Source organism: Eurosta solidaginis, chromosome 1 (genome assembly GCF_040869045.1).
Source record: "Eurosta solidaginis isolate ZX-2024a chromosome 1, ASM4086904v1, whole genome shotgun sequence".
Classification (NCBI taxonomy): domain Eukaryota; kingdom Metazoa; phylum Arthropoda; class Insecta; order Diptera; family Tephritidae; genus Eurosta; species Eurosta solidaginis.
Genome location: NC_090319.1, coordinates 372,846,785 through 372,990,963, shown reverse-complemented (window position 1 = coordinate 372,990,963; position 144,179 = coordinate 372,846,785). Strand labels below are relative to the sequence as shown.

General features: G+C 35.5%; 2 protein-coding genes across 3 annotated transcripts; both read left to right on the top strand.

The window, feature by feature from the left end:
- Nucleotides 1-52,004: 52,004 nt before the first annotated feature.
- Osi14 (DUF1676 domain-containing protein Osi14) lies at nt 52,005-70,061 on the top strand. 2 transcript variants are annotated; one of them, XM_067763052.1, is made up of 4 exons: nt 52,718-52,991; nt 62,373-62,802; nt 69,267-69,472; nt 69,538-70,061. In XM_067763052.1, the coding sequence occupies exons 2-4, from the start codon at nt 62,552-62,554 to the stop codon at nt 69,903-69,905; spliced, it is 825 nt and encodes a 274-aa protein (XP_067619153.1). In that variant the 5' UTR covers nt 52,718-52,991; nt 62,373-62,551; the 3' UTR covers nt 69,906-70,061. The 2 variants fall into 2 exon arrangements, with proteins under 2 accessions (XP_067619154.1, XP_067619153.1); XM_067763053.1 differs by lacking the exons at nt 52,718-52,991; nt 62,373-62,802 and adding an exon at nt 52,005-52,188.
- A 9,449-nt stretch (nt 70,062-79,510) lies between these two features.
- Osi15 (DUF1676 domain-containing protein Osi15) lies at nt 79,511-124,952 on the top strand. Its single transcript, XM_067768699.1, has 6 exons — nt 79,511-80,135; nt 99,347-99,499; nt 99,591-99,758; nt 118,771-119,148; nt 124,353-124,571; nt 124,648-124,952. The coding sequence occupies exons 1-6, from the start codon at nt 79,811-79,813 to the stop codon at nt 124,935-124,937; spliced, it is 1,533 nt and encodes a 510-aa protein (XP_067624800.1). The 5' UTR covers nt 79,511-79,810; the 3' UTR covers nt 124,938-124,952.
- Nucleotides 124,953-144,179: the final 19,227 nt, after the last annotated feature.

The window sequence follows — 144,179 nt, the reverse complement described above, 5'->3', positions numbered from 1 at the left end:
AATTTTTTATAAGTTCGGCTGAAGGCCGTCAACGCAACCCGGGCCATTTTTCGGTTTTTCGACAATATCTTCTGAACGAGCTAACATTTTTATTTCCGCCTTCGAATTATTGTTACCGAGGTAAATACGCGTCTTTTGACACTTCTCTGAATATTTTGGGCGCGTATTAAAAGTTGACCTTCTGTTCTATTAATTCCGTATGTTCGGAACATGCGTCTTCATTTAAGAATTTGGAGAACCGGTTTATATTTGAAATATTATGTATATACTTATTTGATATATTTGGACCTCGTGAGGTAGTATCAAATGAACGTATTCCGAATATTCTAAATTAGCGGTTTATCCGGAACGCTTCAGTGAATACTTAATGGAAAAGAGCTTTCCGAAATTTCAGAATAGAAAGGTGAATACTCCCTGTGTAGCAGGACCGCACAAAAGCTTAACTCTTCTTTTAAAATCAAGGTAGGAATATAAAGTTCTAAGACAATAAGCCATTTTCTTTTATTTTTATTTATGTTAGTTCATTGCGGCTGCTGAGTAGCGTATCACCCCATGTCGGCTGCCTGTTCAAAATCGTGCTATCTCAAAATATTTTTCAAAAATTTCCCGATTTGTCACAAAACCGCCCTATATTAGAGTTAGATTGAAGAACGCTTCATCTCAGAATGCTTTTCATTAATTCCCTCTTATGACAAAATGCATTGAACTTATGCTTATATAGGTAGCTTCTGGAACAAATTTTGAGATAGTGCATTTTTGAATAAAATTCTAACGTACGGCATTATTCAAACAATATCTGAAAGAATGACCAAACCTACATAACTTTATCAATTCACGAAATATTTAGTAGAAAATTAATTATTTCCCCCAAAACCTGTTGGCTTTTACAAATTTATTATCACTACTAATATACTATCAAAGATATTTTTCTACTACAATTTTCACTGAAGGGTTTTGAATTATTCCCCGTTTTCCTTACTCCGTAAAAGCAACCTGTCCAGATTTTTCAACTTGGGAGTGTCAAAGATCTGTCATCATTGGAGAACAAACCTGTAGTAATTGAATCATGGTACAAGGCGTTGTATGGAAAATAATCAAGAAGAAGCAATCAGCTGTTGGGATAACAACACCAGGTACTGAATTCGCCTTGCCGAAAACATTCGACTTTTGCGTCGTTTTGGCGCTGGTGTCACTTTCAAATAACGCACGATGGAAGTTTGCCTGTCACAATGAATGCAAGAAAACACGAGTGATTTTGTTTGATTGAATAAATTTTTAAAAAAAATTTAGCATGAATTTGGAAATATTTTTCAAAATAAATAAAATTAATATATATGTATGTACATGAATCAATGGATTTCGTATACAATTTTGGAGATTGACAACGCATGGAAAAACGAAAGTTTTTGAACTCTTTTGCTGTTGCTTTGACGTTCCTGTTGCGTTGCCTGAGGTTTGGGTACATAGCAATAAAGACGTGTATGTTCAATTTCAGCTGTTGAGGCAGCGTAAACGCCAAAACGACGCAAAAGTAGAATGTGCCTTCGAATGGCTTTAAGGTTAACGATCTTGAAAAAAATGCATAGAAAATACATGGCAGTATGAGCGCTGGTTATACGCATAAACAAATCAGCAAAAATCCCGCATTCCGGAATTGTTGTATTTGTAATCGAATTTGAAAAAAAAAGTTTGATGACGTAGCGCTTTTGAAGTTTTTCGATTCATTACATTTCTCTCATATTTCGCTACCAGTGCTCGGAGTATTTAAAACTGTTACCTGAGTAAACGACTACGGCGGAATAAAAATTAAATTTTCGGAGTATATTTTTTTTCCTTTTTGAAAGCGGGCGCACAACTAACATCAAATTGATTTGGTGGCTTGGCAATCCCTTCGATTGTGTTTTTGGCATGAAAAGTGTCTCAGCAAAAAAGTTATCTGCCTTATCAGATGCACATGAAGTCCGCCTAAAACGTGTAGGATTACCAAATAATGCTCCCGTTAGCGCACAACATTCTGGAAGAAAAGTGGGCTCTATCTCCCCGGATATATATCGCGAAAAATATTATTATTTTTTTTGGTTCATCATACATTTTTCGTACTCTTTTAACGACAGAAGGTTTCAAGATCGGGGCAGATTTCTGTAGGAATGATAATGGCGACCTGGTAACTGACGTACAGAGTGTGGGGGAAGACGAACCCGATACCCCGATTGCCGATGATGAAAAACACGCTCCGGCATCCAACTTTGGCGAAGTGAGAATGGCAATATTACGGCTAAAAAATCACAAGGTGCCAAGTAATGACGGGATACCCGTCGGGCTGTTCAAACATGGAGGCGAAGAGCTGGTATAAGATAAAGAAGCTAAAAAAGTGGGTCTTGCAGTAAATGTGGACAAGAGGAAGTACTTGCTGTCATCGTGGCTTTGTAACCACGTCACTGTTGACGGATTCAAAATTGGAGACTGTGAAGCATTTCGTATAGTTGGGAAGCAGCATTAAAAGCAAAAACAATGTCGGCCTAGAAATCAAACGGAGAATAACTCTTGCCAACAAGTGCTTCTTTAAGCAATAGAAAAGTAAAGTCCTGTCTCGACGAACAAAATTCTGACTCTATAAGTCACTCATCATAAATGTCCTGATGTATGGCTCGGAATGATGGAAGGTGTCGAGAGAAGATGAGATGGCTCTTGGAGTATTTGAGAGAAAAGTTCTCCAGAGGATTTATAGTCCTATCCGTGATGTCGGTGGCGAGTATCGAAGGAGGTCTAATATGAGCTATATGAGCTTTTCGCAGATATGACAATAGTGCAGCGAATAAAAACAGAAAGCTTCGCTAGCTAGGTCATGTTATGAGGAAAGAGAAGACCTTCACTGAGTTTGGAGAGACAGTTGGAGGAAGCTTTGACCTCGCTAGGTGCGCCCAATTGGCGACTGTTATCGCAAAACAGGGTTAGCTGACCTCACTGACTCAACGTACTTCATTTTTATATAAAACTTCCAGAAGAGCAGCATGTTGAATTTAGGCAGGATTTACAAATCGCGTCCGGACACATTTTTTGCTTGCATTTTACTTCTATTCTGATTCCATACGAAAAATGTGAACAAACATGTCTTAAGACACGAACAATCATTTCGTCCAATCGGCACTTGTGAACAATCAGCTTTTCATACGTAGATATGCATTGAAAACTTCAACCAAAAGATATTAGGTAGTAATACTATTTAGTTTTCAACTCGACCCAAATAAATCTTTAAGATAAAAAATGTAGTAGGAGGTAAGAGCGGAGCAAAATACTGCGATTGGAATAAAGTCTGAACACTGCGTCAGCAATAAAACATGTTGTCAAAAGCGTAAAATTTATTTCCCACCAACCTTGTTTTTTTTGCTCTCTCTCATTTTTAATGCGGGATCTGTTTATTGGTTCATGGGTCACACGGCCCTATTACTATAGCGTCATCAAATAATGGAGGGGCAGACCACTTGATCTCGTACGTGCGCTTCAGTTGTCGTCCAGCAAACTTCTGGTAACACTATGAACAGATTCAGCGTATGTGAAATCCTCACGGGGCGGCTAGTTCAATCTTACTTAGCCTACCACTTGGTCGTTTTTTTTTGTTTTGGTGAAATTTTGGCAACATTGTCAATGAAGCTTCTACATTCTCGCTGTCCACACATCATCGTCCACGCTTCCACATATCGGTTTGTTATCATCGAGTTATGGGCGCCTCTTATCGACGATTTATCAGTATATTTCACATGGATGTGTTATCGGCGAGGTAAAGACGAGTTATCTCTTTTGAATCGAATGAATATAAATTTTCTAATGACGAGTTATCGGTTTGCTATCCGAAAGTTATAGATTATTTATAGAGAAGTTATGAAAATGTATTCGGTTTATTGTCAGAAAGCTGTAGATTTGTTGTCGAAGTTTTTTATCGGCGTGTTATTGATTTGTATTAGAAAACTTATCGATTAATCAAATAGTTAGCCATATGGTAACGAAAAGCTATCGACTTCTTATCGAAGTGTTATCGACGTGCTATCGATTTGTTATCAGCGACTCATAGATTTGTTATACCGAGGAAATCTATATCTATACTAATATATATTTTGAAAGCCGTTTTTTTCTGGACCGCAAAGCTCCAAAACGAGTGGACCGAATTAAATGACATTTTGCCTGTAGTTTTTACTTGAGCCCGACATGGTTATAGGCCAAAAAAAGTTTAAGAATCCAGGAAGGTTTTGGAGATATCCCACAAAATGTGGACCAGGGTAACCTTATAACTTGTTCATACAATATGGGTATCAAATGAAAGGTGTTGACGAGTGCTTTAACATGCTGTAGTTCTTAGTCCCGTGTGAAACCCTGTTTTCGGGATATTCACCAAAATGTGGGTCATGTTACTTGACTTTTCTATTTAGTATGTAATCAAATTTAACGGTGCGGCATCTATCGAGCCGTTAAGATAACAGTAAATTATTTGCATACATGTAATCATTAATAGATTGCTTACAGCGTCGATTACTGTTGCAATTTTTTTGAATCTCAGGCTTTAATTTTATGAAGATGGCCATGCCACGCTATTAGTTGTTTTTAAATTAGAGTATTATTTGCTTTTTGTTTGAAAGTTAATAGCGTATTTGTTTCTTACGAAGTTAACCCCGATATCAAAAAGGATTCGGCACTTGGTAGAGTTTATATTGTCCACCCCAATCAAACTGAATGCTTTTATATACGTTTACTGCTACACAATATTCGGGGCCCACTTCTTTCGAAAGCTTGGGGACTGTAAATGGTATAGTTTCTTATACTTTTCAAGCCGCTTGCCGGGAACTGAACCTTTTAGAAAATGACCATTGGAAACATGCATTAGCTGAGGCATCTCTTTTACATTCACCGTCAAAGGTGAGATAGTTATTCTACATTATAATAGTTTTTGGTCGGCCTTCAAACGCTGAATTTCAATAGAACACGTTCAAGAATGACTTCTGTGAAGACTTCTTTTTTTCAAAGAACGTAGAAGACGTAACGATCCCGATCTACCAATTTCTGCAGATTTGATAAACCAAGGTTTGATAAAATTTAACGACAATTTGATAACGTTTAAGCAAGTTATTTTACGTTTTTTTAAGGTTTAATTGACATCGAAGAAAAAGTAATGGGACTATGCGAAAAAGAGTTATCGAGTTTTGGGCTGCCTTCTCCAAATCGGAACATTCAGCGAACTGAATGCCCTTTTGAGACCACATTGTAGCGTCCATGTGACGTTAACCTTTTAATTGACTACCTTGCAACTAATGTACCAAAAATGGTCTCGGATCAGCAACTAACATATGGCAAAGTTGTCAACAGCATAGATAACAAAGCTGGTCAACCACAGGTGGTTGTGGAAAACCTTTTTACTTAATCTTTTTTTTGGCTTATGCCAGATCTAAAGGCCACGTGGCGCTGGCAGTAGCGTCATCGGGAATCGCAGCGACTCTATTATCCGCTGGTCGAACAGCCCATTCCACTTTTAAGTTGCCCCTAAGCGTGTCCGTCCAGGAACAACAGATTTCCTCAATTGGAAAGAACCGGTCACTGGCCAAAATCTTACAAGAAGCTGTACTGATAATTTGGAATGAGTCTGCAATGATCAATCGAGCGCATATTGAGGCAGTAGATCGCACAATAAAAGACATAAGACCTAACGAGAAACCCTTTGGTGGAATAACAATCCTTTTTGCAGGAGATTTTCGTCAGACTTTGCCTGTAGTGGCGAAGGGAACTCGAGCTGATATTGTCAAATCATACTTCAAGGCATCTTTATTATGGAATCACGTAGAGAAATTGTGTCTGCGAACAAACATGAGAGCACATCTGAACGGAAATGTTAGTACATTTCCCCAGGATTTACTCGACATAGGAGATGGTAAAATTTCCAATGAGAACGGTTACTTTATAGTTGATTCAAGGCTTGGTAATGTAGTGCATAACGTCAACGAATTAATATTGCAAATTTACCCGAATATTGAACATCTTTGCAGTAAGCCATATACCTGTCTATGGGAGAGGGTTATCGTTTCACTAAGAAATAAAACGGTAGACGAGACTAACATCATAATTATAGATAGAATTCCCAGCGAAACTGGAGAGTATTTATCAACTGACTGTCCTTAATAGAGAAGATGCCTTACACTACCCTACTGAGTTTAAATTATCTTAATCCCTCTGGCTTACCCCCTAATAATTAAAGTTATAATGTAACATTCCAGTTATTTTACTGCATAACAATATCCTAGAGGAAACAATCTTACGGGTCCAGCTGCAGGAGAAACATCGTACATACCTCGCATACCTATGATTCCGACCGATATGCCTTTCCAATATAAACGATTGCAATTTCCAGTGAAATTTTCCTTCGCAGTGACAACAAACAAATCGCAAGGACAAACGTTTAACTATGTTGGTATTGACTTACGGGCAGAGTGTTTTACACATGGGCAATTGTATGTTGCAATGTCCAGAACTGGGAACCCTCAGAATCAAGCTATACTACTGTCTTCAGATAGTAAAACTAAAAATTTAGTATATTCTGAAGTACTTTGAAATTTAGTGTTATGTGCCTTTCTAATAATCGAATGTAAATGTAAAAGAAATTATTATTCATATTTAAATGGATATCGAAACCAATATGTTCTGCTTATTTCAAAACATTGTGTATTTAATAGTAAAGCATTTTTAAAAAATGTAAAAACTGAACCTGTGAACAACATCCACACGAGCTGCTAGTTTCTTTATAAAATTGATGGCATAACTGGAACCCGTATAAAATTCAATAACTTGTCCGCATCTGTTGTTGCCGACAAGAATCCGCCAAAAGTCTTCTCAAAAAGCTTGAAATTGTTTGTTTTTGGTAAGCCTACATCTGTTATGATTCAGTCTCAAACTTTTCTCAAGTTCTAGTTAACTAAACACATAAGTTTTTAGACGTAGCCATTCATATTTACATATCGAAATGCACGAGTACTTTGTACGTACTACATTTTTCTTCCTTTAGAATCAGCTTACCTAAATATCATATTGTTGGGATAAAACATAATATAGTGGATGAAAGTAGTGACTGTTACTACGCAGAGATTCGGTGACACTCAGCCAAAGATACTTTCGTATTTTCTTCAAATATCTTAGCAAGTAATAATAAAATAATTATATGATTCCACCTCTTCATCCACCATACAGGTGGTATCTACATAATAGTTGAAGTACATAAAACGGATATTCCTTGGGAACTATCAGTCTTAAAAATTATTGGGCTCCAAAGAACTCGGCTTGCCGCTTTGCGGGACATGTGTCTACCCAGAAAAGACCGCAAATGCTCAGCGGAGCTTTGAAGTACATACTGCCCGCCAAATTCGGTTTACCAATGGTACTACGAACCAAACACAGAAACTATCGATTTCTCTGGGTCCCTGGATTTAAAAGAATTTTGTATATTTTTAAGACAACTGAGAGTGAAGTCTGGTATTTGGAGATAATCATCAATGGTATTATAGTTTATAATTGATAGTTAATGTACTAAGCTGCGTTCGTTGTGACTTTATCTCTTCACATACTTCCCAAATGTTCAAACTTTGCCAATGAGGCCAAGGACTCGACCCACAAAAAGAAAACAATACAAGCTTTATAGATTTCCAAAAACAAGGAATTATTCGAAAGCGGGAGAAGAAGGACTAAGAAGAATAAGAAATTAATAGGAATAAAAGAAAAAAGGGAATAAGAAGGAGAAATGCATAGTTAATTTTAATTTTTGAAGTAATCAAAAATTTTCATTTTTAAAAAGGAAACTATTAAAAAATTATTTAAAAATTAAAGTATAAATTACAAAGTATATTTTGTTATAATAATTAACACTAGAGCAAGGATAGAACAGAAAGTGTTAAGGGAATGGGGGCCACTTTTTAAATGTAGGAAACGCAATTTTTAAGAGGACAACGTCTGGTGGGAACGGTAGTATTTTTGATATATTTAGGGCTAATGTAGATTGGACGTTCACAAAATCGTAAAACAGGAACTCCATTGTAAAAATTAATAGGGGAACGGCAAACTGAAAATTTGCAAACTTTTAATATACTGCGTTTAGCACATTTACTTTTATATGTAAGTTGCTAGATATACCGCCAGTAAATTTTATACCCTTTTTTATAGTTGAGTAGTAAATTTTATTTTGCAACTAACTTCGCTAATAACAGCACAGATATACTTATATTTTTATGAAACCCTTCATTATAACATCAAAATTTATTGGCAATTAAATGAGAAAGATAAAGAGATCAACAAAAAGCAGAAAGCATAAAAGTTAACAAAATTACGAAAAGGGTGCAGGTAAGTACTTATGCAAAAGTAATCAAAAGAGTACAGAAAATCTTACTTAAATATAAAACAGGCTACTGATGAATGAACACTAAGTTGGTAGACAGCAGCAGAAGCAACTACGCTATGATGGCCCAGATCAAGATAAATATTAGGGGGACTCATGTAACCGTATAAATGCCTTATAAAGTGTGTAAACGTATAAATTTATTTAGTGCGTAAACGAACTGTCAAATTTTGTATGAAAAATCATTTACACAATTTGTATAAATTTACGCGCACATTTCATTGTGTAAACGCGGTAAACTCAAAGGAATGCAACCTTGCAGACATTACAGCAGGCATTTTCATAAGAAATCTCCAATATCAGCAAGTAAAGGCGTTTTAGTTTTGATTTTTCACTTGATCTTGGCATTTTTTAATTTGTACAACAATCAAAAAAATTTTGTTTGGCAATAATACAGATGATAAACATTCAAGTTTATCAAGAGTATTACTAGGTGCGTTCATATAACAGCGTGTGTAAATGGATATAATTTTACACCTTATAAGTTTATATGCTTTCATGAGTCCCCTATTATGTTCAACAATTTATGAAAAGGGAGAAATAGCAAGAAACAGCAAAAACAGTGAAATACCTTATGAATATGCTGGCGATTAACACAATACCGCTGTCGCAAAACGTTATCCGAATTTTATAGGTTTTCGTTGTCAGTGAAAGTTTGGAATCAAGCAACAACTGCCATCAGTAACATGCATGCTATTAATACGCACATAGAAGCATATAGTCGTCATTGGTGCGTAAATGCATCGTGATTTCACAGCAGATACAAGTGCATATTACATATTTGTGGTGACAAGTTGCACAGTGGGTAAAATGTAAAGAATATATCATGGCAAAACAATACAAGGTGGCAGCACGTGCCATACATACAAACAATAAAAATCCATGTACTTTGTATTTAAAAATCAACTGACTAATGTCTAAATCGTACTGCGCTGGAAGTTGATATATCAAATCATATTAAAAAGTAACAATCAGCTGATTGCCGGCTGTCACCAGTTCCTGGTTCTGCCATTGAAAATGTCTTTAACTATTAGCAGAAAATGCATGAATGGAGTACAACGAAAGGTAATGAGGCACCAATATATAGCTCCATTAACACAGTTACACGAGTGTATTATTTTTCAAAAACAAGGACTCCCGGCATAGACACCGAAGCTATATGAAGCTTTTTGGAAAACAATCTTAAAGTAATCGAAAAAGACCCCGAAATAACGCAATACTGACGTCATTCCGAAATCAACCACGTACTGTAGCGAAGTGAACTCGGATAGTCACGAAAAAGTCGAAACTACTTCGAAACTAATCTGGAAATTATCCCAAAGTAACTGTTTTCGAAATTATCACGAAATAGCCACGAAACCGATCCGAAATAGTATCTTTAATAGCCAAGGTCATGTGGAAAAACTTGAAAAATTCCATAAACATGGCGAAAGAAAACAATGGTATTAAAAAAATTAAAATAAACGACCAACTCTACACAGAGGAAAATGAAATAGCGCAGTCTTTTGAATAACTATTTCATTGATAGTATATTGGAGATTAGCATGAATATTCCTACTTCTTTTAGTAACGAAGGTACTATATATGAGCAAAATAGCCCTAATATTTTTAAGTTTCAGAAAGTATCCACTTCAGAAATAGTTGATATAGTAAGTAAGTTTAAAAATAAAATTCGAGGGAAGAAACTTGTGTCGGAAGGAGTCGTTAAAGACTCCATAACGTATACAGGTATTTTCTGTTCTCAACTTGTTAATGAGAGCTTAGATAAAGGTCTCGTTCCTAGTTTATGGAAATCTCCTATAGTTGTGCCATTAGAAAAAGTTAAAAATACCATCAAAGCTGAGGAGATAAGACCTATTAACACGTTACAATGTGATGAAAAATTTTTGGAAACAGTGGTAAAAAATCAGCTTGTAAAATATTTAGAAGATAATGTAATTATTATACCTCAACAATCTGGTTTTCGAAAGAAACATTCCTGTGAAAGTGTTTGAATTTGGTTGTAGCTAACTGCAAAGAAGACTTAAGCAGGAAAAAACACATATTAGACCGAAAACTAATGCTGAAAAAGCTTACTTACATTGGCGTTTCTGGTATAGAACTAAAATGGTTTCAAGACTTTCTAATTAACAGATACCAAAGAGCAGTGATTGGAACGTCCGTATCGGATAAAAGGGAGGTACCTGTTGGTCTACATCAAGGGTCTGTGCTGGCACCCATACTGTTCAATATATATATTAATGATATAACTAGCTCCATAAAGCATTGTGAAATAAAATTGTTTGCTGATGATAAGTGGGAACAATATTACTGAATATATGCTAAGCTGCAAGAAGATCTTAACAGCGTACATAGGTGGTTATGCGTAATCAGACTGAAACTGAATGCCAATAAAACGAAATGTATGGTTATATTTAGACGCAATTTTCAAAACAGTGAGCTACAAAACTTAAATATAAATAACGAACTAATTGAAAAAGTCAGCACCATATAATACTTGGGATTAAAAATAGATGATAAGCTGAATTTCAACGAGCACGTGGATTATACGGTAGGAAAAATAGCGAAAAAGTTATATTTTACACAACGAACCTACAAATATTTCAATAGAAGTTATAAAATCATCGTCTACAGATCTATAATCGAACCTCATTTTATTTATTGCCCAACTATATTTTTCATCTTGCGAAATAGTCAGATCTACAAGCTACAAAAGCAACACAACAAAGCTATGAGCTTCATTCCAGACCAGAGACATGATATGCTCTCTTAATTGGCTTAGCATTAGACAGCAACTTTTTTATTATACTATGAAATTTATTAAAAATATAACAGAAGGAACTTTTCCTGCGTGTTTGAGGACTAATATAAAAATGTAAAAGATATGCACTCTGTAAATACTCGTAATAAAAATGATTTTAATCTGCCGGCTTATAAAACTGAAGCAGACAAATGTAATCTGTATTATAAAGGTCTTAAATCCTATAATGAACTACCGAATGATATTAAATCATGTCATTCCAATAAATTTAAACAAAAATTGTACAATTATTGCAGAACACTACTAATTTAGTGCTGCACAGGCGGGCTTCCATAGCATCGATAGAAGTACAGCGAAACTATTCTGCTATGTAGCGCCAAGACTATCAAGCTCTTGTACGCATACAAGAAAGGTTGCCGAAGCACATACTGAAACGCATCACTCGATTAACTCAGTGCATCGCCGTGCAGATGTTGCCTTCGCGCATTACTATCATGCGTAAAATGCCTACATACTACACTAGCACAACACTTTGTTCGCATGATCTGGAAGTGCCCCATCGTAGGACATAGATGTAACTATTCTATATTGCATAGTCCAGAAGATAATTATAAACATGTAAAATAGATTTAAGCTAGGCTTAGGAAAGCCGTAATAAATAAAGAAATAAATAAATAAATAAAATAAATAAAAAAATAAATACATAATCGTGAAAACAATCCCACCACATTTCGGAAATAGTCCCAAAATTATTTCGAGAATGTCGAAAAGTTCTACAAAATGATTCCAAAAAAAAGTTCGAAGCTATACAGAAATAATGTGGAAATAATACCGCAAAGATCACGAGGAGATCCCTCAATGATCAGCAAATATTCTTTAAGGAATCCTAAAAACAACCGTGGCATAAGCCGTAGATATCCCGAAAATGAAATAATTCTAGAGGTATTATTAATATTGTTATTATTATTATTACTATGCCTCGATTCACAACGATTTTTGTTAAGATCTATTATGCTTCACCTTTCAGCTTAGTATGATATGTGGAGGCGTTTACTGTATTATATAAGTAGTATTTTATATTCCCAGTATCCGGGAACCCACGCTAACAAAACCTTGCGTTAATCTCCCGGATCATTTAGGACTCCTGTGCATTCATTCGATAGCTTAGAAGCAATTGTGTAAGACAGCAAGGCAAGCAAGGTTGTCTTGCTGTATGACATAATGAGAATACTCCTCGAGGACAAGCCCCTTCGTAAAAGTTCTCTACCGCAAACTTGTTAAAATAAGTCCGTACGAACTTAGATCGGCTTAACAATTTTGTGCTGCTGCCTTCAACCAGCCAGTTTTATCCCACTGTGTATACCCGCATGCCTTCCTCTGATTACTATTCGAAAACACTATTCACATACTCATATATACATATATGTATATGTTGTATGAATCGTTAAATGTACAAAAAATATTCAACTAATTCCGCCACCACCTGAATTGTTGACTTTGAAATGCGTAAGCAAAATTTGTGTATTTTCATTATTTGTTGATTTATGTGAAGGTTTTTCTCGTTGCTAGCAAAATGGTCATGCATTTACAATTAACATGTAGTATTAGCCAAGAGCGGTCACAACAATTCGCTCAATCTGAACCACTTAAAAAATGGGAACATATAATAAACAACAACAAAAACTTGCGTGTTTACTCAACGCACCCAAATATTTTACACTTTTACGCCCTTCTTCTTTTTATGGCCTACCTGTGACATTACATAATTTTATGCAAACACAATCATTGACAATGCAATTATTTTGTTTTTCTTTTTTGTTCTTTTTTTTTTTTTTTGTTCGGTTGCTTGTTGTGCCGACAACATCAGCGTCTTTAATAGTATATTTACTCCTTTTGTTGCGTCGCATTAACGTGTGAATTTATATTACTTATTACCTCACTAGCATACATTTTTTCATCATCTCCTTCCTTTGTTGACTTTTACTTAACTTTTTGTGTCATCAATTTCACTTTCATCCGAAAATGCCTTCACATATATGACTTCTTTAAATATACGTAAGTATGCATTGCGCAGGCGTTTCGCACTGGTTTAAGTTGCCCAACTAATTGATTCGCCCCAAAAAGATGCTGCTGACAAACTGACATTATTTTAGTTCATTTCAAATTTTTACACATACCTATGCACTTTCATAAGGAGCAGAGCTGCCGCTTTGGGCCAGTTTAATCAAAAATTGTCTGAAGAGTATAGTAAAAAAAAAAAAAAATTATAAGAAAGCTCCCAATCGAAAACAACGAAATTGAAAGTTCGAAACGTCAACCCCGCTCCAGAATGCTTTCTTTAAATCGCTTTATGCAGTAATGTTTGCTATCTGGATCATATACAGCAGTGAACAGAAAAATTGTAGTGCCAATTTTTTGAAATTTCGAAAGTTAAATACTTTTTTTTCGATATTATTTGAAAATTTTTGGAGAAAGCAGTTAGGGCATAGATTCTATGAGGAGAACTGTTTTCGAAAATGGGAAATCGGTTGAAGCCACGCCTAGTTTTTATACACCGTCGACCGTCTGTCTTTTCGCTCGGCTGTTAACACGATAACTTCAGCAAAAATCGATATATATTTACTAAATTTAGTTCACGTACTTATCTGAACTCACTTTATATTGGTATTAAACATGGGCGAAATCCGACTATAACCACGCCCAATTTTCGTTATCGTAAATTTCGAAAAATTAAAAAAATGCCATAATTATATACCAAATACGAAAAAAGGGATGAAACATGGTGCTTGGATTGGTTTTTTGACGCAAAATATAACTTTAGAAAAAACTTTGTAAAATGGGTGTGACACCTACTATACAAAGTAGAAGAAAATAAAAAAGTTCTACAGGGCGAAATCAAAAGCCCTTGGAATCATGGCAGGAATACTGAATACTGTAAATACATGGTATTACATATATAAATAAATTAGCGATACCCGAAAGATGATGTTCTGGGTCACCCTGGTCCACATTTTGGTCGATATCTCGAAAACGCTTTCACATATACAACTGAGCGTCACTCCCTATTAAAACCCTTATTAATACCTTTAATTTGATACCCATATCGTACAAACACATTCTAGAGTCACCCCGGTCCACCTTTATTGCGATATCTCGAAAAGGCGTCCACCTATAGAACTATGGCTCACTCTCTTTTAAAATATTCTTTAATACAATTCCAATTGATACCCATATCATACAAACAAACTCCAGGGTTACCCTAGGTTCATTTTCCTAAATGGTGATTTTCCCTTATTTTGTCTGCAAAGCTCTCAGCTGAGTATATAATGTTCGGTTACACCCGAACCTAGCCTTCCTTACATGTTTTAATTGGCGAAATTTAGCCCAATTTTCTACCACTACTATTTCACTGCATTTCTACTACTATACTACTGCTCATTGATTTCGCGCTTACTCTATGGCGGGTCTATCTATTTTCCTTTAAAGACTTACAATTTTGGGATTCGTGACGAAATTAATATACCATTTCATTTTCATTAAAGGTATAAAAACTATAAGAAAATTCCCAATCGAAAACAACGAAATTGAAAGTTTGAAACGTCAACCCCGCTCCAGAATGCTTTCTTTAAATCGTTACAACTCCAAGCCTATTCGCTTTATGCAGTAATGTTTGCTATCTGGACCATATACAGTATTGAACAGAAAAATTTGTAGTGGCAATTTTTTATAATTTCGAAAGTTAAATACTTTTTTTCGATATTATTTGAAATTTTCTAATGAATTTTGTAACTGCAATTATGCGAACCAATCCCAAAAACAACTAGAAAAAATTGGAAAATTTGAAAACATTTTACGAATACTCACTTTTCTTACTTTTCGTTTGGAGCTATCTAAATTTTTTGGAGAAAGCAGTTTTGTTGCCATTTCAGTTTAATAAAGTCTTCTACTATTTTTCTGTTCGCTGCTGTACATCGAGGTCTAATCAATTTTCGAAAAGTGCTCATTGATTTCGCGCTTACTTCGGAAATTTTTTGTATTATTTTCAGATGATTTTTGGGATAATATCCGGATTATTTCGGAAATACATTCGGGACAAAATCAGCATCATTTCGGCAATTTTCGATAACATTCGGGTTTGTTTTGGTACCATTTTGGGATTGTTTTAGGAGATTTTTTGGCACTGTTTTTGGCCTTATTTAGTGATGATTTCAATCAGTTATTAAGTTGTTTTAGATAAAATGGCGATTGGTTATGGACGAGTTGTGGATTTGTTAGCGGAGTGTTATCAAAGATCTATTAGCGTGTTATCGGAAATGTATCGGTGTTATGGTTTGAGTTCATTTTTAGTTGACCATGTTCGATTTCAGCAGAAATCATTAAATAATGCAGAAAACCTGTACTATTCCCAACATTTCATTGTTACGCACATTTCAATATATGATTCATATTTTGTACGGTTTGGTACAACAACAAAAACAAAAATTAAATTAAGTCGGTTTCTAATCGATGAGTCTCCGTTTGTTATCGAAAAGTTTTGGACTCATCATCGAAAATTATCGATCTGTTATCGATTTGTTATTTTTACCAATTTTTATTACCAATTCCCTATCAGAATGTTATCGAAGAGTAATCGATATGTTATCAAAACGTTATCGATTACTTACCGAAAAGTGGTCGATACATTGTGAAAAGGATATCTGTTTGTTATAGATTTGTTATCGACCTGCTATGTAAAATGTATCGACTTCGTTATCAAAACTGTACCGATTTGCTGTCGAAAAGGTAACGACTTCTTAAGGGAGTGTTATCAGCTTTTTATCGGCATTGATTTGTTTACGACAATTCATCGGCTTGTTATTATGCCTTCACCAATGAAACTGTAAAATAAAATAGGTTACAACTGTGTTACCCTTCTATGGCAAGCCGATAAAAAAAGTCAGAAGCCGATGACTCGGCAATAACAAGCAGATTACAAACCGATAAGTCAACGATAATTATAAAACCATATTTAATTATTACCAACAAAAAGCCGACGAAGCTCTTCTCAAAAAGACCAGAACTATTCATTTCTGGTAAAGGTACTTCTATTGTGGGTATACTTTGACCCCCCAGGCGAGATCTATTTAACTTAAAAAAAAAATAGTTTTCAGACGTGCACCTTTATGTATAAACATCGAGATTCAACTAAGGTTTTTTTGAATCACATTCCGAAATAAGCCGAAAACGTTATTTGAGATCGCGCATTTTCGAAACAGTATCCAAGGTAGAGTGATATTCCACTCAGTAGTCAAAGATAGAGATACATATCCCACCTGCTAAAATTCTGCATCACCAATAACCATTCGAGTACATATCCCCCAACTTAAAAACTGTGAATGGTGGATATTTCGCTTGAATGTGTAAAACCAAAAAATATATAAAAACATTAAAAAAACAAGTAAGAAAGTCTAAGTTCGGGTTAAACCGAATATTACATACCAAGCTGTTCACCTAAAATAATGTGGTTGTTTGCTTTGTGTGGTTAATTGTGTTATAAGCCTGCCTGAACTCATTTTCGTTGAAAAGAAGTGAATAGGATACAGAGGCTACCTCTTATGAAATCGAGCGGATATAAATGCAGTAAACAGTTGTAGTTATCAAAAAAATGTTTATGCCAAACATTGTTTGGATTGGACCTATGACATTATAAGTATTTTGGAAAGGGTACCAAACAATTGATAAAGAATAGTAACACAAGAAAAAGAATAAACATAAAAACATTAAATTTGTTATTTTGGTAGATTAAAACCTGTTTGTTTAGCTGATTTAGAATATGTTTTACGCTTGAAGCAGTAACCATAAAAAATTCAAAAGAAAAGAAGTTAAATAATGCTGGGCACGATTTATCTCCGAGAAGATTTAGGCCGAACTTATCTTCAAATTTGCGTCTTGCTTCCTTTTTAACACGCTTTTATTAGCTTGGCCTGTATGTAACGGAATTTTTGAGCTTAATTTTCACCCGTTTCTATAAGTCTGATTAATTTAAAACTGTGCACACGTATCAAGGACCGCTGATAATGCGTTAATGTGATGGTGTCGTGTCATAAGGTCAACGGCCATAATGTCAATTGGCCTTATTACCACTTTGAATGGCCATAAGTTTGATTGAAATTTTGCACACGTATCAAGGCTCGATGACAATGCAATAATGTGATGGTGGGGTCACATAAGATTATCGGACATAAGGTCAGTTGAACTTGTGACCACCCCAAATGGCCATAAATTTGAAACCTTGCACACAATGCGCAAAACGCATTCCTTTATTAATGATAGAAGTGGATGCATGCCACATCTATGAAAGAGCATACTGGAGCCCTTTTTAACACGCTTTTATTAGATTGGCCTGTATTTATCTATGTATCTATGTATCCATGTATGTATGTAACGGAATCTGGAGTGGAGCCGAGAGCTCCGAACTCCGTTGCACCTTTTGAAGCATTTTAAAATAGGTACTTTTAGCTAGTGCAGGCCACCAGACCAAGGCACCATAAAGAAGAATCGGGCGCACAATTGCTGTGTAAATACAGAAGGTCACCTTAGGGGAGAATCCCCAGGAGGTGCCAATTGCCCTCTTGCAGGTGAACAGCTCTGCTGCTGCCTTCTTGGATTTCTCCACTATGTGGCCATTCCATAATAGCTTCCTATCCAGAATGACTCCCAAATATTTGACTTGATCGCTAAACGCTAGAACGTACCCCCAATTCTTGGCGATGTAAGATTTGGTACTTTGTACCTCCTCGTGAAGAGAACAAGCTCGGTTTTATCCGCGTTGACTTCCAAACCTGTGGCGGGCTGTACTCCTGGAGCAGCTCCAGGATGTCAGCTGGGTCCGTTGGCGTCACTGGAACCCAGGCTCTAGCCCTTGGTCGTGAGGGGATTTACCTCCACTACTTGAGGCGCGCGCCCGGATATACCACCCCTATCAGCGTGACGGTAGCCCTATAGAGGTTGACCGACCTGGCGTCGTCACAGGCAATTAGCTTGACATTGCCCTGGAACCACCCTGCATCGGTGTAAGATGGCGGTGGACCAGGGTTGTCTTCTTAGCCTTAACGGCCACCGTAGCGAGCGCGGCCTCGATCCACTTCCACTGTTGTTTCGGTATCCTCCCATATTCGCTGCTCTCTTCTATAATGCCAATGATCTGCCGACCCTTGGCAATTTCGGCGAAAGACCGCTTCCAGCCTCCCTACGTATTGGCCCTTTTCGGTGCCGTGGGGTTGGATTCATCCATGGACCGCTGGCGTTTCGAGGTTTCATACCTCTGGACTAAAACTTTTAAACTTACTTGAACTAAAAAATTAAAAATAAATAATAGTTTAAAAAAACTAAAAAAAACACGCTTTTATAGCAAACCGAACAAAAAACTAGAAAATAATTTTCAATTAAAAAGAGTTTATATAAAAGTAGTAGAAAGTCAAACAATCGTTTATAGTTAATCACTTCAAAATAAAATTATAATAAAATTTAAGGTATTAACAGAATAATTTAATTCACAGTAAAAAGCGTGGGCTGCTTGATATTGAATGTTACAATCATTCTATTGGCAATTATCTGAGAGGAAAGATATGAAATGTAGTCAAATGCACCCCACTCTTTTTACTCTGAATTAAATTATTCTGTTAATAACTTAAATTTTATTATAATTCTATTTTGAGGTTATTAACTATAAACGATTGTTTGTTTTTTTAGTTCCGTTTGCTATAAAAGCGTGTTTTTTAGTTTTTTTAAACTATTATTTATTAATTTTCCCTACAAATTGTCAGACGGGACGTACATATTTTATGACGATATGCGTAAAAGGGTTAAAAATACGGTCATATTGTACACAGTGGCGTAGCTACCTTGGGTGGCACCCGGTGCGGAAGTTGGTGGTGTCACCCCATCGAAAGTAAAAAGCAATAAATTGTATATGATGAAGGTCATGGATCATTTGTTATTTGTAATATTGATGAAATAACAAAACACAATAATAACTAAGACAGAAAAGGAATTGTTATACAATTAATGTTCCTTCTTTCTAGCTTTGACAGCTGCAAACTCAGCAACTACTTCATCGAAATTTATATTTTGTATTGCTAAGCCGCGATTGGGTTATCGTTTCCCCAAATAGTTTTTATTAATTTTAATTTACTGAAATTTCTCTCACATGAAGCTACGGACCCGCAAACCGTCATGAACAATTTGAGTGCAATCATAAGATCAGGAAGATATTCTGTAAAATCCCATTCTACAATAAACTTTAAAACATCTAGAGACACCTAGTCAGTAACCGTAACATTAACGGCTTTTAAGTGTCTTCGCAGTCTTGGTATCTCCAAACATATTTAAAAATCGATCCAGACATACACTGAGCTACATCCAATCTAGCCTGTTTGGCTTTCATTTGCTGAAATCCACTTTTTGTTTTGGATGTATGCACTCCCCGGTGCATTTTCCACATGATGTTTGTTTCTTAAACTAAAACAAAAAGCCAGTTGTTATGGTCTATAATGTGAGAGTATTTTCCCATAAACTAGTTAAGCAATGTGAAACGAATTTACTAAAAACTTTATTAAAAAAACTATAAATTAATTAATTAGACTAATTAGTAAAATTTTTCGAATAACAAGATTAGTAAATTACTTTATATTGCCAGTCCAAGTACTCATTCAAAAATTACTGATATGACATTAGCTACTTTTACATAACCCTATAGGTTTCGTCCATAGAAGTACTAGGAAATTATTTCAATTATAAAATTATCTTACCTGTAAAATATTCGATATGAATAAAAAAAAAGATTGTTTTTAATCGTCACAAAACAGCATTTAGGTTTCTAAAATATATTTCTTTCTTTTTATTATCTATCACTACAAAATAATACATGTTTAACAATTCACGCCCACCAAACACAACACACTTCACGAAGCAAATGAGAAATGTTGCAACTGAGGCGTCAAGGATCGCGAGTATGGGACGGGGAATCCCCCAGACAGCCTTTTTGCGGGAATCCCCGAATTATGCATAGAGTTGAGCTAGTACTAGCGGGGGAATCATAGAAAAAGAAATTTTTGTTTGTTCTTGTAGTTGAGGGACCGGGTGGGTGTCACCCCAAAAAAGGTGACACCCGGTACGGCCCGGCCCGCCGCCCCTCACCAATTTGCTACGCCACTGATTGTACACGTATCACTTAATCTAAATGAACTTAATACTACAATTCAACTGCAATTAGGTATAATTAAATTTTCCATTGATAAAGAATAGCAACACAAGAAAGAGAATAAACATAAAAGCCTTGAATTTGTTATTTTGCTAGATTAAAAGCTGTTTGTTTAGCTGATTTAGAATTTGTTTTACGCTTGACGCATTAACCATAAAAAATTCAAAAGAAAAGAAGTTAATTAATGCTAGGCACGATTTATCTCCGAGAAGATTTAGGCCGAACTTATCTTCAAATTTGCGTATTGCTCCCTTTTTAACTTTCCCTACAAATTGTTAGGCGGGACGTACATGTTTTATGCCGATTCCAAACGGAAGCTGATGCAAGGAAGATGCATTTCCACTGAAAAGCTTTTCATAGTAGAAATACGCTTGGGGTATATTCCAAATCAATGCTCGGTTCGGATGTATACATTCAGATAAGATTAAGTAACTTTTAACGAAAAACCTAGTAAAATATTGTTGCTATACAAGGAAATATTTTTGCGACACCCCAACATACACTTAGGTTAGAAAACGATTAGAAGACGAATCGAACTCTAATGTATTTCTTTAAGGTAGAAGGTTAGAGAACGATTTGCGAAACAGTCGCCAATTATAGCATTCTCGACAAAAAAGGGACTTCGTTCTCGATATCGAAAAAATGGTTAGAGTTCTGATCGAATTCTAACGTCAATTGCTAATGGGTTTCTAATGAAAATCTTGAAGTGATGCGCAATTAAATTCAGTTATTTAAAATCAGCGAAATTTTCATCGTTTCATTATATCAAATACTTTTATTTGGTTATAAGCTTATAAATTAAAATAAAATAAAAACAAGTAAGGAAGGTTAAGTTCGGGTGTAATCGAACATTACATACTCAGTTGAGAGCTATGGTGACAACATAAGGGATAATAACCATGTAGGAAAATGAGGAAAACCCTGGAATGTGTTTGCATGACATGTGTATCAAATGAAAGGCATTAAAGAGTATTTTATGAGGGAGTGGGCCATAGTTCTATAGGTGGACGCCATTTAGGGATATCGCCATAAAGGTGGATCAGGGTTGACTCTAGAATTTGTTTGTACGTATGGGTATCAAATTAAAGGTATTAGTGAGGGTTTTAAAAGGGAGTGGTGGTAGTTGTATATGTGAAGGCGTTTTCCAGATATCGGCCAAAATGTGGACCAGGGTGACCCAGAACATCATCTGTTGGATACCGCTAATTTATTTATATATGTAATACCTGCCAAGATTTCAAGGGTTTTTTATTTCGCCCTGCAGAACTTTTTCATTTTCTTCTACTTAATATGGTAGGCATCGCAACCATTTTACAAAGTTTTTTTTTATATAGTTATATTTCGCGTCAATAAACCAATCCAATTACCATGTTTCATCCCTTTTTTCGTATTTGGTATAGAATTATGGCATTTTTTTCAATTTACGTAATTTTCGATATCGAAAAAGTGGGCGTGGTCGGATTTCGTTCATTTTATATACCAAGATAAAGTGCGTTCAGATAAGTACGTGAACTAAGTTAAGTAAAGATATATCGATTTTTGCTCAAGTTATCGTGTTAACGGCCATGCGGAAGGACAGACGGACGACTGTGTATAAAAACTGGGCGTGGCTTCAACGGATTTCGCCCATTTTCACAGAAACCAGTTACCGTCCTAGAATCTAAGCTTCTACCAAATTTCACAAGGATTGGTAAATTTTTGTCCGACTTATTGCATTAAAAGTATCATAGACAAATTAAATGAAAAAGGGCTGAGCCACGCCCATTTTGAAATTTTCTTTTATTTTTGTATTTTGTTGCACCATATCATTACTAGAGTTGAATGTTGACATAATTTACTTATATACTGTAAAGATATTAAATTTTTTGTTAAAATTTGACTTTAAAACAATTTTTTTTTAAAAGTGAGCGTGGTCGTTCTCCGATTTTGCTAATTTTTTTAAAGCATACATATAGTAATAGGAGTAACGTTCCTGCCAAATTTCATCATGATATCTTCAACGACTGCCAAATTACAGCTTGCAAAATTTTAAATTACCTTCTTTTAAAAGTGGGCGGTGACATGCCCATTGTCCAAAATTTTACTAATTTTATATTCTGCGTCATAATTTCAACTCACCTACCAAATTTCATCGCTTTATCTGTCCTTGGTAATGAATTATTGCACTTTTTCGGTTTTTCGAAATTTTCGATATCGAAAAAGTGGGCGTGGTTATAGTCCGATATCGTTCATTTTAAATAGCGATCTGAGATGAGTGCTCAGGAACCTACATACCAAATTTCATCAAGATACCTCAAAATTTACTCAAGTTATCATGTTAAGGGACGGACGGATGGACATGGCTCAATCAATTTTTTTGTCGATCCTGATGATTTTGATATATGGAAGTCTATATCTATCTCGATTCTTTTATACCTGTACAACCAACCGTTATCCAATCAAACTTAATATACTCTGTGAGCTCTGCTCAACTGAGTATAATAACTCAAAACCCTATCGTATGTTTCACAGTTTTCTGTACTAGTTATTGTGTTGAAATTTTCGCTTCAACTTATTTCCTCAGGATTGAGCTCGGCTTTGGTTTGAGGGACGGATGGGGAACTTTTTTAGAGGAAACGTTTTTTCAAATAGCACTTCAATAATCTGCTCGCTTTCCCTTTTTAACTTTTTTTGATTCATTTTCACTTACTAGTATTTATTATTATAAAAAAAAATTTATTTCCAGCTTATAATATTTCCACACAACTTTTCACTATTTTTATTTTTTTTGTATAACACTCAGGATGACTGATCATGTCATGCAAATAATCGATAACTGTGACAATAATCATAACATCGCATTTCAAGTGTTATTCGAATCGTTTCACAGTCGAATTCTATCCTAGTTCTCTAACCTAGTTTTCGATTCGAAATGCATTTGAGAACTACATTAGAATTCTAATGTAAAACTACAATATTTCTCTAATTAGAACTGTATTTGCTGGGCAATTGATTTGAAATTTTGCAGTGTGGTTGCAGATACCTAGATCTGGTTTGAGAACAAAAATGGGCGTGATCCACCCACTTTTTCTACTTGCCTTCATATAAGGTGAAATTTCACATAATCATATTTTCTACTTTAAAAGCATTTTCCAGTGCCAATATAAATAAAAATTGTTTAGATTTCTTAACGTCAGCTTAGAGCCTTTTGACTAATATTTAAAAAATTTTATTTTCAAAGTTAAACACAACATAACTACATATATTTGTAAAAACTGAATCGAAATACATACTTATAAATAAAAAGTGATGTTTTAACTGGTATAAAGTTAGTCGCAGTCAATATCGTCGACATGCTCTGGTTCAGATAATAAGCCAATAACTTCACTCGTTAATGCTCGCTGCTTTGGCCTATGGGTTTTCCGCAAACTGTTTATGAACGGGTCTGACGATGTCAGCAATCTGTGCAGCAAATCCAAGTTACTACAAATTCTTGACTTTTTTGTGGTGAAAAGTTCACGATAGTTTCGAGCATCTTTGTTTCTGGACTCTTGAGCTTCTTCCGAAAGTTGACCAATAGGAAGAATAGCAAACACTCTTTCCATGAAGCAGAATTTTATGTACGCTCACTGGCATATTGTACCAAGCATATTCCGATAAATATAGTACTGTAACGAATTTACTTGCAAATCCTCTTATTTGCAATCCTCTGCTTAGTTCGAATCACTAAACTGTTGAATAAATAACTCCAATTTGTAATAATGCAAAATGGCCTTTATTAAAGTACTTCACAATACACTCAACTGTGCAACGAATAGCTTGCTTAATAACCACACTGATTGATTGCTCAATGAAACTCTACTATTCAAAATAATACTGCTATTGCTCGCTAGATATCGTCTTAATCGCAACTGCTTGACAACTCAAATCAAACTGAATTACTTCTTACTCGCTGGCGCCGCTTTTATAGTTTACGCTGCATACTTCTAGGCTCTTCGATTTCCAGAACTTACTAGTTGTTTCGGCTACAAAATCGCCAGCCACAACTACGTGCACAAATTATTGCTCTCTCTTGTGACAACTCAGATAAGATATATGCATGTGTTTGTAGTTTAGTCTCCCGCACACACATAAGCGTATAAGTAAATTCATCGGTGTGTGACATCTCATCTCTCGCTGCCTTGTATGTAAATGTTGCTCGTCGGAATGTGTACATATGTGTAGACGCAATTATCGATTCGCTTATGCAGACACATAATGATTGAATTATTGATGTGCATTCACGTCACTGCTTAGATCGGCTTAGAGCTGGCAGCACTCCCTAGTCCCGCTAATATTCGTAACACTGCCCTCCACCTAAGTCTGATCGTCCCGATCAGACAAATCTCTCGATCTAAACGCTGCTAGCATCGCCAAATGTACCACTCTTCTACTCCGTGGTTTCTCAATGCTTTGTATGCGGTAGATGGTATCACTGAGCTTCTTCACAATCTTGTATGGGCCTTCCCAACTGCACCGAAATTTGGATGGAACACCTTTCCGCCGGTGAGGGTTGTATAACAGTACCAAATCTCCAGCCAAGAAACTTTTCGAATTATTGTTCTCATGGTACCTGTGTTTCATCGTACCACTCAATACCCTGGTTCGTTCCTTTACACTCTGTTGTTTGGCCGATGAACTACTTCGTAGAGCTTGCGCTGGACGGATTTGCTTTGCATAATCAGTATCGTTCCCACGTTTCCCCACAGTAGTGCGCTCTGGATTGAAACTACCCTCGCATTCCTTCTCGAAAATTCGTTGCTTCATTTTCCTGCGTCTTTTAGGTTTTGTCAATGCCAATGTTTCTCTCGCAGATACTTTTGATTTTGATTTATTTGGCCCATTCGATCTATCAACCTTTGCCTTCGACTTTCGTGGTCTTTGTCGAGTCTTTTCCACCAGTACCCGATTACTGCTGAACCCTTTTTCCAAACTACAGTTAAGTGGTATGTCCTGGTTCTTATAGCGCATAATTTTTCTCCGCATATCGATCCTGATGTCATGGTCAACCAAGAAGTCCACTCCCAATATGACTTCATCAACGATCTCCGCCACAACGAATTTGTGTAGAACCATGACTTTTCCAATTAATACCTCACATACCACTTCGCCTTGGACTTGTTTATACTCGCCTGTGACCGTAAGCAACCTTGCTCCAGGTAATGACTTTACTCTCCTGTAGACCAAATCAGATCGAATCAAGGAATGAGATGCCCCAGTATCTACAGTCAGTACACGCTCTTTACCATCCACATTCCCTCTGATGGTAAGACTGCTTGATTTCTTTCCAATCTGCGACACAGATATCACAGGACATTCAATAGCCGGGGCAAGTTTTCGTTCTTTACATTCGACACGCTCTTGCTCATTTCCGCCAACTTTGCGTTTACGGCCACCCACATTGTTGGAACTATTAGGACCAAGATCGCAATGACGTGCAATGTGACCTGGGTTGCCGCACTTGAAACATTTAATAACTCCGGCATTCTTCTGTTGAGATCCCTTCAGTGCCTCCAATATTGCGTCTACCCACTCTGGCCTTTCTACTTCCACACGGCGTGCTTTGAAAACTGGCTTACTCAATAATGACGCCGTTTCCTGGGTCAATGCATGGGATACCGTTTCAGAAAATGTTTGCTTTGGGTTCGCGTATGTGGCTCGCTTCGTTTCGACGTCCCGTATGCCATTTATAAAGCTCTGAATCTTCACTCTTTCCGTGTATTCCACGGGTGCATCCGCATTTGCAAGATGAGCCAATCTTTCAATGTCCGAAGCAAACTCCTGCAAAGTCTCGTTAGCTTTTTGGTAGCGGTTTTGCAATTCTATTTGAAATATCTGTTTCCTGTGCTCGCTTCCGTATCGCCGTTCTACAACAGCCATCAATGCGTCATAACTGTTCCGTTCGTACTCTGGAATAGTCTGTAAGATTTCCGCGGCAGGCCCTTTCAATGCCACGAACAGTGCAGCAACTTTATCTTCCGCATTCCATTGGTTCACTGCTGCGGTCTTCTCAAACTGTAGCTTAAAGACCTGAAAAGGAACAGAACCGTCAAAGGATGGTGTCTTTACCTTTGGATTACTCGCTGAAACAGCTGGGCGGTTTAGTTGTAACTGCTCCATACGACCTTTTAACGCTTCTATTTCGGCATCAATTTTGTCCTCGAGTTGTAAAATTTTTGCATCCTGTTCTTCCAGTTTCACAAAGAGCTGCGATGATACCTGTTCCGAAATTTGTGCCGACATTGCAGATATACGTGCCTCTTGCGCTTCCAGTTGAGACGCCAAATGTGTCTTCTGTTCTTCCAATTGTGATGTTATACGGGTTTCCTGCGATTCCAGTTGGGATACCATATACGTCTTCTGTTCGTCAAGTTGTGAAGAAATTTGTGTTTCCTGTGCTTCAATCTTCGATGTTATTCGTGTCTCTTGGGATTCCATCTGTGATGACATATACGTTTTCTGTTCTTCTAGTTGAGATGACATATACGTTTTCTGTTCTTCTAGTTGAGATGACATATACGTTTTCTGTTCTTCCATCTTGGATGTTAAACGTGTCTCCTGCGATTCCAGCTGAGATGCCACTGTCGATGTTTGAGCAGTTATTGCAGCCAATATCATGTTCAAGTCTGTGCTCGTAACTGTCTGCGATGTTTCGTTTTTCTCTTCAATTTTTGTTGTTGTTTCGTCCCCATCAGGATAAAAGACAAACTCGTCCACATCAATTCCTTGCGATTCCATTACCTCTCGTAGCCGTGCTTGAAGTTCGATCTTATTCCCAGTTGTATTTAATCCCCGGTTTTCCAACTCCTTTTTCAGTTGCTGGATCTTCAATTCACTGAACTTTGCCATGTCCAAGTTGTATTCCCAATCTTCGGAATTTATTCAACAATTCCTCTTCTGACACCAATTGTAACGAATTTACTTGCAAATCCTCTTATTTGCAATCCTCTGCTAAGTTCGAATCACTAAACTGTTGAATAAATAACTCCAATTTGTAATAATGCAAAATGGCCTTTATTAAAGTACTTCACAATACACTCAACTGTGCAACGAATAGCTTGCTTAATAACCACACTGATTGATAGCTCAATGAAACTCTACTATTCAAAATAATACTGCTATTGCTCGCTAGATATCGTCTTAATCGCAACTGCTTGACAACTCAAATCAAACTGAATTACTTCTTACTCGCTGGCGCCGCTTTTATAGTTTACGCTGCATACTTCTAGGCTCTTCGATTTCCAGAACTTACTAGTTGTTTCGGCTACAAAATCGCCAGCCACAACTACGTGCACAAATTATTGCTCTCTCTTGTGACAACTCAGATAAGATATATGCATGTGTTTGTAGTTTAGTCTCCCGTACACACATAAGCGTATAAGTAAATTCATCGGTGTGTGACATCTCATCTCTCGCTGCCTTGTATGTAAATGTTGCTCGTCGGAATGTGTACATATGTGTAGACGCAATTATCGATTCGCTTATGCAGACACATAATGATTGAATTATTGATGTGCATTCACGTCACTGCTTAGATCGGCTTAGAGCTGGCAGCACTCCCTAGTCCCGCTAATATTCGTAACAGTACCCTTGTATCTGTCACATAGTGGTCAAAAGCTTCAGAATTTATTTGAAACCCACATCCTATGCATGAAAGTATTGTATGAAACCTTTTCAAAGGTTGATGTTTATGCCTGTTATATCTGTGTTGCCATCATTCGTGTTGCCGGTTTTTTTCTTTGGCATATCAATCAAAAGACCAACTTCTTTCCTGAATCTACTTTGGATATATTCTTTCTTTTTTTCATCTTTTCTTTATTTTCTTCGCCCCGCACACACCAGGTCCTTATTTCCATTCGATAAGCGATGTGTAGCATACATCGTATCCAAGAATTTAAAGGGTAAATTCCGAAAGCAAGCATGCTTTTGTCAACATTTCGCTCTGACAGGGCTCGCATATTGTTCATATCTTTTTGAGAAGCCCCACATATGTAGCACTTTTGCGAAGGTGTATATGCCGACAGAGCGTTGCAAAATTTTTCATCAATCATGCACAACACAAACGTTGATTTCACCAGTAAATTTAGGTTATCTGTTTGAATTGTTGTAGGACGAAGTCTGGAAATTTGGTCTTTGACACATTGCACCTTCTTTGAAATGATATCTCGTGTTTCTTTTGTAAGAACAAATTTTATCGGGCGGCATTATCTCGTGGAAAATGGAGCAGGATTACTCCAAACTATAACCTTTCGTTTGTCAACCATTGTACACAATTGAAGGAGTACTAGTGAAATGAAAAACATACTAGTGTCCGATTAGTTTTCATCCGAAAATTGTTGTTTGTAACAGCTATGCTCAGCTCCATCATATCCCCATTTTATAATTGCATTTAATTCTTTAACCTCAGGAATAGAAAGCAATACCTCTTCTTGTGCAAGACACAATCTTCGTAAGCTGTGATCAATGAGAAATTGCAATTCAATTTCAGCATAACTTTCCGTTACGGTTATTTTTTCAGGATAGCATAAATTCTTTGATTCTTTTAAAAAGTTATATGAAGGATATATTTTTCAGTTAACTTCTGAAGTTTGCTGCCGGATCAGGGAGTATTCATATGTTGAAAGATTTGAGTCAACTATCATCGCAATTGCTTGATCTGGTGAAAAACCTTTCTTATTTTCTTCCGATAGTTCAGACTTTTTGATTGCAGTGCATCTTGATGGTTATGCCGTGGACAACTCCTCAATTATTTTTGCAGAATTTATTGTCCTGATGATCATAATTTCAATTCCGCTGCCATTAGCAGTTGATCATTGTCGACATTGTTCATTAGTTCCTTAGCTTTTCGTTTTTTTTTGTGCGCATAGATGACTCAGAGAAGTTTTTTTTTGCCTCCCCGGCTTAGGAATATCACGAGAAGTGCATGGCTCAACATCAAGCATATAATCTGTAAAATCCAGATTTTCTGATAACCATTCAGAGTGTTTCGCAATAAATATACTTGCAGATCGAAAACAACATGCCCATCTCTTACGAATATTATAAGTTAGCTTGATGATGTATTTTTTAAATTTTGAATGATCCACATCTCTTCCAGTTATACTCAAAATATGGTTTAGTATGGCTATGTCCGTTTCTCCATCTTTGCTTTTTAGCCAAACTTCAAAGGGTGCATTTCGTGAAATAGCCATAACTAGTTGATGATATAGGAAAATTTGCTACAGTGCAGTTGGTTTTACTTCAATGCAATTCGTATTTGGTATGATTCATATTTAGCTTTGTTCTCTATTTATATAGTCTTAGCCCAAGCGTTTTATTATATCACTTGTTATAGAATAAGAAACTGGGTTTTTACAGGAAAATAATACCTGCTAATGCTTAACAAAAATATACTTACCCATTTCTTTGTTTTAAAGATCTACCTAAGAACGCAAACTCCGAGCGAGCTTTAGGTAGGCGTTCATGTAATGTATACATATATATGTATATTCCCGAAGCACTCAGTTGTTTAGAAGTATCACCCATAATAGACGACCCTCAGGTTGGCGTGCATACATAAATAAGATAAGTTGATGGGATAAGTGCACAACTCGTTAACTATGGGAAAACTCATATGACAAACAATGAAGGCTATTCCCTGCCCAAGTTTCCTTTTTCTGGGTTCTTACCATTTCAGGTATAACTGTCTTTTTTTAGGATCTAGTATTGTAGACTTGAATTGATTGAGGACATTCAATTTTTAGGCCCCTGCACTTCATACGTGAGCGAGGGAATAGAGACCTTAAGTTGGCGATTACAAAGAAAGACGCAAAATTTCGCAATGGCTTTTCTTTATCTGAAACTATATGAAATCCCCTTTAATGTTTATGTATTCGTTCAATGGAATTGGGCGGAATCGGGCAAGTTTTATTCTATTGAAAACGAAAAATTTTCTAAGCTTACCACACTTATAGTGGCTGTCTAAAACAAAACAAACAAAATTTAAAAAAAAATGCCTACGTGGCTGAAAATTACCAATGCTACCCAAGCATGTTAAATAAAATAATATGAAGTAAAAACAGTTATCGAAAAATCCACCACGTGACCACAAATTTGGTAAAAAATTTTGGACTGTGAAATGATTTTTACACTTGTTTCAATTATCCAAATTTCATAATGCTTATCATGGTGATCGTTGGTTTTTTACTTTGCTGTGTATACATTTCCTTAACAGGTGGTTATTAATCTGTTGCATGCCAAAACATTTTTGAGATTGGAGAACATTGTTTTTTGGACTTTTGGCATCCTAAAGTGAAAAAAGTTACACTGTGCACCGTTGTCGCATATGCGTGAAAGCGTTACAAATACGGTCATATTGTACACGTATCACTTAAGCTATATGAACTTAATACCACATTTCAAGTGAACAAATATAGAAACAAGCAATTAAATACACCTAAATTTTCCATTGATAAAGAATAGCAACACAAGAAAAAGAATAAACATAAAAGCCTTGAATTTGTTATTTTGCTAGATTAAAAGCTGTTTGTTTAGCTGATTTAGAATTTGTTTTACGCTTGACGCATTAACCATAAAGAGTTCAAAAGAAAATAAGTTAATTAATGCTGGGCACGATTTATCTCCGATAAGATTTAGGCCGAACTTCTCTTCAAATTTGCGTATTGCTCCCTTTTTAATTTCAAATTGTCAGACGGGACCTACATATTTTACGCCGATTCCAAACGGAAGCTGATGCAAGGAAGATGCATTTTCACTAAAAAGCTTTTCATAGTAGAAATACGCTTGGGGTGTGTACCAAATCACTGCCGAGGGGCGACCATGCTTGGACAAATTTTTTTTTTTTTTTTTTCAATTGAAAAACTTGTCCTGAATTTTTGATGTTGCTTTGGCTGGCACTTGAACTACGGGCCCTTCGGTATGGTGTGCGAAGCCTGCTCCCACCACACCACGGTGGCCACATTTTATCAATAAGTGGTTTGAGATTTTGGCAGGTACACGGTAAAAAGTTTGAGCCTAAATCTGAAACATCTTGGACATATGAATAAACCAAATTTTATTTAAATATAGGTTATAATGGTCTTCCTGAAAGTGAGTGCTTAGAACTGGGTTTCAATTTGAAACTGGAGATGTCTACACTTAAAGTTATGAAAAAAAAAAAAAACAATGAAAATAGTGGGCGTTTCCCAGAAATCCTTTCAGTCAGTAACTAGTGATACACATTTCTGGTTCGGAACTAGACCTGAATTGCGATATATGTACAAGTTCGGTACTAACAAGATTTTACCCAGTTATAAAATGGACAGCTTGGGTTCTTATTTTTATACTCAGTTGAGCAGAGCTTACAGAGTATATTAAGTTTGATTGGATAACGGTTGGTTGTACATATATAAAGGAATCGAGATAAATATAGACTTCCATATATCAAAATAATCAGGATCGAAAAAAAATTTGATTGAGCCATGTCCGTCCGTCCGTCCGTCCGTCCGTCCGTCCGTCCGTCCGTCCGTTAACACGATAACTTGAGTAAATTTTGAGGTATCTTGATAAAATTTGGTATGTAGGTTCCTGAGCACTCATCCCAGGTCGCTATTTAAAATGAACGATATCGGACTATAACCACGCCCACTTTTTCGATATCGAAAATTTCGAAAAACCGAAAAAGTGCGATAATTCATTACAAAAGACCGATAAAGCGACGAAACTTGGTAGATGAGTTGAACTTATGACGCAAAATAGAATATTAGCAAAATTTTGGACAATGGGCGTGGCACCGCCCACTTTTAAAAGAAGGTAATTTAAAATTTTTGCAAGCTGTAATTTGGCAGTCGTTGAAGACATCATGATGAAATTTGGCAGGAACGTTACTCCTATTACTGTATGTACGCTTAATAAAAATTAGCAAAATCGGAGAAGGACCACGCCCACTTTTAAAAAAAAATTTTTTTTAAAGTAAAATTTTTACAAAAAATTTAATATCTTTACAGTATATAAGTAAATTATGTCAACATTCAACTCCAGTAATGATATGGTGCAACAAAATATAAAAATAAAAGAAAATTTCAAAATGGGCGTGGCTCCACCCTTTTTCATTTAATTTGTCTAGGATACTTTTAACGCCATAAGTCGAACAAAAATTAACCAATCCTTTTGAAATTTGGTAGGGGCATAGATTTTATGACGATAACTTGTCTCTGTGAAAATGGGCGAAATCGGTTGATGCCACGCCCAGTTTTTATACACAGTCGCCCGTCTGTCCTTCCGCATGGCCGTTAACACGACAACTTGAGCAAAAATCGACATATCTTTAATGAACTTAGTTCACGTGCATAGTTGAACTCACTTTATCTTGGTATGGAAAATGAACGAAATCCGACTATGACCACGCCCAATTTTTCGATATCGAAAATTACGAAAAATGAAAAAAATGCCATAATTCTATACCAAATACGAAAAAAGGGATGAATTTGGTAATTGGATTGTTTTATTGACGCTAAATATAACTTTAGAAAAAACTTTATAAAATGGTTGTGACACCTACCATATTAAGTAGAAGAAAATGAAAAGTTCTGCAGGGCGAAATAAAAAACCCTTAAAATATTGGCAGGTATTACATATATAAATAAATTAGCGGTATCCAACAGATGATGTTCAGGGTTACCCTGGTCCACATTTTGGTCGATATCTGGAACACGCCTTCACATGTACAACTACAACCACTCCCTTTTAAAACTCTCATTAATACCTTTAATTTGATACCCATATCGTACAAACTCATTCTAGAGTCACCCCTGGTCCACCTTTATGGCGATATCTCGAAAATGCGTCCACCTATAGAACTAAGCCCCACGCCCTTTTAAAATACTCATTAACACCTTTCATTTGATACCCATATCGTACAAACATATTCTAGGGTCACCCCTGTTCCACCTTTATGGCGATATCTCGAAAAGGCGAACACCTATAGAACGATGGCCCACCCCTTTTCACAGTACTCATTAACACCTTTCATTTGATACCCATATAGTACAAACAAAGTCTAGAGTCACCCCTGGTCCACCTTTATTGCGATACCTCGAAAAGGCGTCCACCTATAGAACTAAGGCCCACTCCCTTTTAAAATACTCATTAATTCCTTTCGTTTGATACCCATATTGTACAAACAAATTCTAGGGTCACCCCTTCTCCACCTTTATGGCGATATCTCGAAACGGCGTCCACCTATGGAACTAAGGATTACTCCCTTTTAAAATACTCATTAACACCTTTCTTTTGATACCCATATTGTACAAACAAATTCTAGGGTCACCCCTGGTCCACCTTTATGGCGATATCTCGAAACGGCGTCCACCTATGGAACTAAGGATTACTCCCTTTTAAAATACTCATTAACACCTTTCTTTTGATACCCATATTGTACAAACAAATTCTAGGGTCACCCCTGGCCCACCTTTATGGCGATATCTCGAAACCGCGTCCACCTATGGAACTAAGGATTACTCCCTTTTAAAATACTCATTAACACCTTTCTTTTGATACCCATATTGTACAAACAAATTCTAGGGTCACCCCTTCTCCACCTTTATGGCGATATCTCGAAACGGCGTCCACCTATGGAACTAAGGATTACTCCCTTTTAAAATACTCATTAACACCTTTCTTTTGATACCCATATTGTACAAACAAATTCTAGGGTCACCCCTGGCCCACCTTTATGGCGATATCTCGAAACCGCGTCCACCTATGGAACTAAGGATTACTCCCTTTTAAAATACTCATTAACACCTTTCTTTTGATACCCATATTGTACAAACAAATTCTAGGGTCACCCCTTCTCCACCTTTATGGCGATATCTCGAAACGGCGTCCACCTATGGAACTAAGGATTACTCCCTTTTAAAATACTCATTAACACCTTTCTTTTGATACCCATATTGTACAAACAAATTCTAGGGTCACCCCTGGTCCACCTTTATGGCGATATCTCGAAACGGCGTCCACCTATGGAACTAAGGATTAATCCCCTTTAAAATACTCATTAACACCTTTCATTTGATACCCATATCGTACAAACGCATTCTAGAGTCACCCCTGGTCCACCTTTATGGCGATATCTCGAAAAGGCGACCACCTATACAACAACCACCACTCCCTTTTAAAACCCTCATTAATACCTTTAATTTGATACCCATATCCTACAACACATTCTAGAGTCACCCCTGGTCCACCTTTATGGCGATATTTCGAAACGGCTTCCACCTATAGAACTAAGGCTCACTCCCTTTTAAAATACTCATTAAAAATACACATTCTAGAGTCACCCCTGGTCCACCTTTATGGCGATATTTCGAAACGGCTTCCACCTATAGAACTAAGGCTCACTCCCTTTTAAAATACTCATTAACACCATTCGTTTGATGCCCATATTGTACAAACAAATTCTAGGGTCGCCCCTGGTCCACCTTTGTGGCGATATCTCGAAACGGCGTCCACCTATGGAACTAAGGATTACTCCCTTTTAAAATACTCATTAACACCTTTCATTTGATACCCATATCGTACAAACGCATTCTAGAGTCAACCCTGATCCACCTTTATGGCTATATCCCTAAATGGCGTCCACCTATAGAACTATGACCCACTCCCTCATAAAATACTCTTTAATACCTTTCATTTGATACACATGTCAAACAAACACATTCCAGGGTTTCCCTCGGTTCATTTTCCCACATGGTTATTTTCCCGTATGTTGTCACCATAGCTCTCAACTGAGTATGTAATGTTCGGTTACACCCGAACTTAACCTTCCTTACTTGTTCATATTTAATTTGAGAAATATGTTACCTACAAAAAAACTGCTCACAGCTTTAAGCAACTTCGACTATGAGCATGATTTCTTTACCCAAACATTCCCACTGGCTCGGAAATATCGATAAATGCTCTAATATTGTACTAGAAGCAGCATGTATAATTTTCTCTTGTGTTCGGAACCAACGAAGTAGTACCAAGAAAACAAGTAAGCTGTTATTTTAACACTAGTTTTGAAATACCGAAATAGCTCCAATAAACCAACTAGTTCCAAAGTGGAAATATGTATCTAGTTCGGTACGAAAGTTAATATAACTGAAACAAACTAGAACATCGATATGTTAAATTCGCCATTTTGAAGCATGTAAAAGATATAGAGGTCAAAATAGTAGAGGTTCCGCATATACTAGAAACGCACCAGTTTTGAACTATAGAATTTTTCTACAAAATTGGTCTACCTTCTGTGTAAGAAATTATTTCACAACACCTTATATGTATAACACAATTTTTTAAAAAAATTCGATAGCTTGCAGAACTTTTCACCAACAAAATTTGTTATTTTTGAATTTTCAGCACCTAATTTAAACTTTTAGGATAAGTTTTAAAAGTAGAAGTTTCTATTCCATTTCTTCTTTTTAGATCTTTAAAACCTTTTGCTTTCGTTTTAAACCCAGAAGTGACCACAAGTTTGTATTTTTGATTTTTTAATCTTTTTTTTTTAAACAATTTAAAGTTTTAAACTTATTGTTTCAACAAGTTTTAAATTAAAATTGAATAAAATTAGAAAAGATAATATTAAATTGAGAGGTTCCCAATGTGTAGCAAAATGTTTCAAAAAGTGTTTAAACCGATTAATGTTTCAAAATTTTGGTTTAGATTTCTAACTGTGCACTTGCACCGCACCCGAAAATTTCATCAAGCTTCACCACTGTATATAAATAGCGCTCACAAAACTTTTCTTGCTTTAGTTACTTTAACGAGCAGCGTAAAAAGTCAAGAACTAAAATGTATTTTCATAATCATATCGCGATCTTGGTTGCCCTTCTTAGCTGTATTTTGACATGTATACATTCCGAAACTGACGATCTGCGTTATATGGTAGCATTACTTGAGGAAGAACAATATCGCTGTGCTGGCTCATTAGTATCTATGCAAATCGTTATCACAGCTCTGACATGCCTGAACGTTGTCAAATTAAATTTAATGAACGTTGTAGCTAATTCAGAAAATTTTAGAGGACCACGTCGCCAAGTTGAGGAGGTATTTCATCAAGAAATTAATTCAACATGCATAAGAGGCAACAAGGATATAGTTGGAATAAAACTGAATAAACCCTTTGAAGATAAGGATGGAGTGAGGGTAATACCACCTTGCGAACATGCATTTGTATTGTGGGATAGGATTCAAATTAGTACATGGACTGCAGACTTAATAAACCCACATCGTTTGACACCCGTAACATATGTCGTGAAATTAATGGAACCGCGTAAATGTAAGAATTACCCCATTGGAAGACGAATGTTTTGTGCTCAAAGTGACAAAAAAATTTGTATTGAAGATGCTGGTGCACCGGGCGTCATGAAAGGAACTCTTTGTTCGGTGGGAATATTTGAATCTGAAGGGGTAGACGAATATATGCTATTTTCTGCAGATGCTAATGATAAATCTGTAGGGAAAGACGAAAATATGCTACTTTCTGCAGAGGCTAATTATAACGAAGTACTGCATTTCATAAGAAAACTGATTGGTTATAAAGAATCTGGAGAGAGTTCTTGTATATAAGTGCTGGGTGAATTATTACTCTATCTCGGCTGAACGCTTCTTGTCAGATTTATTTCATAAACGTCTCAGCTCACGTCAAAATATATTGAATTTAAACTTGTATGGGGCGATCTGGAATAAAATACTGAAGGGAGGTTCCATGAGAAAGTGAATTTTGGTGCAATAAAAATGTATCTTATAAAACTGAATAAAATTAACCTTTAAACAATTTTCAATTTCTTTTATTCTTTTTAAACTAAAGTGCTCATTTAACATTTTCAATACGGTTGAAATAGTATGTTCTGTCATACGATTTGTGATTTAATAAGAAAAATAACTAAATTACCTTATTTGTATTTAATGAAGCTAATTTAAATACACGGTTAAAAGTTTGAGCCCAAATCTTTAACGTTTTTGGTAAATTTGGTTTAAAATTTAGATTGCACCTATTTTCGTGCAAAAAGGAAAGAAAAAGAAAGGCCGGGAATGTCTTCGGTTGTTCCGAAAAATTCATACCTTTCATGAATGTAGCCGAGCAATAATATTATTCTATTCGTAATATCCAATAAATCGGCTACATAAAAAATATTATATATGTAGAACATATATACAAGCTTAAGCGACATTTTCGATAAATATAAATAAAAATAGATCGAGAACAAAGTTTCACGTTTTTTGTGGTATGCATGAGAAAACTCTGAGCATGAGCACTTATCTGAAAAATTTAATAAATTTTCAACAGGCTCCATTTTCTGTCACAGTTACAATACTCTCGGCATTACGGCTTAAGCTTTATGTTTCGTCATCATATCAATGTTCATCTCACAAATGAACCTAAAAAAAAGTTTAAATTCAAAGAATGCCGAGACTTCTCCTTTAAATCATCTTAAAAGTGCCTGGCTCCATTTCATAGGATATCCCTGTATTCGTACCTGCAACATCAATAAAAACAAGTAAGGACAGGACTGTCTTTGGCTGTGGCGACGACTTCTTACCTTTCATTAATGGGGCTGATCAATAATCTTATCTCATTCGTAATATCCAAATATTCGGCTGTATAAGATATGAAATATATAGTGAAAATATGTACATACCTAAACAATTTTTAAGATAAGTATAAAATAAATAAGTAAGTCTAAGTTCGTGTGTAACCGAACATTACATACCCAGCTGTACACTTGAAATGCTGTTGTTGTTTGTTTTGTGTGCTTAATAGTGTTACAAGGCTGCGCAATAATACATACTAGAGTTCGCCCAGTGGTTGAAATTCAACCACAGGAAAGGAAAGGACAGGAAAGGAAAGGAAAGGAAGGAAAATCAATGGAAGGGAAATGAAAATAAAAGAAATATAATTTGTCATTTTAATATAAAAATAGGAACATTCGAAGGGTAATATAATGAATAAGTAAGGATGCACGTTAACGTTAAGCTTATCGTTTATCAAAAAATTTCCACCGTTTCCGTTGAAACACTTCGAAATATTATCGGAGTCGTTGATTGACCGTGCGAGCGAACATACGTGTTTATCAAATTTCAGCTATTGACAACGAAAGTGAGAGTAAATCTTTGTGTTTTTGTTAGTCCTGTTTATCACAAACAAAGCACTCAATATGAATGCTACAGAAGAGAACGATGATGAAAATGACAATACTGTTTTGATGTGGCAAAATGTGCCAACTAAAATTGGAAAAAGTGTCAATGAGGAGTCTCCCAAGCTATATCGAAATAAAAAGCAGATTCTTATACATCCAAATCGATTCGATTTACTCAGCGATGATGACGATCAAATGGAAGCTGGAGAGGATGATAATCTAGCAGCGAGCAAGGAAGCAGAGTCGACTATTCCAAAGCCACCACCATTAAACATACCAGGCGTAGTAAATATAAGTGAAATGATAAACTATATTTCTAGTGTGATTGATAAAAAAGACTTTAGTTATAAATCTCTAGCAGATGGAAAAATTAGACTTATGGTAAAAAACATTGATGCTTACAGAAAAACTGTCACAAATTTAGATATAAGCAAAACAGTTATCACACCTATCAACCAAAGCAAGAACGATCATATAGAGTAGTGTTAAAAGGAATTCACTATTCCACTCCTATCGAAGAAATTACCAGTCAAATTACAGAGCTAGGACATAAAGTTAGAAATATTTATAATGTTAAAAGCAGAATACATAAACAACCTTTGTCAATGTTCTTTGTTGATTTGGAACCGAATGAAAATAACAAAGAAATATATGAGCTAAGACATCTAAATAATGCAATAGTTAAAGTAGAACTTCCTCGTCAAACAAGTGACATTGTCTAATGTCATAGGTGTCAAGAGTTTGGACATACTAAAACGTATTGCAAAAAATCCTATACATGTGTGAAATGTAATTTAATGCACCCAACAATTGAGTGCACAAAACCTAAAGACTCTCTCCCAACATGTTTTCACTGTCTCCAGCATCACACATCAAATTATAAAGGTTGTGCTGTATATCAACAACTTGTTCGCAAAAATCCGCTACATTACAATCGTGCTAAAGAGAGTACAAGTATCAACCCAGAAAATCGCGCTCATTTAGGCAATGAAGCAAGTTATACCGAAAATAATTCTAATGAACTCAACAACAATAAACAGTCATACTCAAACGTTTTAAAAGGTAACTATGAAAAGAATGGCGAAAATGCAATGGAAAAAATAGAGCAGCTACTAACTAAGCAAATAGAGTTAACAAACGCGCTGCTTAATATGATGTCTCTACTCATAAATAAATTATGCAAGTAAATCTAAGGTTAGCAATATGGAATGCCAATGGCTTAACCCGTCACACAAATGAAACAGAATTATTTTTAGACGAAAACTTTATTGACATAATGTTAGTCTCAGAAACTCATTTTACTACCAAAACCTATTTCAAAATTAAAAACTACGATTTAGTCACATGTAATCACCCAAGCAATAGGGGGCATGCGGGTTGTGCTGTGCTAGTAAGATCTAGTATAAAGTATGATGTGCTAGAACCAAAACAAACCACATCAATACAAGCCGCTGGAATCAAAATAAAAGCAAACAATGCTGACCTACAAATGTATGCATTGTATACACCTCCACGCCATACAATCAAAACTGCTGAATATGAAAACTTGTTTAACTCTTTAGGACCTAGATTTTTAGTAGGAGGCGATTATAACGCGAATCACCCCTGGTGGGGCTCACGTACTTCTAACCCAAAGCGAAGAGAGCTTTAAAAATGTGTTGCTAAAAATAATTTTAGAACTTTGTCGACTGGTGAGCCTACGTATTGGCCCAGTGACTCATCGAAAATTCCATATTTATTAGATTTCGCTGTGTACAATGGTATCCCAGCCCAATTACTAGAAGTAATCAGTTCTGAAGAACTAAGCTCCGCTCATTCTCCTATCATTATTAGTTACGACACTCTAACTAGCCTGAGACAACAGAAGTACAAAGCATTAAGCAGTAAGAGTCAAATTAATATTTTTCAAGACTGGTTAACTAGAAATTTAAAACTCAATATATCAATTAAAACTTAAGTTGAACTAGATAATGCAGTGGAATATTTTACAAATCAAATTCACGAAGCGGCCTTTGTTTCTACTCCCCAAACGAGTAATGAGTTTAAATCTCGTAGCTGTATGCATGTAAGTGGTGAGATAAGAGCTCTAATTAAGCATAAGAGACGCCTTCGGAAAAAATGGCAAACTACCAGAAATCCAATAGACAAAACTGCACTAAATAGAGCTACAACTCAGGTTAAGGAAAAACTAATAGAATTCAAAAATAAATCAGTATCAGATTATATACACAGCTTAAATGATAGAAAGTTTGATGACCATAAGATCTGGAATGCCACGAAATACCTCAAATGTCCCAAAAAGAGAAATGCGCCTATAAAAGATAGTCACAACGTTTGGTGTAGGACAGATAAGAGTAAGGCTAATGCATATGCTAAGTATCTAGAGACAACGTTTACTCCGTTTATAAACCAAAGCAACAACGATTATGATGTGCTTGCATCTCTGGATACTCCATGTCAATTATTTCTACCGATCAAACATATTACACCGAAAGAAATTTCTTCTGAGATCAAAAACTTGAGTAACAATAAATCTCCTGGGAATGCTAAAATTGACGCACAAAGTGGCCAAGTGCTTACCGAAAAAAGGAATCATGTTCTTAACTCTGATATATAACTCAATATTAAGTTTAAACTATTTTCCCACGCAATGGAAGTGCGCCGAAATAGTTATCGTGCATAAAGCGACAAAACCTGAAAATCAAATATCTTCTTACAGGCCAATCAGTTTATTGACACTATTCTCCAAAATATTTGAAAGACTATTTTTGCGCAGATTATTCCCAATACTGAAAGAAAATATGGTAATACCCGAACATCAATTTGGTTTTCGCCGATATCATGGTACACCCGAACAATGCCACCGCGTTGTTAATTTCATAACGGATTCCTTTGAAAGAAAGGAATACTGCTCTGCCTCATTTTTGGACGTACAGCAACCATTTGACATCAAGGCCTGTTATATAAATTAAAAAATATACTTCCTACACCTTTTTATCTAACACTAAAGTCTTACCTTGCCGAAAGATCACTCTACGTAAGAGTGAATGAAGAAATATCTGAAATAGGACACATCAAAGCTGGAGTACCACAGGGCAGCGTACTGGGCCCTATACTATATACCATTTTTACATCTGACATTCCCGAAAACGAAAATATTCTAATTGCTTCATATGCTGATGACACCGCTATCCTAGCATCAAGTCAGTCTCCAATTGATGCAACTAATCTAGTTCAGAGAGAATTAAACGAGATACAGACGTGGCTGGACCGATGGAAAATAAAAGTAAACACAAACAAATCTGTACACGTTTTGTTTTCACTTAGACGGAAAGACTGCCCTTCACTGCAGCTAAATGTTGATATAATTCCCAAACATGACAATGTCAAATATCTTGGTATACAGTTGGACAAACGGCTAACCTGGAAATGCCATATTCAAGCCAAAGTAAACAATTAAAGATAAAAACCAACAAACTTTACTGGCTACTAGGCCCGAAATCACCGTTAGATTTTAAAAATAAAATTTTAATATACAAGGCCATACTAAAGCCAGTATGGACCTACGGAGTACAACTGTGGGGTACTGCTAGTAATTCGAACATAGAAATTCTACAAAGATACCAGTCCAAAACTTTAAGATTAATTACTGGTGCACCCTGGTTCCTTACTAATAAAGCCATTCATTCTGATCTAGAAATTCCTTTTATAAAAAATGAAATTAAAAGAATTAGTACAAAATATTTACAGAGAATAAGTAATCATGATAACGGGCTAGTAGTTGCATTACTTGATGAATCTAATGAAATTATTAGACTTAAAAGGCATCATGTATTAGACCTTCCCTTTAGAATTTAATAACTAAATGTAAAAATAAAATATTAAAATGTAACTTAGATGTCTGAATATAAGCATACATTACATTTATGTAAGTTGCATAATTGCTAGCACATATATTATTATTGACCTCAATGGAGTTCAATAATATAAGTCACTTTTCTTAGTCATAAGTTATAGAATTTGCTTATTATTTTAAAATAGATTGCAAATAAACAAATTATACAAAAAAAAAACACAAAAAAAAATATTATCGGTAAAGAAATTATCAAGATAAATTGTGTGTCGTTTTTAAGCGAAACGAAAAGCTTTCGTTAACGTTAAAAACGTTAACAAAAACGTGATACTTTATTTTTGAATTGTGCTGGCAATGCTATAGCCATGGTGAATCCGTAAGGTGGTAACAGCGAGCGGACATACACACAAACTCCATGTAATTTGTTTTGTAATTTGTTGGTGGTAATGTCAAAAATACTCTGAGAAATGTTCATACTGTCAAAATTCATGAGAAAAGTTGCAATCAGCTTGGCTAGTGCTTTCACCTTTAATGACTCCGCCATCAATCAGCTTTGCCAGCATAGTTTGAAATTAATAATCAACATAAACGATTTGATTTCGTTTTGATAGGGCAGAAAACGAAACAAAAACATTTCGTTAATTTGACGTTCTTAACGTTAATAAACGAAACCAAATGACTTTGTTTCGTTTATTAACGTTAATTATCGTAACGAAATGATATCGGTTCGTTGGTTAAGCATGCTTGATTCTTGGTGTATTATTTACTAAATAATCAGGTTTTTTGTCTTTTTCAAAATGTTATATATATAAAAAGTGGGAGTGGTTATCATCCGATTTTGCTCATTTTCAAAACCAATCTATTCTGGGTCTAGATAAGCTCGTGTACCAAATTTGGTGAAGATACCTCAATATTTACTCAAGTTATCGTGTTAATGGACAGACGGACGGACGGACGGACGGACATGGCTCAATCAATTTTTTTTCGATACTGATGATTTTGACATATGGAAGTCTATATCTATCTCGATTCCTTTATATCTTTACAACCAATACCGTTATCCAATCAAAGTTATAATACCCTGTGTACAAGTACAGCTGGGTATGAAAAAACACATAAAAGCAGCAAGCTACGCAAAAAGGAAGACACTAGAAACACGGCTTTAAAAAATTGTTTCGTTGTACTTATATTTAGGTTGATGGCAAAAATTCCGACAAGTGAAATGAAATTGATTTCCATTTCATTTGCGAAAATATTGACATACTGAGAAAGCACACAAAGATGAGATAATGACAGCAACTGGGTGTGTACCAAAAGTGTGAGTAAAAAGTAGTGGGGTAAGGAAATACTGCTTTATAGAGAATTCAACCGTGTATGAGTTAGTTCATCAATGTGTGGCTTCAAAGTGCGCTGTTGCTGATAGCAAAGCAAATAGTCATGTTGGTGGGAAGGCATAACAACAGTTAGCTTTTTTGCATGTAAACATATTGTGTAAAAGGTAACAATGGATATATATATATATATATATATATATATATTCACTTATTCTGTATAGTTATTGGATTTAACCACCAGAAATGATGCCATCAACAAATATTTTGAATATTTTAAATATTTCTTATGGCTTCAAGGCAGTTGCTCAATGAGGATTACATTTACTACGATGTTTTCGTGTCAGTGCGTTTTTGATGTGAGACTTCTTAAACGGAAATGCAAAGCTCAAACTCAGAGTGAAATTGAAAGGAAGCTGAAATGCATGCTTTTTAAATGGCTCGAACAACATCATCGATATGAAGTATTTCAAAAGCATTTCTAACCGAAATCTAATCTTATCTTACGTTTTTTTAGAAGGAGAAGGAAATGCTTGTTGCACTGACCGGTATGTTTTCTTCCTCACTGAGAGTTGGATTGCCTTCTTCCTTGAAGAACTACCACTATAACCTAACCCCCCCCCCCCCTTCATGGGACGATATTTAACATTACTTCGGGTACGGGTGGTCACTCGAGCTCGATGCTTACTCTTACGCTAATGGTAGCCACCTTCTCGTTTGGTTAGAAGTATATTCCTCATATATGTGCTGACCGTATCAGCTCTGTCCCTTCAGCAGGTCAGGTTGTGGCGTACATCGTCTTATTTTTCACAGTATAAGCATTTCGAGTTTTCAACCTTACCCATTATGTGGAGATATTTATGATAGTAACCGTGTGGGTCTAGAAATTGGGTGTAGTAAAAGTCGACCTCTACATGTGGGCGCTTCAAGCATGGGTTTAGTTTGCAAATTGGTTCCCAGGTCCACTTTCCAGCTGGGCTGCTGCTCCACTGTTCGTTATGGTTCCCGCAATGACCAGCACAGCTTCTGCCGACCCCCTTGTAAGTAGAAGCTATTCGCAGCGCCCTTCTGTGTTTTACCGAGGTGTGAACGATTCGGTGCTTGCGGGTTTTTATTGGGTCCGCCCAGTTTTCTGCATCGCATAAGAATGTAGAATTAGAAGGTGGTGGAAGCAGCCTCCTTGTATATGGCTTTGCACCTTCTGTGTTTACCATTAATCTACTCCGATTCGATAATGTGTAGACCCTTTCGCAGGCTCTTCGGATGTGCTTCGAGAAGTTGAGCTACGATATTTCGTTGAAGTACATGTTTCTATTTGCTGGTCGCCAGTCGTCATATTAATGATAGTGGAGATCCCCCTTCTCACAAGGTTTACGATCTCCGTTTTTGTTATTGCCAGCTGAAGACCGTGATCAGCCATCCATCTATTCGAAGTGTGCTTGAGGTGATTTAGTTTAAGCAGTTCAGCTCGGAAGCTACCCGAATATTTGTAAGGCAGCAGTTCAAAAGTACCGTTAATTCAGAATCATTGCGGAACCAAATACAATTTATTTCTACTAGGGTTAACCTTGGGACAACTTAAGGTAGTATTTTCATCTCAGATCGAACACCTTTGGGCCCAATTTTGGTTTATTTCCTGGTCCATTTTGGAGGCATACGAGGATTGTAAGTGAGAGCTATCTGCACCATGCTGGTACGTTTAAACGGTTCCAATAAGGCACGTCAGTCGCTTCTTCGCTCTGCTAGCTGGCGCCAATTGGTCCCACCAAAGGAATTTAAACCGTTTCTACCTGGTTCTTCCAGCAGAGTGGGGGCCCGCCCTCTTTCATTCGCCACCATTGCCGCTGCGTTTTAATTCGCTGGACTGTGTTGATGTCTGCGTAAAGCGGATAAATGCTCGTACATACATATATAAATACTAATATTTTTAAATAACTTTGTCAAACAAAAAAGTCATGAAATCATGAAAGGGATATACATATGTATCTAAGTTATCGATTGCTTTTAACTACCCAGACGTTTAGCATACAAACAACAGACTGAAGGAACAAGCTGATGAGGAAGTGACATAATTACAAGGCACATGAAATTGAAGCTAAAACGGTAATGCACACTTTATTCGCAAAATTATTTATTTTTTCAAGTTTTTTTCAGCTTTCGGCATTCGCACATATGGTATATGCATTGTGAATTCATACAAGTGGCGAATGTTTGAAAAAAAAAACGTAATAGCAAACAGCCTGGATCACCTGTTTCTGTGTGAAAACGGTATAATCGAATCACAATTCTATTTAATGAAATAACTAAGTTTCCCCTTTTCATACAGGGCCTTTTGCTTCATTAAGCGAACATCTGTTAGCAGCCCCAAAAAATATTTCGTTTTTAAAAAAAATAGTTAAAATGGAAAGCAGCCGTTTCCTTCTTAACTATAAATACAATCAAAATTAAATACATGCGCAACTACGCATAGATGTTGCACCTAACCAAATGTGTGCCTATTTTCGAAAAAGCCACATTATCTTTTGCAGCAAAGGCAGCGAAAATTAAATTTGAACTTTTTCGTGTTTTTCTATATTTCGTAAATTATTGAAAATAATTTAATAATTTAATTTGACTGTCATTTGTTGCATTGACAATAAAATACGAAGCACCAAGCAAAACCGATTGGATTTTTCACTCGATTAGGCATTCGATAAAGCAATAATGAGATAATTAAGAATTCGTTAACTTAGTGTGAAAATGTGCTAAATCAACTGTTACAAATTTTACAGGAGACGAAAAAAAATCAATAATTTTTGAAATAACCTTGTTTTTTTTTTTTGAAAACTGTAAATGAGGATGCCTTAGTTGCAATACTTTTGAGTGTAGAAAATTTGAAAAAGATAAATAAAAATCATGTATGCTAACCCAGCAGCTATTTTATGACTTAGCGCAATTTCCGCACTCAAAACAATTTCCTTCTCCTGACTTTGCACTTTTTACTCAATATGTTTCCCCATCACTCCTCACCTTTAATGATTGAAATATAACAATAAAACTATATATTTCATACTATTACATATTATATATTAAATACTATTTATTTGTCAAACTATTTCTAGCGGTTCTGATCTGGACTCTTTTGCCGGTTAGGTTACGTCCGCCCAGTTTTCTGCATCGCATAAGAATGTAGAATTAGAAGGTGGTGGAAGCAGCCTCCTTGTATATGGCTTTGCACCTTCTGTGTTTACCATTAATCTACTCCGATTCGATAATGTGTAGACCCTTTCGCAGGCTCTTCGGATGTGCTTCGAGAAGTTGAGCTACGATATTTCGTTGAAGTACATGTTTCTATTTGCTGGTCGCCAGTCGTCATATTAATGATAGTGGAGATCCCCCTTCTCACAAGGTTTACGATCTCCGTTTTTGTTATTGCCAGCTGAAGACCGTGATCAGCCATCCATCTATTCGAAGTGTGCTTGAGGTGATTTAGTTTAAGCAGTTCAGCTCGGAAGCTACCCGAATATTTGTAAGGCAGCAGTTCAAAAGTACCGTTAATTCAGAATCATTGCGGAACCAAATACAATTTATTTCTACTAGGGTTAACCTTGGGACAACTTAAGGTAGTATTTTCATCTCAGATCGAACACCTTTGGGCCCTATTTTGGTTTATTTCCTGGTCCATTTTGGAGGCATACGAGGATTGTAAGTGAGAGCTATCTGCACCATGCTGGTACGTTTAAACGGTTCCAATAAGGCACGTCAGTCGCTTCTTCGCTCTGCTAGCTGGCGCCAATTGGTCCCACCAAAGGAATTTAAACCGTTTCTACCTGGTTCTTCCAGCAGAGTGGGGGCCCGCCCTCTTTCATTCGCCACCATTGCCGCTGCGTTTTAATTCGCTGGACTGTGTTGATGTCTGCGTAAAGCGGATAAATGCTCGTACATACATATATAAATACTAATATTTTTAAATAACTTTGTCAAACAAAAAAGTCATGAAATCATGAAAGGGATATACATATGTATCTAAGTTATCGATTGCTTTTAACTACCCAGACGTTTAGCATACAAACAACAGACTGAAGGAACAAGCTGATGAGGAAGTGACATAATTACAAGGCACATGAAATTGAAGCTAAAACGGTAATGCACACTTTATTCGCAAAATTATTTATTTTTTCAAGTTTTTTTCAGCTTTCGGCATTCGCACATATGGTATATGCATTGTGAATTCATACAAGTGGCGAATGTTTGAAAAAAAAAACGTAATAGCAAACAGCCTGGATCACCTGTTTCTGTGTGAAAACGGTATAATCGAATCACAATTCTATTTAATGAAATAACTAAGTTTCCCCTTTTCATACAGGGCCTTTTGCTTCATTAAGCGAACATCTGTTAGCAGCCCCAAAAAATATTTCGTTTTTAAAAAAAATAGTTAAAATGGAAAGCAGCCGTTTCCTTCTTAACTATAAATACAATCAAAATTAAATACATGCGCAACTACGCATAGATGTTGCACCTAACCAAATGTGTGCCTATTTTCGAAAAAGCCACATTATCTTTTGCAGCAAAGGCAGCGAAAATTAAATTTGAACTTTTTCGTGTTTTTCTATATTTCGTAAATTATTGAAAATAATTTAATAATTTAATTTGACTGTCATTTGTTGCATTGACAATAAAATACGAAGCACCAAGCAAAACCGATTGGATTTTTCACTCGATTAGGCATTCGATAAAGCAATAATGAGATAATTAAGAATTCGTTAACTTAGTGTGAAAATGTGCTAAATCAACTGTTACAAATTTTACAGGAGACGAAAAAAAATCAATAATTTTTGAAATAACCTTGTTTTTTTTTTTTGAAAACTGTAAATGAGGATGCCTTAGTTGCAATACTTTTGAGTGTAGAAAATTTGAAAAAGATAAATAAAAATCATGTATGCTAACCCAGCAGCTATTTTATGACTTAGCGCAATTTCCGCACTCAAAACAATTTCCTTCTCCTGACTTTGCACTTTTTACTCAATATGTTTCCCCATCACTCCTCACCTTTAATGATTGAAATATAACAATAAAACTATATATTTCATACTATTACATATTATATATTAAATACTATTTATTTGTCAAACTATTTCTAGCGGTTCTGATCTGGACTCTTTTGCCGGTTAGGTTACGTTAAACTGGTCCATGAGGACCTCACAACCTGAAAAACCCTATCAAAAACCAAGACCTATGTTATAAAACAACTCCGTCCTCTTGGCAAATACTGGAAGCTTCCTAGGACTTAAGCCACTTGCTGCTTCTAGATCTGACAACTGTATCACTTCTTATAGCTGGAGTCTTAGCCTGGCAAGCGCAGGGCACGAGCACAGAATGTCCTCGATCGTTTCCTCCTCCAACCCGCACTTACTACATCTGCAATCACTGACCAAGCCTAATTTAAAAGCATGTGACGCCAGAAGGCAGTGTCCAGTCAGAATAGCCGTCATAAGTCTAAAGTCCTCTCTTTTTAATGATAGAAGCAACTGTGTTAGTCTAAGGTTGTAAGACCTACACATAATCTTCACCACTTTACAGCCCCGCGCTTGAACCCACGCCTTTCCTGATTGGTCGATCATGTGCACCTCTCGCCTTCGATTAATCTCGCCCAGTCTAATTGGGACGTTTACGGGGCAAGCTTTAAGTGATGCGCCCTTTTTAGCTAGTTCATCCGCTTTTTCATTCCCATCTATTCGCATATACCCTGGGACCCAATATAGATATATGCTTCTCCCTGTCCCGATTCTCTCCAGGGACTGCCTACACTCTAACACGCTTTTAGATGCTGTGCTTTGCGAGATTATTGCCTTAATTGCTGCTTGACTGTCAATATAAAAGTTAGCACGGTTGCAGCAGGGTTGCAGGGTTTATACTTCTTTGGTTACGGCTGCTATTTCCGCTTGGAAAACGCTACAGTAATCCGGCAGCCTGTAGGATCTGTTTTTTCCGGATCAGAACAGTACACCGCAGACCCTACTCCTTCCTCTACTTTGGAACCAACTGCGTACACATGTATAGCCTCGTCCGCCATTTGAGCACCCTTGCGCCAACCGTTCACCTCTATTGTGGCCTTAAGATCGCACACGCAGCGCAGATAGGGAATCAGGTAGTCTGTTCGTCTTGTGATTGATGACGCTATACTACTATAGCCGTATGTTCGGCGCTTAAGCTGCTCCGAGGCACCGAGGATGGTGCGCAGACAATAATTTATTTTTAAATTCAAACAAATGCTGTGTTGTGTCTTATTCCAAAAAGATAACTGCCACATACTTTATCTACAAACTAAATGCTAAGTCTCTTAATCGTTGGCAAGAGTAAAGACTTGGGTGTAATTTTTGACTCCACACTCTCTTTTGCTCGTCACATTGCCTCCGTTGTTTCAAAATTTGTTGCAATGGTTAGGTTCAGTAGACCTAACTCCAGTGACTTTAAGGACCCTATGACGTTGAACGGACTTTATATATCCTTAGCCAGAAGTAGTCTTGAATATTGCTCAATAATATGCCATCCTTTCTATGAATCTAACTCCTATAAAATTGTGAAAGTTCAAAAATTGTTTACAAAAATTCCTTTACGTATGCTTCACTTGCCAGACGGCCTCCTATAATATACCAGCAGGTACAAATTGTTTGGTCTTCAGGCTTTGCATGACAGAAAAACTTTTATCTCACTCATGCTTGCCCATAAAGTACTAAACTTTAGCACAAATTGCTCTGATTTATCTAATTTGTTCATTCCATATATTCCACTGTGTGATCCTCGGCATAATAGTTATTTTCTCGAAATAACTCATAAAACGAATTATGCTATGAATGAACCTATAATTAGGACTATACATCTAGTAAATCGATTCAGTAGTGTTATTAATTTTAATAACAGCCTATATAAGTTTAAGCTTGAATTGTTTTCTATTTTTAACTAGTCTGTAAGAAAGCATGTAGTTATCGACATGTAAGAATTGAAGTAGATTATGGTCAGCGCAAATGTTTTTCAAACACCAAAGGCATGTCTCAAATGGGTGTATCCAATTTCAAAGGGTAGTGCTGCGCAACCCTCTCAAGGGGTTATATATATAGCTTCTGCAACCCAATTGTCAAATTACCTCACCTACCCCGTGGCGAATCCTGTTTCATTTACAGCCGACAATCTGACGATCCCAAGTTCCGTATGGAACTAGGGGGTGGGGAGGGCGGAATGGTCTAGAAGGTTTAATGTCGTCATCGTTCCCGAGATGGTCGAGCTAGTACCTTAATAGTGCTTTGTTACCGGAACGTACCGTATCTATATCCGGCAAAGGACCACTAACATCGATAACACTGCCCAAAGCCTTCAGGGAGTGTCTTCATCGTTAATACAACAACAACAACAACAAAGCATGTACTTTTAGACTGAATTAATTAAATAAATAAATAAAATGCGCGCACAAAAAAATTACTAGTAATTCAGATTGATATTATTGACAGGTTGACTTAGCACATTCTTTTTAACAGCTGACGACTTAGCACATTTACGATTCATTGCCCAAAGCACGTAAAAATGAAAAATAAAAATATATATATATATATATTTTTTTTTTTGATCGATGTATTTTGAATTCAGTTTTAAAACTCCATTAAAATAAAATTTTTCAAAAAAGTGACTTAGCACATTTTCATATTAAGCTAACGAATTTGTATTTTGTATTGAAGATTGAATTCAATTCGGGCTTTAATGTAGAAAACTTGACTAATTATTTCATTAAGGCTCTGTGTGAAATTGGCATTAAATCGCCGTTCGATTACTTAAATCATTTGCTCAATAAAGTTTTTCAAACATTTTTTTAGACGACTGATATATTGCATTATTTAAATAATTTAAAATGTTTGCTTAACTGGCTGCTCAAATTTTCCCTATTAAATAAATTTCAAAAATTAATAACAATATGTAGTCCGATTTTCTGTAGATACATTTAAAAGAAATTCAAAATTCATGGCGCTTCAATTTATTTATCGCGAGCAAAAAACAAACCTTTCTTCCATTATCTGGCTATTCGCGACAGCCGTTCTCCATGTCAGCTATTATTTGACAGGGAGGTATGGGAATGGAGGAATAGAAAGATTTTGCACTTGTATGAATTCAAAATGGGTATATGAGAAGGTGGTGTTTTTGTTGCTTGTCTATGTACATTTTTATATTTTAGTGGTTATTTTTTGTTGTTTGCTCTGCGATCAAACACTCCTACTCCTTCTGTGCTGCTTTTGATTTTTTGTCAAACATGTGAGTTGTTTTTTATGCCGTCCCAGAACGTTATCTACAAGGCAGAAAGATACATTTTTGATGAAAAGCTTTTCATATCGAAATCGGAAGTTGTTTTTACAAAAATGTTCCAAGTATGTGGATATATGTAAGTTGTCTTATTACTTCAGAGGGAATATATTGTAAACTACTTATCCCTTTATAAGCTTCATTACTCCGTTACTTCCTTACTAGGGAAAATTAACTTTCCTTTCTAAACCAATTTCATTCCATTTCTTACCCTTTTTGAAATTCGTCAACAAAAACTTTCATTTTCGGTGCTTTAATTGGAAAACCCATGTAAATTGTCACATAACCATCAATGTTAGCATAACTATGTAAATATAACGGCTCATTTATTTTTAGCCGGGAAGTATATTTTGAAATTCTCTGCCAAATGTAAGGTTTTAAATTCACAAAGTGTACAAATTGTCAACATTGTTTAACGCAAACTAAACGTCAACGGGCGAGCCATTGACCATTTCACACATTAATGCCACTATGTTTTCCATTTAAAATGTGACTAATTTTGTATATGTATGTACATACATAGGTACATATATGCATTACATGTCACTTTTTTGTTTGAACTTTGCTTTTGGAATTAACTCGTTGGAAAATATGTAGGTTTCGGTGATTAGTGTCCTCAGTGCAAAGCAGTGCAAGAAATTTACATAAAAGTTCAAGCCCTAACGGTAGGTGGCTTCAAAGACAATGACAGTGACTTTTACTGAAATATGTAGCAAATAAACTGGAAATATGTAAATTAAAAAAAAAACTAAAAACAGCACACATAAAAATTCATGCTGGTCAAATTCTCGTTGTGTGCAGCAATTAAAAATTGTATAAACATACATATCTGTATGTAGAGCAAGCCTGTGGAAAATAAATTTAAGTACATACTTAAAGCCGGTAATAGAATTCTAGTTAAATATTGCAGTAGATAAGGCTATCAGATTTAAAGAAAATTTTTATAAATCGATATTATCAGTATCCGAACATTCCCGGATAATTTTGAGGCTAGTCGAAAGCAATTTGTGAAAGTTTCGACATTGGCATCAGGACTTCTTGAGGATCCATTCAGGATGTTTTAGAAACGATTTCAGAAGTCTTTAGAGGGTAGAAGGGGGTTTTTGGAAAAAACATCGTACCTTTCCGTTCGCCCAAGGGAAGCCCACCCTTTTTGTGCAGTTAGCCCGACGTTAGAAGAAAAATTGTCTTAATAAAAAAGTGTTCAAAACCACCGCCTGGCCCAGGACATGATTTCAGATTCCGATGAAACTGAAACGGTGGACTTTTCTGGGCTAACCTGAGGCAAACGGAGCACGAGAGAGAACAATTATTTTGCTTTTTTTTTTGTTTAATAACAATTTTTTTTTCCAAGGGTTTGCTAATGAAAATAAAATAATTTAAAAAACATTTTTAAGTTAAACGGCTTTATTGAAAACAATGCTTGCATTAAGTAATAATAATACTAATAGTATAAAATAATTAGGTAGGTCCTAGGTAATAGTCATCACACTGCTCATCAATCTGGGGCGTTGATCAGATAATTAAATAAAAGCGTTGAGCGCGTGAAATTTCTGATTAAGGTTGAGTTGGTCTTATTTATGATATTAACAGAAATTCGACGCGTTCAACGCTTTTATTTAATTGTCTGATCAACGTCCCAGATTTATGAGGAGTGTGATGACTAGTACCTAGGATCTAGCTAATTATTTTATACTTTTAGTACACTGAAAGAAAAAGACTAGTAAAATCAACCGAAATACGGGTCAATTCAACCGAAATTTCTGTCAATTTTAATCCATCGCAACAAGATGTTGAGTCAACTGCGCACAAATTGTTGTCTCGTAATTGACCATTTTAGTAGTCAAATGAACAAAAAAAGTTTTTGCGACAGCTTTGTACGAAAGTACCTATGTTGCCATATACATACATTCATACGTAAATATGTGAATACATAAATACGCATGCTTGCTACATATACATTTATGTACGCATTTACTAAAAACAAAAAAATAATGTAAGGCGCGATGACCTCCGAAGAGATCTAAGGCCGAGCTTCTCTTCCAATTTGCGTCGTGCTCCTTTTTAATTTTTCCTACAAATTGGCGGGACGGGACCTGCTTGTTTTATGCCGACTCATAATTTTTTGCACAGTAAATTCAAAAAAAGGTTTTATCGTTTTGTATTGATAACTGAAGAACTAGTTTTTGTTGTTCTCCCATTTTGTGTTTTTTCGATTTGGTGGGTTTCTTATTTTGGTGTTTTTTTTTTTCAGCGTAAAATTTTCTTTGAAATTTGCTCATGTATTGACTGTTGATCGCTGTTGAAATGACCAGTGAGATCAGTTATGTTAACAAAAAAATCAGTTAGATTGATTAAGAATCTGTCAATTTTACAGAATTTTGTTAACTTAAGAGCGACAATTTCTCTTCTGTTGAAATGACTAAACTAATTTGTTCGGTTGACAAAGAACTCGGTCGAATTAAACGTAATTCGCTGAATTTCACCGAATCTCCGTTAAGTCAAGAACAACAGAACATATTTATTGATTTTACTAGCACCATTTCGTTCAGTGTAGGTATTTTTATTACTTAGTGCAAGTATTGTTTTCAATAAAACCGTTTAACTTAAAAATGTTTTTTAAATTATTATATTTTATAACTCTTTTGGCTTAGAAATGATCGAAAACAGCTATGTGCTCGCAGTACTAGAAGTACTCTGAAAAACGGTTATATACTTACTTGCTTATAATTTTTTTTAGTCTTTATTTAACTGCCTATTACTTCTCATTCATTTAGTTCATTTAGTGACTCATTATTACAAAAACTCTTTCCTGACAATTTGTTACAAGTCCTCAAATACATAATCCTTCCAAAGGCTTACTCGTCTGAGCGCCACATATGCTTGTCCCTCCTCGAGCTCCAAAATATTTTGATGTCATTTCTACCGGACTGTATGTAATATGTGTTCCAAATATGAGCCACCTGGTAGCGATTTTTTCATTTGTCGCTTTCTATTCATGTATGTAATATGTGTTCCAAATATGAGCCTTATCAGACCAAAAAACTATTTTTTTTAATATCTCGATCCTTCGCCACCTAGCGGCGATTTATTTTTTCCATATATCGCTTTCTATTCATGTATTTATTATGTGCTCCAAATATGAGCCAAATCGGGCCACAAATACGTTTTTTTGAAATATTTCAATCCATGTGCCACCTATCGAAGTTTTTTTTCGTATTATTGCATTGTCATCGGGTTCTGAACTATATTCCAAGTTTCAAGCTTGTAGCTTATCGGGAAGTTACTTCAATTTTAATTACAAAATTCGTTCACAAGGGCCGTGCAGCCTGTCAAGTCAAGCTAAATAAAACCGTTTAAAAAGGTATGGGGATCCAATGCTAATGATTGGCAAACGAACGACATAGTTCACATTAAAAAATTCGCATTTCGAGGTGCCAGCTTCACACAGCCTGAACATTTCTTTTTTGATAATTTTTTTCCAAGGTTGGGCTAACGAAAAAAAGGTTGGGCTGTACAGGGTTTACATTGTGCAAAGGCACCGCAATTCGCACTCCGAATCTCTTCTACTCACTTTTGTAATAACTTAGCGATTATTTTAGGAACATTTTGAGATATTTTCGGGATTGTTGTCTGATTTGTTTCATTACTATTTTGTAACTGATCTGTAGCGAATCACTTTAGTTCCGAACTAGTGCAGAAATATCACATAAGGAGTTGATACTAGTTCCTTTCTGTCCCCTGAACGTGCTCTCAGCTGACATTTTTAACATTTTGATGTCCTTTGGAATGGTCATGCCAATTGGCTGATGAATTTCAATACATTTAGCTCAGACTCAAGCGCTTTTGATGCAAGTTTGGCTACCAACTGTACCGCTGTGCATACGGTTTGCAGCTGTACAAGGGTAGCCATTAAAACTATTGCGCGGCTCTGTTGGGCTGTTTCACAAAAGTTATGTATTTTCTCAAAACACTTTTGAAAAAAATTTGAGGGAAGGAAATAGTACAGTCTTGATGACAACTGTGGTATTGATTTTGATAACTAGACGGGAACCGAAATTAAAACCATATTCAGAATCGAAATCCGAACTGGAATCGAAATCATAACAGGAGACGAAATCGAAACCAGAACAGGAATAGAATATAGAACCAAAACTAAACAGCAGCCGGGATTTAAATCTGAACTGAGGCCATATTAAGTACGGGAAGTGAAACCGGGACTGCAACCGAAGAATACAGAACTAAAGACGAGAGCTGAACCCAGAACTAAAACCCGAGAACACATTACAGAACCGAAACCGGAATCGAATCTGCAATGAGCCGCAATAAAATCGAAACTAGAATCGAAACTGGAACCGAATCCGTGAAGGCAACCGGGCCCAAACGGGAAATGAAATTGTAAGTCAAGCGAAACTGAGCTGGAAGTCAACCGAAACTTGAACCTAGTGATCGAAACCGGGCCAAAACCAGCAACGAAAAGAAGCCGAATCCAGTACCAAAACTGGCATCGAAGCCGGAAACCAATGTTCGAAAGAAACCTGGCCGAATCCGAAACTAAAGCTGGTACCGAAACTGGAAACGAATCTGGTGCCTAAACCGGTATCGAAGGCAGGACCGAAAACGGAGCCATATGCGGTTCAAATCCGAGCGCGAAATCAGATTAAAATAGGAACCGAAACCAGAGTCTAAAGGAGTGTATAAGCCATAACCAGAAATGCAGCCGAAATCGAAACGTAAACCGGAACCGAAACCACAATCCAAATTCAAACCAAAATTGATGCTGCATATGGCACCAAAGTCCGATTAGTGGAAATCAGCATAGAAGCCTTTACCGCACTTAAGTATTTGTTAGTTAAAATTGAAATCAATTCCTTTTAAGGCCTAAAATACCTAAACTCGGGGCGGAGACGAATGTATTTATGATGCTAGTTCGCCTACCACTTGAATCTTCGGTAGACTAGTCCAGCGCACGCCCTAAACACCATCATGGACTTATACAACGATTATGATGAAATGCCTGGTAAGCATTGCTAATCGTAAGCTTTATGTAATTCGCTTCAAAAGTTATTTCCGAAACTAGACAACTTAAATCATCTTCGATTAACATTCGCATTTTTTATTAGTATGACTAAATACCCCAAATAGCACATTTACGCAAATTAGTAGATTAAATATCTCACTGAACTTTATAAAGTAGCCTCTGGCAATAATTTGTATTGGCTAATTATGATAAAGTAAATATTTATGTTTCTATTTGGAAAAAAAAAATCATCATTAATTTGTTTTCACTTTTTGGAAATGTGTTTAACAGATAACCTAAAAATTTTGTGTTATTAATCAATTTGCGTGTAAATTTGGGTCAAATTCAACATCGAAGTGGGTAGGGATATATGAAAGTGATAGAGCACGCAAAAAATGCAAAACAATAAAAAAAATTTATGAATGAATAAAAGAAACAACACAAAAAAATGCCGAAAGCACCTGAAACTCATGTCAATTGAGAAATTTTACACCTAATGAAATCTTTATTGAATTATGCCTAGCAAAATTTACAAAATAGCTTAAAGCCAAATTAGTCATAATAGCTCATTTAAGCGACAGATAAGAAATTACATACAAAACAATAACCAAAATACTGTAGGCTTGTTTTTTTTTCATCTGGTTTCTTTTTTTTTTTTTTAATTTTTTCCTTACACGTAACAGTCAATGGAATGGAACATACATACCTTGCAAAAGTAACAAAAGGAAGTTTTCGGTGGACTGTATGATGTTTGAGATAATAAGGTGGGGCTGCATTCAAACAAGTACGATCATATCCACGGTATGCCATCGTTACATGTACCAAAGTATTTGAAGGGAAGAGTGTGAAAGGAAAGAAAGTGTGTGCAAAATTAACCTGCAGGTAATTGTTTGCTGTTCAATTGTTAGATGTACATGTTGGCTACGAATTTACAGTGTGGACAATAAAAATGAGTCCATACATTAATTAGCATCCTTTTATTGAATATATCGATTTAATTTGTTGAGCCTAGACTCCTAGCCTTAGTAAATTTGATGAAGAGAAAGGTACGCATCAGACAACTAGCAGTCTCTTTTCAACATTTGTGTTAATGAAAATAAAAATTTCTTATCGCCTATCATAGCTTTTAGCGAGCACTCTGCCCTCAGCCTTAGATATCTGAAGCAGCTCAGTTCACGATATAGGGAAATCCATAATATACAAAATGTACGCGATAGAGTTTATATTAGCGAAATCCGACTGCAAATTAAGGCAAGGCAGGGAAAGGAAAGTATAGTAAGGTAAAGGAAATAAAAAAATAAAATAAAAGGTCGATGAGGGGGGAAAGAAAATATTGTAGTCAAAACCGAAGAAAAAATCAAAACCAGGACCGAAAATGAATGACGTGTAAATGATTTTTAATAGAGGTATTAACGATTTGTCATCGATAAGTTATCGGTTTGTTATCGACGTTTTGTGGGCGTGCTATCCATTTCTTATCGACGATTTATCTGGTGTTGTAAATTTTGTGTCGCTAGCAAAGGTTATCAGTGATTTACCGATTTTTTATCGCCGAGCTATGGATTGTTATGAAATTATTATCGAAATGTTATTGACGATATTATTGGTTTTAGTGGTAAGTGCTCTATTGCATAATGTATGAGCACATTTTTAAAGCAATTTTTATCAACTCAAACAAACAAAGAACAAAAGTCATTTGAAACTCATAACTGTAATACAAAATATGTTGGTACGGATATATAAATATATGCAAGAAGAAGGCAATTAGAATAAAGTTGTATTTTGGCATGATGTGGCGTTAGTCGAAAATGTTTGTCAACAAATCGTGTATCGCAGGAGTGCAGATTCAAATCCTACTCCCGGCAGCTTTGCAGAGATTTATAAGGTATAGTCGAAATATCTGTCGCCTTGTCCGTCCTGATGTCGCGTTGAATCGAAATTTCGCACAATATTTAATAAATTAAAGTTATAGATTATTTATCGAAAAGTTATCGATATGTTAACAAAAAGTCGTGGATGTTTTATGGAAAGATATGGATTTGTGATCAGAAACTTATCGATATACAAAAGTTGTCGATTTGTATCGAAAAATGTTCGTTGAGTAATAGAAGTGTTGTCCTAGATTAGTGAAAGTTATTGATTATTTATCGAAAAGTTATCGATATGTTATCAAAAAGTTTTGTATTTTTCATTATCGATCTGTCATCAGAAACTTATGGATTTGCTATTAAAAATTATCGAATTGCTATCAAAAAGTTATCGATTTGTATTCAATTGTTGGCAATTTGTTATCGACAAATAAGTTCATCAATGAGTTACCTACTTTATAATTATCGAAGAGTTATCGATTATTTCAAGTAAAATTAACGATATGTTATCAAAATTATTTTCGATGTCGTTTTTAATCGAAAAATATTAACTCATTATAGAAAACTTTCTATTTGAAATCGAAGTTTTACCAGTTTGTTATCGATTTGCTGTCGAAAGGGTATAGATTTGGTGTCGATTTGATATCGAAAAGCTAGAGATTTCTTACCAGAGTATTACAAACTGATAACTCTACAACAATAACTCGCTATCGATAATAAGCCAACAATAAAGCAATTTATTTCGGGTAACTTTACTTCTCTTGTGGTTTAATTTCTGCCCCTATGCAAGATCTAGATAATTTAAGAACATTAGTTTTCTGGACGTACTTAATATAGAGACAAAATGTCTCAATTGTGTTGTTAGTGTAGAAATGAGAAAAACTGAATTAAGCATGAAAACAAATACCAGCAGGATGGCCTAGTAGTTAAAGGCTACTGCAGTTTCACCATGTGATTCACGGTTCGAATCCCGGTGAAACCTTTGATAACATTACAAAATTGCCTGATGATGATTACGTTGGCGGTTTTCGAAATGGGTCCATCGAAATATGCCAGTAAATGTTTCTTAGAAAAACATAATAATTGAAATTCAATTATTATAAGCCGGTGTTAAGCTCATGAATTCTTAAATATAAGTATAAACTGAACACACCATTAAACAAACATACATAAATATGTACAACTGAGCCCGAGATTACAAAGCTTCTCATTCGCAACGAAGAAGAACTTTACAAAAACAAATCTACATGGCACACAAATTAATATAGAGACAAAATGTCTCAATTGTGTGGTTAGTGTAGAAATGATAAAAACTGAATTAAGCATGAAAACAAATACCAGCAGGATGGCCTAGTGGTTAAAGGCTACTGCAGTTTCACCATGTGATTCACGGTTCGAATCCCGGTGTCTCAATTGTGAAACCTTTGATAACATTACAAAATTGCCTGATGATGATTACGTTGGCGGTTTTCGAAATGGGTCCATCGCAATATGCCAGTAAATGTTTCTTTCTTTTCAGTTTCTCTTAGAAAAACATAATAATTGAAATTCAATTATTATAAGCCGGTTTTAAGCTCATGAATTCTTAAATATAAGCACTTTTTTATGTTCGCCGTTTTTTTTTAATTACTGCGAAAAAAGAGGGTCTTTCGACATGACGACATCGATGCAAGACACCTTTTAATACCCGTGACTTAAAACGGAAACGTCAGAATTGAGGTACAGGGTGTGACTAAGCACTTTTTTATGTTCGCGGTTTTTTTTAAATACTGCGAAAAAAGAGGGTCTTTCGACATGACGACATCGATGCAAGACAGCTTTTAATGCCCGTGACTTAAAACGGAAACGTCAGAATTGAGGTACAGGGTGTGACTGACTGTCATGTAAAAAATTTATTCACGTGTCGCTCTTCACGACACATTTCACTCAGTTCACCTCTCGGCGACCGAATCAAAGACGCTTAGCGTACAAGGGCTGGGCTGTTGCTTTCTAAGTGACTATTAGAGTTTCTTTGTCCTTGTCCCAAATGCTTCCAGCAAGAGATTTCCGGATTTTGTTACGGCTCTAAACTGTAGGTACAATTGCGGTTGCATTCTCATTAAAATGCAAGTTATTATCGAAGGGCATACACACTATTTTTTTATAGCGGTCAATCCGTAGCATAATGCCGTCGACGCAACTAACGATTTTTCATCTGTAAGTTATCGATTTTTATCGACGGGTTATGGGCGTGCTATTTATTTCTTATCGATGAGTAATCGTGGTGGGAAAGAGAGCTTCGCGATTTAAAAATTAAACAAAAGTGTGGATAGGGCACCGCTCCAAGGAACCCCTTGTTAAATTCTCCTTCAATTCCTACACTAGACAGATATATGGGGACAAACCAAATAGTTTTCGGTCCACCTTTTGAGATAAGGTATAAGGGACGGTGCTATCTAATTTTCCAAATCCATACTAATTGTTAGCAAACCGCAGGCTTTCAGTGAAATAAGTATGCATGGATTGCATTGGTTTTCTTTACAGTCTGCGCCACAAAAAGGTATTACTAGATAATTTTTAACCCATATGGCGCAAGGTTAGTCGCAATATATCCTTAGGTGTGATCAGTTAGCAGTAAGGTTTCCAACATCTTTTCCACAATTGTAGTGGATGCTGTATGCGACAGTTAAACAATGAAAAAGTTAAAGGCGTACGTAAAGGCGAAATTTGTTCAGCCACGTTTTGAGCGCTGCCAACAGGCGTACAACAAAAAGCGTGAAAACAGCCAACAAACATTGACTAAAGTTTACATTTGCATGTGTTGCGCATGCGCAACGAGACACTTTTAACGATGTTTCCATTTTAACTGACACATTTTCACTTTTTTTTTGAGTTTTTGGGTGGAGAAGCGCCAAAATGAGGAGAGTGTATTGCGTTGACTTTAATCATAATTGCTTCAAAATTATTTCTGCTAAAGTTAACCGCTGCCGGCTGCTAGTACCTGTTTTATGACAACTGCGGTTGCGCAGCTTTTGCTTAAATATTTTACTTTTTTTTTTTAATTTTTTGAGCACTTTTCCTGTTTTGGGTCGTTTTGGTTTATTTATTTTTCGCATTATTAAAAAAAAAAACCTTCCATTTCATGTATGATTTGTGTTTTGTTTTCGCATCGCTTTACGAGCAGTGCGTGCGCTGTGCTGTGTTTTTTTCTCACCATCAGAGCGCCTTTTTATCACTTCATTCACTTTACTTTTCTTAAGCGTTGCTGCGCTGTAACAGCGGCTGATTTTTTCGGCGCAGCACAGCCTACCGCACACTGGCAGCAACATACGATTTTGGTGATGATGTTTTGTGCGTTTTTTTTGAAGTCCAGTATAAAAGGGTTTCTGTTTTCAGACAAGTAGATCAAATTCATCTTAACGCTCTTAAGTGTTGCACGTTCGCGCCAACGCAGTAAACTAACTTAAAAAAACTTCGCGTTTACGGAAATTCGCATTTCCTCTTGTCTTGCCAATAGCTCCCGATATTTTGTGCAAATATAATTGTTTCGGTGTTTTAACTCGAATTTCGTGAAAATGAAAGTGTTCGCTATTATCGCATCCACATGCTTGCTTTACGTCAGTTGCGCTTGGGCTGCTCCAAGCGTGCAAGACAATCGCATTGATGGTGAGAGTGGCAGCACCTTGACGCTTGCCGCTCGTTACCTTGGTAGCTGTTTCGAGGCTGAGGATATGACCACTTGTTTGGCGGTTAAAGGTATTACCGCATTAAATCGTGCTGCAAGAAGCAACAACATCGAACTCATCAGTGGTGTCTCATTCAAAAGGTGTGTGAAAAAATAAGAATTAAATGAGTGTTATGCAAGAATTGAATACTATAAAAGACTTGTGTGTTATGTCAGACATTAAAAGTAAAATTGCGTGATAAAATCAGAGATTATAAAATATATATGTTGTGTAATCCATACAACTATGCAAAGAAGTAATGTATACATACGTGAAAATGGACCAAAAGGGTTGCAGACATGATTTTCGTATCCATTGTAAAAAAAAAAGTTATTGAAAAAATAGTGCGGGCTATCAATGCTAAAGACGAGTTGTCCGATGAGCAATTTCCTGTGCAGGGACGACAGTAAACTGTGATATAAGAACAGTGAAAATATTTTGACCACAAAAAGGATCTAAAATTACTATTGTTCATTTACCAATTTAAATCATCAAAGAGATCTCCAATAGAGGAATTCCAACTGTATCAACCTTTTCGAGATAGCTCGGGCAGAGGGGGTTATCAACTGTACTTACAGTGTCAGTCATTCCTTACCTTACGATCCAGGCCATAAAAAATACTAGTTTAGTTAATAAAACCAGCCCGAAAAATACCACCATACTTAGCAATATTCAGGGTTTTTCCCAATACTTGCGTGTCAGAAGTTGGTAAGCTCTCACTAGATTTGTATACCTTTCATGAAATTAGAAGATGGGTTTTACCAATATACACTGATATGATCGGGATGACGAGCTGAGTTGATTTATTGTTGAAATTCGTTGAGGCGATAAATTTGGGTGTCCAATTTATCAATTGTCGGAACCAAGCGGATCGGACCACTCATAATACCACATATCATGTGTCTCCCATACAACCAATTTTTCGGATAAGAGGGTTTTCGTCATTTCTTCCTCATTTTATAGGCTAGAATCTTGAAATTTAACAGGATGGGTTCATATAAGGCATGCATTGCTCTATTAAAAATGTTTCAGTATACCCCGTAGCTGATGGTTGAGATTTTTTGAACTTTTGAATATATACAATGCAACCGGTTGTTCAGATAAGAGATTTTATATAACTTCTTACTAACTTTAAGCTTGAAATTCGCGGGATGCGTACATATAAGGCACACATTGTTGTTTGTAAAAATTGTTGAGATCGGCCACAAATGTATATATAATGTATATCCCATACATAATTTCCTCCTCATTTTTAAGCTATATGCTTTAAATTTCTCAGGATGGACACATAAAAGGCATGCACTGCTCTCTGAAAAAGTTTTCAGATCGGTTATATATGTATATGTATATGTATGTATATAAATATATATATCGCATACAAGCGATGGTTCAGACTTAATGAATTTTTTAAATTTCATCCCGCGAATTTCAGATCCATTCATGTGAGGTATGAGGTCTTCGGCACAGCTAAAAACAGTCCCCGCCCTATTTGCTATATTTAAATTTCGTAGTTTCCGGCATCGGAACCCGATCGAAACAAATCTCACACATGGACATATTCAAATTGTGTCCACTCAACATAATTTAAGTTGAATTTTTTTTTTTTTTTTTTGTTATATTTGAACTAGTTTTACACTAGTATATTTCTGTTCTCTTTAGTTGCAAGACTTGTATTTTTGTGCAACGGTACCCAGGGAGAGTAATTAAGAATGTGATTGTAAATATTTAGGGCAATTGGGTAAAATTTTTTTAATTCGGATAAGCAGTTTCTTTGTTATCAAGCGGGACTTTTATTTTGGCCTTAAATAAAATAATTTAAAAAATGTTTTTTAAACTAAACGGTTTTATTGAAAACAATATTTACATGAAGTAATAATAATACTAATAATCAATCTAGAGCGTTGATCAGACAATTAAATAAAAGCATTGGGGGCGTGAAATTTCTAAAAATGTGAGGCGTAGCATAACCTGATTAAGGTTCAGTTGGTCTTATATATGACTATCAATAGAAATTTGACGCGTCCAACGCTTTTGTTTAATTGTCTGATCAACGGCCTAGATTGATGAGCAGTATGATGACTAGTACATAGGATCTACCCAATTATTTTCTAGCTTTTAGTATTATTATTGCTTCATGTAAGTATAGTTTTGAATAAAACCGTTTAATTAAAAAATTATTATAAATAATAGTTACTTAGTTAGTTTTTTCGCCCCAGAAACGAATCGCTATTTAATTTCCACTATGTTACCCGATTTTCTGTCTTTTGGAAAAAATACTTACATAAGCGGATTTGTGTACATTCCGATACAAGTATCGTTCACTAAAGAGCTGAAAATTTAAAAAAATAAAAAGTCTCGGTCTTTCAAGCTGTTTAAGAAGACGGGTTTACATAACCATTGCTTACAGTACTCAATTCTACGCCATAAGTATTTTCAATAGAACAAAGCGTGTTACAGAGCTTATCTTTGCAAAATGAAAAGAAATATAATTTGCAATCCGAAAGCATTTTATGGATTCGTAAACTCTAAACGCAGGGTGAAAGGGTTTCCATCATCCATGAAATTCAAAAATAATATTTCCAGCGATGATCAAGAGATTGCCGGCTTCCTTGCGGAATTTTTCAAATCAAATTACTCTCTTGAGACCAACGTTTCGCCTAATGAATACCCGTACCAACTTGATGCATGTAATTCAATCAGAGCGCCATTTATATCTTCAGAAGGTGTATTATCTTATTTAAAAAATTTAAAAGTATCATATTCATATTGCCCTGACACGATCGCCACACACTTTCTTGAAAAATGTGCTGCATACATCTTTCAGCCGCTAACAGATTTATTTAATTTATCTTTAATATATGGTGTTTTCCCAACAATGTGGAAGGATTCTTTCCTTATCCTGCTCTATAAAAATGGAAGCAAATCTGCAATAGAAAACTCGGGACATGGCAAAGTTAACCGCTATCACAAATTTATTTGAAGCTATTGTTACCCACCATCTAACGTTTTCTATTTCACCCATAATTGCAAGCTCGCAACATGGATTCTGTAAGGGCAAATCAACTATCACCAATTTACTGGAATTTACCACCATCGTAGTAGTGCGGGTTCATATCCCACTACCGGGAGAAAAGGCTTTGAAGAGATTCACAAGGTATAATCGAAACAGCTGTCGCCTTGTCCGTCCTGATGTCACGTTGTTTAAGTTTTTCCCAAATCATTAAATAAATTATAAAATTAAAAATTGCTTCAAATAAATGTTTTCATTAATTTTTTTTTCTTTATTGATAACGGCATTCAGATTAATACAGATTTTCTCAAAAAAAAAACTTGTTTTTGTACGAAAAGATAGCTTAATTGTTTTTAATAAATTTTGGCATCAATTGTTGTGAGAGTAAATTACTACAATAAGATGAGAAAAAAAAAAGAATAATAAAGGAAATAAAGGAATAAAATGGAACAAAAATAAAAAAGAATTAAAAAATTAAAAGGTATAAGTTAATATAACGTAATACTAATTATAATTACCCTAAGTAAAAAGCAAAAAAAAAAAAAAAAAAATGTTTTAAATTCATCCGAGCCTAGAAATAGGAGCGTTTGGTGCTTATTGATCACATTGAATCCCTCTAACTTAACAAGATAGTACATGTTAAAAGGAGATGGCGCGATCACAAAAAGGGCCCGACGCTCCAATTCAGGTTTCGGTGATACTCATAACAATTAAGTTGCCATATTAAAGTTATATATTAAAATTAAAATTATTAAGAAGTAGCTGTTTGACTTTCGTTTTAAAGCATTGGAGATTTCTAGCATTTTTTAATTCGTCCGGAAGCTTATTAAATAATTTTACACCATAGTGCCTTAAGGATTCGAGATTTGGTTCCTCTGGAACAGATAAATTATGTTTAATTAAATTATTTTTAACTTTGTAAAATGCTTCTAAAGTTTGCAATACAGCATATTTCCGAATATCCAACCTGTTTTGATATAAGAGCTCGCTTGCCGTTCCTCTAGGCAAATGCAAAATATTTTTTATAACTTTATTTTGTATTCTCTGAATTTCATTTGTAAGTTGCTCAGAGCAGTTATTCCATATAGGGTTCAAATAATGTATTTTAGACATGAACACAGAGTTGTATAGAAGCCATAATTGTTTTTGTGGAATCACTTTACGATTTCTATAAATAGCGAAATTTAAAGGTAATAATTTCATTTTAATTCTGTTTATGTGTTCTCGCCAGCTTAAATTTGCGTCAAACCAAATGCCAAGGTGTTTTAATGTATCGACCCTCGATATGAAACTACCATCTAGATGAACTCCTTTCAGAATGAATGCTTGGCATATCCCTGTAGTTGTTGAAAATTATGAAATTGGTTTTAGCTAAGTTCATTTTCAATAAATTTCGTTCGAATCATTGGGATATAATCTTTAGATCCTCTTGTATATAGATTAAAAGCTCATCAAGACTATCAGAGCAATAAGGGTAATCCCCGCTTAAAACTCATACAATTAGACAACATAGGTTAATTCATTGTAGTTCTATAAATAGAACAAAAAGCAACAACACCAAGTTTCTTTGAAACCGCCTTACCAATGCATAACTTTACCACATGATGTCATACGAAGTATGGACTGTGAATAAAGAAAAATATGCAAAGAAAGCAATTGGGATAAGTTTTGCAACAACTAAGGCATGACGTGGCTGAATGCGTTTGTAACACTTCAACCATCGTAGGAGTGCGGGTTCAAATCCCACTCTTCTTCGTATCTTGGTAATCGTACGCAAAAAGTAATCTTTAAAAATTCACTTTCTGGGGTCATCAATGTTTCTTCTGTAGTTCTTGGTCCGATTCTGTTCTTGTTCTTCGTAAACGATTTATCCAATATAATAAAATACTAAAAAATCTTGATGTACGCTGACGATGTAAAACTTTTCAAATTATACGCGTCTGTTGAGAACATTCCTTGCTTCAAATGGATTTAAATCACTTGGTTACCTGGTGCAATGTAAATTATATGCCGCTCAATCTTAAAAAATTTAAAGTTATGTGTTTTCTCGGAGAATTTCGCCGCCAGCTTCATATACAATTAACAACTATAGTCTAGAAATTTTAAATAGTTTTGTTGGATTCCAAACTTAGTTTCAGCCTTGATATTAATGCTACAGTGAATAAAGGCAAAGTGTTTTTGCATTTTTTAAACGGTGTCCAAAAGAATTTAACGACCCTTACGTAACTAAAGCACTTTTTACCACATTAGTTATGCCAATATTAGAATATGACTCAGTAATCTGGAATCCACGTTGTCAAGTCCCTGCAGACAGTCCCGAATCAATACAACAACAATTTTTACTATTTGCCTTGAGAAATTTTCAATGGGACTCTTTATATAATCTTCCACCTTATACTAATCGGTTAAAACTTATCAATCTTCCACATCTTGCTAGTCGAAGGAAAATGTTATGACAAAACTTTTAAATGGATCATTTTCAAACCTATTCCTTCTGATTGAAGTGAGCTTTTGTGTTCTCTCTAGGACTTCGAGACACTTCAAACCTCTCCTGCTGAAACAATGTAGAACGAATTTCGAACTAAATGAAACTTTTCGGTGTTTATGCCAAGACTATAACTCTCACTAAAACACATTTGATAGCTTGGACTCCTTTTTTCTATAAAAAGGACTATTAATAATTAATGTATAAAACTATTACTTCTGTTCTCTTTAAGCATTACGCTTGGCTGATGATATCTCTTCTGTATCTGAACAGTCTCAGATCTCGACGCTTGACAAACCACTGCCCATCAAAGACTCGGCAAAAAAAAGAAGTTATTATATATATATATATATTTATATATATATATATATATATTTATATATATATATAAATCGATCGCGTGAAAAGAATTAGCCTGGTATCATTGGGCCACTTGAGGGCGGCGCACTGCCACAACGTCCATTAAAAAAACAGAAAATAGCAACATATCATTTGAAAATTGCTTTCGCCTTCCTGTTTGACTATTGTGCTATTTTTTTTTTTTTTTTACCAACCAGTTTCCCATATTTCGAAAGCAATAACTATAACGAGAACTCAAGTATCTTTTACAACAACAAGAGCTATTTTTGGTGAAAACGGTCGAGTTAGTTAAGAACCACGGCCACTTCAATATCATTGCAAAAAATAGTTGTATTTTAATTTTGTTTCACTTTCAAAGTGCCGTTATGCGCGAAAATGCCGTGGCTCCGCCTTTTTTTCCAAGCACTAGTTCTACGTTTCATGATCTAAAACTAGGAGAATGGTTTACTTTTCAACCTTTGACCAGCAGTTAAATACAGTGCACTTCGCGACTATCGGTAACCAAACCTAATAGCTGACTACGGGATCATCCTGGAAACAGCTTCCACATAACTTTTTGAACTCACAGCATAATCGACGATGGAGTAGCTATCAGTAGTCGTCATCAGCTGGCCCGCGAACTAACAAATTTCTTAACTATTCATATTTGTTTCTAACACACTCTCGTGTACGCTTGTACTAAATCTTCTCTAATTCCCTGTCACTTACAGAGATTCCCCTTTGCCAGTATCCCGCAGTACTAAAGCCTTAAGCGAAAACGAAATCTATGCACAGTTACCTGAAAATGAAGAAGAGCGCAGCGGACGTTTAATGGACATTGCGATGGAAAATGCTGCTGACTTCCTTGGTTCACACAGTCTAGAAGTGAAAATTCCCACTGAAGCAACACAAGAAGTAGCGCGTGCGATTGATGAAGGTAAAGGCGACAGAAAAATGTGTGGTTTAATTTAAAATTTAATACGATTCCACTTCCATTTACAGGTCGCGGAAAATTGAAGAAAATGATGGGACCTCTTGCACTTGCCATTGGCGCTAAACTCTTCGCTGTATTACCTATTTTGCTTGGTGGTTTGGCTCTACTCACCTTTAAAGCTGTAGTTGTGGCCAAGATTGCATTGATCTTAGCATTGATTGTTAGTGGCTCACGTCTTTTCGGTGGTTTGGGTAGCAAATTTGGTGGCGCTCTTGGTGGTGGCTACAACTCAGGTTGGACAGCGCCTAGCACTGGCGGTTGGTCTTCGGGAGCTGCTTCGTCATACCCATATGCGCGTAGCTTAGAGGCTCAGCAATTAGCTTATGGAGGACAAGCGTCCGTGGAGGATGAACAACTTGAACAAAAGCAACGCTAAATTTTAAATAGGGCGATGTGTTCAGTATTGCATGAGAAATGCCAAAAATGTGCCTTCGTTTAATTTTATTATTTTTAATTATAATGCTTATTTTATAGTTTGTAATAATTTATTGAAAAAAAAAATAATTAAATGTTTAAACTCTTCGATGGAAAATTGTATTATTTATTTGTTTTTGACGCAAAGGTCTACCATTAAAAAAAAGATTATAAAAAAATTTTAAAAATTCTTCCTTTAATACAGACATAGTCTTGGTGAATTTTGATTAAAAAGCTTTAACAATAGCTGTTGTAAGAATTTTGGGATTTAAAACTATAAAGGTGGAACGCAATCTTTTAATTTAAGGCAAACCATGTAATTGGGATTAACTTTTTGATTATTTAAAATTTAAACACGCGCTCTACCTTTATAATTTTAAATCCCAAAATTCTTTTACAAGAGCTATTGTTAAAGCTTTTTAGTCAAAATTCAACAGGAAAAATTTTCTTCTATTTTTTGGTCCATTTATATAAAGGTAGTCCTTAAAATTTTTTATCATCTTTTTATTTTCAATTTTTTAGTACTGTCTACAAAAAGGCAATTGCAACTTTGATTAGTAATTTAAGTAAATCCTCACTGAAAATTCTTATCTATATTTATTTGTTCAAAATAGCAAGATTTGAGAGAATTTGTGGAATTTTCGCTGACAATACTGGCGAAAACAACAGAATTCCACCTCGCATCATAACAAGAGAATTCCACCTCGTTTGTCAGCTACTTAATTTGCACAGCTGAATATCGTGGTGAAATTCGCATACACCAGAAAGTCTAAAAGAATCGTGGTGAAATTCGCGTACGCCTAAAAGTATGCAAGCAGTTGAGCCTTCAACGAGGTGGAATTCTACAACGCCTGCAACACTCAGGAGGCTAGCCATGAAGGTATGGCCTAATCTTCTAAATAGTTCGACTTGTGCGTTACGTAGATCAAATTTTTTGATCAAACATTGCACTTTCAACGAGTTTTAAACTATATTTCAGGTTTCAAGTCTATAGATATCCAGGAAGTTAGTTAAAAATCGATTGCAAGATTCCCAATTTAAAACTAGTTTTCCCAATATCCCGATCTATGCGCCTTTATTAAAGTACTTCACAATAACACTTATACTTTGCAACGAATAGCTTGCTTAATAACCAAACTGATTGATAGCTCAAATGAAACTGATCTATTGCCCGACAGATAGCGTGCTTAACTGAAAACTGCTTCTAGCGCCTCTACCGCTGGTGCTTTTATACTCTGTGATTTCCTCGTTGCATCTTCTAGGCGCTTCCAGAAATTACTTCGTTACTGCCATATAATTATAACTACAGATGCACGTGTATAGCTTCTCAGATGCGCGTGAATTTGTGAACAACACTTCCACAATTACAATTGCATACGTTTGGGAGCATCTCAGATAAGATATCTGCATGTGTTTGTGCATCTCTTCTCCGCTGCGTGTACGTACATAAGTGTAGACAAAATGATTAAAAGGATACATGGCCACCGCTGCATATGAGCAACAGTATCATCCCTATATGTTTCGATACGAGTAACCACGAATCCATGCTCAAGTATCGAGTAATTTTCGTAGTCGATAATTTCGCACAAGTGTTTCGTTGGGTATCGAGTACGTGTGCACGGTATCGAAGTATAATGTCAAGTATCACCTCCTGTATTTCGTAACTTTTGCACTGACAATTTCTACCAAATATTAAAAAATCGTCGGAAGTATCGATGCCCATTTTATTAGTACAAACCTGCAAGCAAAAACAGAAGTATCCAGTATGTTTGCCTAGCTTTTCATAAACTTATATAAAGTTTAGAATAACAGCAGGAGATCTAAGATATTGTGCAGTTTAGCTTGTTGTTGTAGCGATAAGGACTCTCCTCGAAGGCTTTGGGGAGTGTTATCGATGTTGATGATCTCGGGAACGATTTGGTATGACCACTTGAAACCTTCTAAGCCATCCCGCCCTCCAAGCCCTAGACCCATGAGGAACTTGGGGTCGCCAGAGCCTCGGCTGTTAAGGAAACAGAGTTCGCCACCGGTAGGTGAGGTTAACAATCTGTTATATATTGCGCTTGCAACCCTTTGGAAGGGTTGCACTACACAACCCCTTGAATCAATTTGATATTTTAGTCGCCTCTTACGACAGGCATACCTACCGCGGGTATATTCTAAGCCCCCTAGCCCGATGCAGTTTAGTTCGGACCGGAATTCGGACTAATAGTTTTCAGTGGAGGCGTATTCATTCCAGCATGCAGAATACGTTCAACAGTTATGTACAGCAAACTGTTCCTGCGGCAAAGTAAATGGATTTAATGACCGTTTTCCATATCAATTTGACTGTATTGCGATCGCCCTACATTATATGCAAGCCTCCGGATTTCGCACGGCTCGATTAATATTTGCGTCGTTAATGGCGACAGAAGAAATAGAAGAATCAATCTCGAATACGAACCTCAAATGCAGAACTCGGACGGAAACCGGAATGAAAACGTAAGCCGAAAATAGTACCACAACCCAAACGGCACGGGAAGGGAAGGTAGGGGAGTGAAATGGAATGGAAGGAAGGTTATGGAGTGGAGTGGTAATGAGTTGAGTTAAACGGGATGGAATAGACTGAATTGGAATAGAATGGAAAGGAATGGAATGCAATACATAGGAACGGAATGAAATGGAATGGAATTGAAAGAAGAGAAAGGGAAACCAAGGCCAGGAGAGGATTTACAAGGAAGGAAAAGGAAGAAACTAGCAACAATCCAGGATTCTAATCTAAAGCCGAAACTATACATACTTGAAATGAAAGCTGAAAACAGTACCGAAGACCAAATGGAAATGATGCTCTCTTTTGAAAACTGTACACCCGAACGAAGGTCGTTTAAACTAGTAATTTGGCTTAGTAATATTTAGCTTTCAATAAATCTGAATAACAACAATAATCGTATTAAACATTAAATTGTTCAAGTAAATGTTGTTGGCAATACATTAATATAAACTTCAATAATTTGGTCAAACAAAAACGTAGCAAACGAAAAAGAAATTTCATTGAAATCGAAAGCATAGTAAAAATAATCTGGGCCAATGTGTAGCGAAGAGCACATACTTACATACATATTTATGTACAAATATAGGCATATAAAATCTAATGCAGCAGAACGTCAATTGCTCGATTTGGTAAAGAGAATTAGCTAAACACTGGGCTAAGCTAAGGAGAATTGTTTTCTTGCTAAAGACATAATTTGTAAACATCGTCTAATAGTGGCTTATAGAAGAATTTGTGCATAACGACACGCAATTAAACAAGTTTGCATATTATGGTGCGACATATTTTTATGAATCTAAAGTTCGGTTAATTGACAAAAGTTATAAAATGTGGAAAAAACAGTCATGAGTTTATATAAAACTTTATATATTTCAGTAGAACAAACATAGTTACTTGGTTGTTGAGGTTAACAAAAATTTTGACACTTTCTATGAATTTCGTAATCACAATAATAAATCCCAGTTCGTGGATTTGATCCGCACACAAAATAATATATATCTAATTCGAACAAAGGGAGTGCAGGATAATCGAGAAATATTCCCGGAACGATCGCCAAATGATAACTAGCACTGCCTAAATAATACTCCAAAAATTGTCCCTAAATGTTCCTTAAAACAAACTGGAAATTATTCTGGGAACACTGTTGAAGACAGTACGAAATTATTCCGAAGCGGTTCGGTATAATGATTGCCAAGATGATTTAGAAGTGTTACCGCAATATTCCAGCTATGATCCGAAAAGCGATCCCGACGACAATCCAAAAACTATTCTGGAGTAATCCCTAATACTATCGAAATGATCCTTTAAACAGAATAAAACAACAAGAATATAATCGCGAAAACACAAATATCGAAAATAATCGCAAAACAAAAAACGTCTCCAAAAACAGTTCTTTAAAGCCTTTTAAAATGATCCCGAAATGATACTAAAAATAATACCGGAGATATCTTCCAATATGTATTTAGCTTCGAATAGTTAAAATGGCACCTATATAATCCCGAAAGAGTTTTGAAAAGGTAGCTAAGCATAAGCAAAACAAACCCGAAATGTTGCGGAGATACTGCGGTAATAATGCGGCGATAGTCATAAAATTACATCCTAAAACAATTCAGAATGGCCGTGAAATGATGCTGGAATTCGAGATCATAACAGCCTTTAGCCTATAAAATATCCTGGAATAGTTTTGAAATACATCAGAAATTATCAAGAACACAATCCCAAAATATTCCGGGGATAGCCCAAAAATTATCCCAAGATAGGCCCCAGATTATCGAAAAGTCGGAAAATTATCCTAAAAACCATACAGGAATTCACAGAATATAGTATCGAAATTCTCCGAAATAAGCGCGAAATTATCTTGAAATAGCTCAAAAATGTCTTCGAAATAACCCCGTTATGATGTCTAACCAATGTCCGGATAGTCCCGAAATTATTCGGAGACAGTCAGATATGATCTTGAAACTATCCTGAAAACAATCCCGAAAATATTCGTAGATAGTTAGAAATGATCTTGAAACTATCCTGAAAACAATCCCGAAATAGTCCCGAAAATAACTTTGAGAAAGTCCGAAATGTTCCCGCAATTAACTGAGATAGTCGCAATATGGTCGCTAAATGGTCCCGAAAGAGTCCGGATATGATCCCAAAATCACTTCCGAAATTAATCCAAAAATTATGCCGAAATGATCTCAAAACAATTCTGATATAATTTCTAAATCAGTCCCGCAGTTACGCCAAAAAATTACCTAAATAGACCAGATATAATCAAGAAGGCCATCCATAGGTGATCTGGAGATAGTATACAAGTAATCCCGATATAATGCCAAAAATAAGTCTTGAGATTACCCTAAACACAATCCAGGAATTTATCTAAAATACTACCGAAATTATTTTCAAACAAGTGTATAATGATCCAGACATAGCTCGGAAACAAGTAAAAGACCGCGAAATGATATCGAAATAATGTTCAGCTGGTCCCGATATTATTCGGAGGCAGGCAGAAATGATCTCGAATACAATCCTAAAATTATTCTGAAAACAATTTTGAAATGGTACCGAGAACAAAATGGAGAGTGTCCTAATATTCCCTCAAATATCTGGAACTTCCGAAGTTGGTTCCAAATTGCTTCGAAATATTCCCGAAAATAATTTTAAAGTCAGTTCCGAAACCATCATCACGCTCCAAAGACAATCCCGAAATTATACCGGCGAAAATCATGAAATCATCCCAAAATAGACCCTGCATAGTCACAAAACTTCGCTCACTTCTAACTTTTACATTGTTAATGAAAAGAGAGCTTCAGTTTTCACGTATGTCCGCGCGAGATATTTTTTTAATCCAAATAGCAACAAGTATCACAATCTACTTAATAGAAGGGGATATCACGCCCACGTTTTGAGAATTACCAAGAGTCATGACTAGAGATCAAATGGGACTATTATCGATTGCAAAGTATGGCGCACCCTAATGTGTGCACAGTCATAAGGTACAACAGCAAAATATTAATTTATTTAACTGACTTTCATAGCAACAAATGAAGAAATTATCACACAGACACTCAAGGGACATTTTATAATTGCAAGTGAGTGTACGCCTGTATATATGGGAGTATGGTCACACAAATTGATGGAAAATAATTTGGAACAGACAGTAAAAATGCCTTGCCTTGGGGCGTGGCGACGCGGACAGTTAGCACTCAGTAGTCATAATTAAATAAATTCACGTCCATCCACCTGTAGTGCGTATGTATGTATGTATGTATGTTAAATGCTTGTGACACATAAACTCGACAACATGCATGTTGCATATTAATAGCATACTAAGCAACAACAATTTCACTTAAATAGAACAGTTGTAACCAAAATATGCTCACCTTTTTCTACAAAAAACAAAAAAAAAAAAAAAACCAGAAAACATTTTCAATTTTTTATATCACATTTCTGCTGCTACTAAACTTGTCACTGCCATGGCTAGGTAATATGAGCTCACGACTTCCCTTTCGTTTGGCGCAAGTGTAACAACAACAATCATATTTGCCAGTACCTGTCGAGACGCTCAAAGAAATAAAATGAAGAGCATTTAATCCAGACGCTTAATTTAGCATTTGATGGTGACAACATTGAATGTTGCTCTATTGTTTTTGTGGTTTTTATACTCAGCGTGCTTTGCACACAGAGTATATTAACTTTGATTGGATAACGGTTGGTTGTATCAAAAAAAAAATTGATTGAGTTATGTCCGTCCGTGCGCCCGTCCGTCCATCCATTAGCACGATAACTTGAGTAAATATTGAGATATATTCTAAACTGACTAAATTTGGTACACTAGCTTATCTGGACCCAGAATAGATTGGTATTGAAAATCAGCGAAATCGGATGATAACCACGCCCACTTTTTATATACATAAAATTTCTGAAAACACAAAACACCTGATAATTTAGTAAATAATACACCTAAAATGTTGAAATTTAACATGTGGACTGATATTGAGACTCTTGATAAAAATTTGGAAAAATTTTTCAAAATGGGCGAGGCACCGCCCACTTGTGATAAAATCAATTTTACAAATATTATTAATCATAAATCAAATATCGTTAAACCTATTGTAACAAAATTCGGCAGAGAGGTTGCCTTTACTATAAGGAATGCTTTGAAGAAAAATTAACGAAATCGGTTAAGGACCACGCCCACTTTTATATAAAAGATTTTAAAAAGGGTCGTGGACGAATAAAATAAGCTATATCTTTGCAAGAAAGAGTTTTATATCAATGGCATTTCATTTCCCAAGTGGATTTATAACAATAAATAGGAAAAACTTTAAATTTAAAAAAATGGGCGTGCAACCGCCACTTTTATGACTAAGCAATTTTCTATGTTTCGGGAGCCATAACTCGAAGAAAAATTAACGGTTCGTAATAAAATTGGGTACACAAATTTTCCCTATAGCAGGAAATATTTCTAGCAAAAATGGACAAGATCGGTTAAAGATTTTTGAAAGGGTCGTAGATGAATATAATAAGCTATAACTTAGCAAAAAATATTTTTGAATGAATGATATTTCACTTATCTAGTTTTATTGTAAGAGGAAATGGGGAGACATTTTTTTTTAAACGGGCGGTGCCACGTGTTATGTAGAAAAGTAATTTATCTGAAATGAAATGTACAACTGAAGCTCACGCCGAGTATATAATATTCTGTTACATCCGAACTTAGACACCTTTACTTGTTTTTCAGTAAGATTTGCAGTCATGGGTAAGAAAGAGTTTTGATTTGGTTAAATGTGTGTGTGGCGCATAAAATCGAAGGCAACCAACGGACTATGCGTCCAAAAATCGAAAAAGCGGAAGATAAGTTTGTATTGCATAGACTTCAAACACAAAAACGAAGTAAAAGTTGCCTGAATAAGTCCCAGTTGAAATTAAATTATATACCCAGTTGCGTATTCAGCACATATTTGCAAATGTAATACGCAAATCGTCAGTCCTATCAAATATTAAAAATTGTTCTCAAGAGCGGCGAGATCCTTCTGACTAGGTGATGACGCCAATAGCTCAGTTGAGCTCCTAACATCCACTTAGACTGATCTTTCTGATAAACGTTGTAGTCCCAGCCATTGAGTTGCATAGAAAATTACGAAATGCAATTATCCCGTCACTACACGCGCCTCTTCCCAGCTTTTGCAAAGACTCTGCAACCAACAAGTAACCCTCTCACATAGTCTTGAGTATATGGCACTGACAAATCTATGTTCAGTAAAAAAATGCTGGACAGCCTGGCGTGGTGCTATGGATACACACGCCTCTGCAGTGTGCTGTACAGCCTAGCAGCAACAAAAGCGGAAGCTGTAACATATACTAGCGACGTCTACGGCCACCACTAGGTTGAACTCAAGGGTTATGTAGCGCGACTCTTCCTCAATTGTCAACTTCAAATACCGGTTGAGTATTCTGTTTACTTCAGATGATCCAAAGTATCTTAGGAACTACAACCCCCCGGTACTTAAACACTTTCGAAATGCCCATAAAATGTGTTCTGGTCTAGAAAGAATACACTTAGGGCTAAGTAGACAGGAATGACTGAAAAACGAACATTGATTTTAAAGCGCAGCACAAAACAAGTTTACTTGCACAACTGGGTATAAATAAAGACAAAAAGTAAGTTACCAAGTAACGATTCGATTTTGGTCTAGGTATTTACAATGCAATACTGCGTACTTGACGATTGATTACACTGGTTTACAGCCAAAATGTACCAGAGACGCCATTATGAAATTCCTATGTAAAATCACCCCCTGATTTCGAAAATCAAGTTTATTTTTAATTCTATGGTAACGTTTTCGAGATATTTACGAATAACGGTTTTTCCAAAAAAAAAAAATTGGGTCCACTTAATCATATATATCTCAAGAATGAATTGAGCAAATACAAAACGATTTGAAGCTTTTAAAATACAATAGAATTTTCTATAAAGTGTTCATAAAACACTTTTGCTAGGCCCTGCAGATTCAAAGATAACGAACAATCATTACGGGTTTTTTCCCTATTTTTGTAAAAATATAAAAAAAACTTGTACTTTGTGAGGAAGGATCCCGACAACTTTTTACTTCTTTGGAGTTTTGTTAAATCATATTTATCTCAAGAACGAACTGAGCAACTCCAAGACGGTTTGAGGTTTTGAAATGTGATAAAATTTAGTTTTCTATAAACTGTACATTCGACACTGCAGATTCAAAGATAACGAACTATCATTACGGATTTTTTCCATTTTTTTGTAAAAATATAAAAAAATTTGTGTTTTGCGAGGAAGGATCTCGAAAACTTTTAATTTTTTTGCAGATTTGTTTTTTTTTTTCTCTAAGCTCTGTTTTAGTACAAAAAAATAAGCTTTCATTCAATAAAATCGATGGACTAATACAAAAGTTATAAACATTCATGTAAATATTCCCATTTAATACTTAAGTACCCAACTGGTATATATGTGTTAGTATTCGTATATCAGTTAGTTAGTTTTTGCAGATTTTTTTTGTTTTCTCTTGTTTTAATATTTTTACAAAAAAAATAGAAAAAAACCGTAATGATTGTTCGTTATCTTCGAATCTGCAGGGTGTAGCAAAAAGTGCTGTATGCACAGTTTATAGAAAATAAAATTTTATTACATTTCAAAAGCTTCAAACCGTCTTGGAATTGCTCAATTCGTTCTTGAGATATATATGATTAAGTGGACCAAATTTTTTTTTTTTGGGAATAACCCCTTATTCGTAAATATCTCAAAAACGTTACCATAGAATTAAAAATAACCTTGATTTTCGAAATCAGGGGGTGATTTTACATAGGAGTTTCATAATGGCGTCTCTGGTGCAGCAAAAAAATTGGATTTTGTGATCCAGTGTTATCAACATTTCACCCTCTCTTTTGCTAACTAATGTGCAGGTGCAGGTGTATAGTTGTTGCTAATTTTGTATTTTGCATATTTTATTGTAGTTTTCCGATTTCTAGTAGACAAAATAGGAATTGGAAAAAGTTGAAACCTTTTTTTGGACGACACTGCGAACACTACAGCACACAAAGCTTACAGCTACTCCTCCACCCGCGTTAAACCGAAAAAAATTTAATTCGATTTTGCTGCAATTCAATTTTTTACATACTTAAATTTAGCTCGTATAAATACTCGTGCTGGGCACTTAATCAATCACAAAACAATTTCAACTTTCAAACGGTGTGTGCTGTGTGTGATCAAACCACAATAAAATTAATTTTATTTATTTTATAATAACAATTAATAAAAAAAACAGATTTTGCTGTGCTGCAACAAAAACTAAACTAATTAAAAATATAAAAAAATGTGTTCGAAATATCTGTGTGCTGTACTCATCGCTTCCTTCGCCTGCAGTGTTCTAGCCCTACCCTCACAGCAACAGCTGGATGAAAGTGAAAAGGATGTCATTGGTTTGATCAATAGAATAGACAGCGCCGACACGTTGCCTCTATTTGGTGGTTTGCGCGTTGAACGTACAGAAACAGGTCGTCAATTTGGTGGCTCTGTTATGGCTGTTGAATCGGTCGAAGATCGTGTAGAACGCTATTTGGCTACACACGAATTGAACATTGGCCTGAACGGTGATGATGAGGAGGCTGACAGTGAATATGCCGGTCGTGCCATGGAGGGTAAGCAAAGCGAAGTTATAAAAAATTATGTTCGAAAAAGCCAAAATGGGATGAAAAAAGTGAAATAGTTGAGATTTTGATGAAAGATTTCTGTTAAAATATACATTTTTTTTAAGGGAAGGACGTATTTTGAAATTTTCAACCCAAATCAGATCTTCGAATGGGTTTTCACAAGAAAACTTTAAATAAAAATTTCCAAATTTTCGTAAACCTTCCCTGAATATTAAAGGGTTTTTGAGATTAACTTGCATAGCTTAAGTTACAAATTCATTACAGATTTTTCTTAAATTACCGAAATTGAAAAGAAGAAGAATTGAAGTGATGAAATTTTTTCATATTTCATATATCTTTATTAAGTCAAATGATAACAACCTTACTGACTAGATTACATGTTAACTTAGTACTAGTTAAACAATTTTAAAGTGAGAAATGCTACAAGACCTTCCAGAAGAGGTGCGAATCTAAAGTATGTAATTCGAACGCAGAATTTCAACGCGGAATGTAGTGTGAAAGCGGAGAGCTCTGTTAGGGGCATTGAAAGTCAACTGCCCAAGTAGTTCTGAACAGTCAATGGCACCGGATATCATGTCAAAAATAAACATTACATGCATACATCTAGCATTTTAGGGTAGCAGGAAATTACCAAAATGTAAAGGCTGAAGAGCAAATCGTATGAACTTGCGCTGAATTCTTTCAGTTCTTAAAGAGTGTGAAGAGTAAACCGGATTCCAGATGACTGAAGCATACTCTAGCTATTAACGCAATAAGACATTTTATAGGATTTTCCTGGTATTTGGGTTTGCCAAATCACTGCCGAGGAGCGACCCCGCTTTGAACAACTTTTTTTTTTTAATTTTCGATGTTGCTTTGACCACTAGTTGAACCCACGATCTTCGGTGTGTTAGGCGAATCAGGCTGCCGCACCACGGCGGCCGCCAATGTAAACACATACTATTACAAAAAAAAATTGCGTTTGTATTCGAAGCTCTGTCGGCGTTGTGGTCATCAAAATTTAAACTAGTCTTCTAGTGTGACCAGAATTTCATGAATTTTTTAGAACATATATATCCGTTATACATTGATGCAACTCCTCTCAAACCAGTTTACATATTTTGTTTTACAATCCGATAAAAAAAAAATAGCCTCATATTATGATTATAATTAAATATATGTATGTATGCGTCTCTCGCAAATAGCTCAAAGGCCTCGGTGACATAAATCGAATGCTAAAAAAAATAATTTAAAAACCGTTAGAAATAAATGTCGCCTAAGTACCAACACAAGCTCAATACGATACTAATATTTGCACCATCTCGCATTTGCTGAACTTTAGCATCACCTTAATTGAGAAATAAATCTTACGGTACATTTACATTATATAACTTGACGTTAGTGCAATCCAGAATTCCAACATTACTATAAAACATAAAGCCACATGAACATACATGCACACATTGATTAGCTAGAAAATAGAACATACATATGTAAGCCTTGTGTACCCCAATGAAAAGTTCCATTAATGCTTGCGCATCGCTTATGTATATATTTATATGCTATGAATTTAGTGCGTCAAGACTCACATTAATTTCATGCCTTACTAGCATGGCGGAACCACCATGGTTACTAGTAAGTCTATCATTCCATACCCGCAACTAATATTGTTTCTAGGAAATTATTTTGTAATACTAAGATAGAAGATTCATAACATAGTAGTAAGACGATTTAAAGAAAATGGTTGAGCAAACTTACATATTTGGAGAGATCGGTTATGTTATCATAAGAAATAACGTAAACTACGGGGACGGTGAGAACTTTGTGAAAGAAAAAATATTTCGCAGCATTTTACTGCCTAAAACTAGGATTTATATCTCAGAGAAGGCCACACTATCGGTATAAAAAAATAAATTTTTACAATAAATAAATACAAAGCATGATATACAACCGAAGAGAATTTAGGTCGAGCTTCTTTTCTAACTTGCGTCGTGCATCTTTTAAAATTTTCCAACAAATTGGCGAGACAGGACCTACATGTTTTACGCCGGCTTCGAACGGCATCTGCAAGGCAGATAAATTATCACTGAGACATGACAAATATAAACTCGAAGTGTTTGCCAAATTATTGAAGAGGGCCGGCCCCGGTTAGAAAGACTGTTTCTAATTGAAAATCTTTTTTCCAAATGTTCGATATTGTTTTGCCCGGGATCTGAGCTCAGGGTCTTCGTTAAGGTCGACGGAGCATGCTACCATCTACCACCACACCACGGCGGCCGCCACTCTAACCTAAATATATTTTTTTAACTTATATTGTGTAGGGTAAACTGGGGCAGCTGTAACTGTGGATCACCATTGGCTTTGCCCTTTTCTACGCTGTAAAAAGGAAAATGGAAATATTTATATTGCGAATAGTAAATTATTCACTTAACCTTATAAAGTTGAATACTCATCCGTGAGGTTTTGGTTGATCTTACCTCTTCCTATTTAATTTTGGGGATCTGGCATGTAAGAGACTTAGTCTTGAATGATCCAATTTAAATAAACTTCAATTAACTCTAACAACTTCGTAAATTCTCATATATGACCCAGCAACAGTCAATGTTGTCCTTTTGTGCGGGTACCTTTAACAAAGTGGGTTTTCTCAAAATAGTGCTAAATTAAATGTCCTGAGACCACTTATGAAAAAAATTCCATAAATATTTAAAAACTCAATTATCGCCAAAAACTAAAGCAACATTGTTTTTTAACATACTTCAATAGGGTTTCGGGAAATATTGTTAAAAAACAAAAGCTTTCAAAGGTACCCCACTTTACCCTAAAAGTAAACATTTCAACAAAGATTTGCCACGCCTTCAAAGTTTCCAAAACTCTGTTAAGCTCGTGCCCTGCACTTACCAGGCTAAGGCTCCAACTATTAGGCGTGATACAGCTGTCAGATCTAGAAGCAGCAAGTGGCTTAAGTCCTAGGAAGCTTCTAGTATTTGCCAAGAGGTCGGAGTTATTTTATAACATAGGTCCTGGTTTTTGATAGGATTTTTTCAGTTTGGTCGTTAAAACAAACCTATGGTAACACTATGGACTCAATCAGTCTATGTGAGGTCGTCATGGACCGGCCAATTCAACCTAACCTAACCTGTTAAGCTTTGATTTTGTAATTGTCCTAAGTCTGCTCTTCTTTGAACCAGTTCGGTCTTTAATCTAACGATTCTGTATTTTACTGCTGGGTATTTAATGTAATATCGATATGAGCAAAAATAATACAATCGATATACTTTTTTCTTGCTGCACAAATGGCATTAACCTGGAAAAAAATTATTTGTAAGCGTGTTTGTGTATCTGCCGCCTATGCAAATAAGCACAAAGACCTCAGAAATGTAAAGAACATAGAACAATGAAAAAATACCGTTCTCTGTGGTGCAACATAGTAGGCATATTTTACATGTTGTGATACTCAGGCCAACCCTTTCGTTCTGTTTTCATTTTTATCTTCACTCAACTAAAATATCTACAACATACGACAAAGACGTTAGTTTTGCTTTATCAATAAACTAAAGAAGCTTTTCGATAAGCAAATACAAGCAAAAGCAAATAAATTCAAATATTACTTTGTATACAAAAAAATTTGCATATTATCATTTATTTGTTGGTTAGTTAAACATTTTGTAGTTATAATTGGTTTAAGCACGAAACAACAAGCCCTCATCATAGTAAAATGTGATCCTTTTATCCTTTAGAACGTCCTCTACCAATAAGGCCTTTTGTAATATTGATAGCCCTTATAACCAGGGTCCCATTTTAATAGCTATTTTATTTTTTTATTTTTTTGAGTCCGTATAAAAAAAGTTTCCAAGGTGAAAGTTTGCGGGCTCCCGGGCATTTTTATGACGTATTAGTTTTCACTTTTTATTTTTCGGACTTTTTCATCAACAAGTAAAAACCGACTTTTATTTTATAAGCCCAAATATAAATAATTTTTTACCAATCGATTTTCCGGAATATCATGATTTGAAATCTGTAGGCACACTTCAAAATTTGTGTTATCAAATTTGTGATCGAAAAACCATAATCAACTCTCATAGTACTACTGCACTTATACTTTTCCAAAGTAAGCTTGCACCTGCTTTTTCGTTTAAGGTTTGATCCAATTGGGATATTGGCATGAAATCTGATTCTCCGCTTTCTGTTAAATCAAGATGTATTCTATATGAAACAAATAAGGAAAGCTAAGTTGGGGTGTAACCGAACATTACATACTCAGCTGAGTGCTTAGCTGCGTTGGTTTCGTAGAGTGTCGTAGATGGTTTATAAGTGGTTTTTAATTCCATATCACATATGTTTGGGAAATATCGGCCAAATTGTTGACCAAGGGTGACATTTTGGGAAAGATTTTCCTTCATCCTTTGTCAAATAACAGAAAATCTCCATGTAGGAAAATGAATCTAGGGTAACCCTGGAATGTGTTTGTATGTCATGGGTATCAAATGAAAGGTGTTAATGAGTATTTTAAAAGGCAGCGGACGTCTTCGTGTTTGTACATATGGGTATCAAATTAAAGGAATTAATGAAGGTCTTAAAAGGGAGGGGCCCTTAGTTGTATATGTGAAGGCGTTTTCTTCTACTTAATATGGTAAGTGTCAAACCCATTTTACAAAGACTTTTCTAAGTTATATAATAAAGTAATATTTTGCGTCAAAACGCAATCCAATCACCATGTCTCATCCCTTTTTTCGTAGTTGGTATAGAATTATGGCATTTTTTCATTTTTTGTAATTTTCGATATCGAAAAAGTGGGCGTGGTCCTGGTCGGATTTCGCCTATTTTTAATACCAAGATAAAGTGAGTTCACATAAGCACGTGAATTAAGTTTAGTAAAGATATGTCGATTTTTGCTCAAGTTATCGTGTTAACGCCAAGCAGAGGAACAGGCGGTCGACTGTGTATAAAAAATGGGCGTGGCTTTAACCGATTTCGCCCATTTTTACAGAAAACAGATATCGCCATAGAAGCTATACCCTTACCAAATTTCACAATGAATGGTAAATTTTTGTTCGACTAATGGCATTAAAAGTATTCTAGACAAATTAAATGAAAAAGGGCGGAGCCACGCCCATTTTGAAATTTTCCTTTATTTTTGTATTTTGTTTCACCACATCATTATTGGGGTTGAATGTTGACATAATTTACTTATATACTGTAAACATATTCAATTTTTTAATAAAATCTGACTTTTAACATTTTTTTTTAAAAGTGGGCGTGTTCGTCATCCGATGTTACTAATTAAACTCAGCGTGCTTTGCACACAGAGTATATTAACTTTGATTGGATAACGGTTGGTTGTACAGGTATAAAGGAATCGAGATAGATATAGACTTCCATATATCAAAATCATCAGTATCGAAAAAAAATTTGAGCCGTGTCCGTCCGTCCGTCCGTCCGTCTGCCGTTAACACGAAAACTTGAGTAAATTTTTAGCTATCTTGATGAAATTCGGTACGTAGCTTCCTGGGCTTTCATCTCAAATCGCTATTTAAAATGAACGATATCGGACTATAACCACGCCCACTTTTTCGATATCGAAAATTTCGAAAAACCAAAAAAATGCGATAATTCATTACCAAAGACGGATAAAGCGATGAAATTTGGTCGGTGAGTTGATTTTATGCCGCAGAATAGTAATATTTTGGACAATGGGCGTGGCACCGCCCACTTTTAAAAGAAGGAAGTTTAAAAATTTAGCAAGCTGTAATTTGGCAGTCGTTGAAGATATCACTATGAAATTTTTCAGGAACGTGTTGTAGTAACTATATATGTAAATGCTAAATAAAAATTAGCAAAATCGGGCGTGTTCTTCGCCCACTTTAAAAAAAAAAAAAACGTTTTCTAAGTCAAATTTTAACAAAAAAATTGAATATCTTTACAGTATATAAGTAGATTATGTCAACATTCAACTCCAGCAATGATATGGTGCACCAAAATACAAAAATAAAAGAAAATTTCAAAATGGGCGTGGCTCTGCCCTTTTCATTTTATTTGTCTAGAATACTTTTAACGCCATAAGTCAAACAAAACTTTACGAATCCTTGTGAAATTTGGTACGGGTATAGATTCTATCACGGTAACTGTTTTCTGTGAAAATGGGCGAAATCGGTTGAAGCCATGCCCAGTTTTTATACACAGTCGACCGTCTGTCCTTCCGCTCGGCCGTTAACACGATAACTTGAGGAAAAATCGATACATCTTTACTAAACTTAGTTCATGTTCTTATCTGAACTCACTTTATCTTGGTATAAAAAATGCCCGAAATCCAACTATGACCACGCCCACTTTTTCGAAATCAAAAAATGAAAAAAATGCTATAATTATATACCAAATACGAAAAAAGGGATGAAACATGGTGATTGGATTGTTTTTTTGACGCAAAAAATAACTTTAGAAAAAACTTTGTAAAATGGGTGTGACACCTACCATATTAAATAGAAGGAAATGCTAAAGTTCTGCAGGGCGAAATCAAAAGCCCTTGGAATCTTGGTACTGTTCGACATGGTGATTTTTCCTTATTTTATCTCCAAAGCTCTCAGCTGAGTATGTAATGTTCGGTTACACCCGAACTTAGCCTTCGTTACTTGTTTTTATTTAGAATGCATATAGTAATAGGTGTAACGTTCCTGACAAATTTCATCATAATATCTTCAACGACTGCCAAATTACAGCTTGCAAAAATTTTAAAAGTGGGCGGTCCCACTCCCATTGCCCAAAATTTTACTAATTTTCTTTTCTGTGTCATAAGATCAACTCACCTAACAAGTTTCATCGCTTTAACCATCTTTGGTAATTAATTATCGCACTTTTTCGGTTTTTCGAAATTTTCGATATCGAAAAAAGGGGCGTGGTTACAGTACGATTTCTTTCATTTTAAATAGCGATCTGAGATGAGTGCCCAGGAACTTACATACCAAAGTTCATTAAGATACTTCAAACTTTACTCAAGTTATCGTGTTTACGGACGGACGGACGGACGGACATGGCTAAATGAATTTCTTTTTCGCCCAGATATATAGAAGTCTATATCTATCTCGATTAGTTTATGCCATTACTGGGTACCGTTATGCGAACAAAAGAATATACTCTGTGAGCTCCGCTCACTTGGATAAGCCGTTCCATAGTTAGATCCGGTCCCATATTTTAATTCTCTCCTTAAAAAATAATAGTCCGGATTTAGTAATTTATTTCGGACCGAATTAAAATAAGAAACCGAAAATAATTGTTTCTGAAGGAATTTTATTATACACGAAATAACAGTTTGGGTCTCTGCTTATAACAACAAACGCTCACGGTTCGAATGTTCTATGTCAATAATGCAGTCAGTAGTTGTAGGATACATACGCTCATTGTGTATATTGTCAACTTAAGCTCACTTCAATAAATGGGGTAGAAAAGCTGTTAGCAAAAACTCTCATCCATTAAAGGATTTTTATGTTGGTGTTGAGCAGTTTGCCTTCATGTTTGGTCTTTATTCTCAAATTGAACTCTAATTACTTAGAAGGACAAATTACTTATGGTAATTGATTTACAAATACACATCTTTTTCAGAGGAAGTAAAAATTATTGTAGCTCAGATATTCGAAGAGATTTAGGCTGAACTTCGCTATCCGTTTGTGTAGTGACACTTTTAATTTTTCTATACATATTGGTAGGTGCCTCAGTGTTCACCACAAACCCGAACAGCAGCTGCGAGTCAGATGGTTTTTCCAAGAAGTTTTTCGTAGCAGAAATATTATGAAAAGTTTTTCCAAATCACTGTTGTGGTGCGATTCTTTGTAGAAAATTTTCTTTTCTAAAGTATTTGGACGTTACTTTTCCCGGTATTATAGACCCGCACTTCTAGCTTGTTTCTACCGGAACCCGGCTCTGGTCTCTTTTACTAAACTAGGTAATTTTCTGGAACAAATTATCTTAAGAACTCTTTCTTCTTCGAACTGGTAACTTTTGCAAATGCGTTATTTTTCCTATACCGGTAACTATTTTCAAACGGGACACATCTTGCAATCCGGTTTCGTTTTTTCAAGCCGGTTATTTTTTTCAAGCCGAGTTTTTTTTTGGTTACTTTTTTAAAACGGTTACTTTCTTAAACCGATCACTTTTTTCAAATCAGTTACTATTTTCGAGCCGGCTACTATTTTCAAACCGGTTTCTTTTATTTCTTTTATGAAACGGTGTACTTCTTTCAAACCGGTTACTTTTTTAAAACAAGTTATTTTATTCAGACTGGTACTGTTTTCAAACGTGGTTATTTTTTGTAAACCGGCTACTTTTTTCAAACCGACTACTTTTTTCAAAACCGTTAATTTTTTCAAAGCGGCTACTTTTTTCAAACCGTTTTCATTTTTCGAACCGGTTACTTTTTTCAAAACGGAAACTTTTTTCCAACCGGTTAATTTTTCAAACTGATTTCATTTTTCTAACCAATTACTTTTTTTAAACCGGTAAATTTATCAAACCGGCCACTTTTCTCAAACCGATTACATTTTTCGAATCGGTTACTTTCTTCAAAAGAACAACTTTTTTCGAACCGGCTACTTTTTTCAAACCGGCTACTTCTTGCAAACCGGCTACTTTTTGCAAACCGGCTTGTTTTTTCAAACCGGTTACTTTTTTTTCTTCTTTTCCATTCCCATTTTAACTCCTAATCCTCTCCCTTCACATACTGGTTTTCTCTCATCAGCATATTTATTTGTCTTCTCATTCAGCTTTTTAGCTCTCTCCTTCACTCAACCCATATTCCTCACCTTAGCCAACTCATTCTGCCTAAAGGGCCAATTAATGGTGAATTATAACCATAAAACCATAACCAGATAAAACAGCTGATCGAACCTACCTTATGGAAATCAATGTAATCGAATAATGGTGCCATACCATGGCGTTAGCCATAACCATACCATAGCCAACCAATTGGTTTTTGGTTTCTCGCCATATCCATAACATAAAAATATTTGAGTTGGTGAATTTAGTAACTTTTTTTAGATTTTATTCATTGTTTTGGATACGTTATGACTAAGAGACTTATTTTTTGTGGAATATGTTTGTAATTTTTTGAGTTTTCTCAATTTTTATGAAATCTTCACGATTTTTAGGTTATGGCACCATTAATCAATCACATTGGAGATGGTTATGGATATGGGTATGGTTACGACTGTGGCGTTAGGGTTAAGGAAGTTTAATTGACCCTTAATGTCGTTACTCAAATTATCCCTTTCTGAGCATAACGGTCATCTGTGGAAAACAAAACTAACAAAGATAGTGGAAAATTTGTCTCATAAGCACAATTTTAAAATAATCTGCGTGCAAAATCAGATGTAAAAGTTACATAATATTTTCGCGTTTGAGTTTCAAAAAAAGTGAGCAAAATTATATATAACTTTTCCCATTCATTATACGCCTGCCAAGTGTAGGTGCATCCGTATTAACTTGCGGTCACAGACGCAACTCGAGGTAGAACTTTTAATCGTACATCACAATATATCTTAATCCTTACAAATTTGTAACGTAAAGACCAAGTTTGTTGGAAAGTTAAAGAATTTTTCGCTTTGCACAACAGTCATAAATTCTGTCTTTTCTTTAACCTTTACGCGGTCTGCGGGTCAAATTTGATACACTTGATTGACAACGGTTTCTTATAGAAAATAAGTGTGATTTGTAGTCTGAATAGATTCGGAAGTTGTTATGTTCATAATTGTGAACTGGCATTTAATACTATTTTAAAATTTAATATAAAAAAATTAATATAAACAAGTAAAGAAGGTTAAGTTCGGGTGTAACCGAACATTGCATACTCAGTTGAGAGCTATGGTGACAACATAAGGGAAAATAACCATGTAGCAAAATGAACCGAGGGAAACCCTGGAATGTGTTTGTATGACATGTATATCAAATGAAAGGCACTAAAGAGTATTTTATGAGGGAGTGGGCCATAGTTCTATAGGCGGACGCCATTTAGGGATATCGCCATAAAGGTGTATCAGGGTTGACTCTAGAATTGGTTTGCACGATATGGGTATCAAATGAAAGGTGTTAATGAGTATTTTAAAAGGGAGCCATCCTTAGTTCATTGGTGGACGCCGTTTCGAGATATCGCCATAAAGGTGGACCAGGGGTGACTCTAGAATGTGTTTGTACGATATGGGTATAAAATTAAAGGTATTAATGAGGGTTTTAAACGGGAGTGGTGGTGGTTGTATAGGTGGTCGCCTTTTCGAGATATCGCCATAAAGGTGGGCCAGGGGTAACTCTAGAATGCGTTTGTACAATATGGGTATCAAATGAAAGGTGTTAATGAGTATTTTAAAAGGGCGTGGGGCTTAGTTCTATAGGTGGACGCCTTTTCGAGATATCGCCATAAAGGTGGACCAGGGGTGACTCTAGAATATGTTTGTTCGATATTGGTATCAAATTCAAGGTATTAATGAGAATTTTAAAAGGGAGTGGTGGTAGTTGTAAATGTGAAAGCGTTTTCCAGATATCGACCAAAATGTGGACCAGGGTGACCCAGAACATCATCTGTTGGATACCACTAATTTATTTATATATGCAATACCTGCCAAGATTTCAAAGGTTTTTTATTTCGCACTGCAGAACTTTTTCATTTTCTTCTACTTAGTATGCTAGGTGTCACAACCAATTTACAAAGTTTTTTCTAAAGTTATATTTCGCGTCAATAAAACAATCCAATTACCATGTTTAATCCCTTTTTTCGTATGTGGTATAGAATTATGGCATTTTTTTCATTTTTCGTAATTTTCGATATCGAAAAAGTGGGCGTGGTCATAGTCGGATTTCGTTCATTTTTTGTACCAAGATAAAGTGAGCTCAGATAAGTACGTGAACTAAGTTCAGTAAAGATATGTCGATTTTTGCTCAAGTTATCGTTTTAAGGGCCATGCGGAAGGACAGACGGACGACTGTGTATAAAAACTGGGCGTGGCTTCAAACGATTTCGCCCATTTTCGCAGAAAACAGTTAACGCCATAAAATCTATGCCCCTACCAAATTTCAAAAGGATTGGTAAATGTTTGTTCGACTTATGGCATTAAAAGTATACTAGACAAATTAAATGAAAAAGGGCGGAGCCACGCCCATTTTGAAATTTTCTTTTATTTTTATATTCTCTGATTTTGCAAATTTTTATTAAGCATATATATAGTAATAGGAGTAACGTTCCTGCCAAATTTCATCATGATATCTTCAACGACTTCGAAATTACAGCTTGAAAAACTTTTAAATTACCTTCTTTTAAAAGTGGGCGGTGCCACGCCCATTGTCAAAAATTTTACTAATTTTCTATTCTGCGTCAAAAGTTCAACCTACCAAGTTTCATCGCTTTATCTGCCTTTGGTAATGAATTATCGCACTTTTTCGGTTTTTCGAAATTTTCGATATCGAAAAAGTGGGCGTGGTTATAGTCCGATATCGTTAATTTTAAATAGCGATGAGATGAGTGCTCAGGAACCTACATACCAAATTTCATCAAGATACCTCAAAATTTACTCAAGTTATCGTGTTAACGGACGGACGGACGGACATGGCTCAATAACATTTTTTTTCGATCCTGATGATTTTGATATATGGAAGTCTATATCTATCTCGATTCCTTTATACCTGTACAACCAACCGTTATCCAATCAAACTTAATATACTCTGTGGGCTCTGCTCAACTGAGTATAAAAATATAAAAAATGATATATAGTAATAAAATGTGCTCTTTCAATACTGTAATTTATTTAAAATATGCATTAAGAAAATGTTTAATAAATAAGTAATAAATAAAAAAATAAAATAAATCACGTACCATTAAGATGTTCAATGAAATCACATAAATATGCCTTTCACAGAGAACCACATTTGTCATCAAACCCGAAGTATCAATAAAAGCTCAGTAGATTTTTGACTTGATAAATTATTCCGTAAAGCAATCCGTGTCGAAGATAGTCTAGATGAATCACGAATTAACTGAATATCGGTCAGGTATACACCTTCCTTTGTCTACTTGTACATACACGACTTTTAAAAAACATACTATGCAATTATTTGCGCATATCACAAAATAGTTTCGGCAAAAAACTGTCATGCGCGGAGATTTTTAATTGCTTACTGCTAGCAATAATTTTACTTTTAATTTTTTGTTAGACTCAAGTAGAGCTTACGATTTCTCGAACATGTTCGAGAAGACATTTCTCGCGAGTCTCGCCTTTTCGCGAGATTCTCGAATCTTGAATTACTCGTAAGCCTCGAGAGCTTCTCGAATCTCAAATTACTCGTAAGGCTCGAGAGCTTCTCGACATCCAACTTAATCGATTCATTGGCTGTTTTATATAGAGCTTACGATTTCTTCTGGAGCAGAAGCCAAAATGTCCGCAAAACCACACGTAAAAAACCACGAAATATATAGAATATTGCCAATGTAGCGACCGAATGGAAAGTCGAGAAGATCACGAGTAATTCGAGATTCTCGAATCTCGCGAGAAGCCGTGTTCTTGATGTCTCGTTGAAAAATAAAATATTGCGAACAAAATTATATGTATAACTAGCAGACCCAGCAGACGTTGTTCTGCCCTAAATTTGGCCTATCTGCATACATTTTAATAAGCTTTTTCCGTCTAACTCTTCCCTCCCCCCACCCCTCTTCACTTTTTCCTGATCCTTTTATTCACTCCTCCATCCGTCTTTTTCGCTTCATCTATCTCCATATTCGTCTCATTCTATTTCTTTCTCAGTCTCCTTCTCTCTTTTCTCTTCTCTCACGTTCTTCTCATTCTTCTTCATCCCTTTTTGTCTGTCCCAGAGGGTGGTATGTATTTTGTTCCAGTCCCAGTCCAAGTCCCACTCTGAGTCTCCGTCCCAGTCCTAGTCCTAATCCCAGTCGTAGTCCGTCTGTGGTCTACCTCTCGGAAAAAAGGATCGTAAATACTAATATAGGCAAATTTATATACCAAATTTCAGGCAAATCGAATAGGACGTATGTAAATAGGTATGTGGGTATTATTAATTCATGTCTCTATTTCGGCTTTGCATGCATATTTATCAGTTTTGCCAGGTTGATGCGACTAAATCGAATATCACAATGAAAATTACTTTAGAGCTCTCAGCAACAGCTTTCATTTCATATCCATATTACCCACCATTTCTAAGGGTATCCGGGTCCACGTTTTGGCCTATATCTTGAGACCCTAGTCACCAAGCGGTATAATTTATTATTCTGTACTACAGCACTCATCAACAGCTTTCATTTGATATCCATATTATATAAACATACTCTAGGGGTACCCGGGTCCACGTTTGAACAAAATCGGCCGACGCATCTCTTCAAACACCGGCGACCAAGTAACACACATTTTAGCCTTTCCTTTTATATATGTGACCCGGCCTATGAAAAGGTGGCTTATGGCTCAAACAAAAAAATAACAGCTGTTAACAGCTGTTTGTCGCAAAAAAAAACAGCTGACACCAGCTGTTACTCGCAATTTCTTTTTTGAGTCATAAGCCACTTTTTCATAGGCCGGGTCACATATATAGATTTTTATTTTTCACACTTCACTATATATTAAACGAAATGCAGATATTCGTTGCTTTTGGAATACGGCTTAAAAATTGCAGATGGAACAACTAAAGACTTTCCTGAATTAACAAAAAAAATGTTTAGTACTTCTAAATCGCGGGCCCCTCAGAAACCCCGGGTCCGGGGGTAATCCCCTCCCCCCTCTCGCCGGGCCTGGTGATGTGCTATACTTGATATCATTCGCTATAATATTTTTTATTCATAAGCACGTTGTTTAATTAACCACCAGCCTATTACACGGAAGTATATCCGCACCACCTGAAAATATGAGTGCCGGTGCGTATACGTAACATTTTATTATTACGTATAAACATGTAACAAAATTTGCAATAAAATAATATTACGACAATAAACTGAGATATAACCTATCCTATATATCAAGTTAGATCAAACTATACACGGGGTGCAAAACAAATTCAAAATCGTTTCTGTAGTTTAGGAGTCCATCGCGGCCAACAATGTGGCACGTGATTTTTATATATAAAGATCAATATGTTTTGAGTTAAATGTCATTGAAGCAATATAATCAACAAAAAAGTCACAAGTAAAAAAACCCAAGTGTATAAATACTGTCCATACAGCGATTAAATAAGAATGTCGAGAAACTCGCGAGATTTACGAGTACTTCGAGACACGAGAATCTCGCGAGAAGTCGAGTTCTCGATTTCTCGGTTCTCGAATATCTGCTTTGTGTTCCAGAAGAAATCGTAAGCTCTAGACTCAAGCAAATATTTTTGTAGAATATTTTACAACTATTTTTTGAGTGATAACAAACGTGTTTGCCTATGTCTTGCCTCATTGCTCGTTTATCACCACAATAACTGTGATAACTTTACTCTTACCAAAACAGCCACAGCGATAGTTTTGATGACCCATGCTCTAAACTTGATTTTGAAGGTCACACAATGATTAAAGAAACTAATACGAGACCCAGCAAGAATGTTTCAGTAATTTTAGAAGCACAAATAAGCATTGAATGTCAACAAAGTAATAAAGAGGAAGGAAAACACGTAAACCAAGCTCATTGCAAATCATATCATCTTTGCTCAATCATAAACTCCCATATTTTATGATTTTCACTGACGTAACTTACAACAATTTGTGAAAACCAAGTAAGCAAAAAAAAGTTTAAAACCTCTATTTTATGTTGTTGCTGCATTTTAGCATTTATATGCAAGCAATTTAAAATACTTACTTTAATTTAAACAACGCGAAATCAGGATGGACAAGTGGAGGTGCATGCTAGACTGGGTTGGCCACCATACAAAAAAAAAAGTTGCTAATGTCCGCCCCTAAATTTGAAGATTATGTTGAGAGGGTTTCGGCAACATTTTTTTTGTATTTTTTTGTATCCTTCGAAATACAGCCGAAACGGTTTTTTCGTTGTAACTTGGTTATTTGACGTCCGATTTTTAAAATTGATATGCCATTATTTTGGCCTTGAGAAGCTTCACATTTCCGTTTAATATCCTTTTAAGCTATGAAGTCGTTTTCACATGATTAGGTCAGCTAACAAAATTTTACCCCCCCCCCCCCCCCCCTAATGTATGTTTTTTTCCTTACCAAACGAAAGTACTTAAAAATTCAAGAAAATGTTGCTTTGAAACCATATTACTAAAATAATAAACAAAGAAGTTATAACACTTTCAATATTTATCGCAACTGTTATTTCATCTGATTCTTATTATACTTAGACGTGAAACTCATGATATTTTTGGAGAAAAAATTACAGGGTTTTAGGGGCGGACATTAGCAACTTTTTTTTCGACCCAGTCTAGTGCGTACCTTACAAATTTTAAAACAAGTTAAATTGTCTTCGCTTAAATTTAGGCGATGCCACGCCCATTTTCCGCGATTTGATTACGTCATATGTTCAAGCCATTTCCTAAGTTTCAACCGTTTATCTGTAATGCTTACAGAAATATCAAATATTTTTCCTATTTTTCGACTTCGAAAAATTTATTGGGGTTATAGGAAAAGCAAATCAAGAAAAGCTAAAATATTTTGTTTGTGTGGGAATTCCTACTTCAAAAATTTTAAACAATTGTTTTAACCCTTTTGGACTAACTACATATTTTGGGTCTCGCACTCACTTCTCTCTCTTCGTTTAGTAGTCGCTGAGCAAGCAGAGTAGCAACATTGAAAGTGGCCATTGTTTCTTGGCGCATTTCAATAATTTTTATTTTGCAAACAAATGCTCATGACTGAATGTTTTAATTTTTTAATATTAGCAAAATATTTTGTTTTAATTTTTTAATAATATATTTATAGCATATTTGCGGGTTATTTTTTGAGTGCTTAAAAACATGCGTGTCTCGCCGATTTTCTCGTTAATCAACAACTTGGCGAAAAGGTAGATTGATAAAGTGCATTAACCTTTGCGGTGGCAAACGGCTACTATGGAATATTCTTCCACACCGGCCAAACCTTTTCATAGCGCTCTGAAGGAAACTGATTACAATTTTAGTACAAAAATTTTGTGATAAAATATACGTTCGGTCTTCCAGCGCATACTTCTCTTAAAAGGCGACTAAAAAAGGAACAGGAACCAAATAAAAACTGTTCCCGCCACAGTCGAACTGGTACCAGAAGGTTGTAGTACCGGAACGCGTCAGATTTATTAAACACTGTCCATATACATACATACTACTCTCCTAAACACTCCAGGCTTGTTTTTTCTGTAGTTACATTGATCCTAAAACCAAACAGCAACACAACAGCAATAGAACATCAGCACACTTGTTAATATTCAAAAGTAGCAAAATTTACATATTTCGCAAGTAGCACTTGACCTTTTAGGAAAACTGCACCGACTTGTAGAAGTTTATTGAAACTCGACGTTTTATTTTGATGAGCTCAATGCATGTACGAACTTGTTTATTTGTTCATTCATTATGCGCTCATAGAATGCACAGTTTCTGTTTTAATTTCATAACAAAAATGTATTCAATGGTTAAAAAATTTGTTTTCATTTAACTCAAGAATTCCTAGAGAAAAAATAGAACTTTCATCTTCACCTTTACCTTGTTTCATATATTTTGCTTTTTAGTCCAGTTTAGTTCATTTTCAATACAAATTTTTCCTGGGTCAAAACAAACATGTGTGCTTAACTTCGTAAAGATAGCTCAATTTCTGCTGCAAAGAAAATTTCTAAGCTTGTTGTTCTGTATTATTTTCAGTTAATTTAGAAATGTTTAAGTTTCTGCAAGCAGTTTTGTTTAAAGTTTGAAGTTCGTGCTAGTTTCTTCTGCTACATATTAAAGCTCTTAAAAAAAGCTTCCTATAAAGTAATCAGACAACAGCTGTAGCTTTGAGCAGCTTATCTGCTATTTTGCCTCACTTTGTACTTTTGCTGTCTTAAGTTTCATTTCGCCCCAACCTCAAACTTATTCTGCTGCTTCTGGCAGTGGCTATTTTGTCGACTGCTGCTGGGTCGTTAATATCAAATACTGATCGAAGAGTAAAGATGTTGCAGGCGCAAACTTCGGTGGAAAGCAGCGGAGCGTAACAAAATTCTAGTAGGTCACTTCCACCACACCACAAACTTTAACACAAGTTTTAACATAATTTAAGCACAAAATACACTAGGGTGGCTTTCCGTAATTCGATAGTCGACACTCGTTGATTCGATACTTCAAGTCGATATCAAACGCTCGATGATGCCATTTTAGTTCCCGTATCTTGGTATGATCTCTTTCGTTTGCAGATTTCAAAGGGTGTTTAGAAAGTTTTTGGAGCTATCAAAATATTTTCTTTTATAAATAGCGTTTGTTTCTTAATCTCTGAAGAAAAAATCATTCCCTAAATAATCACCAAAGCATAAAATTATAACTTTCAAAAAAGCAATTCGACACCTAATTTGGTATCGAACAGTTTGTATCGAACGTTCGATACGACAAGTCGATAATTTGTGTTACGGAAAGCGAAAACGATTATTTTATAGTCGTTCTTGATCGATATCGAATTACGGAAAGCCACCCCTGATTGTAATTTTTGAGTGTAAAAATGTAAATTCTGAACAGATTAGCTGAATAAAAAGTGTACAAATAATTGTTAAATAACCAATACAGACAGTGGTAGTTTAACAAATTCTGTTGTGGTAAGTGGTGAATGTGACCTACTAGAGTTTTGTGAAGCTTGCTTTACACTATTTTTCGTCCCTGAAACATCTTAAACTTCTTCATTTTATTGTGCAAAGCTTCCCTTCTATGGCTCTGATATGCCGAATACTAAGTTAGCATATTTGAGTGGCATATCTTTAGGTTGTAAGTATGAAACCCAATTCAATGGAAATATATACTTTCAGCAGCATATACCTAGGTACTGTTTATATTTTGTTCAACACCCTGCAAAAAATTAAATTAGTCTAGGATGAATCCGGGATGAGTCGCAAATGAGTATGCTACCAATGCCAGTCTTGATCTTTTTGTATGAGTTGAGCTGTTCCCTTTTGTTTGAGCATGTCTTATGAAGAGACTATTTTATTTATATATTCAGAAGCTAAAGTTATAATATAGCTATTAATAAAGCCATAGCAGCAAGGGCATTAGGCTAAGTTGAAGAGACAAATTGTACCCATTTATACCCGGAAGGGATCGAGAGACTAATCCTCTTTGTATCAATATGGGGACATATGAAGCCTAGTCCCTTTTCAGTTCAATATGAACTCAAATAGGGCCCAGACACGTTTTTAACCCAAATTAAACAGACCGCGCATTAAAAAATACGTATGAATAGCTGACTGTTCGGATGTTTGACTTGAATTCATTGTTCGTGTCGTAGGACGTGTTTGCTCACAGTTTTTGTACCTTTTTCGGACAGAATGAGAAAGGGAGTAAAATGTAAGCAAAAAATTTATCCAGGCGCGATCTGTAAGGCCTGCCAAAATTCAGTTGATGATGGTGAGTTTTTTGCTGAGAAACTTTTCATGGCAAAAACCACTACCGAAGGGTTCGCCAAGCCACCAAATCTATTCAATGTAAGTTGTTCGCCAGCTTTCAAAAAGGAATAAAAAATATTATCCGAAAATTTTACCATAACTGCGCCGTAGTCGTTAAGTCCTAGTAGTCTAGATTCGGCATAGGGCTCCACATTTTTCTTAAATAATTCGATTCAATCACCTGTAATTCTTTATTTTACTCATTTCGTAGCCGTTGTATTTTTTAATACTTCTTAAAATCGGGTACATGCATTTTTAACTGACTAATACCAACTATATCCCAAATGGAATTAAGGGGTTCAATTACGCCCAAATGTAGATATTAGAGTTCAATCGGAGACCAGCCGCTTTAGGGATTAATCGCTCGATTTTTTGCAGGGTATTTTCAAAAATTTCGACTAAAACTCCATTTTAATAAGAAGCTACTGGCAACTCTTTTAAAATTTCTATGCTGCTACACAACTTTGCACAATTGGATTAAGAAAGTTTAGCATAGTTACAGGCGCAAACATTGGCACGGAAATGGTTGTACTATGGAAATTGTTTCTAATCTAATATATTAACTTTCTTGAGTTGTCGGCTTCACTTTTTCATTTTTGTTTTTTTACTTAGCTGCAGCACTTAAAGAGAACTTACCTAATATACATTTTACATTTATTTTATTTACAGAGTCGCGCAGCAAGAAAATGAAGAAAATGCTTCTACCTCTGCTCCTGATCTTGAAACTGAAAAAGGCTGTGCTTTGCAAACTTGCTTTTAGTATTATCAAATTCATTTCACTTAAGAGTTTGGCAATTTCAATTCTTGCTTTGATACTTGCTGGTGCGTAGTAATGCAAAATGATTATTTTTATATTCTCAAAGTATTCGTTCAAATTTTTTTATGTAAATTTTGTTTAATTTTGTGCTTTCAGGTGCCACTTTCTTCAAGGACTTGTTGGGCAAGAAGAAGGAACACATCACCACCGCCTACATAACCGGCAGCCCATTGAATGCCGAAATTGTGCACTCAGATTGGAATCGCAATGGTCAAGCTACTGCATCTGATTTGGCCTACAACCAATATGGTTTGGCTCAACCCTATTAAGTATACAATTGTTTCTGAAAATATTAATGAGTGATTGGAAAATGGCACAACCCGCCGCTAGAATATTTCTAGCCCTTTCATGCCCATTTCTTTTCATTTTCTCTTTTCCCTTCCTTTCTTTTTATCGTAATGCAATGAAAGCTCTCTCCGCTTTTTTCTCCTTTCCTTATCTACATAAGAATGACTAAATTTTAGTTTTATTTGTAAAAATAATATATTTTTAAATTATTTATTTATAGTTGAGTAAGTATTTAGTTTTTAGTTAGTGAAAACTATGCGATACCAAAAACATTAAACAAAGCAAATGCAAAAAGTGCAAAAAATACAAAATATATGAAAAAAAAAAAAAAATTATAACAAAATTGTTTAATGAAAAAACGAATAATATTAATTTCCAAAAAAAAACGTGTTACGTGTATTTATAAAATCTTTTTTATTTCCCTTGAATCACAACCAGTCGAGCATTGTTAATCAGTTAGTTAGTCATAAAAAAACTTCATAATCAAATCAATCACTAAAAATTGCATTTAATGAGACATAAATGCTTACCTAAGTTACTTATTTGTAAACATATTTTGTTTAATTGATTAAAATTAATTTACACTCAGGTTCATAGAGCAATTTTGTTGCTTTATTGCTCTTAGGTTTTTAGTTACTTTTTAAAGTGACAGATAGTTTAATCGATTTAATAAATTACAGATTTTAAAAGTAAATTCACAATTAATATAAGTTTTCGCTTCATGTATTATGATTTATAAATATGTATTTTTGTTAAATAAAAATGCAAACAAATGCAATTGAATAAAAAAATTCATCAAATATGTAAACAATTTTGTTCGGCTTGATATTTACTACCTTTTATATTAGGTTAGGTTAGGTTGAACTGGCCGGTCAATAAAGACCTCACATAAACTGAATGTGTCCATAGAGTTACCAGAATTTATTTGACGACCAAACGGAGGAACCCCAATCAGGTGCCAGGACATAGATATGTTATAGAATAACTGCGTCCTCTTGGCAAATACTAGAAGTTGTCTAGGACCCAGCTTAATTGCTGCCTGCAGATCTGACAACTCTACCACCCCTAATAGCTGGAGCCTTGACCTGGTGAGCGCAGGACACGAACACAGAACATGTTCAACCGTTTCTTCCACACTCACACTTCCTGCACTTGCTGTTACAGCCGAGGCCTAACTTATAAGCATGTGACGCCAGAAGGCAGTGTCCAGTCAGTCTGCCCATCGTGAGCCTTAATTCTTTTATCTTCATGTGCTTTGCACATGATCTTAGAAATTTTGCAGTCCCGCGCTTTTGTCCACGCCTTTCCTACTTGATGGATCATATGCAACTCCTGTCTCCTTCTGATGTCTCCCAAACGAATTTGGACGTCTATCGTCGACTCAGCGAGTATTGCACCCTCCCTTGCCAGCCCATTGGCCTTTTCGTTATCTTCAATCCCTTTATGACCGGGAGCCCAGTAAAGACGCATGGTCCGGCCTGAGCGAAGTTTTTCCAATACTTCTTTGCATTCGAGAACACTTCTTGATGAAGTACTGTGTGAGGTTATTGTCTTAAACGCAGCCTGACTATCAATATAAATATTGGCGCGACTGCAAATTAAGCACGCTTTCTCCAGAATTTCTGCTGCTTTCTTCACTGCTGTAATTTCCACCTGAAAAGCGCTGCAATAATCTATCAGCCTGCAGGATCTACTTATTTTTGGGTCAACACAGTGAACAGAAGACCCAACCCCTTCCATTATTTTGGAACTATCCCTCTACAGGTGTATAGTTTGTTCTGCCATTTCTGCACCCTGGCACCAACCCTCCGGCTCAATTTTGGTCACAAGATCGCATTCGAAGCTTATGCACGGGACCATATAGTCCGTTTGACCGATATTAGATGACGCTATACTGCTGTGGCCATAAGGCCTGCACTCCAGTTGCCCCGAGGCGTTAAGCCTTGTTGCAGTTGCTAACGCGATATTTTTGGCCGTTAGATCTGCAGACGGGATGTATAGAATGACATACAATGCTGCTGTCGGGCAGACCTGTAAAGAAAAAGTACCAGTACAGGTACAAGTATCAATACCTCAGTACTTCGAAAAATGAGTACAAGTATAAGTATCGAAGTACTTTGATAAGTATTGGACGGTTTTGAAGCGGATCAACCAGCACCCTTACGATCACCTAACTTTGACAAAATGGTTGTAGAAGAATTTTACAGGTATTTCGATGACACATCAACAGATTTCAATATGTTTCAGAGTTATCCTATTATGAAGGACCTATCACTCAAAACGAATACGTGCTTTGCTTCCTCCGACCGAGTAGAGCGTTTGCCTTCCTTAGCAGGCATTGTTTATAGAAGGCAATCAATGACGGACTATTCGTTTGAAAAGCTAGTACTAATGAAGGCAAATACAAAACTACTTTAATATTGTTAGCTGTTGTATAATTTATACTTATTTAATATGTTGTTTTACTTCTTGTTGTTTACTAATATGAATTTTACTCATATTTTGATTTTCCATTTATGAGTCAAACTGACATATTTTATCAGAAAAAGTACTTTCGCGTACTTGCAAATACTTCGTAAGTATATCTACTTGTACTTTCGGATTCGAAGTACAAGTACTGTAGTACTTATACTTTGTACTTAGATTTGAAGCACTTGAGTACTTGTACTTATTTGGTACTAGTACAAGTATGTACTCAGTACTTCACAGGTCTGCTGTTGGGTAGTTTTTAGGGCTCCCGTTATGCTAATCATTGATACTCTCAAGTTTTTTGGTATACGTACTTTTTGTGTGGCTGTCCACCAAACGAATTTTTTTTCGAGCCAAATTCCTCCGTTCGACCGTTAAAACGATAATTTTTGCATAAATTTATATGGCTTCAAAAGATTGGTATTGAAAATTGATTCTATATCTTAATTTTCGAAAAAGGCAAAAATGCAATAATTCATCAAATGGCCGAAATCGAACGCTAATCATGCCCACTTTGTTCGGAGCCTGCACAAAACTATCTCACTAGAAGAAGATATCTGCTAGTTCTTACTCTGCCCCCTGTGATTTTCACTGACGTCTTTAGCATTGCTATGCCCTACGAAATAGCAGTTGCCTTTGCGGATTTTTTAAACACGTTCTGAACTGGTTAAGTTGTGAGTGGATTCAAAACAGTTGCAGCCTTTGATTAAATAGTTTTGCACCAGTTCGGAGGTAGTCATAAACATGTACTGCGTGCCACCATTCACATTTAGAAGGAGAAAATTAAAAGATTTTGCAAGCGGTAAATCAAAAGCCATTGAAGATATCACGCTGAAATTTGGCTACTATATATACACTTTGTGAAAATTAACAAAATCGGGTGGTGACGACGCCCCTTTGAAAATATGGTCAGAGTATAATGTTAACAAAAAAACCCAATACACGGTAGAAAATTTTGGTTCAAATTTTGGTTAAAATTTTATTCTTTTTGGTCTACACATATGACCAAATTTTTCTTGGTTTTAAATGCGGGCCTTGCAAAGTTTAATACGAAAGGAGCTCATGTGACTGGAACTGAAACATTTGATTTAAATTTTAGTTCAGAATGTTTTCATTTTTCAAATTTCTGGAATAAAAGCGCTGATTGGTGCTAATTTCCTTCCACCACCTTATAATTCCGTCATGATGAAACTGTTTGAGTACGCTTACACAGCCCCCGATTTTGATCACCCGATGCCGGTCGTAATTATAGAAAAACGAGGTTTGAAGATTGGAAATAATCATCATGACGGAATCATAAGGTGGTGGAAGGAAATTAGCTGATTGGTACTAATTTCCTTCCACCACCTTATGATTCCGTCATGATGAAACTGTTTGAGTACGCTTACACAGCAATTTTAGCAAATTTGACATTTCATCTTCTGGCGAAATTTTAATATATATGTATAACGTGACACCTGCCTCTTATGCTCAACCTCACAGTGTAAAAGCTTAAAACGTCATCAAATGCTTTTGCATATATTGTTGTCTGAAAAAATCGAGATATCGGTCATATAGTATGTAGCATATTCCCCATACAACCCGATTGTTCAAATAAGGAGCTTTGGATCATTTCTGTTCTATTTTAAAATCTAGAAGCTTCAAATTTCATCAAATACTTACGTAAACGTCATATAATGTTCAGATAAGTGCTACCTCATGCAGACCACAAGAAACGTGAAACAGTGTATCCTCACACACAGTACCTACCTATTTTTAATATCCAGCTGTACTTGTACACAGGGTATTATAACTTTGATTGGATAACGGTTGGTTGTTTATATCTGTACAATCGAAATAGATATAAACTTCCATATATCCGAATCAGTATAGAAAAAAATTTGATTTAGTCATGTCCGTCCGTGTGTCCGTCCATTAACACGATAACTTGAGCAAACGTTGAGATATCTTCACCAAAAGTGGTATATGGGCTTATCTGGACCCAGAATAGATTGGTTTTGAAAACGAGTGAAATCAGGATCTAATCCCGCCCACTTTTACGATATCGAAAATTAATAAAAATGGAAAAAGGGATAATTCAAAAACGAATACCGCTAAGCTAATGAAATTTTGTGGGTGGATTGGTTTTGTGACGCAAAACCTAAATTCTAAAAAATTTTGGAATATGAGCTTGGTACAACCCACATTTCCTCCCCCCAAAAGGTTGAAAAATTTTATTTTTCAAATACTTTACAGAAGAAAAATGAGATATCCAAAGAAAACAAATATTCCAATGTTCAATACTGATAGTATTTGAAAAATAAAATTTTGTATGGAAAATCTTCAAGTCCAAGGTGTGGGAATGAAAATATTTAGCATCAATACTGCGGGCCATTCTTTTCTCAACGGAATATCATAGAGAGTAAAATTTTGCGTATGTGGTTTTCCTTGCGTGCAAAAATGTCTTCCAGAACAATTTTTTTTGCACGGTTTTTGCAACAATTTTAAAAAAAGCTAATTGGTGTTTGAATTGTCGGTAAAAGTCTAGTTGAGGGGTCGACTGCTAATACGCTACCAAAAATATCGAGAGACGTGTCAAAATACGCGTATTGACCTCCACAACAATAATCCGAAGGCGGAAAAGAAAAGATATTTGCAGTTGAAATTGGCTATTTTCATGTGGTTGTTGTAAGTTTGTTGTACCCACAACAAAATTGTAAACATAAGTGTTTTGCGCGGATATAGTTTTGTTCTCCAAACCGGTGTTGGATCCACCCAGGGTAATTTTTTATAAGCGCAGCCGCAGGCCGCCAATGCCGAGAGGTGTTCTGTACAAAAATACTATGGATACCACCCCCCGATTCGGAGGGACCCGCGGGTCATTTTTCGCTTTTTGTTTAATATCTTTTGAACGAGCTAAAATTTTTCTTTTACGCCTTCGGATTATTAATACTGAGGTCAATATGCGTCGTTTGACACCTCTCTCGATATTTTTGGTAGCGTATTAGCAACGGACCCGTCAACTAGACTTTTACCTGTTGAGAATACCTGCAACACAATATACTTGTTTCAATTATTCTAGTTTTAACAAAAGTAGTTTTATCTTATAAGTCAGTTATAAAATAAATAAATGTAAGGCGCGATAACCTCCGAAGAGATCTAAGGCCGAGCTTCTCTTCCAATTTGCGTCGTGCTCCTCTTGATTTTCCCTACAAATTGGCCGGACGGGACCTACACGTTTTATGCCGACTCCGAACGGCATCTGCAAGGCAGATGAGTTTTGACTAAAGCTTTTCATGGCAGAAATACACCCGGAGCGCTTGCCAAACACTGCCGAGGGGCGACCCCGCTTAGAAAAATTTTCTTCTAATTGAAAAACCTTATTTCTAAAATTTTGATGTTGCTTTTCCCGGGAGTTGAACCCAGGGCATACGGTGTGATAGGCGGAGCACGCTACCATCACACCACGGTGGCCGCCCTTAAAAGTCAGTTATGTAAAGAAAAATGTTCAGTCTGAATAAAAATATTCATTTGTATAAAACATATGGGTTCAACATTACCGAATTGTCAAAATCGGTGGAGCCTATCAGCTGCTATTCAACTTTAAAAGAAAAAGGACAAAGAAAATTCAAATGGCAATAATTAAGGATACAGCATTTTTTGGAAAAGTCGAAGACGAGCATTTGTTTGTATTATCGATAGCTATCAAATAATATCTTTGTTGCTCAAAAATAAATTATTCGGTGATCACTTTCAGGAATTTTCACTCTGTGTCTTTAAACATAACATTTATTTACATTGTTATTGTTACATTGTTTTATTAAAATTATATAAGTATGAAATGTACACACACAGTGATTATAAATGTACCAAATAAAAAATACAAAAAGTATTTAAAAACAGAATACATACATACTTTCGAAAATACTTTGAAATCGAAAGCTTACATTTTGGTATTATTAAGCGCTGTACGCAGATCAAAAGCAAACATTCATGAAAAATGTTGCATTTTTCTTGGGCATGAAAATAGCAGTAGGCGCAAAATTTTGGCATTTCACGATGCATGGCAATTTATACATGAATACCGCTTTTATAAAAATAAAACAAAATTTATGAAACTTTTTGACACCATTCCCCCCCGCCCACAGCCAAGCTCACGATCCACCACTGGGTGGGGTTGAGCTAAGAATAAAGCTTAAATAAATTTTTAAAATGGGCGTGACCTGGCCCTTTTTTTGTTAATCTTTCCAAAATACTTTTGGTGTCAGAATAGAACCATATATGTACAATTGTGCAGTCTTGTAACACTATTAACCACACAAAGCAAACAACAACAGCGTTTCAAGCAGGGCTGCAAACCGGTTCGAACCGAACCGGTTTATGAACCGAACCACCCGTTATTTTGGGGCGTTGAACCGAACCACGAACCGAACCGTTTTTTTCTTAACTCCAAAAACCAAACCGAAAACCACCCAAAAAATGGTTCGGTTCGGTTCAAAATAAAGTTTCAACAAAAATCACTTAACTTATTTAATTCACCACTTTGCTTGAAAATGTAACTCTAAAATAAAATTGCATACATTTTTTCTCGATGGCAACGCCGTGAGTTGTCACTTTTGATAGTAATAGTAATAACGACAAAAGCAAACAAATTTACAAAATGAGCTCAAATCCCGTGTATAATTATAAAAATTTGTAAGTCAAATTAATCAAATTTTTTTCAATTTTCCCAACTTTTTATTAAAATTTTTTAGAAAATTTCTGAATGTGCAGTCTTGAAGCTCGTTGAATTGTAGTGTAATAGTATGTAAGTTTCAAGTAGATGAGAATTACCGTTAATTTTTTTTTAATTTTTTTCCCCGACGATGTTGCCCATATCTTCCATATAAAAACAAATTTTTTTCCGCGGTGTACGAAAAAAAATGCGAACACCCTCTTAAAACTTGCACATTATTACACTATAGTTAGATGAGCTACAAAACTGCACACTCAGAAATTTTTTAAAAGTTTTTAATAAGTCTGGAAAACTGATGAAAATTTGATTAATTTTTGTGAGCTTTGTGTAAACTTTGAAATGTAAATATATATAGTTTGTGTTATAGTTTCAACGATATTTTAAATCGGATTTATTAAGAACTAATAAATAAACATAATTTGGGAACAATACCGTTTTAAAGGGACACCATATTATTTTTCACATAACCGTATATCAACATTTATAAGCTTAATTCCTAAGAAAAGCAAAGAAGACATTTACATTTTCATGAATTACTTTTAGTTTTTGTAGTAATCTCGCATCTAAAATTTAGTAGATACGTTTTATATGTATATTAAAAGCAGCTAATTAAGTAATTTTTCTTCTCTTAAAAATACGACTACTTTCTTATGTGCAGAATACATGCATTGTAAATACTCCCGATAGGTATAGTCATGCATTGTACCATTTTCGTTCCTTACATTTTATAATAAACAACCCATTTTCATAAGTTTTATAAATATATACATACATTGATTTGATCTCAATAACTGTAGTTTATTTGTATGTTTAGTAGGTACATATCGATGGTTGGTTGCACACAGATCCCAAGTGACGAATTTTAAATTTTGTATACTATCAAAACTTAGTATTAAACGTTTCAACCACTTGTACCGAACCAGTTCGGCGGTTCAGAGTTAGCCGCGACCCAGTTCACGAACTGGTTCAAGTTTTGCCTGAGTGGTTTGACCGAACCGCTTTGATTTTCGATGCGGTTTGCAGCCCTGATTTCAAGTGTACAACTGGGCATGTAATGTGAGGTTTCACCAAAATTTTGACTTTTTTATTTGTTAATTTTATATTATATTTTTAAATTTTTTTTTTTTTTAATTTTATATTTATTTTATTTATCTGTTCACTATAATATCTTACACAGCAGTTTATTTTGATATTACGAATGGGTTACATTATTGTTCAGCTCCATTCATGAAAGGTATGAAGGCTTCGGCACAGCCGAAGACAGTACCGTCCTAGTTGATTTTTGAGTGTACTTATTTTGTATTTACCAAACAATAAACGTTTAAATACATACGTACTTACAAATTCAAAAGAAAGCATGATAATCATTAAATGGTGTTCAAATGTATATTTTTAAGAAACTTTTGAAATGCCTAAAGCAAGTGAAAATTTAATTAACATGTAAACGAAATTAAAACATTTAAGCTTTTCCTTTCATTTGAGATACATATATTTAATTATGTTACATGGAGCCTAAGTATTACTCAATTAAACTAAACGATACCGCTTTATATTGGTTTATTAAGGAAAATTTTTAAAATGATGCCGAAATGGTTGCCCTTCGCCGGATATAAGTCCAGTACGCACGTATATACGACAGTTTTGGGAACGATTTTATTTGAAGATATTGAACCTTCTACATCGACGTACAATCAGATTTAATTTTTTCAAATTTTATTTTGAGAAAAACCGGTTTCGGCGTTGCGCCATTATCAGTGTAATTTTTCGTTCAGAAACGTCAATTCTCATATCGGAGGAATAATTTATTCCTTATGACATTTATTCCTTATATACTATCTGGAAAACGGTTTAACTGACTGATGAAATTGTAAATATGGGGAATGTATAAAGTCTGCTTACGTATGCTTCAGTGAAACACCAAACCGCTCAAACTATTGGCTGACTAGTTGGGTTTAGTACTACATAGTTCGAAATTAGTTCATATTGAGGAATCGAGGAACTACTTCCGGCTCATTTCGGGACAGTTTTCAAATAATTTCAGAATCCCTTTGGAACCCTTTTTAAATTGGATCAATTCGAACAATTTGTGGATATATTTTGGACTATTTTCCATATAATTTCTTGGCTTTTTTAAGATCATTTTTAAATTATATTAATTTCCTTGCATACTCACTTTTTGAGAAGAGCTTCGTTGCTTCATATCAGAAAAAACCATATTGACAAGTTGTTGTTTTTTCATCGCCTTATTATTGATCGCATATTATTATCGCCGAGTTATCAGTTTGTTATCTGCTTGTTATCGCCGAGTCGAGGGCTTCCTATTGGTTTCGTATCAGCTTATTATCGTCGTGTGTGTCATCGATAACAATGCGAGAAGAAATCGATAGTATTTTGATATGAACTCAATATGCTTTCGAAAATAAGTGATATTTTTTCAATAATATATCAATAACATGTCGATAACTTTTTATACCTAATCTATAACTGTTTGATGAAATATCGACACCTTTTTGATAGAATATCAATATTTTTTCGAAAAATAATAGATAACTTTACGATGGAATATCGATAACGTAAAATTAATAAAATAATCTGTGGCTTTCGATTACAAATCGATTACTTTTAATGAAATATCGATGTTTCTTCGAAAAAAATCAATAAAACCGATAACTTTTTGATAAAAAATCGATATTTTTTAAAAAACTACCGATCACTTTTCAAGAATTAACCGATTTCTTTTCGATGATATCGATAACTTTTTGATGTCAATTCAATAACTTTTCGATTACAAATTAATAAAAAATCTACAACTCTTCCTATATATATCGATAACTTTTCGACGAATAATAGATATCATCTAGATAACAAATCGATAACAAACCGATAACGAACCGATAATTCGTCAATAAAAATTTCTAACTTATTGATAGCTAGCCTACTATGATCCTTTACTATGTTATACCTTATTCCTCTAAATAAGTAAAAAAAAGTATTATAGGAGTTCAGCCGGGTTCCATTTCTATAGAATTCGTGTTTGTAAAACTATCTAATGACAATTTATGTAAAACAAATTACACGTAAAAAATTACAAGCTACCGACTAACGAGCAAGGTGTGAAAACTGCTATTAGTCTACAGTGGGAATTTCCTGACTGATATAAAACTTGTCCAAAAAAACTAAAAATATACCTTAAAAAATAAAGGTTTTGGCTGATGTTGCAATCGAGCCGCAATATATGATCACGCATCGGTAACTTTGCTAAAGAAAATTACATAGCACTTAACAACAGAAACAACAACTTAATGCGTCCCTTAAGTTAAGTTCAATGAATAATTTTGGAATCAAAAATAGGTGCGAAATCCTCCAATCCAAGAAAATTTGTAGTTTCAAGAGGGTTCGACCAAAGATGTTAAAGACGTTGGTTCGGTCGGTATCATGTGCTTACCCATTACGTGCAGGGCTTCCATTTCGATTGTGGGGATTGATTCTGGATAACGTAGAGTTTAACTTATTCTAGTATGCATATCGTAGTTGTGTCAGAGTCGCTTCTCCGTGAGGACTCTACATTCCTCAACAACGATTTTTGCCTCTGAAAATATAATTCGGAATATAACTTTAACGATTCTTAGTCGACGAGGCTGAAGGCCTGTTTACGCTGATCTAGTTCAAACGGCTGTAATCTTGCGTGGTTTCGGATATGAATTTATATGCTACTGGGAGACAAAGCCTCTTAGGCCAGATGTAAGGATGTCGAGGTCTATGAGTATTTAACCGAAGCTGTTTGTTTGGCATTTCGTTCCCCTTTTATGTGGGTAGTAGATGATGTTCTGGCGACATAAGAAGACATCCCGTGGCATTTCTGAGCGAGGTGTTTTGATAGTCCTGCAGCCTCTCCCAGTGTGTTTTAGGTTCAGTTACTCGTTCAATTATGCATATCACGTGTGACATAATCTGAAAGCCATGTTTTTACGTTATGATTCAGACGTTACCGTATATTATGATTCGACTCATTGAGTTGATAAAATATCACGCAACGATAGCATATTTTTTAATGACTTCTGTGACATTTGCTTTTTCTGTTAAGTGGAGAAGCTATAAAATGCGTGACATGGAAACGCCCAACAGCGGTAGAGAAAATAACGGAACACATTGAAAAATAAACTCATAAACCCTAGCATTGATGTAATGTAAATCTAACATATTTTTTTTACTTTCGCAATTAGTAGCTTATTCATTAATTTCCTTACCTCCTCTTTTCGCCTACTTGTGTTCAGTACTTCCTTCGCAATAGCTTTGACTTTATAAAATGTATACACTTTATATCTCGTCGAAGTTTTAAAAATATGTTATTTTCCATTTTAAATTAAGTTTACTGTAAATAAACCTTATGTTTAATAATGTTTAATATAGTCTGTAAGATTTTTGTAATCATAGACTGAATAAAGAAATATGAAATATGAAATATGAAATATATCTTTTCAAATTCCAACACTTTCTCATTGTCAATGCCGGAGTTTCAGCTCCGTCTATTTTATTTTAATTTTATTGCGTCTAATTTTAATGCAGATTTATTGTTCTATACTGCAAATATTTTCATCCATATTTTGTTTTTTGGTATTCTCTCAGTCTGTTATTATTACTAACTTTTCCTTTTATTATTTGTCGTTATGGTCATTGTTTGAATTTTCCCCCCTGCCGTGTAAACATACATATTTACATATTTGCTCTACATTTCTATATACATATACACATAATATGACTTAATAAGGGAAAGTGTCGGAAGGGCGTTACAAAGTCAGTCTCCTCATCATTGTTTTTGGCTCGATGGTCTGTAGTAGCTGAACTTTCATTTTCTATATCTCAACTTTAATACCAATTCTGTACTGATTGGATAGTGGCTTTAGTGGTTTGGACTAAGCACCCAAAGGTATACACATCACTGAGTTTTGGCAGTTGTGTATGTACATATGTATATGTGTTTACGTATAAATGTTATAGCAGCAAGCTCTGCTTTTGGGTAATGATTTTTAATTGCTTCTGTCAATTTTCCATTGAGGTTTATTGGTGCTAATATTGCTGTAAGCTGATTCTAAGACGTCAACAACGGCCAATCTATCAAACACAATTTTTTTACACTACTCATGGTCATATTATCAAAAGTTTTTCAGTCTCTTTTGAACCTCTCTACTTTTCTTTTAAAATTTACTTTTAAGAGGGTGTTTCAAAATCTATAACATAAAAATAAGTTGGGTTTTCCTTATTTCCTTTCTATTCGTTGGAAAGGTCTCTCGCTCCGTGAGGTTTATAGCAAAGAAAATTCAGGATTGACGTACAGGGTCCCGAGATATAGGCCAAAACGTGGACCCGGGTACTCCTAGAATATGTTTATAGAATACGGATATCAAATGAAGGCTGTTGATGAGTGCTTCAGTAGAGGGTAATTTCCATACCTCTGGGTGACGAGGGTCTCGAGATATAGTCCAAAACGCGGACCCGGGTACCCCTGGAATGTGTTTATAGAATATGGATAACAAATGAAAACTGTTGATGAGTGCTTTAGTAGAGGGTAATTTTGATACCCCTGGGTGAATAGCGTCTCGAGATATAGGCCAAAACGTGGACCCGGGTACCTCTAGAATGTGTTTATAGAACATGGATAACAAATGAAAGCTGTTGATGAGTGTTTTTGTAGAGGGTAATTTTCATATCCCTGGGTGACTAGGGTCTCGAGATATAGGCCAAAACTTGGGCCCGTGAACGCCTAGATAGTGCTTTTACCTAATGGGAATCGTATTGAAGCTGTTGATGAGTGCTTTAGTACAGGGTAGTTTTCATACCTATTGGTGACTAGGGTCTCGAGATAAGTCCAAAACGTGGATCAGGGTAACACTAGGATGTGGTTTTACAATATGGATATCAAATGGAAACCGTTGGTGTGTGCTTTATTACAGAGTAAGTTTTATGCCGCTGGGTGACTAGGGTCTCGAGATATAGGCTAAACGTGTACCCGGATACCCCTAGAATATGTGTGTATTAGGGATATCAAATGAAAGCTCTTGCTGAGAGCTTTAAAGTAATTTTCATTGTGATATTCGATTTAGTCACATTAACCTGGCGAAGCCGAAATAAAGACATGAATTAATAATACCCACATACCTATTTACATACGTTCTATTCGATTTGCCTGAAACTTGGTATATAAATTTGCTTATATTAGTATTTTCGATGCTTTTTTCTGGGAAGTAGGCCAGAGACGGACTGGGACTGGGATTAGGACTAGGACTGTGACTGAGACTGAGACTGAGACTCGGAGTGGGACTGGGACTGAGACTCGGAATGGGACTGGAACAAAATACATACCACCTGGGACTGGCAATAAAATATGAAGAAGAATGAGAAAAACTTGAGAAAAGAGAAAAGAGAGAAGGAGACTGAGAAAGAGATAGAATGAGATGAAGATGCAGATAGATGAAGCGAAAAATACGGAGGGAGGAGTGAATACAAGGATTAGGAAAAAGTGTAGAAGGGCGAGGGCAGAGTTAGATGGAAAGAGGTTATTAAAATGTATGCAGATAGACCAAATTTAGGGCAGAACAACGTCTGCCGGGTCTGCTATCTATACTCAGTTGAGCAGAGCTCACAAAGTATATTAACTTTGATTGGATAACGGTTGGTTGTACAGGTATAAAGAAATCGAGATAGATATAGACTTCCATATATCAAAATCATCAGTATCGAAAAAATCCGATTGAGCCGTGTCCGTCCGTCCATCCGTTAACACGATAACTTAAGTAAATTTTGAGGTATCTTGATGAAATGTGGTATGTAGGTTCCTGGGAACTCCACTTAGATCGCTATTTAAAATGAACGATATCAGACTACAACCACGCACACTGTTTAGATATCGAAAATTTCGAAAAATCGAAAAAGTGCGATAATTCATTACCAAATACGGATTAAGCGATGAAACTTGGTAGGTGAGTTAAACTTATGACGCAGAATAGAAAACTAGTAAAATTTTGGACAAGGGGGTGGCACCGCCCTCTTTTAAAAGAAGGTAATTTAGAAGTTTTGCAAGCTGAAATTTGGCAGTCGTTGAAGATACCATGATGAAATTTGGCAGGAACGTTACTACTATTACTATATGTATGCTTAATAAAAATTAGCAAAATCAGAGAACAACCACGCCCACTTTTTAAAAAAAAAATTTTTTAAAGTCAAATTTTAAAAGAAAAGTTAATATCTTTACAGTATATAAGTAAATTATGTCAACATTCAACTACAGTAATGATATGGTGCAACAAAATACAAAAATAAAAGAAATTTTCAAAATGGGCGTGGCTCCGCCCTTTTTCATTTAATTTGTCTAGGATACTTTTAATGCCATAAGGCGAACAAAAATTTACCAATCCTTGTGAAATTTGGTAGAGGCTTAGATTCTAGGACGATAACTGTTTTCTGTGAAAAAGGGCGAAATCGGTGAAGCCACGCCCAGTTTTTATACACAGTAGACCGTCTGTCCTTCCGCGCGGCCGTTAACACGATAAACTGGGCAAAAATCGATATATATTTATTAAACTCAGTCCACGTACTTATCTGAACTCACTTTGTATGGGTATAAAAAATGGCCGAAATCCGACTATGACCACGCCCAATTTTTCGATGTCGAAAATCACGAAAAATGAAAAGAATGTCATAATTATATACCAAATACGAAAAAAGGGATGAAACATGATAATTGTATTGGTCTATTGACGCAAAATATAACTTTAGAAAAAAACTTTGTAAAATGGGTGTGAAACCTACCATATTAAGTAGAAGAAAATGAAAAAGTTTTGCAGGGCGAAATCAAAAGCCCTTGGATACTTGGACGGAATACTGTTCGTGGTATTACATATATAAACAAATTAGCGGTACCCGACAGATGATGTTCTGGATCACCCTGGTCCACATTTTGGTCGATATCTCGAAAACGCCTTCACATATGCAACTAAGGGCCACTCCGTTTTAAAACCCTCATTAATACCTTTAATTTGATACCAATATCGTACAAAAAATTCTAGAGTCACCCCTGGTCCACCTTTATAACGATATCCCGAAAAGGCGTCCACCCATAGAACTAAGGCCTACTCCCTTTTAAAATACTTATTAACACCTTTCGTTTGATACCCATATTGTACAAACGTATTCTAGAGTCAACCCTGGTCCACCTTTATAACGATATTCCGAAAAGGCGTCCACTTATAAAACTAAGGCCCACTCCCCTTTAAAATACTCATTAACACCTTTCATTTGATACCCATATCGTACAACAAACGCATTCTAGAGTCACCCCTGGTCCACGTTTATGGCGATATCCCGAAAAGGCGCCCACCCATAGAACTAAGGCCCACTCCCTTTTAAAATACTTATTAACACCTTTCGTTTGATACCCATATTGTACAAACGTATTCTAGAGTCAACCCTGGTCCACCTTTATAACGATATTTCGAAAAGGCGTCCACTTATAAAACTAAGGCCCACTCCCATTTAAAATACTCATTAACACCTTTCATTTGATACCCATATCGTACAACAAACGCATTCTAGAGTCACCCCTGGTCCACGTTTATGGCGATATCCCGAAAAGGCGCCCACCCATAGAACTAAGGCCCACTCCCTTTTAAAATACTTATTAACACCTTTCGTTTGATACCCATATTGTACAAACGTATTCTAGAGTCAACCCTGGTCCACCTTTATAACGATATTCCGAAAAGGCGTCCACCTATAGAACTAAGGCCCACTCCCTTTTAAAATACTTATTAACACCTTTCGTTTGATACCCATATCGTACAAACAAATTCTATATTCACCCCTGGTCCACCTTTATAACGATATTCCGAAAAGGCGTCCACCTATAGAACTAAGGCCTACTCCCTTTTAAAATACTCATTAACACCTTTCATTTGATACCCATATCGAACAAACAAATTCTAGAGTCAACCCTGGTCCACCTTTATAACGATATTCCGAAAAGGCGTCCACCTATAGAACTAAGGCCTACTCCCTTTTAAAATACTTATTAACACCTTTCGTTTGATACCCATATTGTACAAACGTATTCTAGAGTCAACCCTGGTCCACCTTTATAACGATATTCCGAAAAGGCGTCCACTTATAAAACTAAGGCCCACTCCCATTTAAAATACTCATTAACACCTTTCATTTGATACCCATATCGTACAACAAACGCATTCTAGAGTCACCCCTGGTCCACGTTTATGGCGATATCCCGAAAAGGCGCCCACCCATAGAACTAAGGCCCACTCCCTTTTAAAATACTTATTAACACCTTTCGTTTGATACCCATATTGTACAAACGTATTCTAGAGTCAGCCCTGGTCCACCTTTATGGCGATATCCCTAAATGGCGTCCACCTATAGAACCATTGCCCTCTTAAAATATTCTTTAATACCTTCCATTTGAAACGCATGTCATACAAACACATTCCAGGGTTACCCTAGGTTCATTTTCCTACATGGTGATTTTCCCTTACTTTGTCTCCATAGCTCTCAACTGAGTATGTAATGTTCGGTTACATCCGAACTTAGCCTTCCTTACTTGTTTTATAAAGTATAAGAAAATTCACATATGAGCATTTGCTATCTTATGGGAACAAAATCTAAAACCGACTTTGGAAATAATGTCGTTTGAGTCTTATGCGCGTGATAAAAATAAACGTTCTCAAGCCGAAATTCATACTGAGGCGACTGGCTTCTCCGATTCTGATGATGGTAGAAAGCAGATATATATATGGATTATTGGTTAATCGCTCTAAATTTCTAAGCTCATTATAGCGAACTGGGAAAAATTATTGCTCCAGCAGCCGAAAAGTCTATAAGGTTTGTAGGCAAATTATGTACAACGCAACGCAACGAAACACTTTTTATCGTTTAAACCAAATTCCGTATGACGTAGGTGCTCTTGCTGACTTTAGTAAATCTGAGAGCCTCCAGATGTCAGTGAACGCAACGCAAAAAGTCACCGCGTTGCATAAAATTTTCATTTTAATGCCATTTCTGCAGCAGTTTTTGCGATGAGCACTGGCTCATTTGTGTTATTATATTAGCCGTGTTTTTTTTACAGATGAATCGGTTGCGATGAATAGTGGACACACACCACTTGTAGGGGTGATACATAGAATTAGTGTAGAGGTGAAATATAGACACATATTTCTGTTGCATCTGAGTATAATGCGTATGGACATTTAGGAGTACTAATTTTCTGCACAGCAATTTCGGAAGGTAAATAAAGTTTAACGCTTAGCAGTCCATATAAAGTTTAAGCGTAAATGTGCATATAGATGTAAAAAAAAACACAGCTATTATTATGTTAGATATCGCTATCAGCTTTTGTATTCAGTGGTCTCGTAAAGCCTTTGAAAATTGAAGATGAAATAAGTTTGCAGCTAAAATCCTTTGGCTAGATCCTGTAAAGACCTTTTTTACGATTCTCAGTTAGTCACTTATGTTTATGTTATGAAAATTCTCGTTTTCCTCAAAAATTACCTTTCAGGAGGCTTAGACAGGAGCTTCCCTTCCAATTTGCGTTATGCTCCTTTTGGTTTAACCTACTGCGCACGGCATCTCCAAGGCAGCTGAATTTTCATTGATAAGTTTTTATGACAGAAATACACTGGGAGTGTTTGCCAAACAGCTGTTAAAGGACGACCCAGCTTAGGAAAACTTGAAAATTGAAACAACTTTTTTCAAAATTGTTGATGTTGCTATTCCCGATATTTTTAACCCAAGACCTTCGGTGTGGTAAGCGGAGTACGCTACCAAGTCGAGTGAAATAAAAACTCGAAATAATAATTTTTATTTTCGAATTTTATAGCAAAATTCGAATAAAACAAGCCATTTATAATTATTATTTTCGATTTTTATAGCAAAATTCATAAAAAAATAAGCCATTTATCTCTAGTCTTCGCAATTACGTCTTGGTATAATTTTTTTTATTTACATTTTAAAGTTCGGTTCGAGCTCAAGGCCGGAAAAATAATTTTTTTAATAATAATTATTGTTTTTTTTAATTTTCTAGAATTGAAAAATTTTATTTTGTTTTTGGAATAGTAGGTAGACAATTTTTCTGCCAAGTGCTATATGCTTTAGGCACGCTGCCCTAACCATTTAGCTATACAGCGGTGGTTTGTTCGACTGATAAATTGATACTTCTATTCCTCTTTACCAACTATGTTTAATTTATTTATATTTGGAGCAGTAACATAATTTAAAGAGCTGCTTGCAATTCCCAATGTTATTCTATGTTAATTCGATTTTATGTTCCGGCTGGCTTTGATCTTATTTTTTTAACTTTTGCAACACCCTTTAACAATAAATATTTGCGATTAACGCCATCTAGCCCAATGTGCCACAATATTTACTATCTCTCAATATTCCTTTCATTTGTGGCGCAGTTCCGCTGTGCGTCGACAGTGAAAGGTATGCACATACATACATACATAACATTACCACCTAAAGGCCAGCTAGCCACTGCTACCGTTTTCATTTTTTTTTTAACTGCTACAATTTTCCGCAGCATTTTGATAATTTCTTTTGGAATTTTTTTTGCCGCATTTTCTTATGTATTACTCTTATTATCGTATAAAATTCAGATTTCTTCAATGTCGATCCACAGTTGTTAGTTAGATATTGTGCGATACACAACAGCGGTCACCTTAAACCCCATTGGCGCGGCGGTTTTAGTTAATGCAGAAAGTACAAATTGCTTACTCCTTACACTACACGCAAACACACACACAGATCATTCAGTCAACGTTATGCTGCTACAAAGGAATATGGAATATTTATATTATTTGGGATTTTTCATTTTAATATTGAAAATGTCGAATGCAGCCACTGTACGGGAAGAGATCACTAGCGAAAATAGCATTAATGCACCACCTGCCTCCTCACATGCCACATCCACCGAAACTACAAATACGCCCAATAGCAAATATGATGGTATGAAACGTGCTTTCGAGGAATGCCATACTCAATTTAGTTGGATGTGCTTGAAAATTGAATTTGTGAAAATTATGGAACGATTAACGGAAAAGGACGAGCTGGTGTTTGCGCCTGGCATTAGCATAGTGAAGGATGTTAGTGCAGCTGAAGTGAAAAGCAACGACTTAATGGCGGGTAAGTGGGAAAAATGAACGAAAATATCTAAAGTTGTTGAGTAAACGTTTAAATGTGTTGCTTCGGTAAAGCATGTAATCGTTTAAGATTTCTAAGAAAATTGATTTGTATTTGCTCTGTGATAATAAAGCTGGGTAAAACTTTGTTTTAAGATAATGAAATTAGTTCTAACTAAATTTTAGTTGTAAAAAAATTTGCGTTTTAGGATGTCCTTGAAAAATTATATAAATTTATTGTGAGGGGCAAGAAACCTTTTGCATAACTGGAAATGATCGGTGAAACTTTGTCTTAAAAAAAAGATGTATAAGTACTTAACATTGACCTTAATTTTATAAGGTTTTTAAAATAAAAATCCGAGTTCATGAAGGAGGTAATTACTTTTAATGGGACCATTTATAGTAAAAGTAACCTCAAGCTCGTGTTAAGCGCTCAAATGGATTCCTCTGAGGGGGAAAATTGCATTATAAAACAAGTAAGGGCGGGACTGTCTCCAGCTGTGGCGAAGACTTAATACATATCATGAATGAAGCTTATCAATAATTTTATCGCATTTGTCATATCTGAATAAACGGCTCTATAAAATATGTAATATATGGGTCGAAATTTCTCAAGTGGGCCAATTTAAAATCGACTGTCTCAGTTCTCTTTGATTAATACGGTTTTAATCGGTTTGGAGGTAAAGACGATCTCCCCAAAATATTTTTGCAAAAAATTTTTTTTTACATTAGTTATTAACAGTTAGAGTTTTTGATTATGTTATTTTAAAAAATTAATAACTCGAGAACGGTTTATCGAAACTCAACGTTTTCTACATCAAAATTTTCGTCAATTAATATACTTTGCCATAAAAAATCGTTTTTAATAACAAATTATTATTTTGCTAAAAAAATTCTGTTTGTTTTGAGTAATTAAAAAATAATAAAACTATTCCGCCTGCGAGAAAATTTTGGCACATCGGGCACGTCTTTTTGATCAGTATAAATCATCCACAAAATTTGGGTCACACGATGACTCAGCGCGCGAGCGTCAAAACGAGTTATTAATTTTTTAAAATAACATGACCAAAATTCCAACTGTTAATAACTAATGTAAAAAAAAAAATGTTTGCAAAAATATTTTGGGGAGATCGTTCTTACGTCCAAACCGATTAAAAACTGTATTAATCAATGAAAACTGAGACAAACGATTTTAAAGTGGCCCACTTGAGAAATTTCGACCCAGATATAGAATAAGTGAACATACCTAAGCAACATTTTCGATAGATATCAAATAAATAATACATCGGTAATCCTCACACAGAGTTTCACGTTTCTTGTGATCAACATGAGATGGCTATGGCAGTGTATCTCTTATCTGATATCTGGAATATGTACTATACATACGACCGATCTTTACGTTTGTTTTAAAGGATATCATATGCCATACATGTAAGAAGTTTTAAGCTTCTTGCTGTTAGAATGTGTAACGAAAAGCTTCCTATCTGAACAATAGGTTATATGGGATATATGCTATATATACGACCGATCTCTATGTTTTTTTTCATACAACAATATGTGCCATCTGGGTCCGTATCATGTGCTACGATTTGTATAAAAATCAAGTTTTCACTCAAATATTAAACCACAATATCTCTGAAATTGTGAGTCCGAATAACTACATATGTGAACTAATTTGTATAAATAGTTTGGGAGTTTAATATAAATTGAGTGAAATATACGAATCGTAACACACGATACAGGTCCTGTTTAAATATGAAGCTTTTATACGATTAAATGAGAAATATATGATAAAAAATCCCCTTTTCTGAAAAATCCGTCCGGGCGATATATGTATGGTGGTCCGATTCGGTTGGTTCCGACATATGTTTAATCGTGGCCCAAAATAAACCTGCACACCAAATTTCATCAAGATATCACAGACGGACATGGCTAAATCAACTCAGGTTGTCCTCCTGATTATTTCGATTTACTTTTTGGTGAGTCCACTTTTCTACTTTAAGGACTTACGATTCTGCGATTCGAAACAAACTTAATATATCATTTCATTTCTATGAAAGGTATAAAAAGTTTATGTTCTTCGGTTTTATAAGTTTTTGGAATAATTTTGGGAAATATTCTTCAATCATGTTCAAAAAGAAAATCGGAGGTGGAAGCTCGAGGACCGACATACTACTTACCTAACTTTGTTATTTATATATATATTTTTTAATAATTAAGTATATGACTAGTTATAAGACTCGAAACTGAAAATCAACCCAAAAATACTATTAATATTTTGACGAATATTAGTGACACTAAGTGATACTCACATCACTAATCTGAAACTAAGTAAATAAAGCAACAACACCAATAAAGCAAGCTGCCACACTTGTATGTACGTAAACAAATTAATCATTATGTCTACACATATGTCCATACAAGCAGCGGTGAGAAACGCACAAACACATGCATATATCTGAGATACTCCCAAAAGTAGGCAATCATCGGTGGAAGTATCACTCACATATACGCGCACATATGGCTATACGAGAAGCTATATTAGTGCATCTGTAGTTATAGCTGGTGAGTTTATAGCTGGTAAACAAGTAGTAAATTCTAGAAACGCCTAGAAATATGCAAACGAGGAAACCGAAGAGTATAAAAGCAACACCAGCTGAGGCATGGGAATCAGTTTGATTTAAGCACGCTATCTGTTGAGAAGTAGAAGTGTTATTGTGAAAGTAGTATAAAAAAGACCACTTTGCATTATTGAATATTGGAGTTATTTATTCAACAGATTAGTGATTCGAACGTTAGCAGAAGGTTGCAAATAAGTGGAATTGCACTAAACTCGTTACAAAATTTATTTTGAATGGTATCACAAAAACGATATGAAAGCTTTCCAAACCAAAATGCGTTCAGTGACTCGTAACAAGATTTTAGATAAATACGAAAATGTGCCCAGGCCCAGGTTGAGGCACATTTTGAAATGATGCTTATTATATTATAGCAGTTTTGAAATAAGACACGGACAAATAAAGAAGCTAATTTATATGGCAACTATATCAACATTCAAGTTGATATTTAAAAAATCTTTTATTTTGATTTTAAGTATAAAAATTTATTTTTGTTTATTTTTGAGTTTAGATATTTTCAAACTAATTAGAATTTTCTTTTTTTGAAGTTATTCAAAATTTTAAGTTAACACGAAAACTCAATTAAAATTATTTTAAAAATTAAAGTAAAGAGTACAAAGTAGTTAACACTATAGCAACTATGTTTTAAGTTAAGACTGATAGTTGTTTGTAATTATTTCGTTTTGGATTGGAAGTAATTGGATTTTGGATAACTTTTGAGAAATAATTAAAGCCCTTTTCCAAAGAGCGAAAAATTCCCTATAATAAAATCTACAATTCATTATTGTAAATTAATTTTTATTTTTTTTTTTTGTAAACTATTCCAAAATTTCCATAAATATTCATGTAGAATAATTTCCTCTCTAGGGACCTAAATTTCGACACAATACGATACCGCAACGATAGTTTTTCCAATCGACATCGATATTTTGTGCTCAATACTTTAACCGCGGTGTCTATAGGGACGACCCAAGCCCTAGCATCGTACCAAACTTGAGGTAGGATTCTGTCGTAGCTGACAAAGCACTTTTTTAATTGCTCTTTAACCTGAAATGCCTGTCTACCATGCCGTCTAACTGACTAAATTTATAAGGGCCCTTTCTTTTAAAAATACATAAGAAGAATAAGATTTGAAGAAATTTAGTTAGACTGCATCTCGTCCACTTTCAAGAAAAAAAATTTTTATTTTTCCGTTTCATTGATTGAATGGAATAGGGCCTTGCACAAGTGGTGACCAATCCAATCGTGCCAATCGTGCAATCCAACTGTCCCTTTCGTTTCGTTTCATCGTTGTACCATCTTCAGTGTATTTTTTAGTTCTCATCTGTTATTGTTGTTTTTCTTCTACATATTTGTAGGTACATGAGAAGAAATTTTTAAATTGATGTTTTTGTTTGTGTGTGTGTTATGGTTTGCTATTCACTGATCAAATTGTGTGGTTAGCTGTGGCACGTAGAAGTCAGTAATTTTAGTCGTTTAACTTTTTTGTGTGTTTGTTGCTTTTGTTCTGTTATTTTTTTGTGTTTATTTGTTGAAGTGTGTTTGCAAGTGTGGGATTTCTTTGTTTTATGTAAACAAGTTTTAAAGATTCCAATATTGTATCAGTAATTGTGGTTGTCTGTTCGTTTATTATTCTATCGTCTAATATTTTCTGTTTGTAGATTTTCATGTTTTCGAGTTCGTTTTGACTTCGGGCTTTTGCTTGTCTGTGAAGGACATTGTTTGATGTTTGCTGGCGAACATTTATTTTCGACCATGTGTTTCGCAAAGTTGGACTCTGGTATGATACTTAGATTCCGTTTTTTTTTTTTGTTATTGCAATCTCTTATGTGTTCTCTGAACCTCCTTCTTCCTTGTCTTTCTGTTTTCTTTTTTCTGTTTATCCTATATAACTGAGTTAGTGTCTGTTCATAATTTTCGCCTTTAAATGTTCTATGTTTTGAGCACTATGCAATATTGTTGTATTTAAAAAAAAAAAGTTTGTTATTTTATATATTGCCCTTGACATATACTAAGTCATTGTTGTTCAAGTGTTTGTTCTTTCGTCAATGTTGCTTGTTACCAGAACGTACTAGATCTAAGGATCGTCAACATCCAATTTATCCCTGCAAGAAGAAAAAGAAGGGCATTTCTTATAATGCCCAGAGGTGAGGCTGTGTTTTGAATCCTTTAAATTCACAATCCCAAATATTTAATATATATATATATATAATCAATAATCGTGTACCCTTCCAAGTCTGCTCCCAGATCAATGGTATTTGTGCGAAGAGCGCCGGCCTTTTTACTTGGGGTTTTTGATTTTGAGATTTTATATTCGTGGAGCGCTTCTTTAACCCTCTCTCTCTATTAGGTTGTTAAAAGCAATTGGTACTAATGATAAAGAATTTTAAAAATATTTTAATTAAGATATTGCAAATGTAAAGGTTTTACGTACCACACACTTTGTATATGAAGGCTGTATGAAAACCACGCTGAGTACATCTGTTTTACTTTTTTAGTTAATTGAAAGCAATGTATGTGGTTTAATTCTTTTAGCCGCTGAGTTTTCTTCCCTAAATTTCCTTATATTTATATTATATTTCTTCCACAGAAGTTGCACGCAGCTATGCCAACGATCCCAATTCAAGAATTAATGGATACATTGTGAACAAGTTGAGTAGTTTTCTACAATCTCATTATCTACGCTTCAAATTGATCGATCAAAGCACAATAGCGGAAGCACGATCAGCTGTAGAAACAGGACGAAAAGGAAAATTTGGTAAGAAGGGCGGTATGGAAGCCTTACTTGCTGCTGGTTTGGTGATGAAGGGTTAGTATTATTTCTCAAAAGCTGAACACTTTTTTATCACAACTTTTATATTTAATTTTGTTTATTCGTGCTGTAGGTACACTTATGGCCCTCGCTATGGGTGCTCTAGCATTGCTTGCTGGCAAAGCACTTCTCACAGCTTTAATGGCTTTAACACTGTCAAGTATTGTGGGATTGAAGGGCTTGGCATCTGGCGGTGGTAAATCTACATATGAAATTGTTGCCAAACCCGTATACAGCTCAAGTCATTCGCATGATGAACATGGTGGAGGTGGTCATGGTCATATGTCAAGTGGACATGGTGGAAGTGGTTATGGCGGTTTTGGACGAAGTATTGATTTATTAAAACCAATTAATGTGCAATGAGATGGAGCTAAGAATTTGTATTATAGGGTAGAATATAGTAATTTATTGAATGTTTAACTTAGTTTAACTTATAAGGCTTTTTGCTACCACAAATTTACAATTGTGGTTAAAAGCAATAAAATCGAAAACACTTTATAATGAACGAATGAACGATAGAAAACAAAATATAAAACAAATAAATAAATAACAACAAAGTAGCTTTGGTTCTATCATGCAAGCATTCTCCGTCAGATTTAAATTTTGCATAAAATTTGCATTTGAGAACCCAAATTTCAAAAGATATCATTCAAGCCTGGGGTAATAACCTTTTGGATTCCCATACTCCACGAAATAGTAGAGTGGAATTTATGGTTTTTACATTGTCATGAACTCTGCTTTGCATGATTTTATTTTTTTTTTTTTTTTTGGGACTTTTCCTCAAAGGGTTCGCTTTAGGGGAGACACCTTAAAGACCAAGAAATCTCGGAAAGGTATGATTGATATGATACTCCAATGAGTGCGATATATAGAAGAATTGCTTCATTAAAAATAATATTTGCCCTCATTGCTTTCAAATGTTTGAAAACATTTATTTGAAGCTGTTTTTAATTTTAGTTTATAATTTGGAAAACATTTTTTAACAACATGATATCAGGACGGACAAGGTGCAGCTGTTTCGATCATACCTTGTAAATCTCCTCAAAGCTTTTTCTCCCTGGAGTGGGATAGTAATCGTTGTATATATCGATTCGCTATATGTTAAAGAATTCCATACTGATATCTTACTTACTTACTTAATTGGCGCTTAAACGGTTATGGACGTCCAACAAGGCGCGCCAGTCGCTTATTCGCTCTGCCAACTGGCGCCAAATGGTCACACCGAGGCAGGCTAAATCGTTCTTCACCTGGTCCTTCCATTGGGGGCCTCCTTCTTCCTCTGCTTCAATGCGGGTTCCGATAAAAATATTTTCCAAACCGAAACGTCATCTTTCGTTCCCATAATATGACCTAGCGAGCATAGCCGCTGCGTTTTATTTCGCTGAACAATGTTGATGTGCAGGACTATATGTAGGACGAATATGATGAGTGACTTGTAGAACATGATTTTCGTTTGCCAAGAGAGGACTTTACTTTTCAATTGCCTAACTAGTCCAAAGTAGCATTTATTGGCAAGAGTGATTACTCGCTAGGTTTCAGAGCTGATGTTGTTGCTGGTTCTCAACAAAACGAAGCCTTTTACTATTTCAAAATTAAGCTGCAAAGAGTAGCGTGATTTCCAAGGCACAAATGCGCTGAATTTTTGCTCAATGACAGCAGGTGCTCCGTTTTGTCGTCATTGCACTATCAAAACCCATCTTTGCCGCTTCTTTTTCCACTTTGGATGTTCCGGCCGATGATATCATCAGCATACGCCACTAATTGCACATTTTATTGGAATATTGTTCCAGAGAGGTTAATGCTCTGGGTATCCACTGAGTGGTATCGACTTAGTGGTGAGTTGATGTGCGAAGACGACAACCTGGCTAGGCCACTCTGACATGCTCGGTTTAAAGGCTAGCTGTCTACCACAAGGTGCGGCTGCAAGCGGGAGTCTGTCTTGACTCAAGCGGCTCGCTATATAAACGTGCAAATAACATTTTGTCCCCGCAAAACGGGTTATGCGCTGGGTTTGGCACCCGCCACGTCAAACTACACTCCAATGAAAAACTCAACAACGCCTCGGAAGTTCTTTATCGACTACACGTAAGTTCTGTGGAGAAAACTCATGATAAGTTCATCGAATAGCAAAAACTTTCTGATGGTTTCAAAGAAACATAAGTATCCCTGCAATTAGTCCACGCCAGTAAGACTCACTGAAGATTTTATGAGTACAACTTGCGTGATAGGCCCTTCTAAAATATAAAACCTGTATGATTTAGTAGAAGAACCTTCACCTTCTTGCTCGTAAGTTCTACTTTCATTGGACTAGAGGAACTAGACAAAAGAACTTACCGCTATAGCAGACGCCCATAACGCATTTCCATATTGGCAGCAGGGCTACTATTGTCACCCTGCAGGAAAATTGCGAGATAGTCACGCAAAGCGAAAGTTTCACACTGCAGACTAAAGGACTCCGAGCTGATGCTAATCAGATGCAGATCGGGACAGACAATGAGTGCTTACAGGAGTCCCTGTCTTGGTAGACTTACCTCCAGTGTAAAACACAGATCAATGTCCGTTGATCTTCGGCCCAAAAAGTTGGTACCAATCGGTGAGCTGGGGTGTTCAAGTCCACCAGCCTTGGTTTGGCCGAGGAGGACTATCCATCCTCCTCTTCCATTTTCGGGTAATGGCACCCGGTTGCACGGCAACTCCACCGCGAGTTCCGTGCTTGCCTCAGAATCCCTCTTTCATTGATTTTGATATCTCGATATCTGATTAACAAGTTAATTAGATTGAGATATTGTGTTTTGTCGCAATTTAGGAATGTGACCAACCTTTTCTGTCCTGCAGTGTTACAGCAATGTATAAATACATTGTTAACGACGGAGCTTGGTTTTGCTTAAGGGCCGCACTACGTTGACAAACAGAGTGAGCTTGGCATCAAATTATGCTCCGTCTTAAAACTCCATCACAATTAAAATCAAGGGATGTGACCAACCTTTTCTACACACAGACCTGTGAGTGCCGAGTGCCCGCCTCAACAATGCCCCTCGACATCGCTTGAGGCCACACTACGTTGACAAGCATTGTGTGCCATATTGTGCTACTATTGGCTTCCATTTTTGACACTATTATTTCACTTCAATTTTCACTCAATTACGCAACAATTATGCTCCATTTTGCCTCCAATTACACTCCTACCACAATTAAAGGGATATGTCCAACCTTTTCCGCTCACAGACCTGTAAGTACCGAGTACCTGCCCCAGCAACAACTTTGCATTGCAGTCCGACACACTGCAGTGATTTGTCAGCTTCAAATCTTGCCACATTTTTGGATGTGGCCATCCATTCCGCGAACGCCTCCTATTCGCTTACGCAGTCTAAAGCAGCCTCAAAAATCTCAAAAGACGAGATGAGCACCGGCCCACTCGTACAATTATCGATTGTTTTTCGGCTGACGATAGACATGCGTTTCTTCACCATCTTTCGTCACCTTTTTTCAGCATATATAACCGGCATCTCCGGTTGCCACAATTAAGGGATGTGACCAACCTTTCATCTGCCCCTCAGGGTCAGTTTCTCAATGAAATTGGGATTGCTGTGGCAAGCATGAGACCGAATTCCCTTGGGTTTGCGCGCCCCAAGGGAAAACAAGTCTACTCAGAGCGTGTGTCTTAAGTGAACTCTATTTGAAACCACAGCCACCGCGATGCTCCCACAAGGGGGCCATCCCAGGACAGGAGGTGAGACCTGAGTACAAAGCATCGTTCGATGCAGTGCACCAGATCACACTGGCTTCTCCTGCTCCCGCGGTAGCAATTTTTATAAAGACCTTGCCTAGGGTCCCACAGGGTGATACCCGCGTCCACCCTACTACCTTTCGAGTAAAACACCTTACTCATGGATTGGGTACCCATGGTATTATGGTCGCCTTTTACGACCGGTATACCTACCGTGGATATATTCTTTCCCTTAGCCCACAGGGGTGCAGAGCGGGACAGTTGGTAGTCACACTTGTACCAACAGCGCTGAAGTGTGAGCTATATGTATTTAAATTAATTAATCAAAGTCAACTTAAGAACGCGCTAATAAGGTCTGCAAAGTGTGCTCCCATTGTCACTTCGTAAAATGTCACACTGTTAAACGTGACAGTTTAGACCACTGCTAGCGGACAGAATTTGAACTAGTACCGTCTCTTAATGCGATATTTCTGCGCTAGCTCGGAACAAGTGTGATTTCCTGCAAGTTTGAAATCGCGGGCTCCCTTGCATATTAATTAAAATTGAAAATGATGTCAACCTAGTAATGTATAAGAGGATTTATAATACTAATAAATGTTTCTTTGGGCCCCTTAAGCTGTTGGAAGTAAAATCTTCTCTCGACGAACAAAAATTATGTTCTATACGTCTCTTATGATACCGATCTCAATACATACACAATTTATGTCGGAGTAGCATGAACGATAACAACATCAGAATAGTTGGTAGTTAAAGATTTTTTGTTAAGAGTTGAAGGTCTGTAGACTATGCAGAATAGTCAGTACTAACAGTCATTACTGTTCTCTTAGCATTAATAGTACTGTGCAACAATTTAAGGGCATATTTATGGGAGCGGATTAATTCGAAATCTAATACAGAAATACAGACCAAAGAACTGAAGCCCCAGAATAGGTTTGACTACCTTAAAATATATATATACATATATAGAATAGTCGTACTACATAATCACTTTACAGAAACAGAAACAGTGAGATGATTTGGGCGGGATCTGGTACTGGCGCTGGCCAACTAACAATTCATTTGAGATACGTGTTTTATTACTATAAAAAATATACTTATTTGTTTATGCGTTACATATATATACATATGCATTTCTTTTTACACTTTTTTGGTAATCACATGCTGAGTGATTAATAATTGTTTGGTTGAAAACTTTTTGACATCACTGTTATTCAAATCGTATAATTTTGTTGTTTTTTCCTTAAAGCATACTTTTAGGCGCACCAACATTAATCTTGAAGACTTGTACACAAATATTAAAACATTAGGGGGACTCATGTAACCGTATAAATGCCTTATAAAGTGTTTAAACGTATAAAAATATCTAGTGCATAAACGAACTGTCAAATTTTGTATGAAAAATCATTTACACAATTTGTATAAATTTACGCGCACATTTCATTGTGTAAACGCGGTAAACTCAAAGGAATGCAACCTTGCAGACATTACAGACGGCATTTTCATCAAAAATCTCCAACATCAGCAAGTAAAGACGTTTTAGTTTTGATTTTTCACTTAGTCTTGGCATTTTTTAATTTGTGTAACAATCAAAAAATGTTGTTCGGCAATAATACAGCTGATAAACAATCAAGTTTATCAAGAGTATTACTAGGTGCGTTCATATAACAGCGTGTGTAAATGGATATAATTTTACACCTTATAAGTTTATATGCTATCATGAGTCCCCCTACTATTGATTGAGAATCGTTAAATGAGAGAATAGAGAAATATATACAATTTCTTATATCTGTCCGTCCGTCCGCTGGCACGATTACTTGAATACAAATTTAGATATCTTTACAAAATTTGGTATGCTGGCTTATCTTGGCTCAGAACACATTACTGTTGAAAATGGACGAAACGGAACGACAAGCAAAGGCCGATACAGTGATGCAACTTTATATGTTATGTGGGTATGTGGGTTAACTTTATGACAAAAAATCTTAAATTTTTCCGTAGAATCAATGCCCCTTCAGATTCCTTCCTTCTGCAAAGTGACCTTAATAATGTGGATGATTGGTGTCGCGCCAATAATCTTTTCTTAAATGTTAAAAAATGCTTTAGTATGTCTTTCTCAAAATCCATGAGCTCCTATTCTTCGTTGTACTCTATTTCACGCATCCAGTTGGCGTCAATTAACGAACATGTTGATCTAGGCGTTGTCTTTGACTCAAATTTCACATTCACCAATCACATATGTTATGTGCTCACAATGGCCTACAGGAACCTTGCTTTTCTTCGCAGATATGCAAGGGACTTTAAAGATCCGTATACTAAGAAAGCCCTATATATATCGTTAGTGCGCTCCAAACTTTAATATGCTTCCAATATCTGGAACCCCATCTACAGTAATCATTCGGCCAGAATAGAGAGAGTTCAAAGAAAGTATGTCCGTTTTGCTTTGAACCCCATACATTTTGATAACCCGCTGCCTTCTTATTCTTCTCGTTGTCAACTGATCAATCTGCAATCGCTTGAAGCGAGGAGAACGCTGCACTTGGTTATGTTTGTGTACGACTTAATTGTGGGCTCTTTGGATTGTGCGACTCTTCTTGCGAAAATATCTTTTAATGTGCCGCAAAAAAATCTGTGCGCTTTCCTGCCTTTTTACTTAAGTTTTTGTAGAACAAATTACTTTTATTTTAGCCCAATTTTCCGCGCCCTTGCAGAATTAAATAAGCTCTTTACTAGATTAAATATTGATTTTTCTGCGTCCAGAGATATATTCAAGGCTTCCATTGACTTACTCTTTACATAATGTTGTACCTTTTGTATATGTTTAATATTTATATTTATTTTATTTTTAATATGTTATTGTAGATGTGATCATAGACTGAATTAATAAACTAAACTAAAAAACTTAATTTTTTAAAAGTTTTGCAAGCCGTAAGTCAAAAGCCGGCGAAGATACTTATATTGGACTTGCTCCTTGCTATTTTATATTATTACTTACTTACTTTATTGGCGCTTAACCGTTTAAACGGTTATGGCCGAGCAACAGTCGCACGGTGGGGTATTTGATCAATCTAGCTTACCAAAAGTCGATTTTTCAAAATATTCCAATTTTTTTTTTTTAATATACTCTCTGGCGTTCCCAGATGTTCACGGAATAGTATACATACCCCAAAACCCATCTGCAACGTCGACGAAGCTAATATCGCACATTTAAAGTTTTATAAAAGTTATGTGTAGCTCAATGAATTTTTGGATTAAAAAGCTATATACCCTTCTAACCTAAATACTTGTTCAGTTGCTTAGCCTTAATCAAATCTAGTTACATTTCTTTTAGGACAGATAAATGTGTTTTTAATTCATATGTTAGATTTTTTATACCGCATGTTTTAACTGAGTTATTCTACTTGTAGTACTACTACTTTTCAATATTAAATTTTTTAACAACCTTGCAAACAAAAAGATATATTTTTTTTTCATGGCACATCATGTCAGTAATTTTGTGGTAATACATAAGCTTGTGTTTGTTTCAAAGTTTAATAACGAAAACGGCTGCGCATACCCGCGCTTTTTTGAGTGGTGATCAATTTTGTAAGAGACTGCTACCCTTATTGGCAAAAGGTGGCAACCTTGTGAAAACATCCTCAGTGGCAACACCAAGGTGAAAAGTCTCAATTTTATTCAAATCGGTTAAGCCGTTTCCGAGATGGTAGTGCATATAAAAAGAAAAATAAAAAAAGGTTAGGTGGCAACCCTAAGTGGCAACCCTTCTTAAAAATGTCAACAGAAATGCGGAGTAAAATACTTTTCGTTTTATACCCATATTGACATACATATCTCATGTAATTCCAAAAAATTACCCCGGGTCCATACGAAACCGGGGGCCCGATTTATAGTAATTCTGCGCGTAATACCGTGAATTTACTGTAAAATATTTCCTTTAATAACAGTGAAGTGAGACAACCACTTTTTGAGCAGAAATAACTGCTATTTTAATTTTGGCTAGCTAGATTAATCAAATACCCCACCGTGAGTCGCTTCTTCGTTCTGCCAAATGGTGCCAATTTGTCACTTATATTTACTTTGTGAAAATTAAGAAAATCGGTTAGCGACCATGCCCACTTAAAAAAAAACATTTATATTGAAATTTCGAGACATGGAAAAAATGAGGAAAAATAAAATTTTGGAATGGAAAAATTTTAAAAGAAGAAAACTTAAAAATTTGAAGCCGTTTAAGTTTATGATAATTTTCTAGTATTAGTAACAAACATTTTAAAGTGTCCTTACAGGTTTAAATGGTAAAAAGATCGTTTAACTTAAATTTTCTGTTCCTTAGTTACGGGGCCAGACTTTTATTTGTCTTTAAAAATTAAAGGCCGAATTTAAATTTTATCTGTGGATTTGTTTGAAAAAAGTCCAAAAAATACAAATTCGTCATGAAAATGATATGTGAATCCCGGAATCCCATAAAATTTCATCTAGGCAATTTTTGACCCGGATTTTTTCGACTCAAAAAAAATCTCTCCTCATTTAAATACGCCACACTCGAAATTTTCAACCCCTTTTTTCAACGCGCCATTTGAGCGATTTCGGTAAAATATGCACAATTTTTCAGTGAATAGTGGGTATTTTTATACTCAGTTGAGCAGAGCTCACAGAGTATATTAACCTTGATTGGATAACGGTTGGTTGTACAGGTATAAAGGAATCGAGATAGATATAGATTTCCATATATCAAAATCATCAGTATCGAAAAAAAATTTGATTGAGCCATGTCCGTCCGTCCGTCCGTCTTTCCGTTAACACGATAACTTGAGTAAATTTTCAGGTATCTTGATGAAATTTGGTATGTAGATTCCTGGGCACTCTTCTCAGATCGCTATTTAAAATGAACGATATCGGACTATAACCACGCCCACTTTTTCGATATCGAAAATTTCGAAAAACCGAAAAAATGCGATAATTCATTGTCAAAGGTGGTTAAAGCGATGAAACTTCGTAGATGGGTGGACGTTATGACTCAGAATAGAAAATTAGTAAGATTTTGGACAATGGGCGTGGCACCGCCCACTTTTACAAGAAGGTAATTTAAAAGTTTTGCAAGCTGTAATTTGGCAATCGTAGAAGATATCATGATTAAATTTGGCAGGAACGTTACTTCTATTACTATATATGTGTTAAATAGAAATTAGCAAAATTGGATGAAGAACATGCCCACTTTTTAAAAAAAAAAATTTTTTTAATTCAAATTTTAACAAAAAATTTAATATCTTTACTGTATATAAGTAAATTAAGTCAAAATTCACCTCCAGTAATGATATGATGCAGCAAAATACAAAAATAAAAGAAAATTTCAAAATGGGCGTGGCTCTGCCCATTTTCATTTAGTTTGTCTAGAATACTTTTAATGCCATAAGTCGAACAAAAACTTACCAATCCTTCTTAAATTTGGTAGGGGCGTAGATTCTATGACGGTAACTGTTTTCTGTGAAAATGGGCGAAATCGGTGGAAGCCTTATAACTTGAGCAAAAACCGATATATTTTTACTAAACTTAATCCACGTACTTATCTGAACTCACTTTATCTTGGTTTAAAAAATGGCCGAAATCCGACCATTAACAACGCCCACTTTATCGATATCGAAAATTACGAAAAATGAAAAAAATGCCATAATTCTATACCAAATACGAAAAAAGGGATGAAACATGGTAATTGGATTGGTTTATTGACGCAAAATATAACTTTGGAAAAAACTTTGTAAAATGAATGTGACACCTACCATATTATGTAGAAGAAAATGAAAAAGTTCTACAAGGCGAAATCAACAGCCCTTGGAATCTTGGCAGGAATACTGTTAGTGGTATTGCATATATAAATAAATTAGCAGTACTCGACAGATGATTTTCTGGATCACCTGGTCCACATTTTGGTCGATATCGCGAAAACTCCTTCACATATACATCTAAGGGCCACTCGCTTTTAAAACCCTCATTAATACCTTTAATTTGATATCCATATCGTACAAACACATTCTAGAGTCACCCCTGGCCCACCCTAATGGCGATATCTCGAAAAGGCGTCCGCCTATAGACCTAATGCCCACTCCCTCTTAAAATGCTCAGTAACACCTTTCGTTTGATACCCATATCGCACAAACATTCTAGAGTCACCCTTGGTCCACCTTTATGGCGATATCTCGAAAAGGCGTCCACCTATAGAACTAAGGATTACTCCCTTTTAAAATACTCATTACCACCTTTCATTTGATACCCATATCGTACAAACACATTCTAGAGTCACCTCTGGCCCACCCTAATGGCGATATCACGAAAAGGCGTCCACCTATAGAACTAAGGATTACTCCCTTTTAAAATACTCATTACCACCTTTCATTTGATACCCATATCGTACAAACGCATTCTAGAGTCACCCTGGCCCACCCTAATGGCGATATCTCGAAAAGGCGTCCACCTATAGACCTAATGCCCACTCCCTCTTAAAATGCTCAGTAACACCTTCGGTTTGATACCCATATCGTACAAACATTCTAGAGTCACCCTTGGTCCACCTTTATGGCGATATCTCGAAAAGGCGTCCATGTAGGGTTCTTATTTTTATTTAACTTTGTGTTTAAGTTACTTTGAAATTTGTATTTTAATATGTTCCATCAATATTTTAATTTTCAATTTTGATATTTTAATTTTCAAAAATTTTCAGATGGATTCAATTTTTACCTTCAAGAAGTTATACTCTTTATATGTGAATATTCTTAATAAAAATATAAATAATAAAAAAGGATACTACAATTGGCGATCGTGCCAGGAGGATTTAACTAAACATCAACCTTTAAACAAAAAAGAATGTGATATTTTAAATATTTGTTGTACGCATAAAAATTTACTACCCCAAACAAACATAATTTATTAGTGCGCTTAAAATCAGGCAGAAATTCGAACAAACCAAAGATTAGTGTGACCATCAGTTCAAATTCAGTTCTAAAATTTTTGAATTTACAATATATAATTTTTATCAGTTACACCATATTGTTGAACGACAATTGGCAATAAACATTTAAACTAGAATTACAAAACAAAAGCAATTTCAAAGCAGAAATTATAGAAGAAAGGAATATTAAAAAAAAAATATTTGTTTTGGCGTAAAACTACATAAATCCGAAAATTTCAACAATAGCAGCTCAAAATTAAGCAACAACAAGTACAAACAAATAGCCCAGCAGCACCGACAACAACACATCAATTCAAGAAGAGCTTTCAACAACTCATGTTTTAATTAAAAGTGCATGAATTGCAATAGACAAAATGCAAATTCGTTCAAATAGATTTCCAAAAGTGACTTACCGGTAACTTAAAAAAACCGGAAAAGTGCGCTGAGTTTAACACAACACCGTCAGCCGTCAACACAGCTCCATAAAGAGAACGTAAGTTACAACAATAACAACAATAACGATAGATATAACAAGCAACAACAAATCAAAATAAGGAAGAAATGGTGAGCTGTTATTCAGAACTATGTATATAAATTTTGATATATTTTAAATATATATAACTATATTAGTTAAGGTTTATCTGAAATTAAAATTTAATACATTTTAAATAATTGTAAACTCTTTCTTCTGGAGATTTAAAAGAATATTTTGCATTTAATAACGTTGAGTTTTGAACGTTATTTTAAAAAATTAATTTTTTGATTTTTGAGATTCCATTTCAATTATGCTTCGCACGCCACCAAACGACAGAAACACGTCTACACCAACACATCGGGTTAACGATTCGCTTATTGATTTAGAAGGTGTTTCTTCGCAAAATGATCTAATAAATCCATATGCGAACGAAAACAATAACGAAATTTTTTCCACTTCAGTGAAACTTCCTCAGTTTTGGACAAGTTGTCCTGAGGCATGGTTCATACATGCTGAAATGCAGTTCAATACTAAAAAAATTACTCAAGAAACGACCAAATATGAGTATATTATTACTGCATTACCTCAGGATGTCATAATGACGATTTTGGATTTTATTCAAAATCCACCGGAAATAAATAAATATTCTGCATTAAAACAAACTTTGATCGAAAGACATTCCTTAAGAGAGAATGCAAAATAAGATAAAGTGTTGTCTGATTCTGAAATGGGTGATCGCAAGCCTTCAGAATTTTACCGATCTTTAGTTCTACTTTCTGGTTCTAATTTTAGGCAAGAAATGTTAAAGAAACTTTGGATGCGAAAATTACCCAAAAACTTGAATGTAATTTTAACAAGTTCGAATTTCAATGACATAAATGATCTAACTAAATTAGCTGATAACGTTTGGGAAGTTATCAGTAAAAATGAAATTGCTTTGATAAACAGTTCTCAAAATTCTAAAGGCGAAAATTCTATTCTTAATAATTTGGTTAAGACAACATCTTTAATTTGTGAAAATTTTCAAAAATTATCTTTGGAATTAAGTGAAATTAAAAAAGAAATTAGTCAGAATTATTCAAGACCACGTTCAACAAGTAGAAATAGTTTTAGAAGTCCTGTTAGATATCGTTCGAAATCTCGTGATAATCCCAACTGGTTATGTAGATATCATTACAAATTCGGAAATAAAGCTAAGAGATGTGAGGAACCATGCGCGTTTGTAAAAAATAGTAATCCAACAAACTAAAATGTTCCGTTGTTGCAGCGACAAATAACGGAATTTCAGAAATATCAACTCGTCGCTTATTTATATTTGACAAAGAAAACAGGTTAAAATTTTTGATTGATAGTGGGGCAGAAATTTCTGTGCTTCCAGCTTCGAAATTCTCGTATACAAAAAAATCATCAGATATTATTTTAACAGCAGCCAATGGTTCAACGATTTTTACATATGGAAAAAAACTTGTAAATGTTAATTTAGGTTTAAGACGGGAATTTCCTTTTGTGTTTTTGATAGCTGATATAGCAAACCCGATTATAGGTGCAGATTTTTTATGCAAATATGGACTACTTATTGATATTAAAAACAAATGTTTAATAGATCCATTAACAAATTTATCAGTTAACACAATTTCGTACTATTGTAACATCTCTCTTCCAAAAATTTTTTCAGTAGAAAATCAATACACAAAATTGTTGAAAGAATTTCCTTCTCTTATAGAAGAGCCAAACTATTCAAAACCAGTTAAACACGCCACAGTTCATAGACTTGTTACAGAAGGCAATCTTCCTTTCTCAAAGCCCAGACGTCTAGACCCAATCAAATTTAAGGTAGCTAAAGCTGAATTTGATTTTCTTGTAAAAACTGGAATTTGTAGATCATCAAATTCTTCTGTAGCTTCACCACTTCATTTAGTACCAAAAAAGGAAAGTAATGATTGGCGTCCCTGTGGTGATTTTAGACGACTTAATACTGTTACTGTTCCTGACCGCTATCCTTTACCACATATTCAGGATTTTAATATTAATCTAAGAAATAAAAAGATATTTTCAAAATTAGATCTTGTTAAAGCGTATCATCAAATTCCAATGGCAGAAGAAGATATTTATAAAACGGCGATTACTACTCCTTTTGGCATGTTTGAGTTCATTCGAATGCCTTTTGGTTTGAGGAACTCAGCACAAACTTTTCAAAGATTCATCAATGAAGTTGTAAATGAATTAGATTTTGTTTACGCGTACATTGATGATATTTTAGTTGCTAGCGAGAGTGAAGAGCAACATATTAAAGATCTCCGTATACTTTTTGAACGTTTGTGTGAATATGGTTTGAATGTGAAACCAAATAAATGCATTTTTGGTGTTACTAGAATTGATTTTCTAGGACATAGTATTTCTGAATTAGGAATACGCCCATCGGAAAATAGAATAAAAGCTATTCGAGATTTTGAACTACCAAAATCCATTAAACAAACTCAAAAGTTTATTGGTATGGTTAACTATTACCATAGATATATTTCACAATTAGCCGAATTTACTGGAGTTATATATGATTTAATTAATAAACCAAGTAAAAACCGAGACAAAACTCTAGTTTGGGATGATAAATCTATTAAAGCGTTTGAATGCATTAAAGACAAGTTTGCATCTAAGGTCTTGTTAAATCATTTTAGCAAAGATGCAAAATTAACTTTAATTGTAGATGCATCCAATACGGCAGTCGGTGGTGTTCTACAACAAAATTTCAACAATAAGTCTGAACCTCTCGCATTCTATTCGAAGAAACTTTCACCAGCTGAAATGAAATATAGTGCTTTTGATAGAGAGCTATTAGCAATTTATCTTAATATTAAACATTTTCGATATCTATTAGAAGGAAGAGAATTCACTGTGTTTACTGATCACAAGCCCTTAGTTTTTGCTCTAAATTCAAAAACTGAACGTAGTCCACGACATACCAGACATCTTGAATTTATTGCACAATTTAAAAATGATATTCAGCATATTACTGGACAAGCAAATGTAGTAGCCGATACTTTATCTAGGGCATTTGAAATAGAAGCAATTCAAAATTCAGAACTTAATTTTAAAATTTTAGAAAAGGAACAGCAACAAGATGATGAGCTAAACAATCTTGTATCTCAACAATCATTTCAAAATTTAAAATTAGTTGAAATTCCTGTTTTAAATTTCAATATATGGTGTGAATCATCCGGAGATTGTCCTAGATCGTTCGTTCCAAATAATTTACGCAAAACAGTATTTGATAAGTTACATGGGATAGTGCATCCGGGTACTAAAGCCACTCGCCGTCTAATTATAAAAAAATATTTTTGGCCAAACATGAATAAAGAAATTAATAGATGGTCCAAGGAATGTATTAGTTGTCAAAAATCTAAAGTTTATCGACATACGAAGTCACCAGTTAGTAAAATTTCAATACCGAACAAAAGATTCGAACATATTCATTTAGATATTGTAGGACCTTTACCTATTTCAAAGGGGCATCGCTATATTTTGACTATTATCGATAGATTCACACGTTGGCCAGAAGCATACGGATTAAGGGAAATTTCTGCAGAAACAATTGCAAATAAATTTTTATGTGAATATATATCTCGGTTTGGTGTACCTCTAGAAATAACTACTGATCAGGGTGCTCAATTTACTTCAAAATTGTTTACAGAATTAACAAAGTTATTAGGTAGTCATCAAATTACAACGTCAGCTTATCATCCTCAAGCGAATGGCATGGTAGAGCGATTTCATAGGCAATTGAAATCTTCTTTAATGGCTACAAATGGAACCAGAGATTGGTATGGAGAGCTACCTTTAATACTGTTAGGTTTGCGATCAACATTTAAAGAAGATATTTCGGCTACACCGGCTGAAATCGTTCTTGGACAAAATTTAAGATTACCCGGTGAACTTATTGTTCCAACATCTGAAAATTCATCAACAAATGAAATTTTGGGTAAATTACGTGAAAAATTTAGAAATGTTCATTCGAGTTTAAATCATCATAACTCTAATGTTGGTTTTTATGTTCCGAAAGATTTGCAAACATGTAAATTTGTTTTTGTTCGTTTAATTAATAAGCGTTCTTTACAACAACCGTATGAAGGTCCATACAAGATACTTGAAAAAAACAAGAAGTATTTTAAAATAGAAATTGATAATGAGATCAAAACTATCCCGATTGACAGGCTAAAACCAGCGATTATTGAAACGTTACCTAACAACTCTAACACTCATCACAATAACATTAAAACAAAGAAGAAAGTCACATTTAATTTATTTAATGTTAATTCTCTGGAAGGGGGAGTAATGTAGGGTTCTTATTTTTATTTAACTTTGTGTTTAAGTTACTTTGAAATTTGTATTTTAATATGTTCCATCAATATTTTAATTTTCAATTTTGATATTTTAATTTTCAAAAATTTTCAGATGGATTCAATTTTTACCTTCAAGAAGTTATACTCTTTATATGTGAATATTCTTAATAAAAATATAAATAATAAAAAAGGATACTACAGTCCACCTATAGAACTAAGGATTACTCCCTTTTAAAATACTCATTACCACCTTTCATTTGATACCCATATCGTACAAACACATTCTAGAGTCACCCCTGGCCCACCCTAATGGCGATATCTCGAAAGGCGTCCACCTATAGACCTAATGCCCACTCCCTCTTAAAATGCTCAGTAACACCTTTCGTTTGATACCCATATCGTACAAACATTCTAAAGTCACCCCTGGTCCACCTTTATGGCGATATCTCGAAACGGCGTCCACCTATGGAACTAAGGATCACTCACTTTGAAAATACTCATTAACACCTTTCATTTGATACCCATATCGTACAAACATATTCTAGAGTCACCCCTGGTCCACCTATATGGCGATTTCTCGAAAGGGCGTTCAACTATATAACTAAAGCCCATTCCCTTTTAAAATACTCATTACCACCTTTCATTTGATACCCATATCGTACAAACACATTCTAGAGTCACCCCTGGCCCACCTTAATGGCGATATCCAAAAAGGCGTCCACCGATAGACCTAAGGCCCACTCCCTCTTAAAATGCTCAGTAACACCTTTCTTTTGATAACCATATCGTACAAACAAATTCTAGAGTCAGCCCTGGTCCACCTTTATGGCGATATCCCTAAATGGCGTCCATCCATAGAACTATGGCCTACTCTCTCTTAAAATACTCTTTAGTACCTTCCATTTGATACACTTGTCATAAAACCACATTCCTACATGGTGATTTTCCTTATTTTGTCTCCATAGCTCTCAACTGAGTATGTAATGTTCGGTTACACCCGAATTTAGCCTTCCTTACTTGTTATTTATTACATTTAGGGGACGTGGCATCTGATATATCTACCGACACATGAAAAATTTAATATTTCTAAGAGTATTAATACCAAGCAAATGATACTTGGCGAACAGATGTCCAACATTGATATTATATTAGTGGAGAAAAGTGGGAAGAATTGGAAAAGGGAATATAGTACCTCCGATACAAATTTTTCTCTCCATGTTCCATATGTGACTTCAGAAACGCTTAAATAACATTAATGAAATTGGCATATCTACCAACGTTGTCAGATCGCAAGGATATTGGAGTTTATTGCTAAAAGGGGCGTGGCACCTCGCACAAAAACTCAAATTTCGGCATCACACATATTCGTAACTATTGCAGCTACATTAAGGTTACGATGACTTTATTGATTTTATCAAAATTTTAATGGTAAACCTTGCAAAGAGTGGTTTGGCCGATATGGATGAAGTATGTAGGAAATAGAGTTCTTAAGTGCATAGGGGATAGTTTTAAAATGTATACGCAGCGTATTAACTGATATACATAGCAATAAATGAAAAATTTTATACATGTATTCAGCGAAACACATATGTGTGTTCTTATTGTCCAATATTGTTTGTAGCCCCTGAAGAGGCTGAAATATTCAGCGAAACGTCGGGCGAAAGGTAAAATAAATCTCTATTTGTACCAGGAAATATTAGATCAGACTAGCCTACTCAAAAATACATGTACATAATCGAACTGATCGCAAAAATACAAGAAAAATTTTATATCTCTGAGGGTATTATTGGTGGTGATACTTAGCAGGAAGATGCACAACATTGATATTGTATGAGTGGAGGAATCGGAAAACAAAGTGTTGCGCACCTCCCATACAATTTTGATTTCTATATCGCATAGCTCCTGTAGCGATTACTTACTTCATATTCCTGGATCTTGGCAGTCATAATTTCAAAGTTTTAACGAAAATTAGGCAAGATTGAAGAGAGGGGTGTTGCACTTATCATACAAACTCAAATTCCATATGTTTATATCAATGACCATGGAAGCTGTATCACGGGTATTCGCTAGATATTGCTAATATGGGAATTCTTTCACAAGAAAGTGTGTACTTATAGAATTATATTATCATTTCAAAGGCTTGGAGTGCAAACCTGCTATGTAAAATTGTTTTCCAAAAATGGCTTTTTTATGCAATTGTCAAAAGAAATTTAAACAGGTTTTCATTATCACATATGGATAAATCAAGTGTGATATCTTATCCGTCAACTGCCTGACAGGATGTTCAATATGGCTTATTTTTAGCATATTGGCAGCGTTTTGACAGGGTGTTCAATATGACGGCGCATAGGGCCAGCTATCTTCAGCGGTTGAAAGAAAGAGATACATAATGAGACAGCGATAGTCAATTAAAAATCAGGTGATCCATTCTATTTGTAATTTTGACATCTATGCAGAAGTTATCACATTTGTTTTATCCACAAAGTAGGTTATTGTTTTATTATATACAATTTTTTATGTCGGTTAGCAGGTTTATAATCTAGGTCTACAATGTATTTGAATACGTTATTGCAAAGAGATTTCAATTCATTTTGGTTAAGCCCAAATGGGACTCGATGAATTTTCGACCCCAGGGGTTATTAGTAACTAGTAAAATAGGTCTCTGATAAAAACAAAAAGCTCAAAAAAAATGTTTATTCGAATGTGTTTAAGGTGTTGAAGAAATTAATACATTTGACTGCAACCGTTATTTGAGAATTAAGTAAGCCAATAAACGCTTTTTCTCTTTAATTGAAAGATTTTAGTTAATCTACTCTCGCAAACTCTCTTTTCAAACGATTTTATTTAGCTTGATTTGACAGAACGGCCACACGGCCGTTTTGAACGAATTTTGTAATTAAAATTTAAGTAATTTTCCGATAAGCTACAATCTTGAAACTTGGAATATAGTTCAGAACCTGACAATAAAAAATAAATAAATGTAAGGCGCGATAACCTCCGAAGAGATCTAAGGCCGAGCTTCTCTTCCAATTTGCGTCGTGCTCCTCTTGATTTTCCCTACAAATTGGCCGGACGGGACCTACATGCGTTATGCCGATCCCAAATGGCATCTGCAAGGCAGATGAGTTTTCACTGAGAGCTTTTCATGGCAGAAATATACTCAGAGCGCTTGCAAAACACTGCCGAGGGGCGACCCCGCTTAGAAAAATTTTCTTCTAATTGAAAAAACTTATTTCTAAAATTTTGATGTCGCTTTTCCCGGGATGTGAACCCAGGACATACGGTGTGGTAGGCGGAGTACGCTACCATCACACCACGGTGGCCTCCAGAACCCGATGACATTGCTGGACATTGCATGGGTCGAAATATTTCAAAAAATCGTATTTTTGGTCCGATTTGGCTAATATTTGGAACACATACTTAATATATACATGAATAGAAAGCGACTTGTGAAAAAATCGCCGCCAGGTGGCGCAAGGATCGAGATATTAAAAAAATCGTATTTGTGGTCCGATTAGGCTCATATTTGGAACACATATTACATACATGAATAGAAAGCGATATATGAAAAAGAATCGCCACCAGGTGGCGCAAGGATCGCAATATTAAAACACATCGTATTTTTGGTCCGATTTGGCTCATACTTGGAACACATAATGCATACAGAAATAGAAATCACTTCATGAAAAAAAATCCCGCTAGGTGTGGCAAGGATCGAGGTATTAAAAATACTGGTATTTGTGGTCCGATTTGGCTCACATTTGGAACAAATTTTCCATACAATCCGGCAGAAGTGACATCAAAAAATTTTGGAGTTCGCGGAGGGACAAGCATACGTGGCGCTGAACGAGTAAAGTCTTTGGAAGGATTATGTGACCTAGATTGTAACAATTGTCAGGAAAGAGCCCTTGTAACAGTGAGTCACTAAATGAACTAATCGAATGGGAAATAATAGGCAATGAAATACAGACTAAAAACTTGAAAATAAAATAATTAAAAAAAAGTTTAATTTAAACGGTTTTATTGAAAACAATGCTTACATTAAGTAATAATAACACTAAAAGCTAGAAAATAATTAGGTAGGTCCTAGGGCAAGTACACTCCTCATCAATCTAGGGGGTTGATCAGA

What these genes read in the sequence shown, in the direction of transcription:
- Osi14 (XM_067763052.1), top strand. Translation starts at nt 62,552, where the DNA reads ATGAAAGTGTTCGCTATTATCGCATCCACATGCTTGCTTTACGTCAGT. An exon ending in AGTGGTGTCTCATTCAAAAG is followed by an intron (nt 62,803 to 69,266) that starts GTGTGTGAAAAA and finishes TGTCACTTACAG; the next exon opens with AGATTCCCCTTTGCCAGTAT. An exon ending in AGCGCGTGCGATTGATGAAG is followed by an intron (nt 69,473 to 69,537) that starts GTAAAGGCGACA and finishes TTCCATTTACAG; the next exon opens with GTCGCGGAAAATTGAAGAAA.
- Osi15 (XM_067768699.1), top strand. Translation starts at nt 79,811, where the DNA reads ATGTGTTCGAAATATCTGTGTGCTGTACTCATCGCTTCCTTCGCCTGC. An exon ending in TCTTGCTTTGATACTTGCTG is followed by an intron (nt 99,500 to 99,590) that starts GTGCGTAGTAAT and finishes TTGTGCTTTCAG; the next exon opens with GTGCCACTTTCTTCAAGGAC. An exon ending in AAGCAACGACTTAATGGCGG is followed by an intron (nt 119,149 to 124,352) that starts GTAAGTGGGAAA and finishes TTTCTTCCACAG; the next exon opens with AAGTTGCACGCAGCTATGCC.